At 42.6% G+C, this 122,966-nt stretch overlaps 8 protein-coding genes, 2 long non-coding RNA genes and 1 pseudogene across 28 annotated transcripts; 5 read left to right on the forward strand and 6 right to left on the reverse strand.

Annotated features, from left to right (window-relative positions):
- Nucleotides 1-239: 239 nt before the first annotated feature.
- LOC147149170 (uncharacterized) lies at nucleotides 240-3,230 on the reverse strand. The gene is made up of 3 exons (XR_015086624.1): nucleotides 3,020-3,230; nucleotides 1,449-1,553; nucleotides 240-536 (listed from the first exon to the last, which is right to left on the reverse strand). It is a non-coding gene; the product is annotated as an uncharacterized LOC147149170 (long non-coding RNA).
- A 5,842-nt stretch (nucleotides 3,231-9,072) lies between these two features.
- Nucleotides 9,073-20,144, reverse strand: LOC147149171 (uncharacterized). 3 transcript variants are annotated; one of them, XM_086028370.1, is made up of 15 exons: nucleotides 19,779-20,141; nucleotides 16,961-17,095; nucleotides 16,517-16,699; nucleotides 15,340-15,370; nucleotides 15,170-15,242; nucleotides 14,839-15,040; nucleotides 14,675-14,744; nucleotides 14,433-14,570; nucleotides 13,826-13,963; nucleotides 12,960-13,260; nucleotides 12,479-12,567; nucleotides 11,056-11,195; nucleotides 10,854-10,935; nucleotides 9,946-9,982; nucleotides 9,073-9,785 (listed from the first exon to the last, which is right to left on the reverse strand). In XM_086028370.1, the coding sequence occupies exons 1-15, from the start codon at nucleotides 19,820-19,822 to the stop codon at nucleotides 9,370-9,372; spliced, it is 2,079 nt and encodes a 692-aa protein (XP_085884496.1). In that variant the 5' UTR covers nucleotides 19,823-20,141; the 3' UTR covers nucleotides 9,073-9,369. The 3 variants fall into 3 exon arrangements, with proteins under 3 accessions (XP_085884496.1, XP_085884495.1, XP_085884497.1); XM_086028369.1 differs by having other exon boundaries at nucleotides 16,517-16,702; nucleotides 19,779-20,140; XM_086028371.1 differs by lacking the exon at nucleotides 9,946-9,982 and having other exon boundaries at nucleotides 9,417-9,785; nucleotides 16,517-16,702; nucleotides 19,779-20,144.
- On the forward strand, nucleotides 18,913-35,854 carry LOC147149172 (uncharacterized). Of its 6 annotated transcripts, none has more exons than XM_086028360.1 (33): nucleotides 18,913-19,145; nucleotides 19,426-19,694; nucleotides 19,789-19,903; nucleotides 19,988-20,161; nucleotides 20,245-20,351; nucleotides 20,460-20,597; nucleotides 23,382-23,533; nucleotides 23,767-23,843; nucleotides 23,938-24,001; nucleotides 24,074-24,118; nucleotides 24,238-24,468; nucleotides 24,600-24,686; nucleotides 24,766-24,836; nucleotides 25,546-26,013; nucleotides 26,611-26,756; nucleotides 26,937-27,596; nucleotides 27,851-27,896; nucleotides 27,988-28,090; nucleotides 28,165-28,327; nucleotides 28,508-28,565; nucleotides 28,666-28,806; nucleotides 30,071-30,422; nucleotides 30,488-30,993; nucleotides 31,525-31,677; nucleotides 32,089-32,264; nucleotides 32,395-32,488; nucleotides 33,247-33,324; nucleotides 33,406-33,540; nucleotides 33,618-33,730; nucleotides 34,027-34,099; nucleotides 34,215-34,469; nucleotides 35,154-35,199; nucleotides 35,351-35,854. In XM_086028360.1, exons 2-33 carry the CDS (start codon nucleotides 19,447-19,449, stop codon nucleotides 35,446-35,448), a joined length of 5,373 nt encoding a protein of 1,790 aa, XP_085884486.1. In that variant the 5' UTR covers nucleotides 18,913-19,145; nucleotides 19,426-19,446; the 3' UTR covers nucleotides 35,449-35,854. The 6 variants fall into 6 exon arrangements, with proteins under 6 accessions (XP_085884486.1, XP_085884485.1, XP_085884487.1 ...); XM_086028359.1 differs by having other exon boundaries at nucleotides 18,913-19,149; nucleotides 35,351-35,853; XM_086028361.1 differs by lacking the exons at nucleotides 18,913-19,145; nucleotides 19,426-19,694; nucleotides 19,789-19,903 and having other exon boundaries at nucleotides 20,153-20,194; nucleotides 20,273-20,351.
- A 573-nt stretch (nucleotides 35,855-36,427) lies between these two features.
- Nucleotides 36,428-57,698, forward strand: LOC147149173 (ankyrin repeat domain-containing protein 26-like). 3 transcript variants are annotated; one of them, XM_086028367.1, is made up of 28 exons: nucleotides 36,428-36,490; nucleotides 38,413-38,700; nucleotides 39,737-39,851; nucleotides 39,952-40,125; nucleotides 40,832-40,938; nucleotides 41,054-41,191; nucleotides 41,280-41,392; nucleotides 42,101-42,162; nucleotides 42,242-42,305; nucleotides 42,384-42,404; nucleotides 42,557-42,772; nucleotides 44,440-44,534; nucleotides 45,336-45,538; nucleotides 48,216-48,407; nucleotides 49,089-49,119; nucleotides 49,655-49,727; nucleotides 49,919-50,132; nucleotides 50,243-50,312; nucleotides 50,442-50,582; nucleotides 50,738-51,101; nucleotides 52,398-52,903; nucleotides 52,991-53,143; nucleotides 53,317-53,492; nucleotides 54,433-54,505; nucleotides 54,602-54,820; nucleotides 54,887-55,110; nucleotides 55,893-56,097; nucleotides 56,621-57,698. In XM_086028367.1, the coding sequence occupies exons 2-28, from the start codon at nucleotides 38,501-38,503 to the stop codon at nucleotides 56,714-56,716; spliced, it is 4,245 nt and encodes a 1,414-aa protein (XP_085884493.1). In that variant the 5' UTR covers nucleotides 36,428-36,490; nucleotides 38,413-38,500; the 3' UTR covers nucleotides 56,717-57,698. The 3 variants fall into 3 exon arrangements, with proteins under 3 accessions (XP_085884493.1, XP_085884492.1, XP_085884494.1); XM_086028366.1 differs by lacking the exon at nucleotides 36,428-36,490 and adding an exon at nucleotides 36,784-36,946; XM_086028368.1 differs by lacking the exon at nucleotides 36,428-36,490 and adding an exon at nucleotides 36,784-36,946 and having other exon boundaries at nucleotides 48,219-48,407.
- Nucleotides 40,821-44,599, reverse strand: LOC147149174 (uncharacterized). Its single transcript, XR_015086483.1, has 3 exons — nucleotides 44,370-44,599; nucleotides 43,442-43,538; nucleotides 40,821-40,891 (listed from the first exon to the last, which is right to left on the reverse strand). It is a non-coding gene; the product is annotated as an uncharacterized LOC147149174 (long non-coding RNA).
- Nucleotides 57,699-59,296: 1,598 nt separating the features above from the next.
- ptdss2 (phosphatidylserine synthase 2) lies at nucleotides 59,297-75,140 on the forward strand. Its single transcript, XM_086029391.1, has 13 exons — nucleotides 59,297-59,491; nucleotides 60,714-61,060; nucleotides 63,785-63,886; nucleotides 64,608-64,690; nucleotides 66,645-66,712; nucleotides 67,305-67,439; nucleotides 68,204-68,254; nucleotides 68,395-68,508; nucleotides 68,638-68,756; nucleotides 68,831-68,945; nucleotides 70,685-70,830; nucleotides 70,907-71,092; nucleotides 72,418-75,140. Exons 2-13 carry the CDS (start codon nucleotides 60,846-60,848, stop codon nucleotides 72,560-72,562), a joined length of 1,479 nt encoding a protein of 492 aa, XP_085885517.1. The 5' UTR covers nucleotides 59,297-59,491; nucleotides 60,714-60,845; the 3' UTR covers nucleotides 72,563-75,140.
- Nucleotides 75,141-75,900: 760 nt separating this feature from the next.
- On the reverse strand, nucleotides 75,901-81,681 carry LOC147149176 (transmembrane protein 168-like). The gene is made up of 4 exons (XM_086029542.1): nucleotides 80,161-81,681; nucleotides 79,937-80,079; nucleotides 78,953-79,227; nucleotides 75,901-78,164 (listed from the first exon to the last, which is right to left on the reverse strand). Exons 1-4 carry the CDS (start codon nucleotides 81,295-81,297, stop codon nucleotides 77,635-77,637), a joined length of 2,085 nt encoding a protein of 694 aa, XP_085885668.1. The 5' UTR covers nucleotides 81,298-81,681; the 3' UTR covers nucleotides 75,901-77,634.
- Nucleotides 81,682-81,855: 174 nt separating this feature from the next.
- samtor (S-adenosylmethionine sensor upstream of mTORC1) lies at nucleotides 81,856-88,525 on the reverse strand. 2 transcript variants are annotated; one of them, XM_086029564.1, is made up of 6 exons: nucleotides 88,196-88,525; nucleotides 85,432-85,573; nucleotides 85,172-85,303; nucleotides 84,825-84,939; nucleotides 83,679-84,007; nucleotides 81,856-83,569 (listed from the first exon to the last, which is right to left on the reverse strand). In XM_086029564.1, the coding sequence occupies exons 1-6, from the start codon at nucleotides 88,353-88,355 to the stop codon at nucleotides 83,281-83,283; spliced, it is 1,167 nt and encodes a 388-aa protein (XP_085885690.1). In that variant the 5' UTR covers nucleotides 88,356-88,525; the 3' UTR covers nucleotides 81,856-83,280. The 2 variants fall into 2 exon arrangements, with proteins under 2 accessions (XP_085885690.1, XP_085885689.1); XM_086029563.1 differs by having other exon boundaries at nucleotides 81,856-84,007.
- A 667-nt stretch (nucleotides 88,526-89,192) lies between these two features.
- On the reverse strand, nucleotides 89,193-117,954 carry ppp1r3ab (protein phosphatase 1, regulatory subunit 3Ab). 8 transcript variants are annotated; one of them, XM_086028571.1, is made up of 11 exons: nucleotides 116,729-116,783; nucleotides 116,528-116,626; nucleotides 106,426-106,636; nucleotides 101,436-101,547; nucleotides 96,401-96,612; nucleotides 94,708-95,546; nucleotides 94,293-94,357; nucleotides 94,132-94,217; nucleotides 92,074-92,886; nucleotides 91,753-92,001; nucleotides 89,193-91,676 (listed from the first exon to the last, which is right to left on the reverse strand). In XM_086028571.1, the coding sequence occupies exons 5-11, from the start codon at nucleotides 96,449-96,451 to the stop codon at nucleotides 90,216-90,218; spliced, it is 3,564 nt and encodes a 1,187-aa protein (XP_085884697.1). In that variant the 5' UTR covers nucleotides 96,452-96,612; nucleotides 101,436-101,547; nucleotides 106,426-106,636; nucleotides 116,528-116,626; nucleotides 116,729-116,783; the 3' UTR covers nucleotides 89,193-90,215. The 8 variants fall into 8 exon arrangements, with proteins under 8 accessions (XP_085884697.1, XP_085884698.1, XP_085884699.1 ...); XM_086028572.1 differs by lacking the exons at nucleotides 116,528-116,626; nucleotides 116,729-116,783 and adding an exon at nucleotides 117,790-117,954; XM_086028573.1 differs by having other exon boundaries at nucleotides 101,428-101,547; nucleotides 116,528-116,787.
- Nucleotides 101,476-109,909, forward strand: LOC147149179 (forkhead box protein P4-like; annotated as a pseudogene). The gene is made up of 14 exons (XR_015086391.1): nucleotides 101,476-101,556; nucleotides 102,814-102,897; nucleotides 102,965-103,049; nucleotides 103,826-104,012; nucleotides 104,102-104,206; nucleotides 105,282-105,369; nucleotides 105,645-105,738; nucleotides 106,433-106,642; nucleotides 107,898-107,968; nucleotides 108,087-108,188; nucleotides 108,869-108,990; nucleotides 109,504-109,561; nucleotides 109,629-109,702; nucleotides 109,799-109,909. The product of XR_015086391.1 is annotated as a forkhead box protein P4-like (transcript).
- Nucleotides 113,242-118,243, forward strand: LOC147149180 (uncharacterized). The gene is made up of 5 exons (XM_086027387.1): nucleotides 113,242-113,351; nucleotides 114,454-114,515; nucleotides 115,009-115,197; nucleotides 116,677-116,763; nucleotides 117,776-118,243. The coding sequence occupies exons 1-5, from the start codon at nucleotides 113,290-113,292 to the stop codon at nucleotides 118,045-118,047; spliced, it is 672 nt and encodes a 223-aa protein (XP_085883513.1). The 5' UTR covers nucleotides 113,242-113,289; the 3' UTR covers nucleotides 118,048-118,243.
- Nucleotides 118,244-122,966: the final 4,723 nt, after the last annotated feature.

Raw genomic sequence — 122,966 nt, forward strand, 5'->3', positions numbered from 1 at the left:
GTGTTTCAACTAGTGGGCCTGCTGGGAACATATTCTTGAAAAAAATATGTTTGGGCTGACTTCCGCTTTAATGGCATTTTAAAAAAAGTAGTCAGTCATTTACAAAAGCATGACTTTCAGCTGGGGTTGCTTTCTGGCATTTAACTCTCTGAATAAGGGAAATTTTGTGTTCTTATTTAAAATGTCAGCAATGTAAAAAAAAAAAAAAAAAAAAAACCAGAACACAGGCACAATTACCGTTGTCAGTTTGTTCACAGCAGAATTTAATGGGAAAAGGGGAATGGGTAAAAAAGAGCGAAGCTATTCGTAGCCATTTTTTTCCTTGGCTGGTGAATGACCGTCCCGCATACCAACAGGTCCCTCACAACAAGCTTCGTCCCTGTGGAATGAAACAATCTTTGGGCGGGAGCTGTGGTTGATGGTGCAAACCTCCTCCGCTTCGAAAGTGCCTCGCTTGTTTGACAGAAGACTGCTTCTTTTGCTTCTCCCTTCAAACCAGAAAGCCCTCGTGCCAGCGGTTGCTCGGAATCAGCTTTCTACGAATTGCAGTGAAACACTTTGATACGAAACTCTCATGAGAAAAGTCTCACACTGCATCGCAAACAATGGCGGACGGCCCGAGACGAAAGTAAGCTCCAGTAAAAAAAAAAAAAAAAGAAAAAAAAAAAATTGCTGGATTTCACATGGAAGAAGAACGCGTTGTGCCTGCTGCACAGCCGTCCTCTCCTCCGTCCGTCCAACAAATTTTGGATGAACTACGAGGCAGAAGGTGGGCCAAGACCTTTCACTCTGCGGTCGGCCTTACCATTGCTCTCGGGACGTTACGGAAGCAGGCGCTCTGCTGCGCCGTTGCAAAATATAATAGGCGTATGCTCCTTCGCATGTGGGAGGCAGGTTGGTGCAAATTGCTAGGCCATGTGCTATTTTAATTTATCAGAGTATAACACGGGCGGCTGTCTGGCGTTAGCCCTGCGTGCTATACACAGTACAGAGCATGCAACTGAATATTTTTTCACCCCAAAAAACAGATATGTTCTAGTCTTAAAAGTATATTTAATATTATGGGTGAGCCACTGGAACATTAGTACAGTTTGAACATTAACTGCGTGCTTGAATATAGGAACATAAAACAATCTGTACTTGATTGAGTTAACTGAAAATCATTGCACAGGAAAGTTAAAAAAAATAAATAAAAAAAAATGCACCTGATTAAACCTTTAAAAACAAACCGTTTTTATAGATGGAATGCAAATCGACAGTGTTGCCTTAAAATGCAAGTTTCATTTGTTGCACACTTCTGACTCAAAACACTTGTTGTCCACAGAAAGGAAAAAAAAAGCGAAAGCCTCCCACAAAACACACGCACAAACATGTTTGTCGATTGTCTTCATAAGAAAAATGGCACTCTTTCACTGAAAATGTCTGTGAGCATGCTGTTCTGAACTTACACTCATTAGGTAACAGCAGGCATCATTTCAAATACTTGGCAGCCGGATCGGGCGAAGATCCAGAACCACTTTCAAGCTACAGTCAGTCCGCCCACTGAAAAAGCACTGTGCGAAACATTTATTCCGGTTAAAAGCCCGATCGGAATAAAAATGCTTCATGTTCACACCCTAATCGAAATATTCTGACCCAATCAAGCCCATTCCGATCCAGATTTTATTCCAAACGAGAGAGGTGGTTAATGATTGATTGTTAATCCGATCGGCGCGCATGAAAACACTTATTCGGAATAAGCGTCGGGAGAAGTTATTGCGACATTTCGGAATAAGCGTCGGGAGAAGTTATTGCGACATTTCGGAACAAAGCGCGGATGTCTGTGACGTCAGTATACATGTTTCTGTTATTCCCGGAAGCTAGTAGAAGCAGAGTGAGCAGGTGGAAGACTGAAGTCTTCCGTTTTATCTCCATTAGGACGTGTTAACTCGATGTAACAACGCAAACGGGAAAAAAAAAAAAAAACGTGAAATAACGCTAACGTTTAAAGCAGAAATGGATGGAGCGATGTTTTCTTGACACAGAGGTCGCTACGACTTCTTCGTCTTCTACTACTACTTCCGTTATATTTGGTCAATCCGCGCATGTCAAAAGAATTTGCTCCGATCAAAAGTGCGATGCACGAACACGCACGGTCCTAATCGGATCAATGTTTTTAGTGTCCGCGGGAAAAAAAAGTGCATCCGATCATAATTTGAATCCGAACTCCGATCGGATTAGATGCAATGCCGCTGCTGTCGTGTCAAAGTCAAAAGTTAAGCAGAGCTGCGTCAAATTTTGTTGGACGCATAGGTTAGGTTAGACAACCGGCACATACGGTACTTAATTGTCCCTGGTTGTCATGGTAACGGAAGATGGACTCACCCGTTGACCTAACAGTACTGTATAAACAAAAGGATCAAAGTTCAACGGTCGGAGGATGTTTTATAATATGCGGTTGGTCTGATGACTTTTCCACCAGGCTCCGACATGTGCTTCACGTGATTGACATCGAAACACAAACCCGAGTGAGACTGCAGTGTGTTAAAGTAGTTGCGGTTGGACGGGTGATGACTGAAAGGAAAAACCGCCATAAATTAGCGGGCAATCTTCAGTCGGTCCAAACGATGACAGAAATCCGCCTCCATCGTTCATTAATCAGAGCTCTTAAGTACACTTTATGATGACTTTTACGATGATTAAAAAGAAATGTTTTTAACATAACGTGAACATTGCGTAAGCAGCGAGCAAAATGTTTCATCGCAGCGTGTTTTTTAAAATCCCACTAGTGTATGTACTGTGGATAGAAGAAAAGTCTACACACCCTTTTCAAATTTTTTTTTTGTAATATAAAAAAAATTTGATCGAGATAAATCATTTAAAAACTTTTTGCACTACTGCGACCTATAAACTGTACAACTCGATTTAAAAAGGGAAGTAAAAGTTACAGTCACAATTGCCGCAATGTGGCTGCACAAGTGCGCACACCCTCTTGTATCTGGGGATGTGTTCAGAATTAACCAAATAAAATCAAACTCACGTTGAATAGGAGTCAGCACACACTTGCCATCTTTTAAAAAGTTCAGTTTGCCTTCCAAGCCGTGTTTCCATTTCCAACAGTGGCTACAAAGTTGAATTAAAACCTTCAGAGCTGAGAATATCCCAGCGCAGGATTTGCCCAACAAAGACTCAGATGTGAAGTTAAAGGGAAAGTCAAAAACGGGTGGTGCAGCAGTTTAGGTGATTTTATTGTGAACCAACTGAAAGCAACCGAAAGCAACCTGGGGATTAAATACTGACGAGAGAAGAAGGAACACCTGGACAAGACGCAAAGGGTTGAAGGGAACTGATTGGCTAAACACAAGGAGGTGGAAGGAGCACAGGTGGACACAATAAGCATAATGAGACGGACACACAAAAAAAGAAAAACATGAAAGTCAAACCCAACCAAGAAAACGTACAGACCACGACAGGTTTGTCACCAAAAGAATAAGATCCCGGGATATAAGCGGATGAAAAAGTTTCTTCCGGGGCTCTCCGTCTTGTTGTCCGCGCGGGATAAATTGGCCGATCGTTTGACCGTTTTAAACGGGCTTCCGTTGCCGTTTCTGTCTGAAAACTTCGACCGACTTGCACTCTCAACAACCCCCCCCCCCCCCCCCCCCCCCGGCTGAGTGATATTTGAAACGAAAGCCTTACCGCGGCCGGACTAAATGCGTCTCCTTTTAGGACCCGGAAGCTTTGGCCGTGGAAACCTCGTCATTGAAGCCTCACCGCAAAAATAGTCCATAGACGGAAAAAAATGGGCTCCTGACCATGCTTAATCCGTTTATTTTTCCAAGGTTGCCGTCTATCGTTTATCATCGACAAAATGGCCGTCCATCATAGACGGACGGATAAGACGGTCCGTCACATAAGCGGAATGCCCAACTCTGGTGGTTCCCCAGCAGGACGTACTAAACACATCCATTTGCATTTGTCCTGCTGAGTGAAGACCATAACATCTATTCCGTGTTTTTCTTGTGGTTGGTGATCCCATGAACATTTCCACATCGTAACTACATATGGATGTCCTCACATTACCTCGCAAACCACTTTGATTCTCCGTTGGTATGACTTGGAGTTTACCCGTGCGTTCCTGGCTGCAAAGTTGGATGAGAAAACAAGCTAATCTTTTCCAGATGTTCCCGCCGACTGCCCCCATTTGTCAAGCGTGTAAGGGGTCCAAAATGAAGAGGGAAAAAAAACAAAAAACCATGATGCTAAAGTTGATGTGAGTTTTCCACGGCGAGACGAGTGTGAAAATATACAGCCGTGTTTTGTGACCTCACTCGAATAGACAAAAACAAGACGCTGTCAGCGCAGACGTTTGGAATTTATGCTACCAGCAGACATTGTTTTCCTCTTGAAGAGGGGGAAGAAAAGATCATCACACTGAAATGACTTTTCCTGCTTGATATCCAATGAAATCAACAAATTCACCTTTGGGTTCTCAGAGGGTCTTCGCTCGTGACATTTTCCTAGCATGTCCGTCCGTCCTCGCATGTGCAGGCTTGTCACGCGAGGCAAGCTCATGTTTTCTTATCGCTGCGTTCAATGTCAGTAGCCAAGTGACGGCGGGGGACTCATTGAACACAAAGATGACCTTTTGATTAAAAAGGCAATGCTCGTTCTCGTCATTGCACATTAGTCAAGTCAAGTCACATTTATTTATGTAGCCCTTGATCACAGGAAAGTCTCAAAGGGCTTCACATATGCACCGGATCGTATACACGACGTCCCCTGATCTTAACCCCCAAGAGGGCGAGGAAAAACTAAGAAAAAAAAAAAAAAACATCTGGGGGGAAAAGTGAGGAAACCTTGAGAAGGGACCACAGATGGGGGGGATCCCCCTTTCCAGGATGATCAGGCTGCAAAGGATGCCGAGTGGGCAACATTGAACACACATCATTGTACCATACAGTGTTTGTTAAAGTGATGTGAAAGTGTACATTACAGAATAACAAAAATTGACAGGACGACTCGGTGTAGGGCCTCAAAGCACTTGGGGAAAGCCAGAAAACTGCAATACTGCAAAAAATCTGCCTCAAAGTTGCAGCTAAAGAATTAAACTGAGTTTGTGTTTTTACATTGACACCATAAAGAGGTTTTATCGGAGGTTGTTATCAGTAATAAGTTTTAATTAAATTATCATTCAAGTTGTTGTTTTTCTACATTTAAAGTGGAAGTCAAGCCAAAGATATTTTTTTCAAGAATATGTTCTATGCAAGCCCACTAGCTGAAACAAGGCATTCTGATAAATATTGCGTTTGAGGAATAAGAGTCCATCCACTTGTTTATAGCCATCTCCGGGGGCGGCCATTTTGTCACTTCTGTCGACTGAAAATGACATCACAACTACTCAGGGCTCAGGTGACGACCAATCACGGCCGACCGGTTTTCTGAATCTGAGCCGTGATTGGTCGTTGTGAGCGGTTGTGATGTCATTTTCAGTCGACAGAAGACAAAATGGCCGCCCCCGGAGATGGCTAAAAACGAGCGCATTTTGCTGCCTAACTTATATTCCACAAACGCAATATTTATCAGAATGATCTGTTTCAACTAGTGGGAACATATTCTTGAAAAAAATATGTTTGGGTTGACTCCCGCTCTAAGTGCAGTGTTAATCTTCAATCGGCATGTTACAACGGCTTACAATGCGAAATGATTAAAAATGTCTTGTTCTGATTAACAACTGGGCAACATGATGCTACTGTATTTTCCCTGTAAACATCTATTCATCCATCCATCCATTTTCCCTTGTGCTTGTCACAGCCCAGCTGTTCTACCCCAGCTGACATTGGCCGGAGACAGCGTACAAAATGCAATTGTGTACGTAAAAAAAGTGTGATGACTTATTTTTGGTGTAAAGGTTGAACCTGATCAAATAACCTAAACACATAAATCATGAGGGTTTTTTTTTTTATACCATTCTCGCAGTGGGTACCTTCAAGCTATAAAGCTGCTGGCAAATTCAGTGGCAAACCTTTAAAAAAGCCTGTGAGTATGCCCCCCCCCTCCCGCCCCCCAACACCCTGGCACCCGAGGCTGGAAACTCTCGCTGTGTCTGTCCGTGTTATAAAGTCATAGGATGATTGATTGCACAACAAATTCTCCTGGCTCTCCTGGCCTGTGGTGGAGAGAAAACAGAGTGCAGGTCAGAACGTTTCCAGACAAGGTTTAGCAGGATGAGTTTTTCACTTGCGTCTTCTGGTCCTCCAGTCGAAAGAACCACCAAACGTAGCGGCCGTCGATTTAGAGCTCCCTGTGAAGCTCAGGGCCAGAGACACTAGCTTTATGAGTCATGTACTCACTTGTCGTCATTAGCTCAGTGCTGAGAGCATCTATGAGGAAAGTAATAAGGAGATATAAGGCAACTAAGCTCTTATTTACAATGTCTGGAAACAGGAAATGTAACAATGCAAGACAACTTATTTTTTATATATGATATTATATATATATATATATATATATATATATATATATATATATGTAATCATTTGAATCAGGTGTGTTGGAGGAGAGAGACATCTAAAACAGGCTGGATAGGGGCTTTCGAGGACTGGACTTGGTTGTGTTTTTTTTTAATTTTTTTATTTTTTTTTGCTGGACAACAACAACACTCCCCTTGGTTTTTTTTCGTTTTTTTTGTGCAAAAGATTTAGCATTTTTCATGTTTGGGCAATATGAGAAAAAGCCACAGTGTCCCTGTAGTAAACACAAGCACAAGGATAACATACAAACCATAGGAAGGCCCTGAGTTGAGATTCAAACCTGCGCTCACTAAACTGAGGTCACATGTCATGCACGACGGCAGTTCAAACTCATGTTTTGTACGTTTCTCAAGCGTTAGTCAAATTCCAAATTTTCCAATTCAAAAAGACTTCGTTCTCGCGCGTGTATAAACGTTCGCCACGATAAACAAATACACTAGTGGACGGAAGACATGAAACTGTAAGCTGGGAAGTAAACGTGGGCCACAACATTCCCATGGAGGGTCCTCTTGTTTGAGGAAAACGGGTTCTACACAGGAAGTCCGCAATGTCCCTTATCTTGACCATCTGGTGCTGCTCTTGTGATGGCTGAGGGCATTCGTGTTTGTGATGGCTTTAATTGCAACTCCGGCTCAGGCGCGTTCATTTTTAGCTCAGGATGGATGGAGTGAGTAAGGAAGTGCTTGTAGAAATATCCCCTTCCTCAAATTGTGTGTTTTGCCTCTCTCGGACCTAGAAAAAGGATATACTATGAATGCTTGTGTATACAATAAATGCTGACTGGTAGTCGTGGTGGTTCGCAGAAGATGATGGTGACAGATAAGACAACAGGAACAAACCATGTTATTCGAATCATGTTATTATTCCAGGGTGGGAGTGGCGGGCGAGAGGCTCGAGTTACACTTTTGATAAAGGACACAAAAAATGGCGAACGGGCTACTTTCTGGTTGGAAATGGGAAATGTACTGACATTCTGTACTTGGGTAAAAGTACAATTACTTGTGTAAAAAATGACTTTGGTAAAAGTAAAAATACTCATTCGATGACTCACTCAAATAAAAGTAAAAAAGTGCAAGGTTTTAAGTAGGTAAATATTCAGTTACGTCAAGTTACATATCAGCCCGTTCCGCTTATCTAGCTAACTAAGGGTTCTCGCTTCATTCATGTTGCAATCCAAACCGGGCTTATACTCAAAATGTGCTGAATTAGAAGACAGAGTGCGACTGTAGATTCATCGTCTCTTCCGATCTGGAAGAAATACACACGGTGTTCCAAAAGTGATTGTACAATTATTTTATTTCATTTCAAATATCAGGTATGTTGTCCTCTTTGCGGTTCGAACAGGCAAATTAGAACCTACCCGAGTTGAATTTTGGGCGAAAGGCCGTGCCGCCTTTAATTAGCATCAAAATAGTTCTTAAAGTCAACGCATCTTCTCGCGTTTGTGGAATATGTGTTAATCCACTCGTTTTTAGCTATCTCTGGCGGCGGCCATTTTGTCTTCCGTCGACCGAAAATGACATCGCACCTGCTCACAACGACCAATCACGGCTCAGATTGAGAAAACAGGTCAGCCGCGATTGGTCGTTTGCGAGCGGCTGTGATGTCACTTTCAGTCGACAGAAGACAAAATGGCCGCCCCCAGAGATGGCTGAAAACGAGTGGATTTACATATTCCACAAACCGCAAAATTAATCCGAATGCCGTGTTTCAACCAGTGGGCCTGCTGGGAACATATTCTTGAAAAAAAATATGTTTGGGTTGACTTGTCGTACGGCGAGCATGGTAGTGTAAACTCACAGGTGCTCCAGATCCAGGCGATCCAGGTCCAGAAAGAAAAAAACCCTGCCAGTTTGGCTTTAGCCACAGGTGCTTCTACTCAACCAGCAGGTAAACGAGCTCAGTTGATTAGAAGCACCTGTGGCTCAAGACAGGCTGTGGCAGCGTTTTTACTTTTCTGGACCTGGACTACCCACCTCTGTCCAGATCAAAGCAACTCTTGTGTTTACGAGGAAACGGACTTACGTCCTCTAATGCCGCAATTGCGCGCTCAGGGTTTTCCCGTCAACGCTGAGGCGCACTTGTGAGCTGCCTCGCGAGTCTCGGCGCGCTCTCAAGAAGCTAATTGGCACCTCATTAAAAATGATTGACAGCAAACAAATGGTCTCTCGACAGGAAGTGTGAAAGTTGACAAGTGTTAATGGAGAATGTGTTTTGGTGGTGAAGAAAACCACACATACATACGAGGTTGACAACATAAAGAAAATGCAGGCCTGTTACTCGCATTTATTATATGATAAACAAAGCATCTTTACACCCGAACGTTTTCCTTCTCATCTTCTAATTTCCTACACACATTTCGACACACACACACACTCTAAAAATAGTTGGGTTAAAAATAACACAATTTGGGGTCAAAAATGGACCGATACACAAATTGGGATAATTTGACCCACTTTCTTGCATTGTTTTGTAAAAAACAGCCCATTTTTTGGTTGTTTTCTGCAAAAACAACCGAGAAAGTTGGGCCAAATTGACCCCAAGTTGTGGTTCGGTCCATTTTTGACCCCAAATTGTGTTGTTTTTAACCCAACCGTTTTAAGAGTGCATCACATTGCAATAGTAGGAGGCAGTCGGTTTTTCAGGTATCTCAGTTTGAAGAGTTCAACCGCAAAAGCAGAATATCCCCCTTTATTATGGATTTTGTGAAAATCACTATTTTCACACCATTGTATGCCAACATGACTGAAAAGTCCTTGTTCATCATACCATCCCACAGTCATGGTTTCATGAAATAAATTGCGCACACTCACACACACCAACACTGCCCAACACATTCGCCAGAGCCTTATTTGTATTATTCATCAGTAATGAGACTCTCCATGTCTCCAGCCGTTCTCCTGCCCTCACCGCCTGACCTGCCCCATCTTCTTCGGAGAGTCCACCTGGACCGGACCGGGCTTGGCGGCGATTGCGCAATGCGCCGTAGGTTGTCTTCGATGGAAGTGAGCAGCGGGAGGGCACAAATCTGGAGGCTCTGGAGCCGGTTATTCAGAGCGCTGAGCTCCTGCTCAAGCATCTGAAAGCCACATCGATGGAGATCCAGGGAGAGATCGTTGTCCCGCTGCCAGTCCCTCCGCTGCCGAACCGGTCCTCGGCTGGCTGGCTGCCCGTCGGGTGCCCTGCCGCCATCTGCCGGCACCTCCACACTTGCATCGGTCCACAGGTCATCATCATCGACGTCATCGACCTCTCCCGCCACAGTTGGGGGCTCTGCGGAGGAAAACACACACACACACACACACACACACACACACAAACACACCATCGAGACATTGTTTGGCATTAGAACCAACATTACCTGGTGGTGATGCGTTCAGGTTCAAAGGGATAAAGGACGTGGCCCGACGGGTGGGGAGGGGGCTCTCTTCACCTGATCTCTCTTTACAGATCTCCACGTTGTCTAAGCACTGAACGTGTGAACATAACATGTTATCTGAATTTGTCATTTCATAACTGCAAACTGTATTGAACATTTTAAAGCAGATGACAGATTCAGGAAAAATCCATTTCACTGTATGGGTTAGCTCTTTTTCCAGCATTTTGCCAAAAAACAAATCATTACAGAAATGAATATTGGTCTCTCATGAGATTTGTTCATTTATTTTTATTTTGTTACGTATTTTTCATTTTTTATTTTATTTGTTTTTGTGATGAATAATTTCCACTCCAAAGAGTGCTACAGGCCAGGGGCGGAGCTACGGGTAGACAGCCCACCCAGTGAGACTCATGAACAAAATATATACATTTGACATTTTTTGTAAATTACTATTAAATTATTTTTGAATTGGTGTTTTGTTGTGTTTTTTATTTTATTGAATATTAAGAATGGCCCAATATGCACGGAAGGAAGATCTGAACTTCATTATTCACTTTGTCATTTTATTTGAATATACGATGTGTCGGGACAGGAGGATTGTGCTCAGTCAGAGGAATATTCCGGCCCACCCTGCTTTTTCCAGGCCCACCCATTAGCCAAGTTCTGGGTCCGCCCCTGCTACAGGCTATTAAGAGGCATCAACCACACAGCAACAAAAGTCACCAATTTGGGAGTTCAATCAAAACGGTCCATAAAAAATATGCCTCAAAAGTCAAATAAACTTGAAAAGCAAAACTTTTGATTGTCAATATAAACTTGTGAAAATGTTTCACTTTTGTAAAGCTGTGTCGCATTAAGTAATGTGTATTCAAGGGTACCAATTATGGCCCAAAAAAAAAAAAAAAAAAATTTCAAGTGTGATGAATGCCGTGACAAAGGAAAGAGTCAACTGCAGCACTCACCTCTGCACACTCCTGACGTGCATCAAATGTGTTTGAATGTTTCTTTGCAGAAGCCTCCAGCCTCATGTTGTGAAGCTCCTGTCTAAAGTGATGTCATTGACATGACACAAAACAAAAAAAAAAAACATAAAAACATGTGAATTTCACTGATCTATCATTCGCTAGGTAAGTGAAAACTTGCTTCTGTGTTGTGTGCGTTTACCTTTGCGCAGTTTGCTCGGCCTGAGCGTCATTCTGTTTCTGCGTAGCAATGCTCAGTTCTTTTTTTCTTTCATCCAAAAGACTTGCTTGCTCCTTCATTTGTTTCATAGCTTGGATGTATTGGGCTTCTCTTTCCAGCAGCTAAACGATAAACGAGAGGCATCTTCATCAAAAGACTTTTGAGTTATCTTTTTTTTATTATATCCTTGTATTCATCTTTCGACTTTTGTAAAACGGTTTTAACTTGTATTAGTAGTTTCACTTGTATATGGGTGGTTCTCAGAACGTATGGTGGATTGTTAATTGTTCAAAACAGGTCAAATGATATATGCTTTAAATTATTCTTTCCTGCAGTGGGCTCTGAATAAATATAGTTCACTGAGCAATTTTTCGCAAAGGATTGTTGAATGTCACGTTCTACTCCATTGTCATATTAGTACACTTGGTGCCTGGGCATCAAGGAGTGAGCACTCAAGTTTAAAAAAATAAATAAATAAATATACTTGAACAGCTTCACTACCTTCATACAAAAATATTCAGTTGAAAAAGTGGTACAAATGAGCAAATGTACGTAGGAAGGCTGGATCAGGGGCGGAGCCACAACGTGGCTAAAGGGTGGGCCTGGAAAAATCATGGTGATGTCATTTTCAGTCGACAGAAGACAAAATGGCCGCCCCCGGAGATGGCTAAAAACGAGAGCATTTTTCTGCTTAATTTATATTCCACAAACGCAAAATTAATCAGAATGCCGTGTTTCAACTAGTGGGCCTGCTGAGAAAATATTCGCAAAATTAATCAGAATGCCGTGTTTCAACTAGTGGGCCTGCTGAGAAAATATTGTTGAAAAAAAAGATGTTTGGGTTGACTTCCGCTTTAAGAAAAGAATAAGATTGTCACACTCCTTGAAAAAAATGCTAATATCCTATTTTGCAAGGAACTCATTTTATTTCATTTTTTTAAAAATTGGACTCAATTAAATGCTATTGTGTTGCAGCAACATGCTGCCAGCTTATTAGCAACAGGGAAACGGATGCATTTTGAGGGTTCTTAATTACATGGGCGCGTTGGCATGTCGCAAAGAGGAAATGGTCACGATGTCTAATTTCCCACCACTCAAAATACAATCACACATAAACAACAGCTCAAATCTCAGTCAAGTTGTTTATTTTATCCTTGCAGTATGTCTGCGATATTGTCAGCAGTGAAATCTGGCGACTGAATGGAAAGGGAAGAAAACATTGACTCTCAACGTGGGCCACTGTACGACGATATGGTCTGACCATACATTCTTCGAACCACCCGTAGAACAATTTCAACTTTGATATGTAGCTCTCCGTACTAAGAATTACGATTGCTTTCTGGTGCCTGCGCACGCCCAAGGAGCTGTGATTCTATCATCAGACTTGGCACTGCGCTCTGTGTACCTCGTTCTCCATTGAGTTGCCGTATGCCTTCGCCTTGGACAGCTTCTGGGTCAGATTGGTCAATGCCTCTTGTTGACTGGCTTTTTCAACTGGAGAGATCATTTCATTAGGACAAGTCAAGTCAGTTTTACGGTTGAATAGATGAGCTATCGTCATAGCTAAGACACCTGTGTGAAAGGCATCAAATCGTTGGTAGTAATGGCTTTTTTCTGTTTGTCTTGAATGTTACAAAATCCCGCCGATTTTTGAGAAACAACACCGCTGTAGTGCTCACCAGTCAAAGGCAGGGCACATTAAAACAACCATTCACACTCACATTCACACCTATTTAGTCTTCAATAAACCTGACAAGCATGTTTTCGGGATGTGGGAGGAGAAAAGCCAACGTGCTAACAGCTAGTTTGCCGTGCAGCCACCATAGAACCAGAGATGGTGAAATCGTAAGGTAAAAGCAAAATCCAACAAGCCCACCACTACTAACTTGCGAGTTTGTCTCGAAGTCGCCGCTGCTCTTCCTTCTCTTGGAGCAGAGCTTTCTCCATTTCCAACCGAAGTTGCTCGGCTTCGGCCAGTCGGGCATTCGCTAGGGTCACTTCACACTTTAATCCCGAAATCATATTGTTCCATTCCAAGACATTTTGGGTCTGGGTGTCACTTGTAAGTTTGAGATCTTGGCGAATATCTCCAAGCTGCTCATTGAGGCCTTCATTCTCCTCAATAAGGTCCTTTTGTGCGGTGCTGCTGTGCGCCGCGGTCACCTCAAGCTCTGTTCTCAGATGCTCCTGAAAGATTTCAAGCAGAAGTCAACATCAAATTTATTTTTTTTAAGAACATGTTCTATGCAGGCCCACTAGTTGAAATTCTGATTAGTATTGTGTTTGTGGAATTACAAAACAAAATCCATCCGTTTTTAGCCATATCCGGGGGCGGCCATTTTGTCACTTCTGTCGACTGAAAATGACATCGTAGTTACTCAGGGCTGAGATAACGACCAGTCATAGCTAAGCTTCTGAAAACAGGTGAGCCGTGATTGGTCGTTATCTGAGCCATGAGGGTGTGTGATGTCATTTTCAGTCGACAGAAGTGACAAAATGGCCGCCCCCTGAGCTAGCTAAAAACAAATGGATTTGCCGCTTAACTTAACTCATATTTCATATTAATCGTGCCTTTTTTTCAACTAGAGGGCCTGCATAGAACATATTCTTAAAAAAAAAAATGTTGAAAATGACTGGAAATTTGCCGGGATACGTTCTATGGGGAAAAAAAAAATGATTGTATGTGATCTGCAATATTCAAACTGCTTCAGAGCAGCAACATACCACCAACGCTCTGAAATGGTCAAAATACCTCATTATGTTTGGTTCTTTTGTTGTCCTCTTCCACGGTGTGGTGCTTGCAATCACACTTCCGTTTTTGCTGCAGCTGTGCATTTGTGCAACGTTCCTGAGACACCTGCACTTGGGCCTGCCGGACGTCCTCTTCAAGCTGGGGGAGATGAAACACAAGCCACAAGGTGCAAAACTCACATCACAGCGTTTGAGCAATTAGCCATAAGACTTATACAATTCCAATTCGGCTATCACTTTTTTTCCAGCACCTACCAATATAAATGAGCCGTAACCAGTTCAATGAATGGGACAAAATATAATCGAGGTCTATATGGAAAAATAAGAGGCCAAGGGTCGTCTCAAAACATTGTATCAATGAATGTGACAAAATGTTATCGAGGTGTATAAGGAAAAATAAGAGGCCAAGGGTCGTCCATGTCTGCAAATTTTTGCATCTCAAATTTGATAAATGATTCAAAAACAATAGTCTCGATAAAGACTTTGTGAGTTTGAAATGGTGTGTATGATTCTGATTTCAGGCACAGCAAATTTGATGATGTGGTGTGAAATATGAAAAAAACTGAGCAGCAACATAACGCCAGCGCTCTTAAATGGTTGAGAAATACCGCAATCGCTTTGAGTTTTGCGTCCTCTTCGGTCGACTGGTGTTTGCAATCCTGACTCTTGAGTTTTTTCTGCAGCTGTGCAATTGTGCAGCGTTCCTGAGACAACTGCTCAAGGGCGTGTCGGAGTTCCTCTTCAAGCTGGGGTAGATGAAACACAAGGGCAAAAGTCACATTTCCAAATCCACAACATCGTTTGAGCAATTCGCCATCAGACTTAGTGACCGGATACTCTCCTTGCTCACCTCTCGAATGTTGAGTTGAGCCATCCTCATGGTATTTAGGCAATCTTCCTCCTGTTGTTTCGACGATGATCTGTTGTTGCCAAAAAAAAAAGAAAAAAAAACACAAGCTCAGCACAGCTCAACGACCACGACGGAGGGAATTGCTTCAAGAAAAAAATTCACACCTGAGGTTTGCGAGCTCACTTTCCATTTTCATGCGTTTGTGCTCCAAGACACATTGATCATCATGAAGGTCTTCCAACTCTGCCTTCTCCTCTTTTAGTTTGCTCCCCTTTTCAGCGCAGCAATGAAGGTCTTTTGGCTTCAGAACGGGGTGCTTGTTCTGTTGGCCCACAATGTCCTCCAGCTTCACCATAAACGGGTTATCTGGTGAAAAGAAACTACAGCATTACAAAGTCACAAAACAATGACATGGCATTACCACCAGCATTGACTGGAGGTGATGCGTTCAGGTTCAGAGGGACGAAGGACATGCGCCGGACGTGTGGAGCTCACCTTCCTCGAGAGTCCCATCCGACGAGGACATGATCTCATCAAGTTCTTCCGAGATCCCCTCATCGTCCATGTACTGAAAATGTGAACACAGCACGTCATCTGAAAGTCACACTTTCCGGACTGCAAACTGTATTGAATTCCGTGAAAACCCTTTTCACTATATTGCTTACCTGTTTTTTCATCTTTTGTTTGGAGTGCGACCTGTTGACAACAAACAGAAAGTTATTGTTGAAAGGCATATTTGTTTGTCCCGCGGTCAAGTTGACCTGAGCACCAGCAAGAACACAAAGTTGTTGTTTTTTTTGTCTATAGCATTCACTCCCGCTCTAATGTGTGCTACAAAGGTTTTAGGGACATCAACCGTCAAAGATGACTCAAGAGATGACTCCAAAGTTGAACAACGCAAAAGTTAACAATTTGGAAGTTCATTCAAAACTGCGGAAGTCAACCCAACTATATTTTTTTCAAGAATATGTTCCCAGCAGGCCCACTAGTTGAAAGAGGGCGTTCTGATAAATATTGCGTTTGTGGAATAAATGTTAATCCACTCGTTTTTCACCATCTGTGGGGGCGGCCATTTTGTCTTCTGTCGACTGAAAATGACATCACAACTGCTCAAAGTGACCAATCACGGCTCAGATTAGGACAACGGGTCAACCGTGATTGGTCGTTGTGAGCATTTGTGATGTCATTTTCAGTCGACAGAAGACAAAATGGCCGCCTTCAGAGATAGCTAAAAATGAGTGCCATAAAATGGAAGTCAACCCAAACATATTTTTTTGAAGAATATGTTCCCAGCAGGCCCACTAGTTGAAACACGGCAGTCTGATTAATATTACATTTGTGGAATATGAGTTAAGCAGCAAAGCACCTTTTTAGCCATGGCCATTTTGTCACTTCTGTCAACTGAAAATGAAATCACAGTAGGTCGCTCATATAACGACCAATCATGGCTCAGCTTCAGAAAACAAGTGAGCTGTGATTGGTCGTTACCTGAGCCCTGAGCAACTGTGATGTCATTTTCAGTCGACATAAGTGACAAAATGGCCGCCCCCGGAGATGGCTAAAAACGGGTGGATTAACTCTTATTCCACAGACGCAAAAATTTACCAGAATTCCTTGTTTCGACCAGTGGCCTTGCATAGAACATATTCTCGAAAAGAAAATGTTTGGGTTGACTTCCGTCAAACTGATGGACGCCCGTTTTGCTGACGACTGACGCTTTAACAAAATTTAGTAAAATGCCCACCTCTGACTTTCAGCATACACTCTCTACAACTTGCACCATACTCAAAAAGAACCCAATCGTGCATTCAAGGGTACACAGACAAAACGCCGCATATTTACCTTCCTTCATCGTCACTCAAAGTGATGTCATCGTTCACAGCGAGATTTCGGCCGCTCAGAGCGGCTTTGGCAGAGTGAGCCTTGCTAAGTACTTCCAGCAGTGAGATCTTCTCTGCAGCCTGCTCATCGGCTTTGTCCGCAATGGAGAACCGCTGTGACACTGGCGATATCCTCAGTGGCCTGCTACTGAAACACAAGGCAAAGCCCATCGTCAAAGTCAAGATGAAGGTTCCACCATTCTTGGGTGTCCTCCTCCAAGCAGACCACGCCATGAAAACTGAAAATGGGAACAGACATTATCCATACATGGACTTTGGGGAATACCATTTCATAAGATTTTTAATGGATGGACGACCATTAAGGATACCGGTGATTAAAAACAGTGCAGCTACCAAAAAAAAAAAAAAAAAAAAAAAGCCTGTTCAAAATAAGAGTTGTGCATACCTTGCTGCCTGCTTTTCTGAATACAAAACGGGATCAGCTTGACTTGCCAATTCTCTGCTTTTCAACGAACTGCCTTTGGAGCTCACTTTCTCCTTTGCCTCGGATCCTCTTCCACCAACATCACTCGAACTACCACTGCACAGAAGGCGATCGCAGTCAGCGATTGGGTTGTCTTTTTCAATGCACGTCGCCAATTTACGCCAGCTTTACTTCAGCACAATGAAAGATATCACCACTACTACCCGCATTGGGGGGGGGGGTTCTTAAAAATGACCATTTGCTAGCAATACATCAAGCTACTCAATATTTGTGTTTACATACACAAGCCCGGAAACAAAGCTGCCCATTACCAAAATGAGAACATGGTCTTCTTGTGGTCTTTCCTCAAAAGATAGTGCTAAAGATTTTTTTTTTTAATTAAATCTGCAGAATGACATTCCATTGAGTCTCACAGAGAGCTCAAAATATTCTCTTGAGCAATAGCCATTAAATGCACTGTGCATAAATAGAGCAGACTTTTCAATACATTACAACTTGATCATCACACAGTTGAAAACAGATGATGGTTCCACACATAATAAGTCCCACTTGTATTGTAAATGACAGTCAGCCTACCATTTACATGTTTGTTTTCATACCCTTTCACACTTCCACTCAGAGGATCTGATGCGCTTTAAGTGACAGGGGACACCAAAAACTTTAAAGATCTGATATAAAGCAGTGACATCATCTTGATGATGTCGCAGCCCCACCACGTCACCACCGCCTGCAAGTCAGTAAATACGTAGAGGGCCTACTTTATAGCAGTGATCGGAACTACCTCAGTCTTTCTCCTCTTTTTTTTTCTGCTTGCTGGCTTGTCAATTTGAAGATGACTTCTGAAGGCAGAAGGAGAGCATGAGAAGAGAGAGTGCTTACAAAGAAAACATGACTCGACTATGCCGGTAGAACTGTTTACAAATGCCCTGTGAGTCTTTTTACTTGGGCCAAGGACTCCTTTATATGGCGAGGATTGACTTGTATATTGTATAGTCCGTGAATTAATAACGTATATCAAAGAAACACATTCAGCCCGGGGCAGAGAGACGGCTTAAGTAGCCGACAAAGCGGAGCAGCAAACCATGGGAACGTACAAACTCCACACAGGAAGGCCGGAGCTGAGATACCAATTTGAACCTACTGTTCCTAATAATTTGAAACCAGGCAGCAAAATGGATGGCTTGCTCAGCAGGTCTTAATAAAACACAGGCCCTGGATGGATTATTGGCAACTAGCTCAACAAGGTTGCTCATGTTCTAATTGCTTATTTGCACATCTGTAGGCTGCACTTTTTTCAATAATTAAAAAGAATTAGCTATGGTATTAACTCTGGACCACACATGTGATGTTTGCTTTAAATTCATGTCTTTATGTTTTTTTGTCATTGTCCAAATGTGCTCCTGCTGCCAGAATGCGATTCTGGATGAATAAACAATGAAGTCATGGTACTGCCTCATAAACACTTATTATGCACTGTCTCTGGGGATTGCTATGGCAGGCTTTAATATGTAAACCAGCATCATATGATGCAACACAACCCCAAATTGTTCGCAGTTATTGTCCACACTTCTATGTCTATCCATGGGACAGCATTTCTCCATTCACATGCATTCTCAAATATAGCAATAATTATCCAGACAAACGCCGCCATCTAGTGGTGAACTATTGAAACTCATATGCAGTACAATAGAATACAATGTTATTTATGTAGCGCATTTCATAACAGCTATGGCTGTAACAAAGCACTTTACAATTTTGAAAAAGGAGCGATGCCAATTTGTAAGAATATGTGAGGATTGAGTGCCTTTGCTTGTTTTATTTATACTCTCTGCCCTCTCTTTCCTCTTTAAGTGTGGCCTTTGAAAACGTCATTAGGTGGCGACCTTCGAGAATTCCTCTGCTTTGAGGCGTGCACTCCGTGCAGTAAAGCAGCCGAAGTGCCTTGGACTCCTAACATGGCATGGGGCGTTCGGTAGTTTTGCCCATTGCTATGTGCGGAGAAAATATGTTATCATTATAAAAGTACAGTATGATAACATTATGAAACAATACTTTAGATTCGTGTATAAAGTTGTCCTTTCACAATCAAGACTAGGAAAAACCACGTGGGGCAAATCGTTTTTAGCCAGCCTTCCTTTAAGAAAACGTGGGTATGTAGAAAATGCTCCCTTTGTGATCAAATCTATATTATATATTCGAAAAATTCATTTCCATAACTGTCGGATAAAGTGTGTCACGCAGTGTTAGCTTGATGGCATGCTTGCATAGTTCTTGAGGCCCTGGTTGTGTTTTTCACAGATACTCAGAATTCCGAAAATAAAAGTCCAACATCACGTTTTAATGTGTTAAGTTAATCACTTTAAAACATGATATGTTTGGCTTCTGCTTTCGGCGTAACTAAACAACCTTGCGGGACTTGTTTCCAGGAATAAGGGGTTTTACCGTCCATGATATTTTTACGTGGATTGGGTCACGCTGCTGAGGTTAAGATGAAGAAATTATTTGCCAACTTCTCCAACAAGATGCGAACATCAAGTAGTGAGCCAGACAGCGGCGGTCCACCCGTGGCTAGCTACAAAGTGAAAAAAAGGAAGATGGAAAAGTTCCACAAGGCTGCCTGGCTGGGTGATGTGGGCAAGCTGCGGTGCCATACCATGTGCAATGATGATGTTAATAAGGTTGACGAGCACGACAGGTAAGTGAATGTCAAAAACCACACCACAGATACAGTTATGTCAGTATGTGATCCTAAAAATGCATGCTCACTTGAAACATTCACCTGTTCACAGAACTGCACTTCACCTGGCCTGCGCCAATGGACATGCTGGGGTGGTGGATTTTCTCCTTGCGAAACAAGCCAAGGTCAATCTATTGGACAGCCAAAGGAGGACCGCCTTGATGAAGGTGAGCCGAGACATCGAGACGGTTTCACGCCGGATGCATTTTGCATTGTCACCGATAGCTGTCGATTTGTCTCGACGTTCTCAGGCAGTCCAATGCCAGAATGATCTGTGTGTGAACATACTGCTGGAGAACAAAGCTGATCCCAACCTTGTGGACGCGGACGGAAACACAGCTTTACATTTGGCCGTCAAAATCCCGTCCCTCTCCTGCGTCATCATGCTCGTGAAGAAGGACGCTGACCTTGATGTCAAAAATCTGGTGATTGTCTCTCAATGACCATCCGAAACATGCGTGCGTACTTTAATGCTAGTAAGTTCGATGACTGTGATCTCATTTTTAAGAAAGGCCTTTCACCCTTGACTATGGCAGTCCGAGGAGACCACATTGCGATGGCGGAATTTCTGTTGAGAAAAGGCGCTGATGTTAATATTTTAGACAAACACCAAAGGTTGGAGCAAAAACGATGACACACTAATGACATGCATAATTTAAGAAAATCTTAACATGCTTACCGTGGTGGCTTTGTTTGTGCACGGTGTCTAAAACAAATTTACAGGTCACCATTAATGGTAGCTGCTGGCAATGGGCAAATGGACATGGTGCAAATGCTCTTATCGTTTAAAGCAGATTTGACACTGAAGGATGAAAAAGGACTATCGGCTGAGGATTACGCTCTGGTCAATTGCCATCGACCGTAAGTAGTTAGTCATATTTTTTTCCAATCTTATATGCAGTGGAACAATTTCAAACACTTTAAGATGGAATACCGTGCTTTTGAATTGGCCCAAATTTGGGGTGAAAAAAAAGTGCCTCAAACATTACCCATAATTTATACAGGTTTTATTTAAAAAAAAACAAAATTCAAATCACACTTTTTTTTCCCCCCTTTTACTTCTTTGCGGTGTGGCAAAAATTCCTAAACATTGGCAAACATTTTTGAGGATATATTTCTTGAAAATAAACAGGTTCTTTACATAGACATATTGCGCCAACTTGTGTTTGGATCAGTGATCAGTTTATTTAAATTCGATAATCGGCCCCAAAAATCCTGATTGTGTAAAGCCTTTTTTTAATAACAGTATTTTTATTCACATTTTTATCAAAATACTAGGACACACAAAATAGAACCAAACTAAACACAAACTAAGATAGTTTTTTTTTTTAGTTCATTGGAACCTCAATTTAACAGACTAATGGGGTGGGGTTGCAGCAGGGGTCACCTCTTAAAGCCAAAGCAATTAAATAAATTAATTTAAAACAATCCATTTCATTGTTTTAAACATCCCTTTCAAGGTTACTCATCTGGTTGTGTGGGCTGTGTCCTAGCGCCCTCTATTGACAAGACCACTGCTGGACACTATTTTCTGTCTGTTAAATTGGAAATCCATTAAACCCGGGTCCATTAAATTGAGGTTCTACTGTTTATTTTCATATTTAACTAAATACAATACAATACATTTTTATTTATATGGCGCAACAGCCACTGCTGTAACAAAGCATTTTACGTACAACAACAAAATAGCCATAATAGTGCAGTTTGATTTTACAATGGTGCCTTGAGATACAAGTTTAATGTGTTCCGTGGTCACGCTTGTAACTCAAAACACCCATATCTCAAATCATTTTTCCCCATTGAAATGAATGGAAGTGCCATTAATCTGTTCTACTCGCCCAACAACAACAAATATTTGTGATGTGATTTTAATAACAGAAAAGTACTATAGTATCGTCCATTATTTACAAAAAATATATATGTAGTAATGACATAATTAGATAAAATCTAAAGAATTTAAACCGTTTTTGTCACGTTATTTGCTTCAGTGCTATAGACATTGTGCTGCTCCTCCTGATGTGTGCGCATTGACCACTTGGAGGCAGTACAATACAGGCGTGAATATTTAGAGAATATCTCAGCTCCTCAGTAAGCCACAATAATATTAGTTGCTCGTCGCAGAGGATAAAGAATGCCTCCGATTATTATCATATAATGTTTCCACGTGTTATTTACAAATATTTGTTGCTTAACTCATTCAATGCCAGACTATGTTAAAAAATTGGACTTTCCGCTGCCAGCCATTTTTCATCATTTTGACTAATTTTTGAAGGCCTAAAGAAAATTGAGTTGTGTAGCGATATAAGCATGGAACTACCAAAGGAAAGGTTTGATCCTCTTATTTCATCGGAAAAAAAAGTATATTTCTATTCTTTACCATTCTTTAGTAAACAGCAGGTGAATATTGGTAAATTTCTTGAAAATACTAATTTCCAAGAAAGATGCATTTCAAGCAGACCTTTCACTTGGATGCTTTTATTTGTATTTTTTTTCAAATATCTAAAACAATGCTTTATTACATCATAAAGAACACAAAAAATGGCGCTTTGATTGCAAAATAACAGTTTATTGCAAGATAAACACTGCACTGTGTGTGTGTTCACGTTGACGCTTCGAAAAGGGGTGGTCACTTCTCCAAGTCTGACTGTACATTGACACTCTTTGTTTCTGGGGAATTGTCGCGCGGTATGCGGTGACCACGATTGCGTGCCTGCGGGTGTCCACGTTGCATCATCCCTTTCCTTTCAAACAAGGATGACGATGGGGCTACATCATTTTTCTTTGATTTGAAAAAGCTCTGGTGTGGGCAGTCTAACGGGTGGACCTGGCCGCTGTGAAAATATGGCCACTCCTGCCATCTAGTGGTGATTTATCATACTAAAATCATCCCCAAAGCCTTGAAACTTATTCTGAAGCTGTGCCAAGTCCTTTATTACAATTACAAAAAAAACCAAAAACGTATTAATCCGTTTTGGCATTGAACGAGTTAAGGGTTATAACAAAGAGAGAGCAATGCTATTTGTTAGCCTCTCCATGGTGTTTCCCGGTATGTGTTAGCATTAGCCCAGCACACTTAAAGAAAAGTTACATTGTTGTTATAAATAAACATGTAATTCTCTTTGTTTTATGCTTAATTTGACAGTAAACTTGAACTGGGAGCAGCAGTAAACAGCCTGAAGCCTCTTTTTTTGAAGAAATGTTCACTATCTGCCAAACTGCTGCTTGTATAAGTGAGTTGAATTGAGTTTTCTCCCACCATACGTTGCTTATGTCTCAAGTTTTTGCATGCAAGTCAAGGCAGAAAAATAAATCGACCAAGCTGCTTGTATCTCGAAAAAAAAACGTAAGTCGGGACACTGGTATCTCAAGGCACAACTGTATTTCAGTTTTATCATACAGCGGTTAATTTATTTTTGCGTGCTAAAGAATGCTAAAGCGCTACTAAAAACAGCATGCGCAGTTAGTAAAATTTTCTTTCAGCCACATTGCGCATTATTTGCAATTGGCCATTTTTACCCTGAAATGGAACAAATCGGAACTTAACTAGCCTGGGTTGTGTTCCGCCTCAGCAGTTCCACTGGTTTTGTCTTCCAACCTCTGCTCCTGTGCAGCACTTGGGTCGTCAGTGTCGTAACTCTGTTGCAGCTGTGCCCTCCTTATGACTGAGCACGCCAACAAAAAGAAGCCGGCGGACTCTGCGGCTCCTCCAGTTATGTGTGACGAGACCGTCGAATCAGAGCGGGGCCGCCCGTCCGGTGCCCTCGAAACTTGGGGAAGCCCATCCTCGAGCAAAGATGGTGATGTTTTTACACGACCTTGATTACTGAATGTCTTCCTTGTGCGTCACCACTTCAACCGAAACTGCAGTGCTGGTCGCTCACTGAGATTTGGTGATTTTGTATTTTGCGATGTATTTGATAAAGCTCATTATCTTATGCTTTTATTTTAAAAGACGCTTGGGGGAGGGGGGGGGGGGGCAATATGATATTGAGACAATGTAGACCCTTACTGCTTTTTATTTGTTTCACAGGCATCTATTCACCTATTACCGAGTGTGTTGAAACCAGAGCTGGGTATGACATAAAAGAGGAACTTCCACCAAAAGAGGTAGGCCTTAACACAATAATACAAGCTAACTATAGCCAAATGTTGTTTTTTTTGTTTTTTTTAGTTTCAATAGCATTTCCCCCTTCATTAATAGACAGACATGAACAAATGGGGGCTACTTTTGAGCCAATGTGAGGAAGAGAGCCTCGAAAAGCTTGGTGAGTCTGTTTGCTTTTTCATTTGATGTCAAACCCGATTGTCTTGAACATCTTACTTGGTTTGTTTGACAGAACTGATGGAAGAGCTTGGTTTTGGACAAATTGACTCTAACGAAGGTAATTTTTAGAAATGTCAAATTGAAGCCCAAGCTGAAATACACAAACAATGTTTCAAATGATAGCCAGACCCATGGCACGCTTTGTGCCTGTGTTTCTTTGTACTGAAAAAAAATCAGACACGGACAAATCTAGCAACAGCAGTAATGGACGCCTGCCTGGATGCAGAGGGGAATTTCTGCCTGAGGAATGGTCCAGTTTATCTCTCAAAGATGAGGTGGCTTACGTGTCTCCAAAAGCGCCCTTTGCTGTGCCAGTAGCAATCAGCCCAGACGACCAAAAGGTCGTCGCATCTCGCAGTTCACCCGCACATCCCCGTTCCCCAAATGTGATTCTTCAAGAGAGCGACGGTAAGACTCACCAGGCCGTTCGTTTCCTGTTTTGCACTTAACTATTAAATGTACACATCATTTCAAACAGGCCCAAGTATAGGGTTGTCTTTTTTTTAAATGACTGTTGTCATTCAATTGCACTTCTTCAGAATCAGATTGGGACGATGACAGTTTGATTTCATTTTGTAATGAGACCAAAACAGACAAACAGGACCTTCGCGAAGCAACTGGAGGAGGTAAAAACACTCGCCGTTTCTTGGCTGTCCCGACTAGTGAATGCATTTTCTCTGTGTAAATTTCTCACCTCTCCTTTAGGCGCCCCTGAGGTCTCAACAATGGCAAGTGACGGCAAAAGTAGTTGTCATTCTGTCAACCAGCAACAACAGGTGACCACATCACCAACGCACATTTTTGGAGTCCCGATACACCATTCTGATGCATTTCTTATTTTTAGAGGGGAAATCTACCCAAACATATTTTTTACCAGAATATGTTCTATGCAGGCCCACTGGTTGAAACAAGACATTCTGATTAATATTGCGTTTTTTGTGGAATTTGAGCTAAGCAGAAAAATCCACCCGTTTTTGGCTGTCACAGGGGGCGGCCATTTTGTCATTTCTGTCGACTAAAAATGACATCTCAACTACTCAGGGCTCAGGTAATGACCAATCACGGCTCAGCTTCAGAAAACAGGTCAGCCGCGATTGGTCGTCACCTGAGAAGTTGTGATGTCGTTTTCAGTCGACAGAAATGACAAAATGGCCGCCCCCGGAGATGGCTAAAAACAGGTGGATTAACTCTTACTCCACAAACGCAATATTTATCAGAATGCCTTGTTTCAACTAGTGGGCTTGTATAGAACATATTCGTAAAAAAAATATGTTTGAGTTGTCTTCCCTTTTAAGGATACAGTCATATCATACAGTGTACTTCACAAACTCTCAAACGATCTGTATTGCAAACCAATATTTAGATCATATTGTCGAGTTTTCTCCATATTGGAAATAAAATTTGCAGACACTTTATGCATCAGGGTGAAATCTTTTTTTTTGGGGGGGGGGGGTCTGTTTTGTTTTCTCACCCACACCGTATAAGGCGACAGCTCTACCTGGAACGTGTGACGAAAAACTTAGTGAAGAGGAGGAGAAAAAATCCCTTCAAAGTTTTAGGGAGATCCATAACGCGCCGGCCAAATCAGTAAGCGGAGATGAGCTGGGTGACTCTACCTCGACCTACGAAGAGTCAAGCGATGAAGAGGATGTGCGGTCCCTTCGCTCCGCTCGTGTGCCCGACCAGTGGGAGTCTGAATCAGAAGAGTCTGCGGTGGAATCCGTTGGCAGGGCCCTGGAAAATGAGAAGATGGCAGACTGTCAGTCGCCTCCGAGTGAGATCATCGCGCTTCGCGAAGCAGAAGAATCACCCCGGGGTGAGGCGCCACAGTCTCTGACAGAAAAGCAGGAGAGCAGCGTCGACTTTGCCGCCACAGTTTGCACTGCTGGTTGCAACGTAGCCGATGAGACAGAAGCTGGACCTTGTCACAACCTAAAATTAGAAGAACCAGAGGTAAGGTTGATGTTAGCTATTCAGTGGTGCCTTGAGATACGACGCCGCTTCCGTAGCTTAAAACGCGTACCTCTCAAATCATTGTTCCCCATTGAAATGACTTGAATTGCCTTTAATTGGTTCCACCCTCCCCACAAAGCAAATAATTTTTTTCTGTTCTCCCACCTTTTGTGTGTGAATAACTATTCCTTAAAGAGTTCTAAAATGGCAACTCTCAATGCAAACCGTTAGCATGTCAATTATTTGTTAGCGTTAAGCTAGCAGCGCATTCTTAAGGCAGCGTTTCGTTTTGTTAAACACATGGTGTAATTGTCATTTTTTTGTTTGGTTCGACAGTAAGTGGGAGTAGCATCAAAAAGCTTGAAACCTCTTTTTTTAAATTTTTTTTTTTTATCTCATGCCATCACTGTCGTATTAGACGCCGTTGCATTCCATCCCCATCTTAGAGCTGTGTAGTCTATGTAATACATTTAAATTTACCCCAGAGGTTGCGAGTCATGAATGTCAAGGTGTTCAGTACATACAAAATAGACCCAAACACCATCCCAAACCTAGTTTGTCTTTACTGTCACACCTTATTTTCATGTGGCCCGCAAGACTCCAATGACAGTGGAGAATCCCAGTGCTCCGTGTCACACAGGCGGAACGCCACCAGAGGGACCTACAAATGAGCAACCTGAGACCGGCTTAGCGAATCAAACTGAACCTTTTCAACGAGTACAGGAAGCTGTCACCTCTCAGAGGTATGCACCATTTTGCTTGTGCACCATTTATGCCATTCTTTTTTTCTTTCACAACATTACACTTCATTTTCCTTAATATTTAAAAGGGTTCGCACCTTGCCTCTGCCAGTTGCAATGAATGTGAGGCTTATGGATGCGTAAAAAATCGATCACTTATTGACTTGTCTATCCGGGTGGCAGGGCGGAATCTGATCCGCTGTCGTTCGACATCAGACCGGATAATGGCCAGGCGGAGGAATCAGAAGTCGCACATCCGCTGTCGTTCGACATCAGACCGGATAATGGCCAGGCGGAGGAATCAGAAGTCGCACATCAGCTGATGTTCAACATCAGACCCGATAATGGCCAGGCGGAGGAATCAGAAATGGCACATCCGCTGTTGTTCAACATCAGACCCGATAATGGCCAGGCGGAGGAATCAGAAGTCGCACATCCGCTGATGTTCAACATCAGACCCGATAATGGCCAGGCGAAGGAATTAGAAGTCGCACATCCGCTGTTGTTCAACATCAGACCCGATAATGGCCAGGCGGTGGAATCAGAAGTCGCACATCCGCTATCGTTCAACATCAGACCCGATAATGGCCAGGTGGAGGACTCCGAACTCGCACATCAGCTGTCGTTCGACATCAGACCGGATAATGGCCAGGCGGAGGATTTGGAACTCGCACACCCGCTGTCGTTCAACATCAGACCCGATGGCCTGACAGAGGACAGCTCACAGTTTACTGCGGTTAGCGAAGCACGTGGCCTCCGAGTCTTTCAGAGCAACGGTGGAATCTGCAGGGATCCCTTTGGCTTTGACAGCACTTTAAGTGATCTGTCAGAAGATGACGAAAGGTACAGTATAAGTGTGCGCGTGTGTGCCTATGAACACGTTAGGATACAGCGGATTTATACTTTCACACAAACACGCCTATGTCTTTAAACGTATATTTGCCTTTGTTTAAATCTCCATGGAAACCATGTTTTAGAAGTATGTTTTTACAGGTCAGCGAGACATTTTGCCATTTCATGATGCAGTTTGAGCAGAAAGTAATTTGCAAGTCAAATTTCCACTGTAGCCGCCAATTTTTCTGTTTTGTCGACACCAGGTGCCTATCAGCGGAATGTGTGAAAAGAACACCAAGCACCCTCGAAGTAAGTTTAAAGTGTTCTTAAGATGTCATTATGTTTCCCTCTCTTATTTGTCCATTTTAGGCCAAAGTTCCAAATGTGTTTCTCTTGTCAGATCACTGAAGACAGTGAGAGATCCAGAGATACCGACGATGTTGTCATTTCAGGGGACTCTGACATCGACCTCCACATTCGGAAACTGGATGCAGCCATCACAGGTACTGTTGATCAGAAAGCCAAATGACGCTTCACTCATCTATTATCTGGAATATACCTAGTTTGTATTTCTCAGACTCCAGAAGTAATAAGAATCTGTGGAACGTCGATGAGCGCTGCTTGCTGAAAGCAAATGGTCATCATGGCCCTTTCAGACAGAAGCTTAGACAACTCGAAATGGCAAATCGCATCTTGGAGCAAAGCAACATGGAGTCCAAAACGGATGTCGCAAACCTCACGTAACAGCTGCTTGATTTTCTCTTCACTAAGTGTAATATGTTGTCTTTTGCCCGTGTGATTATCCTTTAAAATACACTACTTTTTTTTTTTTTTTTTTTTTTTTTTTTTTTTAATAGTGTTGACCTTTTGTGAAATAGGTGGCATTGTCGTATCTGACCTGACCTATTTGCCCACCACAGAGTTCAGCTGAAAATGGCCATTAATACCATTGTGTCGAATGAAAGTACCAATAAGAAGGTAAGGAAGAGCAGCATCAGATGGGTAGTTTGTTGGAACGACAATTGTTGGAACGACATTTGTTGGAACGACATTTGTTGGATGCTTGTCGTCTGGCCAGCTTGAGGAGGATCGGATACAGGCTGAAATGCTTTTGGCGCAGAATCACAACACACTGAATGCACTACATCAGAAAGTCAACAGTCAATTCTTCAGGCAGAAAGAGATGGAACAGGAGTGCAAAAGAAGCAAAAGTGTTGAGGTAATTGTCAGAAGCCGACTAAAGTGAACCACGATGGCTTGTCTTGTGGTATAGTTACGTCTAAAATCTTGTCGCGGTCCTGTGAAAAACACTTTTGTCCATTTTTTTTTCAATTTTCCTCTTTTTACGTGAATGGCGTTCCCGCGTTACAGACATCGCATTAACGTGAAAATTAAAAATGTTTCCAAAATTGGACCTGAGGTGTTTTGACAAAACCATGTCACAGACATGTTTTTAAATTGGAAGTCAACCCTCACATTTTTCTTTACAATCATATGTTAATGCAGCCCCACGAGTCCAAACTTGATATTCTGATTTATATTGTATTTGTGGAATACAAATTAAGCAGCAAATCCACCTGTTTTTATCCATATCAGGGGACGGCCATTTTGTCACTTGCTGAATATGACATCCGATTTGCTCAGGGCTCAGGTAACAACCAATCATGGCTCAGCTTCAGAAAACAAGTGATTGGTTGTTACCTACCCCAAATTAATCAGTGGGGGTTCATTCAACATATTATGGTGAAGAAAATGTGTGGGTTGACTTCCCTTTTAACCCATTAAGGCCTACAGCGCCTGGCTCAACAGCTCCCCAAAACCGCCGGTCGTCTTTGGAATTACCCTCGAAAACCTAGTTTTCCCAGAAATTCCAACACCTTCAAACTAATTATCATCTCAGCCCCTGTAGCAGATAGGAACATAATTAAAAAAAGAGCTTGGACATGTGGCTTTCGTACAGGTTCAGGAGTTTATTCAACTTTACTCTCTCAATCGAAGATGTAAAAATAAAGTGTCAGTGCAAGAGAAGCACTACCATTCTCTATTCTGTTACAAAGCCGTCGATATTGTCACTGTCTCCAAATATACATCCCAACCATATATTACGATCGACTGGTTCCACTGGTTCAAAGTCCACAAGCGTGTCGTCTATATCACTGCCGTTACTCATTACAGAGCTACCGCGATCGACGGCATCCTCCATTATGACTCTGAAGAATTCCACAACATCCTCTGCAGGCTCACAACTCCGTCGCGTGTACATTCTGATGCATTTCATTGGCTAAGAGACCAAAAATTAGAAAAAAAAGAAAGAAAATGATGTATACGCTCTCCCGGCTTTAAGGGTAGAAAGACGCAACAGCGCTTCCCTGCTCTAGTGGTAGAAGCGAGGTAATGCGTTCCCGGTCTGAATGGGTTAAGACACCCGGAAACCGCTTTTTAACATTGGAACAACATGCATGACATCTCTTCTTATCTGCCAGGAGCAACTGAGAACCCAACTTGAGGTCCTGCAGGCGGACAGCAGCGCCAAACAGAGAGACCTCGGCGAGGAGAACGAGGCCCTCAAGGACCAGGTGGAAGATCTGTGCCAAGAACTCAGACTTGCATATGACAACGAGAACCAAAACGCCTTGGATTGGAACGATACCATCACCTCATTAAAGTATGAGCTAAAACTAGCCAGCGACCGCCTGGAGACTGAGCAGCAGGCCAACGGCAACTTGGTAGCCGAGCTTCAGTTGACCCACGCCTGCCGGGCTGAGGCCGAGCGAGCTCGGTCGGAGATGGAGAAAGCCCTGCTTCAAGAGAAGGACGAAAACCAGCGACTCGCCAGTCAGTACTGCCGTCTCTACCCTTGCCGTGGGTCGACCCGTTTATTGCGTCTGTTTTCTTTCCAGCCGAAGCATCCTGCCATCGCGAAGCGGTCAACAAAGTGTCGGAGAAGCTGTCCAAGTTGAAGGCGCACGCCGGCGCCTTGGAGAGCGACGTACACCGATACGAAGTCCAGATGGTGGAGAAGACCATGCGGCTGAACACCCTGCAGCGCGACAGCGAGCAGACGGCTTTGCACGTCAAAGAGCTGGAAGCTGCTCTGCAGGCCGGGAAGGAGCTGGTCGCTCGGGCCGTATCGCGGCAAGAGAGCACTCAGGAGCAGCTGAACCAATCTCAGAACAAAGTCGCGTTCATGCGCCAGCGGCTGGAGGAGGCACAGAGCAAAGCTTTTGCCAATGACAAGGCTTTGACGGACGCCAAAAAGGCTTTCGACGACACGATGTTCAAGCTTCGCAGCGATTGCGAGGAAAGGCTACAACGAGCGCAGGCAGGGCAGAAGGAGCTCGCCTGTAAGTCGACGGAACTTGAAACGCTCGTTCGTAAATTGGAGCAGGAGAAAACAGAGAGGCGGGTAAGATCAGTACTGGATTATAGGCTCACCTTACTTTGAGGCCGAAGTCAACCCAAACATTTTTATTTTTACAAAAAATGTGTTCTGTGCTGGCCCGCTAGTTGAAACAAAGGCATTCTGATAAATGTTGTGTTTCTGGAATAAGAGTTCTATCCAGCCGTTTTTAGCTATCTCGCGGGGCGGCCATTTTGTCATTTCTGTCGACTGAAAATGACATCACAACTGCTCAGCTCACCTGTTGCTGCGCCATGCATGATCGGTCGTAACCTGAGCAACTGCGATGTCATTTTCAATCGACAGAAGTGGCAAAATGGCCGCCGCCCCTGAGATGGCTAAAAATGGCTGGATTAACTCTTATTCCACAAACGCAATATTAATCAGAATGCTTTGTTTCAACTACTCAAAAAAAATATGTTTGGGTTGACATCCACTTTAATCCTTTTTTCACTATCCAGCCTTAGTTTTTTTTTTTTACATCTCCTACTCAACACGGTGTTTTGTCTTTGTCTGGATTCTGCGTTGGGGGCACAGACATGTCAGAAGCAGCTGCAGCAGGAGTTAGATGACTCATTAAAGAAGCTATCAAAGTGTGAAGCTGCTTTGGAATTCAGCACGCGGTATCGCACCGATTTGGAGGAAGAGAAGACTCGGCTCCTCCAAGACATTGACAAGCTTAAAGGAAAGGTAAAAGAGTTGGGCGTAGTGGCAGTTTGTCCATGTGGTCGCATCGCTTGCCAAAAATCCCGTTCACTCATGGCTTTTGCAAGTACAACAATTCAAGTGTTCAGATGCAAAAATCACATCTTTATCTGTGGAGAGACTGGCATTGTGCTTGCCAACAAAATGGTTTCACCTGGGTCTTTCTGGGTGGGTCTTTTGTGCTGCACTTGAGGTCCAACCTGCATTTGTTTGCAACCTCCAGCTGCTTCTCACGCCCCTGCTCCTTTTCTCTCCCTCCAATGTGACCGAAATCGATCTAGTCCCTCACTCGACTTTGTCAACCTTTGACCTGTCAAGTCTGCTGATAGCGGAACGCCAGCTCCTTGGCCATGAAAGGAGTCGCTCGATGAAAATGCCTCGACTTTTATCATTTAGCTGCAGGAAAGAGAGGCCCAATGCATCCGAGCTGAGAAACAAATGAAGGAGGGAGCGAGTCTTTTGGATGAAAGGGAAAAGGAACTGAGCATTGCAGCGCGGAAACGGAAGGAGGCTCAGGCTGCTGTGGACGCCTCCAACGATGTCGCCAAACAGCTCGAGGAGGCTGTGCAACGGTAAATTGGGAACAATAACAACACACTAGCCCGATTTCATTGGCTTAACGACTGGTAGATCAGTGACATTAGCATGTTTGTATGTTGTTGGTTTTTTTTGACACTGTTATGTCAATGTGTGCCACATTAGACTGGAGCTTAACAACATCAGGCTGGAGGCTTCCGCAAAGCAACATTCAAATAAATTTGATGCACTTCAGAAGGTGGCCCAAGAGGACGCAAGGGTGAGTGCTGCATGCGTGGTTGGTCTTTTCACGTTCCTTAAGAGGGAAGTCAACCCAATCATTTTTTTTCCCCCAAGAATATGTTCTATGCAGGCCCACTAGTTGAAACGAGACATTCTGATTAATATTGTGTTTGTGGACTATGAGTTAATAGCCATCTCAGGGGGCGGCCATTTTGTCACTTCTGTCGACTGAAAATGACATCACAGTTGCTCAGGGCTCAATCATGGCTCGGCTTAAAAAACAAAAAAAACAGGTGAGCTGTGATTGGTTGTTACCTAAGACCCGGGCAACTGTGATGTCATTTTCGTGTTGACAGAAGTGAGAAAACGGCCACCCCCCGAGATGGCTAAAATGGGTGAATTTTACTGCTTAACTCATATTCCACAAATCCAATATTAATCAGAATGCCATGTTTAGACTAGAACATTTGGGGAAGAAATTTGGGGTCCATTAAAAACTGTTAGAAATCAGTACAAGGACACAAATCTCTCAACAGACAATTTCTGCAGCAGAATTCAAGTAACTTTTACACCGTCAAAGATTTTGTACCTCTCACCAGACATTGCAACTGATATCACATCACGCATGTAATTCATTCAATTTCACTGTGTGAAAGCACAGGCGGATAAATGTCTGATCTGCTGTTAAATCTGTGATACTGCAACTGTGCGAGGCAATACTAAAATCAAATCCCACAACAACACTAAAATATAACATCTGTATTTAAAAAAAAAAAAAAAAAAAAAAATCCATAGATGAGAGTTCAACTGGAGGACTTGGTGACGAATCTTCAAAGTAAGAAGCTTACATTAGAGGACCAACTCAACAAAGAGGTGAGTGGCATGAAAAGTTGCAAATGCAATGTCAGTTGTATTGTATTGAATGTTTTTGTGGTTCTTGATCCCCTTTCTCAGGTGCAAAAGCACAGTGTGTTGTGTAACAGCGCCCAGGACACCCAGCTCATGTGGGAGGAGGAGCTGAAGAGCCGCTCCAAGTTAGGATTGCGTCTAGCAGAGGTGGAAAAGGAAAAAAATGAAATTAACACCCAGGTGGGTGTTAAATTGCCTTCGTATCAATATAAGGATGATGTATCGATTGCCAGATAGGTGAACAAGTTGTGCTTCAGGTGGAAATGGAGAAAAAGAAAGCAGAGGAATTAGCAGAGCAAAAAAAGGCTGCCGAATCTCGTCTTGAACAGGAGATGAAGAGAAATTCCGAGCTTCAAAAGGAAATATACAGGTGATTGATTACAAAGCTTTGCTCTGCCATAGCTCTGGCAAACTAAACTACAGTACTACAATTTGGACACAAAATCCCATGGAGGGTGATAAACAATAGGTACTGTATGTCTATTTTATTGAGATATAAATTGATAGCCTACTGTAATATTTTTTGCCAGACATTGCATTGTGACTGTTGAGCAACACGTTTTACAGACAGACGGTTAGCAACTGCTATTTAAAAAAAAAAAGGAAAAAAAAATCGTTTCCACTTGGTAACACAAATAGTGATCTGTATTTCACGCTTGGATTTAGGCTACAATCTCTACTTAAAATCGCGAAGAAGAAACTGCAGGATCAGCAAACGAGTGTAGCGGACAAAGAAAAGGTTTGTCCCTCTATTGCCGCATTTTCGGTTAAAAAAAAAACTCAGAATTTATGTAAAAGGGGGTGCATGCGTACCAGTGTGTGAGAAACATTTGCAGTCTTTTTCATGTGTTCAGTTAAGTCACCAAGTGAACGAACTTCAGGCGGAGCTGGAGAGGGAAGCGTCCTCGCGCAGTCTGTTGGAGAGGACCAAGAGGCAGCTGGAGGAGGAGGTGCTGAGTCTGAGACGGGGCCAAGCGCCCCAGTTGGACGGCGGCTGCCTGGCTTCGCCAACCAACGCAATGGGTGTCCAATACAGATGCTCTTGCTCGAAAGCCCTCAGCCCTGTGAGCGAAGGACCGAGCTGCAGTGTGGAGGACTACCTGGCCAAGGTAGGTGGAGATAGTGTTTCCAAACTTTGGACTGCAAATGGAATATTTTGCCATTTCATATCAAATTGTTTTCACCTCTTTAGCCCAACATTAGTGACTTTTTCAGTGATGTCGCCTTCTGTCAGTGTATTTGGCAAATCTGGCAAAAAATGATTTTTTATCTTCTAGCAAACAAAGCAATGTTGTTTAAAAATGAATATGAAAAAAAATGTAAATAAATTCCTGGAATTGAATGGCTGGACTGTGAAAAGACGAGTAAATTCGTCAATGGCAGTGAATGAGTTAAGAGGGAACGTCACAATTTTGAAGAATATTAAAATTGAAATCGGTGTCGTCGTTCACTTAATTGTGTGCTGCCGGCTTGGGTTCAGTTACCACTGAGTGACGGTGCAAATATCAGTGTCAATGGTTGCTTAACTGTCGCTATCTGCGACCAGCACACCAGGATAGGCTCCAGCTCCCAGTGACACTGAGCAGGATAAACAGTCGATGAGCAACGGTATATGCCGCATTATGTTTTAATTCTTCTCATTAAAATATATTGCAATGTTACAATGCAAGTACGGTCTTCCGTACCATACGTTTATTTTCCGTACTTCAATTTCTTCTGCCTTATCCTGCTATTTTGTTTACGATTCATTTTATGGCCATTATTATTTATTACATCCTGTTGTATCGCTGCAGATGCGGCAAGACCTGGATGAAGCCATGTCAAGAGAATTAGGCAATCGTGAGTACACCGATGAAGCACAGCACCTCCGATGACGATGTGATTTGTTGGCGCCTTTCTGAACATTCTAGAACTAGAAGAAGAATATCTAAAAATGATCAAACTCTGCAGTAGAATGGTGTGTAAACAAGAACGTGTCCTCTTTCATCAGCCTCTGCGAAACTGGACATGTCTTCGGCCTGTGTGTCACCTGTGACTAGGGCAAGGCAGCAGTATGTGAATGTACTGAAGAAGAACCATGAGGTATAACCGGTGTGGAGCAAGACACCACAGTGGACGATCCAAGCAGGAGGTGATTTTGGTTTAAATTGCCACCGGAACCCAACATGGCCCGAATGCTTCTGGAATGATGTTAGGTCACGGTAGTAATAGTAGATTATATGTATTAGAATAACACATCCAGGCCTCCCCGTTGAACAATTTGTAAGTAATTTCAGGTTTTAAACCAAACATAAAACTGCAATACAAAAAAAATGTCTCAAGTGTCAACATTTATTGCATGCAAGTTTTCATTCTGATTTAAATTCAGAGGGTGAAATGCATCCCCAATTAAAGTTTCAACAAGGGCTCAGCACAAAGAAATGGAGTCGTGTGTTGGTGCTGTACTGAATATTTTTGATGTCACGTTTTCAGTTTTTTTTTTTAATATATTTAATAAAGTCTCATTCAATTGAACAAATCTATTATGGAATCAACTGAATAAACAAATCTGTTTAAATTATAACAAAATGAGTTGTAGATATTGACATTATTTCATTGCCTGATTTGATAAACTTCTGTATGGGGACCCTGTAACCAACACTTGTCTTTTTTCTTTATTAATCTATTGTGCAATGCAAGAACTGACCAACAGGACAGTGGATGTCTTAAAGACTGAGGTCTGCTCATCCAGTTTTGTTAAAGCAGAAGTCAACCCAAACGTTTTTTTTTTCCCAAGAATGTGTGCAGGCCCACGAGTTGAAACAAGGCATTCTGATTAGTATTGTGTTTGTGGAATATGAGTTAAGCAGCAAAAAACACCCGTTTTTAGCCTAGCCAGACCAATGGCTAGGGGTCCATAAATAACATGTAGGATTAAAAATGACTAAAACAAATGTTGGTCCAAGTTGTTCTGTAAATTCTGCAAAGACAATGGACACTTAAACACGGAGATGTTCGTCATCCCATTCCGGAAGTGAAGGTGCAGGAAAGCCCGCCAGAAGGAGCAATGACGCAATGACCCGTCTCATGGAAGCAAATGGCCAGGCCGACGAAGTTGTCTCGTCACCTTTCTACCCGTGTGACACAGCAGGTGAGTAAAATGAATAAGTACGCTCGAGTACGCCACTGGTACATGGCCAGAACACCTCGTATTGGCTCACTATATATAATATTACCTAAACAAATTACCTAACTGTGTATAAGCAGTGAATGGGTAACACATTCTATTATCCCTGCCATCCTTCCCCCCTTGAATTTTTTTTTGACGTTTTAAGTGACGTCATTCGGTAGAGGCAACTTATATGCATAGACGCGTGTGACAATAAAGCCATCGAAACCAATGATCTCATGACGCGTCTGAGATTTTCGTCCTTGCCTGTTTACTTGTAAAACTTGAAAAAAATAATTAAAAAAAAAAACAAAAAAAAAACGCCTCACATAAAGCACCAAAAACCTTTTGTGGCTGATCATGAAAATGGTCACAACAGTTAGCTCTAGTTTGGAGTTACATTATCGCGACGATCCAGCTCACTTTAAGAAAGTGTGGGTATGTACTCACTCCACTTCTCATTATTCATATTTTGGTATATGGAAAAAATATAATAGCAAGTCGGATAGCTGTCGCTCCACGGTGGCTTGAAAACTGGTTAGTGAATCAAGTTATTAGACAGCTTCGCTGCTGGTACGTATCACATGATGTATTAGCACAGCGGTTCTTGAACTTTTGATACCAAGTGCCACCTAAAAAATTAAGACACGTACTATCATCGAGAGGGGTCGCATATGATGTAGAGATATACATTCGCCTGGGTTGTGTGTGGGCAGCGTGGGATCGGTTCCCAATCAGTGACTGTTGTCTGTGTGTGTACCCTGCGACTGGCTAGCGACCGGTTCAAGGCGTAGTCCGCCTTTAGTTAGCTGGGACAGGCTCCAGGACCTCCCCGCGACCCTGTACAAGTGTACAGGATAAGCGGTGTGCAAGATGACACTACCATCGAGACCAACATTAAAATGCAATAGTTTAGGTTTACGTTAATAAAAAAACAACAACAACACGCAGAGCTTTTGTTAATAAAAAGTATTTAAAGATAATTCACCTTCGCAAGTAGCAATAATATGTAGCATGGTAACTTGAAAATGAGTGTCCACATTTTAAAGCATGTCCATCCTTGTGGGGGGCAATTTGTTTATTTTGGGTCTTGCAAACCTGAATAAACACTGCCAAGTCTGAACATTACCGTGTTAGTTAATATATTGCTACATTTGTTGTACTCTTGGGTAAATCTTTAATATGTTTATCTTTGTTCATTTTCCCCCCAAAGCTACTTCTTGCATACACTCAAGCTTCTTCAGTTTTCAGTAGAGATCCTTTCAAGTCAACCCAGAAAATGTCTGTTCTATGCAGCCCCAATAGTCTGAAAACTACATTCAGATTGATATTGCATTTGCAGAATATGAGTTTAGTAAAATCCACCCGTTTTGTCCATTTGTCACTTGCTGTCGACTGAAAATGACATCACAGTTGCTCTGGGCTCAGGTAACGACCAATCATGGCTCAGCTTCAGAAAACAGGTGAGAGGTGATTTGTCGTTACCTGAACCCTGAGCAACTGTGATGTCATTTTCAGTCGACAGAAGTGACAAAATGGCCGCCCCCTGAGATGGCTAAAAATGGGTGGATATTTCTGCTTAACTCATATTCCACAATACCAATATTAGTCAGAATGCAGCGTTTAGACTAGTGGAGGCACGTAGAACATATTATACTGCAAATACATTTTTGGGGGTTGACTCTTCTTTAAAGCTGGCTTTTTAAAATAATTGTTATGATAAGTGAGATCGGACAACGTGTGAAATCATTAATTGTCATCATTTTCACTGAGAACCGGTACTCAGGCAGGGATTCTTTCACGTGCCACTTGAGGAAGCTTGCGTACAAATGATAACATCATGTGGGGTTTTCTTCTTGGAAAAGTAACATTTGGGCTTAACTTAATATGTCTATTATGTTAAGGGATGAGAGTCGCCACCGGTGATCCTCTAACAGCAGTTAAGTAGCAGAGCGTGGCGGTGCCAAAGCATCGCTTTGCTGCTGTGTAAGGATGAAGAAAATATTCAAGCTCCCGAGGAGGAAGACATCATCAATTGATGCATCTGACAGCGCTTCCATAGTCACTACTGCCAGTGATATAAGAGAAAATGAGATGGGCAAGTTTCACAAGGCTGCCTGGCAGGGTGATCTGGCCAAGCTGGAGCAGCTTGTCAAAATCGTTGATATCAATCAAGTTGACAAGCAGAACAGGTCAGTGCGGGTACAGGTGTGCCATCATCCAATGTGTATTTGTTCAAATGAATTAACAATACAACTTGGCCATGTTATCTACAATGTTGTCAAATGAGGTCATGATTGGCTGTCAAACATCCTGCAACAGGTTGGTTTGAACAGCTAAGACCTTATCAAACACAATCAGTTCCGATATGCTGGTCAACATTCCAAATGTGTTCAGAATGAGTCAGTTTTTCCCCATTTCAAATTATGGAAATTGAAATAATCCGTTGAAGTATCCAAATCACCATCATAATCTGGGTCGCGGGTGACGGGAGAACTGAAATCTATACCTACCTAAGGCGAGATAGCGAGACAAAACAACTACTCACATTCACACCTATGGGCAATTTAGAGCCTCCAATTAAGTAAATGTGCGTTTTTCGAAATGTGATAGGAAGCATGGTTAAAATATGAAAACTTCACACATGAAGGTAAATGTTATGTTGTTATGAAACGTAGAAACAGTGAGCGAGTGAGTCAATATCATGATAAAAGTGTTATTTTCCATTTAACCTAATATTCATCGTATGAAGCAAAGTAGATGTTTTGCTGTCAGAAATGCAAAATAAATAAATTAATTAACTGCAAGCAGAAAATGGACATGCAACCAGCAAAATATGTGAGCTTCCTGACATGACAATGACAGAGTGGACATTTTTTCCCCCCAAAGTTAGCATTCAATAAGCTAACCTTCACTTAGCAACATGATTCAGTTTGCAAGCTGTCCGCCAGAGTGAACTTGTTAAATTCATTGTTCTGGTATGTATGCAAATGTTTCATCACTTCTACAGAAATTAGACATCAGCATTTCGATTGTCTGCTACATTTTCATCCGGGGACACTTTATTGTGATATTGACCCGCATATCAGACACGGTGACAAAAGTGCAGGGAGTTTATTTAGTCTGCCTGAGCCGCCGGTGAGACTCTTGACAAAAAAAGGCAGGATGCTTTTAAAGTTTTGCAAACAAACACACATACTGTATATTAATATGCCTCTCCTGTTATAGAACAGCACTTCATCTTGCTAGCGCTCATGGACATGTCGAGGTGGTGAAATTCCTTATCGAGAAAAATGCCAAGGTCAATTTATGTGACAATCAAAATAAATCTGCTTTATTTAAGGTAAGCTTGGACATCGACAGACTTGGAACACATTTCGTTCATTCGTCATTGATGGCTTTTTTTTTTTTCCTCCTGATCTGTCATTTGTTCGTTTTATCAGGCAGTGCAAGAACAGCATGACCTCTGTGCCAGCATTCTGATGGAAAGCAAAGCCGACCCCAACCTGGTGGACACAGACGGAAACGCCGCTTTACATCTGGCCTCAAGCATCCCGTCGATATCCACGGTCATCTTGCTCGTGAAGCATGGCGCTGACATCAACGTCAAAAATCTGGTGATTGTCTATGACCCTGTCTAACAAAGCACTTTGTCTTAACAAGGCAGCTATAGCCCACTCCACACCAACAACACGGCCGAACCCACTAAACTGTTATTTGCTTAACTAGTTTTCATGAGTGGCGCTTTAAAATTTGAATTCACGTTGTCGCTGTAACAGCCAACAAAAAATGCACAAGCTTGCAAAATGTATTTTTCCCCAGCTTTTAAGTGTAAACGAGACCCAGCCATGGCACCGCCAAATCATACCGATACCATATATTGTTTTACAACACTCAAGTGTATTTATAATTTTATACCGTCGGGAAAACTTATATTCAAATATGGCCAATTCCAAATATTTTTCCACAAATGAATACTATTGATCAGTTGTCGCAAATGACAAATTCTTGACCAAGCTAGCTTGTCCCGTTAGCGCAACAAACATGCCATTTTTTATATATCTAAAGTACTTTATTGTTGCTCATTTCCTGTGGCATTTTTGACAATTGCACCACATTTTTGTGGGTCAAAAAAATGCATTTGCAGTACAGTATATTTTATGCGGACCCTTAAAACTCTATGAAGGGTCGCTGTTTTTATATTGCAGTGCGTCGGTAGATGAATGCAGTTATTTGGTGTCCGGCGAAAGTTGGCAACAAATTTTCTCACTCCCATGTGTTATTACAAAAAAGTTAACAATTTAATTCTGCTGGTATTTTCAGGAGGGCATTTCACCGCTGACTGTGGCAGTCCAAGAGGACCACCTAGAAGTGGCAGAGTTTCTGTTGAAGAAAGGTGCCAATGTTCATACGTTGGACAGACATCGGAGGTCGGAAAACAGAAACAGCCACACGCTTCTTGTGCATTTAAATTAATCCATTTTGTTAGGCGTCTTTTTTTTCTTTTTTTTTTTTTTGGTGAACTCTCCGCAAACAAATCCACAGGTCACCATTAATGATGGCCGCGGGCAACGGGCACTTCGACATGGTGCGACTGCTCTTAAAGTTTAAAGCCAATATTGAACTGAAGGATAGTAAAGGACAGTCAGCTGAGGACTACGCCAAATTGGAATTCCATGACACGTAGGTTGAGCCTCTTTTCCTTCCTCCAATTTCTCATCTGGCATCACAGACGTTTGGTGGCATTTTTATTCTCTTGACTGTCCTCCAGCTGTAGCTTCCTTATTACCGAGCACAGGAGGAGACAGGCCGCCTCCCTCCAGGTCCCCTCAAGTCCAAGTAAAAAGAGGTCAAAATCCCTTGACCGTTCCTCGAGCAAAGATGGTAAACATGTTTAATTCGTGCATCTTTTAAGTTTTTAGTAAAGGCACACTTGTAAAGGGGGAGGTCAACTCAAACATGTTTTTTCAAGAACATGTTCTATGCAAGCCCACTAGTTGAAACAAGGCATTCTGACAAATATTGCATTTGTGGAATGAGAGTTAACCCACCCTTTTTTTTAAGTCATCTCAGGGGGCAGCCATTTTGTCACTTCTGAAAATGACATCACAACTGCTCAGGGCTCAAGGTAACGACCAATCACGGCTCACCTGTTTTCTGAAGCGGAGCCGTGATTGGTCGTTATCTGAGCCCTGAGACACCGTGATGTCATTTTTAGTCGACAGAAGTGACAAAATGGCCGCCCCCGTGAGATGACTTAAAACGGGTGGATTAACTCTTATTCCACAAATGCAATATTTATCAGAATGCCTTGTTTCAACTAGTGGGATTGCATAGAACATATTCTTGAAAAAAATATATTTTGGTTGATTTCCACTTAAAGCCTGCATCTTGTGTTGATGTACTCTATTCTAGTCTTAATATGAGCTTCATATGGTGCTGCCTTGCTCCACACTTAAATACTGTTGACCCTCAAGGTGCAACGCGACATGACTGGGCGACACGGACCGGCCATCTTGCTCAGGCTAAATGTCGCCCATTGCATACGATTTTAAAGAACACATTGTTTATTTTTTGTGTTCACTCCTGCAGCTGTAAATGTTGAGAATGTGAGTTGCACAGGTGGATACAAAGAAGATCCGAAACAGAAAGAGGTAGGCCGAACAGAAGCATGTGATATTCATTTGGTGATTCTAATTTTCATTTTTTTTTTTTTTTTTTTTTGGTCGCCAGAGTGACATGAGCCAACTGATAAAATTTTTGACCCAATTGGAAAAAGAAAAAAACGCAAAGTTCGGTAAGTGGAGTAGTAGTTGGTGAACAGCGGCTAGGGCATGCATGTCTTGTCTTTAACATCTCTTTGCTTCTCTGACAGACATTGAAGAAATGGGTTCAGGTGAGGTTCACATTACAAGACAAGTTAGTGTTCAATATAAAATCAAACTATGAATTTTGAATAGACATTTAAACAAAAAGCTAGAAGTCATTCTTCAAGTTGTCTTGTGGTGTTTGTTACATTACACCTTGCTCTTGTTGCCATTGCCTCAGACTGGGATAAAACCAGCATCGCCAGTAAAAGAACTCTGCTGGAAGGCTCAGTGGCCTCTCAGGTATCCGAAGATTTCCCCGAATGTTCCGCTTCGTCTGTGGACGCGAGGGAGGCAGAGGCGCATCCAAAAGCACTTGGGAGGAATATCGCAGACACCATACAATTGAGCCCGCGAATCAGACCTCGTTTAAAGAAGCTGTTTCCAGAGTTTGAAAGTAAGTTTCGGACAGTCTTTCTTTCACTTTTGAAGATTTAACTTTATATATATATTATTATTATACATGCACACACTATGAAAAGAAATACAAGCCCAAACTCATCAATTACCTGCACGGGACTTGATTAAGAACAGTGCAGGTTCATTTGCTGCAACGGTTTGATGCTTGAACCATTTGGAACCGAAACATGGAACTTGGCACTGAAATTGGCACTTATACTATATAAGGCACGTGGCAATTAACTATCCTGAACTAATGCTTGAGCATTCCTGTACAGTATTTTCAAGTTGTGTGATATAGATCTCCTCTGTTGAAAACATAGAGGTCAAAAAGCCGTTTGGAACAGATTGTCTTCGGAGGTCCATTGTATATATTTCTCTACATTGTGGTGCCTTGAGATCGCTTGGCCGATTTTGTGAACAGTTCTTCGAAAAAGTGCCATTCAAGCTGTTTAAAGTGGAAATCAACCCCCCCCCCCACACACACAACTTTATTTGCATTAATATGTGCTATGCGCCTTCACTAGTCAAAATATGGCATTCTGATTAATAATGCGTTTGTGGAATAAGAGTTAATCCACCCTTTTTTAGCCATCTCTGGGGGCGGCCATTTTGTCTCTACTGTCGACTGAAAATGATATCGGTTGCTCAGGTAGTCACAGCTCACCTGTTTTCTGAAGCTGAGCCATGATTGGTCGTTACCTGAGCCCTGGGCAACTGTGATGTCATTGTTAGTCGACAGCAAGTGGCAAAATGGCCGCCCTCTGCGATGTACAAAAACAAGTGGATGTTACTGCAATATTAATCAGAAAGCCGTGTTTTGACAAGTGGGGCTGCATAGAACATATTCTTGAGACATTTTTTTGGGTTGACTTCCACTTTAAGGCCCAGTTGAAGTTGACTGTCAAACTAAACATAAAACAAAGGGAATCACAAGTTGTGTATTTCAAACTAGCAAACTTTGTTGCCCCTGCCAGCTAGCACATGAGAAATGCCATTCACATTTACAGACAATTTAAACTCTTCATTGAACTTACTAGGCATGTTTTTGGAATTGTGGATGAAACCGGAGTACCCTGTAGAATTCCTAGGCAGGCATGGGGGGAAAATGCAAACTCCACACATACCGAGTTGAACCCACCTCCTCTGAACTGTGAGATGGATAACTAGTTACCCACATTTAGATAGACAATATCACAATACTCATAGGCATATATTCTTTATCCTCTGTAAAAAAAAACGTCTACTGCTATTTCAACTTATTGAGCCGTAATGAGCGTAACGATGACACTTAGTTTGTGTCTGTATGACTATTTCTTGTGGAGGGAGGGGCGGAATGGGTTGGTGGCATTTCCATTCATTTTAATGGGGAAAGACGATTTAAGGTACGTGCATTATGAGCGCGAACGAATCAAACTCGTATTTCAAGGCACCACTGCGTCAGTACATTTCCTTCAGATGCTTCTTCTAATTTGGTATTGCTACTCTACAAAATCTGATTAATGACCAAGACGTTATATTTGTGTCATACTTTTGAGCCCAAACCGCAAGATCGGCATCGTAAAGGAGTCGTTGGGCCAGGTGAAAAGACTCACGGAGCATTTGGAAACAGGTCTCCTCGCGCACTCGGGTCCCGTTCCCTTTGTAAGAACTCTCTCTTCTCAGGCTCCCCTTCTGCCTCACTAATGTCAAGAGACATCAGAAGTCATCTGCAATCTGACAAGCTAGCAAGCCGAAAACCAAAGGGGAGAAATACGGAGGTAATTTCGAATCGCTTACATACAGTATTATTTACATTTGAAATATCCTGTTAAGGAATGACAGCTTCCCGCATGTGTTCCCCTGATTTTGGGGGGCGGTGGCGTCGTGGGCGGGGGCGGGGCGACATCATTAAAACGATGTCACCGCTTTATATCAGATCTTTAAAGTTTTTAGTGTCCCCTATCACTTAAAGCACATCAGATCCTCTAAGTAGAAGTGTGAAAGGTTATGGCGTTGCAATTAGGAAAAAAAAACAAAACACATGTAAACGTTAGGCTGACTGTCATAAATCATACAAATGGGATTTATTATGTGTGAAACTCCCATCTGTGTCAGCCAGTACATCTGTGTTCAACCTGTGTGATGATCAAGTTGTAATGTATTGAAAAGTCTGCTCTATTTATGCGCAGGGAATATAATGTCTATTAAAATTGCTCAAGCCAATTATTTGAGATGTGATAATGTAATATAATTCTGCAAAAGCAAGCAGTAGTGCTTCACTCGTCTATTTAAAAAAAAAAAAAAATTAGCGTTATCTTTTGAGGGAGGACCACAGGAAGACCATGTTCTCATTTTGGTAATGGCCAACTTTGTTTCCGGGCGTGTGTATGTAAACACAAATGTTGAGTAGCTTGATATATTGCTAGCTATGCTCATTTTTAAGAAAACACCCTAATGCGGGTAGCAGTGATGATAAATTTTTTCTTTATTTTATGGTTCAGTAAAGCTAGTGTAAATTGGTGACGTTGAAAAAGACTTAAGTGAATCCAATCACTGACACTGACCTACTTCTCCTGCAGTGGTCTTTTCAGGTTGCCAAAGAGGCCGCTCAGATTGTTTCAATGAAAAATCCAAGTACTAGTGACATTGGTGGAAGAGGATCCGAAGGACATGCAAGTGAGAAAGCGGAGAGTTCAGTGAGCCGCAAAGGCAGTTCATTGAGAAGCAAAGAAATGTCAAGTCAAGCTGACGCCTCTTTGTATTCAAAGAAGCCGGCAGCAAGGTATGCACAACTTCATTTCGAACAGGCACTTTTTTTTCTTTTCTTTTTTTTTTTTTTTTTTAAAGCACAGTGGTTTTTAGCACCAGTATGTACAACAATTCTTCCATTTGTTACCATTTGATATGTAGCTGGGCAGTTTGACATTATAAAATTTAAATTGGGGACCTACCAACTTGCGGCCATAACGTAATACTGTGCTACCTTGATTTATGACTTTATAATTCATCCCATGACCAAGCCCGTAACTCATTTAAATTTTATATTAAATAGATTTTTCCATTGAAATGAATTGAAGTACCTTTAATCTGTTGCAGCCCCATAAAACACTTTTTTTTTTAAAATAATGAACAATTTCAATGAATTTCTAAAGCAAAACCAAAAAAAAAAAACAAGAGAATGTAAAATATTTTTTTTCTGAAGTGTAAGTGAGCTAAAAATCACACAAACACTTGAAATATTTTTTGATCTGTGCATTGGGGGCACCACGTTGGTGACTTCTGATGTCTCTGGTAAAGTGATTGACTTGTTTACAGCTGTTACGCAACCTCGGTGTAGTTACCCTACGAAACAAGCATGCATGACACAATATTTCCTGTTTGGCCTGAACCTAGCATTAGTTGGTCATAACGTTTGTATTATTTTTAAAATAGTAAAGTAAAGTAAATAGTTTGAAGTACAACCCATCAAGTGCACAGGAGCTTTCACATCTAGACAAAAAATGTATTTCTGGATTTAAGCTAGCGGGACACAGCCGCCGGCCGGCCAGCCGCCATCAAGACTTAGATACAGTAAATACAGTGCACACATGTTGTGTTTTACAACAATATTTGACCATATTTACAATTTCATATGTACCATGGATGAAATAGCGCGATAGTGATTTCGCGAGCAGCAAGCAAAGCTCACCGTCAGCGCTCCTTCGTACCAAATGGAGAGCTCAGTCTCATTCATTTCCAAGTCAACGGCACGCCTTCAGCTACCGTCCCCGAGGCGGGGGCCACGACCATCAGGCCGGGCCAGCTCCCATTCAAGTTGATGGTACCCGGTGAGCAATTTGTGCGCTCTTGAAAAATGTTTACCCCGAGTTTCACCGTTTCACCAATTAGACCATATGAAATTGTAAATATGGTTGCGTGTTGTTGAAAAATACAATTGTATTTGAAATATTGAAAAGCGGTTCAATGTAACCGGGAAAACGGGCTCATGTCCATCTGACGGCATTACAGTCCCTTTATTGCTCCTTTTTTCAAAAGTCAAAAGTAAGTCAAGGTACCACTGTACACCAGGTACTGCTATTCATAATTAGTTCTTTAGTTCTTGTCCTCATTAGGGTCACAGGTGAGCTGGAGCATAGTCCATCTAACCGCAGGTGAGAGGCAGGGTGCACCCTGGACTGGTCACCAAGTAGAGCCCACAAGGCACATAGAAAAAAAACATCCATTCCGCCTTACGTTCACACCTGCGGACAATTCGGAGTATACTGTTCCCCTCCTATTTGCAGTGGATAGGGACCAAGCCATACCACAAGTAATTGATGCACCCCCTCAAAGAAAAGGGTTATGCTTTCCAATAGATGGCCAAAAATGGTGGCAAAGTACTATTTTAGTTTAACTGAAGCTCCTCAACTCACTTCCTTGGCACCGGAATGTCACAATGGTGCCAAAGCAATCTTTTTTTTTTTTTTTTTTTTTTACAATGAATAACGGCGGGGAAATATGGTGGGAACACTTTTCTGTTAGCCTAACTTGTATGTTTTTAGTTCTATTTTTCATGGGAGGTTTTCCAGAGGAAACCCACACAAGGACGGAAGCATGGAAATTCCACATTGACATTCGAACCAGTTTCAAACCCTGATTTCTTGACTGAGGCAGACGTGCTAGCCATATGCTGCGCTGCTGCAAAAAGAAATCCCAAGTGTAAATATTTTTACTGGAATTTTCTCTGGTGTGATTCAGACATTTATTTTCACTTTCCAGGGACTTTAATTAAAATGGTTGGCTCCAGCACACACACTTGACCCTAATGTGAATAAGTGCTATATAGGATGGATGGAAAATATTTCATTTTTATCCATTTACATTTTTTTATTCATTTATCTCAATGAAAAACGTGGTTAATTACTTTAGATTAAATTTAAAAAATAATAAATGCGAGTAAAATTGATAGGGCATTCGAACACAAACGTTGGCCTGCCCCTGCCTTTGAGGAATTATAAAAACAGGGCAGCGTGTCTGTCTTGCAGTTCTGAAGTTCAGGGCTCAAGTTTCTGCTCTGGCCTTCCTGGTGCGGGGTCTCTGCGGGTTCTGCAGATTCCTCCCATATAGCAGAAACAGACATTAGGTTCATTGAAGACTGTAATTTGTTCATAGGTTTGGCTGGTGTTTTGTCGATAAGAGCCCTTCAAATGATGGGCGTCCAAACTCGGGTGAATCCCACATCTCAGCCTCAGTCAGCCTGGATAGTGTCCAGCTCACCCACGACCCAAATGAGGACACGGGGTACAGAAAACGGATGGATAATAAAATACTTTTTTTTTTTTTTTTTTCCCAATTCCGGATAAAATGCATTTCGAGAATTTATTTTCAGTTGTCATGCAATAGTCTGGAGTAGAGCTCGGTGAGGCGTAGAATGGAACTTTCATCTTGACTTTTATCATGGGCTTTGCCTTGTGTTTCAGTAGCAGACCACTGAGGCTATTGCAAGTGTCACAGCGGTTCTCCATTGCAGACAAAGCTGAAGAGCAGGCTGCAGAGAAGATCTCACAGCTGGAAGTAGTTAGCAAGGCTCATTCTGTCAGAGCCGCTCTGACCAGCAGAGATCTCGCTGGCAACGACGACACTTTAAGTGATGGGTCGGACGAGGAAGGAAGGTATTTTTGCAGCATCTCGTGTACCTTTTGGCACTAATGCGCGAGTGTGTTCCTCTTGAGTATTATGCAAGATGTAGACAGCGTGCTAAAAGTCAAGCGTGTTTTAAATAGTAAGAATACTGTGCAACCACCAAAGTTGAACACAATGTGTTCTGCGACAGTTGTTTGCTTCAGGCTTGTTTTTTTTCCCAGAGGAAATAATGCAAAGGCACTTCTTTCCAAGCTATGACAGCTGGAATCAAACCTTCGTTATCTGTATTAGCTTTGTTTTACAAACATTTTAACAGTCCGAATTGTCATCCATCTGTAACGTTAAACTCAAAGCTAAAAATGATTTATTTATTTTTTTGCAGGGTGATATTAGCACTGAGTAGCATTTTCTAAGTATCATAAGTATCATTTTATAAACTGCTCGACTCATATTTCATAGTAACCATATTGCCTTATTTCATGAAATAAGTGTTCTACAATGCTAGATGAATTTACACATTACTTAAAACAACTACACAAAACTCGTTTTTATGAGGTCTCGTGACATCAGGAATAATCAAAGTTGTGGTCTTCAAGTTTTGTTTGACTTTTGAAAACGTACTTTTAAAGGACAGTTTTGATTGAACTCCCAAATTGTTGACTTTTAACAAATATGCCTTTCAACAATAACTTTCTGTTTGTTGGCAACAGGTTGCATCTCAAGCAAAAGATGAAAAAACAGGTAAACATTACAGTGGAATGGGTTTTCACTGAACCTCATTTGTTTTGAAGGGGAAGTCACCCCAAACACTTTTTTAAGAATATGTTCAATGCAGGCCACGGCATTCTGATTAATATTGTGTTTGTGGAATATGAGTTAAGCAACAAAATCCACCCAGCCATCCCTGTGGGGCGGCCATTTTGTCACTTCTGTCGCCTAAAAATGACATCACAACTGCTCAGGGCTCAGGTAACGACCAATCACGGCTCAGCTTCAGAAAACAGGTGAGCCGTGATTGGTCAGCCCTGAGGGTCTGCGATATCATTTTCAATCGACAGAAATGACAAAATGGGCGCCCAGTGAGATGGCTAAAAACAGGTGGATTTTGCTGCTTAACTCATATTTCATATTGCCTCGTTTCAACTAGTGGGTCTGCGTTGAAAATATTCTTGAAAAAAAAAAAAAAGTTTGGGTTGACTTCCCCTTTAGAAGTTTCAATGCAATTTGCAGTCCGGAAAGTGTGACTTCAGATAACATGTTATGTTCATACATTCAGCGCATTGACGAAATGGAGGTCTCGGAAGAGCTCGATGAGATCACGTCCTCGTCAGATGGGACTATCGAGGAAGGTGAGCTCCACACATCGGCGCATGTCCTTCATCCCTCTGAAGCCGAACTCATCACCTCCAGTTAATACTGGTTGTAATGCCAAACAATTCGTGAATTGTGTCATTGTTTTGAAACTCGAGAACAATATGTATGAATAAGCCTGGTTTGTAGTCTGTGAACTTCCTCATATGCTGTAATTACCTTTCACCAGATAACCCATTTAGGGTGAAGCTGGAGGACATTGTGGGCCAACAAAGCACGCACCCCATTCTGAAGCCGAAAGATCATCATGGCTGCGCTGTAAAGGTGACCAAACTAAAAGAGGAGAAGGCACATTTAAAGACCAAAATGGAGGAGGTTAAAGACGATCAATGTGTCATGGAGCACAAACGCATGCAAATGGAAAGTGAACTCGCAAACCTCAGGTGTGAGCTTTTTCCTTGAAGCAATTCCCTCTGTCGTGGTCGTTGAGCTGTGCTGAGCTTGTGGGTTTTTTTTTTGTTGTTGTTGTTTTTTTTTTGGGCAACATCAACAGATCCTCGTCGAAACAACAGCAGGAAGATTGCCTAAACACCATCAGGATGGCCCAACTCAACAATAACAAGGTGAGGAAGAAGAATATCCGGTCGCCGGGAGTGATTTCGGAATCGGAAAAAAAGTCTTATGGCGAATTGCTCAAACGCTGTTGTGGATTTGGAAATGTGACTTTTGCCCTTGTGTTTCATCTCCCCCAGCTTGAAGAGGACCTCCGGCAGGCCCATGTGCAGTTGTCTCAGGAGCGCTGCACAAATGCACAGCTGCAGCAAAAACTAAAGAGTCAGGATTGCAAGCAACAGACCATGGAAGAGGACTACAAAAGAAGCAAACATAATGCGGTATTTCTCAACCCTTTTAGAACGCTGGCCGCTCTGGAGCAGTTCCAATATTTCCGATCAGATACACGAACTAGCTAGTTTTTGTTTCCCATGTAAAGTATCCTGACAAGTTTCCAGTAATTGTCAACCCTAATTTGCCACCTTTAATCTTTCAGGAGCATCTGAGAACAGAGCTTGAGGTGACCCAGGCGAACAGCAGCACCAAACAACGGGACCTTATTGAAGAAAACGAAGCCCTCAAGGAGCAGCTTGAAGATCTTCGGCAAGATCTCAGACTTACAAGCGACAACCAGGCCCAAAGTGTCTTGGAATGGAACAATATGATTATGGGATTAAAGTGTGAAGTCACCCTAGCGAATGCCCGACTGGAGGCTCAGTATCAGGCTCATAGCGTATTGGAAGCCGAGACTCAGGCCGTCCGCTCCCGCCTGGCCGAGGCCGAGCAGCTTCGGTTGGAAATGGAGAAAGCTCTGCTCCAAGAGAAGGAGGAGCAGCAGCGACTTCGAGACAAACTTGCAAGTTAGTAGCGGTGGGGTTGTTGGACTTTTCATTCGCCTTACGGTTTTTACCATTTCTGGTGCTACGGTGGCTGCACGGCAAACTAGCTGTTAGCACGTTGGCTTTGCTCCTCCCACATCCCGAAAACATGCTTGTCAGGGTTATTGAAGACTAAATTGTCCGTAAGTGTGAATGCGAGTGTGAATGGTTGTTATTATGCGCCCTGTCATCGTAGCCCCTTTTTTTTTTGCTCAGTCGGCTGGGATAGACTAAGAAATGGCTTCAGTGGTGTTAGCAAAATGTACAGAGTTGTACAGAGATGGGAAAAGTACTTACATTCTGTACTCCTGTAAAAGTACAATTACTTGTATCAAAAAAAGGACTTTGGTAAAAGTAAAAGTACTCATTCAATTAATTACTCAAGGAAAAGTACAAAAAGTACAGGGTCTTAAATGTACTTTGTGAGTAAAAGTAAAAAGTACTTTTAGCGGATGGTTCCTCCTCATGTCATATTTCGAAGGCTATTAAATTTGAAAAGTCGTGACTTAACACCCTTTGAACTGACCGGATTGTGTTTTTGGTTCTCAAACTGCAAAATTTCAAGGTCTTCCCGAGAGCAAACAAATGGAACCGCGTGGTCTACCACGCTAATACAGCATGTTATGCTAAACTAAGGTCAAGCTAACGAGAGGGTAATCATTTAGCTTTACCTCGACATGTTTTCTCAGGACACAAAGCATTCGCCAAGAAATGTTCGTCGACACACTCCACATGGTCCATCGCTTTACTTCTTCACATCTTCCAATTAAATTATCTTCGGTTGCATTGCGTCTTCTCGGGGAACGTCGTAGCTTGAGATAGAGCCAATCGCAAGCTGGGATATCCGGGTCCGAGTGTAACCCTTCGTATGATTGGCGGGGGCCACGAACATTGATCGAATTTATTTTTGAATCGGCATGCATCATCATGTAAAACAAGAGTAATGACCATGTTTTGAAAATGTATCAACTCAAAAGTACCAAAAAAATGTCAACGGATAAAAGTCAAAAGTATTCTTAAAAAGTCGAGTAACAAACTATTTGTACTTTGCTACTTCCCATCTCCGGAGTTCTGATATTGATCTGTGCTTATTGACAGCAAGCTAGCTCATTTAAGTATTTTGTCACTTCAAGCCAAACCCCCAAAAAAAGGCCATTACTGCCGGTAATAATTTGACGCCTTTCCTACACGTGTCTTAGCTATCACGATAGCTCACCTATAGCTCAATTGTAAAAGCATTGACCAACTCGACCAACCCTAATCAAATGATCTCTCCAGGTGATATGTCCAATCAACGAGAGGCATTCACCAAACTCTCCCAGAAGCTGTCCAAGGCGAAGGCATACGGCAACTCGATGGACAACGAGGTACATCGGGTGGAGGTGCAGCTGACGGAGAAGAACGCGCAGATCGCCACCCAAAAGCGGGAAATGGGCCAGATGAACGCACGCGTTAAAGAGCTGGAAGTGCTTCTGCAGACCGAGAAGGATCTCGTCAGCTGGGCCGGGGCGCGCCAGGAGGCCACGCAGGAGCTCCTGGCCCAGTCCCAGAGTGAAGGCATAATGCTTCGGCAAAAACTGGAGGAGACCCAAAAACAGTGCGTTACAAAGGAGATCGCCGTGGCAGACGCCCAAAAGTGTTTCACAGAAATTTTGGCCAAGCTTCGCTCAGACTGTGAGGACAGGGTACAACTCGTGCAGGACAGGAATCAGGATCTCGCCGCAAAAGCCGCTGAACTTCGAGGACATATCCACCAATTGCAGGAGGAGAAAAACGAAAGAGAGGTGACATCACGTCCTTGACCAATCAAACCATTTCATGCTTGGGCAATGGCTGTCTAAATATCGCCTCTGGCTTTTGTGCGGGTCAAGGTTCGTCTGAAGCAGTCGCAGGCTGATTTAGCCGATTCATTGATGAGGCTGACAAAGTGTGAAGCTTCGTTAGACCTCCACGAGCGGTATCGCTGCGAATCCGAGGAAGAGAAAGCTCGGCTCCTTAAAGAACTAGACAGGGTTAAGAGAAAGGTATTGCAAGTCAACGGTTGCATCGTGTTTATTTGTTGTTTTTTTTTCCTGGTGCCGGTTGTGTTACTGAAAATGAAAATGACACGATATTCAACACGAGTACAGCCATAAAAATGATTGATTTGATTGATTTTTTTAAGCATCTCTGATGAGGCTTGTGATATGTCGTGTAGATGGAGGAAAGAGAATCCCATTCCAATCACACTGAGAAACAGGCGGCCATTCTAAGGAGTCGTCTGGATGAACGAGAGCAACAACTCGGCATTGCTGTTCAGAAACATAAGGAGGCAATGTCTGACGCAGCCTCCGCCAAAATCTCGGTCAAACAGCTGGAAGAGGTTGTGCACAGGTACTGGACACACCACAGAGCTCAGTCTTGGGGAAGCAGTTTAAACCTTTTTCTTTATAGAGCATGTTTTTTTTTTAATGTTTTTATAATGTCATCAGAGCAGCAGATGAAACATGAAAAAGCAAATCCAGTTTTTATTGCGACATTATCTGGCCTCACGTTAACTTGAGCGCTTTAAAGCGGAGGTCAACCCAAACCTATTTTTTTTTAAAAGAATATGTTGCATGCAGGCCCACTAGTTGAAACGCAGCATTCTGATATTCTGATGAATATTGTGTTTGTGGAATATGAGTTACGCAACAAAATCCACCTGTTTTTAGCTAGCTCTGGCGGCGGCCATTTTGTCACTTCTGTCGACTGAAAATGACATCACACACCCTCGGGGCTCAGATAACGACAAATCACGGCTCACCTGTTTTCTGAAGTTGAGCTATGATTGGTCGAGGCCTGAGGATCTGTGATGTCATTTTCAGTCAACATAAATGATAAAATGGCCCCGCCCCCTGAGATGGCTAAACGGGTGGCTTTTGTTGCTTAACTCACATTTCACGTGAATCATATTGCCTTTTTCAACTAGTGGGCCTGCATAGAACATTCTTGAAAAAAATATGTTTGGGTTGACTTCCGCTTTACGAGGAAAAGTCAAGTAAAAATATTTCTTTATAATCCAAACAAAACAGCTGCACAGAACATATTTCTGAAAAAACATTTTTTGACGACTATCCCCTTAGGGTTTCATGATTTTATTCATTTTTTTAATCCTAAAAATATTTAGGCCTATGTTTTTTTTAACGCACATTTGTTTCTATTCTAAAAAATTGGACCGCTAGTCCATGTTTTGGCAACCCCTCAACTTTTTAATTAGATGTTGATGAGTTGATTGGTTCTAATCGAACCGTATTCCGTATGTCAACATTGTCTTTCTTTTGAACGCATGAAGGCAACGAGCTCTGCTTAAGGCCGCTAAGAGGAAACTGCGAGATCACCAAGCGAGCGAAATCGAGAGGGAAAAGGTTTGTCTTCCGATTGATGCTGCGCTTTAAACCCCGACGGTGAATCTGTACTTGCGCCTGATCACTTCCGTTTTGCGACACACCGAACGTGACCAGGTGAACGAGCTGCAGGCCGAGCTGAAGAGGCAAATGTCCTTCCGCAGCCTTCTGGAGAAGAATAAGAAGCAGTTGGAGGAGGAGGTACAGAGCCTGAGACGCAGAGTGGAGATAAACACGGTGGAGCACAGGCATGTGGAACAGTACCGCCGTGAGATCGAGGAGAAGGCCCGACAGGAAATACAGAAAAAAATACACGAGGTCAACCTATTCTTGCAGGTAGGGTAACGCAGGCACGATGACAAAAACAAGACGAGACCACAGTTGTTCGCTCTGCTCTCCCAGTCCCAGGCAGCAACGCAGGAGGCACAGGACCAGATTAAAGCCACCACCGAAGTCAGCCTGCGCTCCAAGATCCAAGAACTGGAGGGCGAACTGAAACGAGCCCGCAGCATCCAGCATGACGCCATCGCCCAAAGAGACGCCTTACACAAAGAGCTGAAGCGCTACCGACAGATGCACAGAGAAGAGCAGTGGCTTCGCAAGTCCCTCAGTAACGACCTCAAAAGGTTTGAAGGCGGACGGTTACGTTTGAGCAAAATCAATGCGGATTCACATTTGTCGCGTTTGGGTCGGTTCAAACGAATTTGAGGTACGAGCGCAAAGAGAAAATTTGGCAAATAGTGAACAATTTGTCAAAAAAGAGGCTAGGTTTGGGTTCTGGCAAATAGGACAATAACCCTTTAAAATGGATTTGTTTTTGCCAGTCCTGATGCTTGTGCAAAGTTTCATGCGTTTTCGCCCAGGTTTAGACCCTCAAAATCAGCCTTATTTTCTCTTTGCAAACAACGCCTCGCCACGTCTCTAAAAGGGGGAAGTCTACCCAAACATTTTTTTCAAGAATATGTTTTTTCCAGGCCCACTCGTTGAAACAAGGCATTCTGATAAATATTTCATTTGTGGAATAAGAGTTAATCCACCCGCTTCTAGCCATCTCCATTTTGTCGCTTCTGTCGACTGAAAATGACATCACCTGTCTTCTGAAGCTGAGCCACGATTGGTCGTCATCTGAGCCCCGAGCATTTGTGATGTCCTTTTCAGTCGACAGAAGTGACAAAATGGCCGCCGCCTGAGATGGCAAAAAAACTGGTGGATTAACTCTTATTCCACAAAGGCAATATTAATTAGAATGCCTTGTTTCAACAAGTGAAAAAAATATTAGAGTTGACTCCCTCTTTAAACATCTTCAGATGAGACCGCCAGAGCTTGAAGACGATTGGATGAATTCTCTTGGAGTTTGTTCAAATGTGACCTCTATGAAAGGCGCCAACAATTTGTTTCCCATCTACAGGACTACCAGTCGGCTCACAGAAGCCAATACCAAATTGCTCAGCGAGCGCTGCAAGTCTCTCGTGGCCTTAGCAACCCCAGGGGCCGCCGGCCCCGTGGCTTCTACCTCCGGCACAATGGCGGCACCATACAGGATGCGCAACTCCAGAATCCTCAGCCCCGTGGCTGAAGGACCGAGCAGTAATGTGGAGGATTACCTGTCCAAGGTTTGTAAAGTGGCTGATCACCATTGCTGTGAGACATTTTCATTGATTTATTTATTTGTTTTACACATCGTTGTTATTTCATGACTCATGGTGTTTCTTTTGAAAATACCATCGATACCAAGTGATGGAAAGGTTAATTACGCAACGCAGGCACTTGCCTTTTGTCCACTCGTGCTTTTTTAAAGGAGATTGTGCCGTTTTTTTTTTTTCCCCACACAACTGACGCAAACAGTTGTGTGGGTGGCGGACGTTCATCTGTCAAAATACACAAATGTTGATTGATTGATTTGTTTACCGAGCATATAAACACAGCGCGAAAGACACGGAAAAAATAAAATCAAAGAAAAAAAAGATCAATTCATATCTTAATTCGCTAATAAGGTTTGTACGTTCAAAGGGAGTACGAAGAAGTAGAAAACCTATTTCGTCCTACCCCTCGCTCTCGATAAATTATAAAATGTTAATGAATTACATTAACAGCCAAAGCGACTCTTGATGTATATTTGGCCCGCATGCCCCAAAGGTTGAAGCTGGACCCTGTTACCAGAGCGAAGCAGCGGTGTTTCAGGGGTCCTCAAGAACAACCGTGAGGAACGTCCCTGCAGTCGCAACAAGCTGAGGTAGACGTGACCGACAACTTCAGAAGCGTCCGACTGACACACCTCCACCTGAGCTCACAGTGCCTGCTGTGCTGTTGGCGCTTTTTATATGAAGAAATACATATAAGGAGCAAGGCCCGAGCCCATAATTGCTCTTGTGATTTTGGCGCTACGTTTCAAATACGGACTGCACCAACCTCATCTGTCACGTTCCACTCAGATTACTATTTCCCCTTAATGGAGAAATGTAAGCACACACAATGCACATTGCACTTACGCACTCACATGATTAGCCACACTCTTAGGCGCGCATTCTAATGTGATACAATGCTTGAACCGTTGCAAAAAAACTCTTGAAATTGGCTGACTGCACTTTTTCGAATGGCTCAACGTGATCTAGTGCAATCTTACCGCACTGCCAAGTACAACCACAGTCAACACTTTTTATTACCTCACTTGGCAGTGTCGATGGAAACAAAGTATGAAAAGGGCCAAGTTTAGGATCTCGTTAGATTGCAAATGTAACTAAGGTGGCTAATTGGTGTGTCTCTACCGCATACTGTATGTTGCGTCGTAAAAGAGAGAGCTATTATTTTTATAAGCAACGTACAGTACAGATTTTTATATATAATCCTGGTTTGGGATTTTTAATTTATTGCTGTTTTTGAATTTGATGTATGTATCATTATTTATTTGATACGTGTCATCACAAGGGGAGATGTTTGTCTTGGTTTTAGTGTTATAATTTATTTTTTTAGGGAACAAGGGAATGAGACTTACTATGAAATTGCTGCATTTATTTATGCCATTTACCGGTATATGTTCTGTCCTTTGTATTTATTTGTGGTTATATTATTAGTTTTCTGTACATATCTTGTATTTTGAAGTCATTATGTAAATAGAGAGAAATCTTGTGAATCCTGTACATTTGCAGAAACTTGTAAATAAATGAGTGCAACACCCTAAACTGGAGGATTTTTAGTAGACAGTAGACATAGCTGTTAAGTGACCATTATGTGTGTAATGTGCAGTATTATGCACACTATGGAACATACATCATTATTAAATGCTACATTCCTAACAGTTCCTCTCAGGTTTATATGTTTTGTTTTTATTTGCTGCGAGGCTAGACGGCTAGCCTTCAATGCTCAACAGAGCCAATTATAAGCAGCTTGCTAAAAGTTGCGAAATGACCTTGCCATCATCACGGAATGATGTAACAATAACAGTAATTGTCCAAGATTAAAAGTGATATGGGGACTCCCTGTATAGTGGCATGCAAAAGTATGACTGAATTAAAAATGTTGAAATTGCATCATGTTACAGTGGCTTCAACTTTTTAAAATCCAACTTTTTAAATATTTGGAAATGTTTTTCAAACAATTATTCAGGTCCGATTTAACTTATGTTCAATGCATTTTTAAATATATTTTTTCGTTCCTATATTCGAGCGCGGTGTTTATGTTTGAACGTTGCGAATGTTACAGTGGCTAGCAAAAATATAAAATATTCTTAGTTTTTAGGAGTAAAACCTGTATTCTTTTTGATGAACACTTGGGCCTACTATGCTACTATTTCAATGAAATGTATTTTGACGGTCATGACAGTGGTACTTGAAGAGTCAAGTATTTTGGGGGGGATGGTACTTGGTGTAAAAAAAGTTCTCGAACCACTGACAGAACATTACGTAGATTACACAGTGGCATGCTTTCTTCATGTACTGTATACACTATTTAAACATATTGTATGTGATTAAAAAAATGACACAGTTGCTGATGCTCTTCAGTTGCTTGATTTTCACACGCAGTAACAGAACCCACATTCTTTCAAGACCTGATATCGGCCACAGCTCACCCCCAGTCAATCAGTTCTTGCAACACAATTCAAATTTATATAGTCAGCCTCCTAAAATAATTGCCTAAGTCATTTTTTTTTCAGAAAACACAAAAAAATGAACCCCATTCTGATTATATTTTATATATTATTAATTTCATTTCAAGGATATAATTGATTTGTTTATCTTAGGATGCAGCCGATTTCAGCTGAGGTGGCCAGCATCCTGCGGAGATGTTTAAGGCCCCAAAACAATTGGTTTTTCAAAATATGACATAAGCCTTATTTTAAAAGGGTGGTGATATGTCACTCTAGGATATATTATACAATTTACAAGAATGGTGGGAAGCGTGGCTACATTCCTCCAGTATGAAGTCAGTTTAGCAATTAATCAGCTGCTAGGGCAGACAGCCGCGTTTTCAGACTGACAGAAAATATTTTCATTTAGCTAATAAATAAATATTTTAAACGTTTTTAGCTTTTAAGGTATTTAAAAGAAGACTGCACTCAAGTTTTTAAAACATTTAATTTGCTGCTAGGTGCTGTTTGGATAAATTGTAGTCTGAAAAGTTGCTACATCTAGCAACAAAAGTGCGAAATATTTGTCAATGAATACCACAATGCCCCAAGTTGGTGAAAGTTCCAGTACTCCACTGGTGTTAGTTGATGTTGATTTCAAAATAAAATCAATTTTATTATTTAAGTTACCGGAGACGTTTATTTTGAAAGGTAGAACCGGGGCGGTTTCCTTTCTGTTAATGATATGAAAGACGCCATGCCCCATGTGACGTTGTCTGAACGCATCAAATTGAGACTGTCTGGATTTTGTTCATCGTAACTCGTTCTTCGGTTAGACTTGCTAAATTGCCACTTAATGGCGTTGGCATTTAAAAACGCTTGTATCGATGGATTCCAAGTGGCGCGCTAACCGCCCGGAATCACCGACACTGTACATTTAGTCGGTAAGTTACTTTTTTTTGGTTGCTGTTATTATTCGTATTACGATAACATGGCTATAATGGAACGTGAATGGTATGGTGTGGGCAGCAGCCCCAACGCGATCTTGACAATTGCTCATTGGGCATTCGAGGCCACCGAGAAGTTAGAATCCTGGCAGACAAGGTCAAACACACCATTGCTACACCATTAGCTAGCCAAGGCACGAGACGCTATGGCTGTGATTAATTTCAGCTCTTTTAGACACCTAGAAGAACATTAACTCGTGACGTTCTTAACACGGCTCTATTGCTATTTTAAAAAAATGAACGTTAGCGTTGTATTGATAAGTCTGGGCTACATCTGCAAAGGTTGAATCAGGCAACTGGACTTTTCCAATGTGTTGGAGACGGTTCACCTTTAAGGTTGCTTCAGATCACATTTTTTTAAGGTGTGGGGTTATTTTTGTCTCTGGTGGGTGTGACATCTGTGAGTCATTATGTTGTTGTTGTTGTTGTTGTCCGGCAGATGAACGACCATCCTGCAAACTAACCTGGTGGCAAAACAACTCGTTCTGATCTGATCGGATGAAAAAAAAAATGTGTCCATGTAAACGTAGCCCGTGTGGGAACCCTAAAAATCGTCCCATCATATTACATGATTGCCCCTGCGTTTGTTTATTATTTTTATGACTTGTTTTGTAAAAATGTGGCATACTTCTGCGGGTCTCACCACATGACACAAAGAGCCAATTCTGGACCGTGGGCTTTGAGTTTGACACCTGTGCATGAAGTGATGCCTCAAACAGCTTGCCCTGTTTAGGGAGGGCCTTCCCAGTTTGACAAAGGTGGTTTCTTTCACACCTCTTTCAGACTCCACATTTAAAAATTTAGACCCGAAGAAATTTGGATTGAAGGTGAAACATTTTCAACAAACAAAAGTCAAGTCAACCTTTGCGCATTACCACGTTGTCGTCAAGTCAGGTGTTATGGTCAGGGGCGTTTCCAGACCATCTGGGGGGCCCAGGAAGATGTGTTAGGAAATCGATCTTTGATTAAATAATTGACACAACCAAAGCCTGCTTAAGGGGCCCTTAAGGGGAATACCTACTTGGTGTCCTTGCAGTGTCTAGATATTGTACCTCTTGGGGTCCCCTAAGCAATTGCCTGGTTTGCCTGCTGTGGTGGGAGGCGGTTCCTTATCTCCTCCCTCTTCTTGGCCGAATAACACTAATTTCTCTCACATCAGGATGCATCACAGTCGCTTGGGTGCGGCTGACACGAGTGAAGCTTGACTGGTGAATTTAAAAAAAAAAAAGAAAAGAAAAAAAAAAAAAAGTCAAGCTCGCTCAGTGGATCTTTTGAGTGGCCCGGCGCAGCCATGAAGCTCGAGGCGAGGAGGAGCTGCGTGGCCTCGGTGCACGCAGCCAACAGGTGCGCTCCGGAGCCGGTCAACAACGGCGCGGGCGAGCCCGGCTGCCCTGATCCGAGCACAATGCTTAAAGCCAAAGTCACCAAGCAGAGCTCCAGGGAGAGCCTGCAGCGGAAGAACACGGAGTGCGAAGTGTATGACGACGGGACCAACACGTTTTTCTGGTGAGTGCTCTCTGCTCATGTCAACCATTTACAGCAGTGTTTCACAATCTTTTTTGAGCCAAGGCAGTTATTTTTCTACATTTCATAGCATATCACCAAAAGTACTGCATACACACTGAAGTAATGATGATCTCACTTTACTCAATAATGTACTTGGTGTGAAACGTTGGCCAAAGTTATCACCTTGACCTATGTGCGATGTAACAATATATATCGTAGGTACGGTATAAATTTTTTATATACGTTTACTTGTCTCTGTACATACATTAATCAATATCAAAAGGCAGAAAGATAATTTCCATTTGTAGTCCATCTATTATTATACATTATTTTCTTCCTTGCTTCTTTTCGTCTATTAAGCAATACTGTATGCTCGTGCCGGTTTGGATTCCTTTTTTTCATTGGCTTCATTTACAGCTCAGCACGCTGTGGCACCATGGCAACCATCTGTCTACTTGTAAACAGAATCAATCCGTGTTTATTCTTCTTCATCTCTCATCTAAATCTCTTATCTAACTTTCTCCTTTTACGTGGTGCCCCCTAATGGTCAAACCGAGACATTACAGGCAGGCCTGCAGACAAACCTGTGTTGCTGAAATTCAACGTCTGAAACACTTCCTTGATTAGCACGTTTACTGTGGAAGTGGTTAGCCCAACGTTGCCCTTCACTGCATTCATTGAAAAGTGCTTATACTGCCTGATGTTTTGAATGTGACCCCAATATAGGGCGCTCGTAAATCAAGGTGCCGCCGATTTGTGAAATAATGACTTTCTCAATTTGATAGAATAGGAATAAGACTTAATCCACACGTTTTTAGCCCATGCAGGGGGCGGCCATTTTGTCACTTCCGTTGACTGAAAATGACATCAGAGTTGCTCAGGGCTCAGGTAACAACCAATCACGGCTCACCTGTTTTCTGAAGCTGAGCCATGATTGTCTTTGACAACAGGCCGGAAGCTAATATTTGTGCTTTAGCATAAGCGCATTGGACAACTTTACTGTTTAAACTGGAGAAGTTGGTTGTGCTTGCACCTGCTGACACATTCGTGAATGCGCAGAGGCGGCCAGTCTTGAAAATTGACATTCTTTCTGGCTTGCGTTATGAAATAGCATTGTGTTTCGGTAGCGCTGCTTTTTCAGGGTGGGAAAATAAACTTGCTTAATCAAAACGTCACTTGTCCTGTAGTTAGCGTCTCATAGCATAGCAGCAAGACAGCCACAGTTGTGTAATGTTGAAACTGTTGAAACAAGAAACACAGCTTTGATTTCCCCTTCTGTCATAACGTTATAGATAGATGGATAGATATAATTACAGTTCATACAGTTATAAATATAATTCCTTATTGTTGTAAAGCACAACATATGTGCTGAATATCACTTCCTACCTGGAATACTTGTGAAAGATGATACTTTTTTTTTTTTTTTTTTTAAATGAAGAGTTTAAGGTGAAGTTCAAATTACTGACACCGAATGATAGATAATTTTTTTTTTTTTTCGTGATGTCCACAATGAAACATGTCATTCGTAAGGCGTCACATTCTACTTTTCCTTTCCGGCATGGCAAAAATCCAAATTTTCTTCTCAATGCTAGCAGATTGTTTTGCTTGATCAGGAGAGTGTCATGTGCTGTGTCAATGTCGTCTTTTCTTATCTTTAGAGTCGAAAGAGGAATCTCTTTGAAAGTCTGCATTTCCGACCTTTTCCAAAGAAATGAGCATTACCACGCCACTGTCAGTCTTTGCTAAAATATCATCAGTGGCCGTCTGAGGACATCTCATCTCAGGCTGTTTTGTGCATTTTGCGCACTTGCAACCCGGAATTGAATTGTGTTTATTAATTAATAAGCTTTTGGCCTCTCGCATAAAAGTGCAGGGATGAAATGGAAGCTCCTTTTAATGGTCTGAGTGTTGTTGTGTAGCGGGAAAGTAGTTTTCAAATAATGTCCATCAACCAGGGAAACAATCTCTGCTGCCTTGAAAGATGCTTTCAGAAGTGTGGCTAAAACACCAGCCGAACATAGTGCAAATTGTTTGTTTTGCTCATTTTGAGCATTGTGATTTACAGCGGAAGTCAACCCAAACCTATTTTTTATCAAGAATATGTTCCCAGCAGGCCAACTAGTAGAAACACGGCATTCGGATTAATTTTGAGTTTGTGGAATAAGTGTTAATCCATTCCTTTTTAGCCATCTCTGGGGGCAGCCATTTTGTCTTCTGTCGACTGCAAATGACATCACAACGACCAATCACGACTGAGCTGTTTTCTGAATCTGAGCCGTGATTGGTCGTTGTGATGTCATTTTCAGTCGCCAGAAGACAAAATGGCCGCCCTCAGAGATGGCTAAAAACGAGTCGATTAACACTTATTCCAAAAATGCATCGATCAGGATGCCCTTTTTCAACTAGTGGGCTTGCATAGAACATATTCCTGTCAAAAAAAAAAATGTTTGCGTTGACTTTCACTTTAAGGATTTTCTTCAAGCATTTAGGAGTTGAAAATTCTGTACCCTGCCGCCGTTCAACCAGTACCTGAGAATTTCTCGAGTCTCTCGGGTTGAATTCTGTTTTTCTCCAGTCTCTTGAAACGTCATCTAGACACAAGAATTCCGGCCAGGTCGTGTGATTAAAAGCCCGTAACCGATTTCATGAGTCAACATGTCCACCTCCGTGCATGTTATTTTGTATTCCTACCCGTGCTGTAACATTGTGCCTCTGTTTGGACAGGCGGGCCCACACCGTCACCGTCCTGTTCATCCTGACGTGCGCTCTGGTGTACGTCACGCTGCTCGAGGAGACGCCGCAAGACACGGCCTACAATACCAAGAGGTCAGCGGCTTCTTTTTCTTTCCTTATACTCTAGTTCCGATCTAGTTAACTTTAATATTACTCTCACGACTAGCGGGGATTGCCCTTAACAAGATTTGCCGCAGTCGGCGCCGACTGGCTGGCAGGTAAAGATGGTACAGCTTCTTCCTGGAAGCGGACACACACACACACACGGACCCACTAAGTTTTGATACGTAATCTTGCTTCCCAGTCAACTCGCACAATTCCTATCCCGTCACCGCGCACTTTAACGAGCGGCTGCTAATCTCGTGGATCATGTCCGGTGTCTTAAGCCTCCGCCTGGAAGGTCAAAGCGGTGCCTTTGTTTACTTCGCACGCTTAAGCGTGACACCTTGTACCAAAATAGCGTCAACAGTGCCGGAATTATATTGAAAGAAACAATAATAGGCTGGATCTACACTGCATGGTTTCCGATTTAGTTTTATTTCTTTTTTTCTTCATAATTCGGGTATGCATCATTGCAGGGTAAAAATCGCACAAAATTGGATATCTTCAGTGCTTTTTCCAAATGTGAATAATTTTTTTTTTTTTTTTTTAAAGTCCTCCAGGCAGCGTTATTCTGTTCAATACAACACAGGCATTGAAACGCGTTCAGAACGTTCAATGAGATTCTCTTGACCCATTCGAAATAAATGAGACATTTTATTTGTTCATTGGCCTCGTCGTTTAAACGTCGTTCTCTCATTGTCGTCTTCTCTAGGGGGATTGTGGCCAGCATCCTGGTGTTCCTTTGTTTTGGGGTCACGCAAGCAAAAGATGGACCCTTCACTCGGCCACATCCAGGTAAAAAAAAAAAACCACATTCATTGTCAAAGAGAGAAACCCATTTTCAAGATTTTTCACTATAGCAGACCCACGTGGGGACTGACCGATTGTATAGATTTGGGAAAAAAATTTGGACATGGGAGTTTTTGGCCCAACGCCAGCAATTCCAAGTTTAGTCATGTTTCACTTGCAGCACTGCGGTTTCTTCAAAAGGTGCCGATTGTGCCGCTGATTTTCTGTCCAGTTAAGCCTGTCGTGTTGATAAATCCTGGTTCAGCTGGTTAGCTAGCATGAAATCAAACACTGGACGTGACTGGTTAAACCAGACCGCTGGGAAAATCTCCGTAGTCCTCCAAGGGCCTTACTAAATTTCTCAGCACGTGCGAAGCTAGCAGTCGCTTGAACGTTCGCAATTACCATCCCATTTGTGCTTATTTGCATCGACTTGTTTGCATATGGCTTTTCCCATTGTTTGGCAGCATTAAGCTAGCGGACGTTTGTTATTATTATTTGGTTAGACATTTTGGTGTTTAAATATTCAGCATTTCATTCCCTTTTGTTTTCATGTTAGTTGTACAGTAAACGTCAAGTGGGAGTGACAAATAATAGCTCGAAGCAAGCACACCTTGCTAATTAGGAGAAGTGTGCGAGAGAGAGAGAACAGGCGCTAAGGAATACTTATTAAAGTGTTTTAGTAAGTGTAAGTCTGTTTTTGATACGATTCAACGTGTTTAAAGAGTGTGGGAAAGTTGAAACTGGCCTTTCACACATCACGCGTAAAGATGTACTCACTGAATTGTATATTAGAGGTTTACATGTTTTTTGTTGTTGTTTTTTTTGTAACCAATGGTGTTTCGGTTGAGAATTTGTCCTAAATTGTAACACTACCACTATTCTTCTTTTTCAATTATGTTGGTCCTATTTGGCCAGACAGAACCTTTTGTGTTAGCCTTGGTTGTTCTGAGTCCCGCTCTGCCCCATTATCGTATGGTGTTCCACAGGGTTCGATTTTGGAGCCCCTGCTGTTTTGCTGCGCCTACAGTTCATTTTCACATTCTTTTTATCGGTTTTCAAATCTTTAAATCCACCTCTACGCACCTACCCAGTACCTCAGATCAGCGTACCAGTCACTACTGGAGATTTACTCCATGTACAGCACTTTTATACGCTACTATGATTGTTTTTAAAGTGCTGTATAAAAATACAGTTGAGCTGAGTTTTGATGGCAGCTTGATGCCCACAAAACCTTACTTGTCCAGTTTATTTTTCAGACCTCATCAAAACCACCCTGTTGCTTGTATATTTAGTTCTTCTTTTTGCTCGAAAACCTGCTGACAGAATTTCTGAATCGGCCTTTCGCAACGTGCGTCTCTCGCTTTTCGACGGGTGTCAGCGCGTGCGCGCGACACTTGAATGTAGCCAAACGCGTTTCCTTTCTAACGGCAGCGTTCTTATCACCAATACCTCCTGCACCTCCAGCGGGAAAGGAAGGAAGGAAGGAAGGAAGGAAGGAAGGAAGATAAGTGGGTGCGCGCACGGCCAACAATCCTCATGTTCACGTTCCTTGCGTTACATTTCCCGCCGGTTTCTTTTTACAACTCAAAAGACGTTGTTTGTCACTGCGAGACAGTTTCAGTGGCGGTTCGCCTCTTGACTACCAAGTTGAAACTCTTTGGCATGCCTAACCAGGGAAAATACCCGGAGGGATTTCAGGAGGTGCAAACCTGTCCCTCCTGCTGGATCAGTGTGATTAACGCACTTTGTTTGCATTCGCCGCAACTTGTGTTTGAGGTCCCTTACAATAACTGGGTCAACGGTCCTGCCTTTGTAAAGACAAGCCGATGACAAGTGATGGAAAATGTATTGGCGCTTTGACTGACATCGTTGTAGTTTGCAGCTCCTAAATAAGGTCATGCGAATATCAGAAAGACACTTCTCAGTAGCGGCGCCGATTGTCGTTGTCTCTCTGCAGCTTATTGGCGCTTTTGGCTCTGTGTGACTGTCGTCTATGAGCTCTTCCTCATCTTCATCCTCTTCCAGGTGAGTGACTGCATGAAAAAATCATAAGCCGACCTCGACTTTTGTTTAAGTACGCAATATTTCTCCTTTGTTTTCACGTCCGTGCAAATCGGCGTGAGTGAGCACATCTCCTCTGCCATAATAATGCAGCCGCCTCACAGGTGTGGCATATCACACTGCTGGTTGGACAGGATTATTATTGCACAGGTGTGCCTTAGACTACCCTCAAATAAAACATGCCACACTGGTGAAGTGGATGGATTTGACCGGCAAAGTAGAAGTGCACACTGACAGATATTTAGACAGATTTGAGAACAGTGTTTGAGAAGAAGTAAGCCTTTTGAATAGATCTGGATGTTTGTTTTTTTTTTTTGTTTGTTTTTGGGTTTTTTTTTTGTTTTGTTTTTTTAGCGCAGCAACAAATATTGCATTCCTATTTTTGTTGATGGTGATGTAGTTTTGTACAATGTGTGTGGAATAATGTACTCTCTTAGCGCTTGCCATTTACCCGCATTTTAAAAAATCGTCCGACAGTGCGCGGCTCAGTTGGCTTACCGTTCATGTTTATGCCAGTCTCATTTCAGCTCAAATTCGGAATGTCATTTCTATCTAGACGGTGCATGACGGGCGACAGTTCATGAAGTACATCGACCCCAAACTGGGCGTGCCGCTTCCCGAGCGAGACTATGGCGGAAACTGCCTCATCTACGATCCAGGCAACAACACTGACCCTTTTCACAACGTCTGGGTACAATTCTGTTGTCTTTTTCTTTAATTGTTGATTCCATGTATTCTATTACGATACAGGTGTGCCCCCCGCCCCCCCCAAAAAAAAAAAATCATCATTTGAAATATGAATCTGAGTGAGTGTCTAAGGAGAGTGAAATTAAAGAAACAATATATTTATCATAATTTCACAACACAGATTTTTTGTTGTTTTTTTTGTTTTACGATAATCTGTTTTTATCATTTTTAGCCTGGAAAAAAAAAGTTCAACATAAAGTTAAAAAGAGGAAGTCAACCCAATATTTTTTTCAAGAATATGTTCTATGAAGGCCCCATAGTTGAAAAAGGGCATTCTGACAAATATTGCCTTTGTGGAATATGGGAAATCCACCCGTTTTTAGCTAGCTCAGCGGGCGGCCATTTTGTCACTTCAGTCGACTGAAAACGACATCACAACTGCTCAAGGCTCAGGTAAAGACCAATGACAGCTCACCTTTGGAAAAGTGGTGAGCTATGATTGGTCATTCCCTGAGCCCTGAGCAACTGTGATGTCATTTTCAGTCGACAAAAGTGACAAAATGGCCGCCCGCTGAGCTAGCTAAAAACGGGTGGATTTCCCATATTCCACAAAGGCAATATTTATCAGAATGCCTTGCTTCAACTATGGGGCCTACATAGAACATATTCTTGGAAAAAAAAAATGTCAAGAGACAACTAAAATGTCAATTTATTTGGCACACTCACTATAATTAAATAAACGTTTTGTTTTGTCCCCCTTCCCGACAGGACAAGATGGACGGCTTTGTTCCGGCTCACTTCCTGGGGTGGTATATCAAGGTAAGCGTATAACCTCACCTTGCCTTCCCCCCTCAGGACGACCCCCACCGGTGCCCGGTGCTCCGGCTGCACTTTCGCAACGTCGAGCGTCCCGCGGGTGGAACTCTGTTGACGTTTTCTTCCCGGCTTCCTTCCCGCAGACGCTGATGATTCGGGACTGGTGGATGTGCATGATCATTAGTGTCATGTTTGAGTTCCTGGAGTACAGCCTGGAGCACCAGCTGCCCAATTTTTCCGAATGCTGGTGGGACCACGTACGTGCGCTTTTTAAGTACATTTTTGCCTGTGGGCGTCTTTGATTAGATTGGATTGGATTGGATTTTGCATTCGGAGATGGAGGATATGTAACGTAGCTGCTGTGCCGTGTTTCAATGGCTTGCCAGTGGATCATGGATGTGTTGCTGTGTAATGGTTTGGGCATCTACTGTGGCATGAAGACGCTGGCCTGGTTGTCCATGAAGCCTTATCAGTGGCAGGGCCTGTGGCACATTCCCACTTACAAGTAAGAATTTGGAGCGCTGCCGTCCCCGGTTGTTTGAAATGAGTCCACTTTAGCAAGGTGCCGTTGTTTCTCAGGGGCAAGATAAAGCGAATCGCCTTCCAGTTCACGCCGTACAGCTGGGTGAAATTCGAGTGGAAGCCCGCGTCCAACCTCCGGCGCTGGCTCGCCGTGTTAGGCATCATATTCATGGTAAGGTACGGGCGAGCCATCCCCGTTGGTTTGCGAGTGAGCGTTTGGATGGACAAGTGTGGCGACGTCATTGATACATACTTGGTTCCGACCAAGCCATTTTGCGATGAATCGAAATTCAAGTGCAACTCCGATTATTACAATCCACGATTACGAAATTGGTATAATCGTAAAAAGTGATGGGCATTCATATCCAGCGCACTTTGTTTGTTTACACGAGGAAATCGTATTTGAATTTGGACATAAAACCCCCCCAAAAATAATTTTATAATCACTCATTTTATAAATTTAGTTTGGTCCCAAAAGGAACTTACATAATTAGCGCGCCGCAGAAATGTATTTGTCTTCATATTTTTTGACGTTGAAACATTTTCTTGTTTTAAAATGAATAGTCGTGATTTCAATCATTCGCAAAATAATCGTGATTCATATTTTTTTTCACAATCATCAGTTCCGGTTCTGTTTCACTGTGCAACTGCACTCGGACTTTTAACTTTAAGCTTTAAGCATTCACTTTGCCAACATAAACAGTCAATGGTTAACTACAACGACTATGCGGGTTACCGCAAATCATTTTATCAGCTTTAGTGGATCGGTGTTAGCAAACAAAAGGAAAAAGAAATGCCACTTTAAATTCCTTATGTCCGAAATAATCCAGGCATTCAATCTCCTTTCGATCATAAAAAAAAAAAAAAAAAAAAGAACAACATTGATTTAAGGTTTTATGAGAATGTTTTCTTAAGTTTGTGGCAAGCTAGTTGGGCCTGATAGTCAGGTTCAGTAGGTGGAAACGTGGTGACTAAACGTCTCCATGTTAATTGGCTCATTTGCACAATATAGCTTGACTATATGTCAAGATATTTCAATCAATCCTTCTCAAGCTTGGATTAAGTGTGCAGGAGGGCTGTCGCTACACAATATTGTTTAAAATTGATTATCCGTCGATTAATAAAGTAATCACATACTTTCTTGCATTCAAGTTTATCGCAAAATCAAATTTAAAAAAAGGACTCATTAAAGCAGCACTGGGCAGGAAATCAACCTTAATAGTTAAGTTTTTTCACAACTCTTTTGCTATTTGTGATTTACACTTACACAGTACGTATACCGTATTTTCCGGACTATAGGTCGCTCCGGAGTACAAGTCGCACCAGCCGTAAAATACATAGTAAAGAAGAAAAAAAACATAAAAGTCGGATGGATGGATTGATAGACAGTCAAATTGTCTTTTTATCATACTATTTTAATGACTTATTTAACAAAATATTAGATTTTAACCGTTTAAATTCTTCATGCATTTTAATATCTTTTAGGATTCATCTTTATGTTTCTTTATGTGGGTTAAAATAACATGCGAAATGATTTACAGGCAATAATGTGTTAATAATTTCATACATAAGTCGCTCCAGAGTATAAGTCGCACCCCCGCCAAACTATGAAGAAAAAAAAATTGTGACTTATAGTCCGGAAAATACGGTAATTATATTTTTGCATTAGATTAAATTGGCTTTTACTTTTTTCCATACATTTATTTCAGGTCACGGTTTGGTCCGTAACCTGTTAGAAAAAAAAATGTAAAAATGTTGATCATTGTTTTCCAAAGTAAAAGCCGATGTTTGCAAACGTCTTAGTGTTCCATTGAATATATGTTGAAAAAGATTTGCAAATCATTCAGTTTAGGGTTCGGGCTAGTTTGAAAAACATCTCTTTGAAGTGCTATTCTCCTCTCGTTGTTCAAGTTCCTGCTGGCCGAGTTGAACACCTTCTACCTGAAATTTGTGCTGTGGATGCCCCCGGAACATTACCTGGTGCTGCTGCGGCTGGTCTTTTTTGTCAACGTGGGGGGCGTGGCCATGAGGGAGATCTACGACTTCATGGACGACCCGTGCGTGCGAGCCGTATAGTAACCGTGGCGACATGTCGCGGCTGGTTGACTGTCTCTCCTGTCTTTTGGCCGTCAGGAAGTTCCACAAGAAGCTGGGCCAGCAGGCGTGGCTGGTGGCGGCCATCACCGTCACCGAGTTCCTCATCGTGCTCAAGTACGACCCCAACACCATCATGCTGCCCATTCCCTTCGTCATCACGCAGTGCTGGTTGCTGGGCCTCCTCGTCATCCTCATCTGGACGCTGTGGCGCTTCTTCATCCGGTAAGAAGTCCGCGTTGAGGAACGAGGAGGCGGAGGTTGCTCTTGGAAACGAGGTTGAGGTTGGAACCGTGTCGGGTTAGGAATTGAAAAGAAGGAAAAGCTGGACAATTCGGTTTTTAGTGTTTCTATGAACTAAATGCATTATTTAATGAGAAATGAATACAAGGGATGTGACGAGTCACTCAGGCTTTGATTCGGTTTCCGATTTCTATTCGATTATATTTTTCAAAATCTTTGACTCTTTTTTTATAACCAAAATATATTTTTATTTAAGTATCTGCATTTTTTTACTTGTTACAAACAGTAACTTTTTGTACCTTTACCAAAAAAATACTTGAAAATCATTTTGACAGTTTATCAGTGAACTAAAGATGAAAATAAATAAATGTACAACTGACAGACTATTACAATCGCAATGCCTTTTGTGATCAAGATTTCGATATCGATTCTATTATTTTTTACATCGATTCATATTTAAGGTGTTAAAATCCATTTTTGATGAATCGTTACATCCCTAATAAATGTTTTAGTGAGCCAATTGTATTGAAAAAAGGGGCTAAAATGATGCCAAAAAAAAGTTGAATTTGATCAAATAATTCAAGATATAATGTATTATTATTACAATTATTTTATCAAATGTAAAACTGTTGAAAATAAATCAAATTATTGAATACGAAAAGTTTTTAAAAATCAATGCATTTTAATTAGCCAATGCAACAAAAAAGTTTAGTTTGACAAAATAAGTTCATGCTCTTTTTGAATTATATTTTCTTATCTTAAGCAGCATTTAATGAAGTAACACAAATATGTCGTTGCTGTGCTATAAAAAAACACTTAAAACCATTTTTTCCCCTTTTTTTTTTTTTTACGTTGAGTTTCCAAGTTACACACATCCAATTAATGTTAACCTTTTTTTTTTTTTAATTACAAAATTGGAAATGTTTTTCACAGGACAGCGACGATACAGTATAGAAATTAGTTCAAAATCAACTAACAAATTATTCCGAGATAAAATTTTAGGAAAAATACCTAGAACGAAGCTAAAAGTTTAATTAAATAATTCATGCTTGTTATTGTAGTGTCAGTCAGTTATTTCATAAAAACGAAAACTAAAAATGTGAAATTGTTCAAATTTAGTTTTTAATCAATGTGAATGGGGAAAAATGGATTCAAACTTGACCATTTAATCAATAAACAAAATGCATGTAAAATTCTCAGTCAGTTAACCAATGACAAAACGACGTACTGTAAAAACGTAAACAAAGGAAAGATCACGATTTCCTACTTGACTGCCCGTTGACGTTTGTTTGCCTCCTGCCGTGCAGTGACATCACCCTCCGCTACAAGGAGACGCGGCGGCGCAAGCAGGAGGACCCCGGCGACCGAGAGCGCCCCCTCGGCAACGGCGCCCCGTCGGGCCGCAGCAAACTCAACGGCAGCTCTGACGCCCTGCGCCACAGGAAGTCCTGATTGGACGACCAAAGGGACGGAACGAAACGTCACGCAAAGACGGACGCGGCCGCCTACCGGAGGAGAAGCGCAGCGGCCATTTTGATTGTTGTTTTTTTTTTTTTTTGTTTTTGTTTTTTTCATACGTGGAACATTTTGTTATTTATACGCAACATTTTGGGACGTTGACTTGACAAAGATGATGATGGAGGAGGAAGAGACCAAACACAGTAGAGAGTCGGCAGTTCCCACAATGCATCACTCCGAATCAAGCGGCGCCGTTATCGCACAGTTCGGCGCGCCGCCATTCATCGGTGTCTGTTATGTAAAACAGTGTTTCCCAACATTTATTGAGCCAAGGCACATATTGTGTTCTCGGACCTGTTGTGAATTTTGCCGTTCAGCTCCTCGTTGCAGAGCAGCAAAAAAAAAAAAAAAAAGTAGTCAAACACTGAACAGTTGGACATGTGCTTTCAAAAGGTCAAGTTAAGTTCACCGCGAAAAGTGCTTAGTCGTTTTTGCTTCAGCCTGAAATTTCACCTAAGATCCAAATAACGCCAACTTTGTGTGAGTGGCTTATTTGAAGTAATGTGAAGTACACGTCTGTACTAATGTCATGAGTTGTTCCCAATGTAAAATGAGCCCGCTGAGAACTAGACTCCGGTTTTGCCCTTTTGAAGTTAAAGGCGAAGTCAACCCGAATATTTTGTTGACAATATGTTCTATGTGCCTTCACTAGTTGAAACGACTTACTCTGATTGCTATTGTGTTTGCGGAATATGAGTTAAGTAGTAAACTCCACCCATTTTTAGCCGTCTCAGGGGCGGCCATTTTGTCACTTGCTGTCAACTGAAAATGACTTCACGGTTGCTCAGGTAACGATCAGTCATGGCTCAGCTTCAGAAAACAGGTGAGCCGTGATTGGTTGTTACCTGAGCAACCGTGATGTCATTTTCAGTCGACAGAAAGGACAAAATGGCCGCCCCCTGAGATTCAGAAAAACAGGTGGATTCTCCGTGATATTAATCAGAATGCCGTGTTTAGACTAGTGGAGGCGCATAGAACGTATTGTAAATACATTTTTGGGGTTGACTTTTTCTTTAAGTGCAGTACTGACTGGAAAAAAAGCTTTTGTTCCACTTCTGTAATGTAGGGGGCAGTCTGTTACTGCTCTCAGTACCTTTTTTTTTTTTTTTCTAAAGCTTGGCTGCATCTGCATGTTTGTAATAATTAAATTGTATCATCTTTCATTAAATCTTCATACATTTGACAGGTGTTTGGACTTAAACCACTATTGCGCCATGATGGCCATTTAGTGGCAAAGTGACCGAAATGAAGTCAGCCCACTAGTTCTCGGTGCCTCATTTTACACCCCCCCCCCCCCCCCGAAAAAAAAAGAAGAACAAACTTGTGACATGAGTTAGCCTGCTGTAGTTGTTGTCAGTGGCTCATTTTTACATTTGGAGAATCTCATGCCACACCACCAAAGAAAAAAATAAATGAATGAATAACGCTACTGATGATCGCCGACGGAACCTTAATGTTGGGAATCACTGGTATAACGTGATCACTCCAGCGTGAACTCAAAAGTCCTTCAATCGCATTTCAGGGTCGTCATCCAAAGCTGTTGTCAGGCTGGACTCCAAAAATACAAAGTTAGTGGCGGACGGAAAAAAATAAAGGACTGTAAGTAACTGCTGAAACATTTAAGACTAGTTTGTATTGTATCTTTTAGGGGCGATGTAGATGTCGAATACTAGATTGTGCCGTGGTATGTATCAAAACACCACCGTGACAATCACACTCTGCTCAGCAGTTGTGGAAGCTTGCTTTAAACAACAACAGTAAAAAAAAAAAAAGGAACCTTTTTTTTTTTTTTAATTTGAAAAATGTCGAGGTTGTTGAACTTTTTCTCTATCAGGGCTTGTTTCAGTTTCTGAAAGGTCAAACTAAGCTAATGTATAATGACGAAACGGAGATGCTCACGACTACGTTCTGAGCGTCTGGGGGGCTTTTCTAAGCGTCGCGTTGAGGTTTTCTTGGTTGTTGGGTTAGCAAGCGTGTTGGGCAGGAATGTGGAATGTGCTTCACAAGTGCTCAACTTGATCACAAAGGTGTCCTGTTACTTGAATCAACAATTCACGTCTGCTCAGTTCAAAGACCAAAAAGCTTGTTGAGCTTTCATCGCTGAAGCCATATAACACATTTATTTGGACTTTTTCAAGCAACTATTTGCACCTTATTTAACTCTTTTTTATTTTTATTTTGTATTTACATTCCATATCTGTGAGTCTTATTCTGTTTTGTTTTTTTTCCAGCCACTATAGAACTTGCAACAACAACAACTCTTGTTTTTTTTTTTTTTTTTTTTGAAATTCTTTCTCTACGGTTATCATTTGGGATTTAAGTTAAGCCATAAAAAGTTCGGTATATAAAAAAAAATGTAAAAAGAGCCTGACTGTTAGTTTGACATGTCGGAAGCCATTTTCCGTTTTGCTTTGTCTCCATTTGTACCCTGGTCAAAGAGCGTAACTTAACCTGAGAGCTGCTGCTGTTATGTTGTCAATAAAAATGCACAGAACACCTCGAAGGTGGACAACTCTGGATTGATTTTTAAAAAATTATAAAATTTTGAAACCCTAAACGGGAGTTTTAAACATAACTTTGAATTCCTAACCCGAGTTTGAAACCCCAATTTGAAATCATAACCCTCAGATGAAACCCTATTTTGAAACACTAATCCTAGTTTAGAACCCTACTTTGAAACCCTAACCCTAATTTCAAATTTTAACCCTAGTTTTCAACTGTACTTTGAAGCCTGTTTGAAACCTTAACCCTAGTTTGAAACACTACTTTGAAAACGTAACCCTAGTTTGAATCCCTTAACCTCCTTATGAAACATTACTTTGAAAGCCTAACCCTAGGTTGAAACCTTAACCCTAACCTGAAAACCTACTTTGGAAACCCCAGGTTGAAACCCTAACCCTAGTTTAGTTGAAACACACTTTGAAACCATAATCCTAATTCGAAACCGTAACCCTAGCCTGAAAACCTACTTTGAAAACCCCAGGTTGAAACCCTAACCCTAGTTTAATTAAAACACACTTTGAAACCATGATCCTAATTCGAAACCCTAACCCTAGTTTGAAACCCTGGTTTAAAACAAGTGGTTTTAATAAACCCTAACTCTAATTTGAAAACCTAACCCTAAAGTTTGAAACTCCACTTTGAATCCGTAACCCCAGTTTGAAGCCCCACTTTGAAACCCTAACCCTAATTTGAAACCCTACTTTGAAGCCCTAACCCAAGTTTGAAACCCCTTTTTCAAACCCCAGCCGTCATCCTTCACACAATTCCAGGCTGTTTTCACATTTTTATTCATGAAGTTGTTGGAAAAGCATTCGAGCACGTGGAGGATAATGGAAACATATTATTTCTTGCTATGTGAAGCGTCTGCATAGTTTAAATTCCACTTTCACCATCCGAAAAACTTCACCCCGAAGTTCACGGAATCAAGTGCATGCATAAACGTTGAATATCAGAAATGTTGCGAAAAACAATAAACGGGTTCAAAAAGGCCGGTCTGGGGCCTTTGCTGTGTCGATAAAGCACTTTGGTGTCAGTTTGGGACAACTTTGGCGTCATCAGTTAGAAAAACAAGGCACAATGGAAATTTGGATTTTACAATGCTGAGCAAAACGACACTGCTTAACGCATCTATTGGACCGGCGGCCAAATGTAAGCTTTATGCTGCACAGCATTTGTAACATCACGATAAAATGATATTTCTGTAATCGTTAACACACCGGTTCACTCTCGGAACAAAACGATCTTTTTCATGTAAACATATTCATTTTCATGACAATGAAAAATAAATAGCAAAGCACGTTATCATTTGTTGATCACAGCGGCAAATTACCGTATTTTTCGGACCATAAGGCAAAATCTTGTCGGCTTTTCAGTTTGTTGTCTTGAATTCAAATTCTTTCCTATTACGTTCGTGTTGCCAACCGTATCTAATCGCTAGCACGTGTCTTTTGAGTTTTTGTCATTCCGAAACTAGGACTACTTTTGTCCTACTAGCTTAATGCTATAGTCGGATGAGCGTTTCTGGCAGCGAGTTTCCAATGTGGGACAATATCATTGCGGTGAACATCGAGTTCAATTCCTCCCTATTGACTTTAACATTCAAGTTGGCAATCTCACTCACATGTAATGTTTTCCTCAAAGCAAAACTAGAGCGATGCTTTTCGTGTCAAAGAATCATGAAAAATGTGGTCCTACTAGCCTTATGCTGTGTTCAGACCCGAACGCAAGCTGATCTTTTCTGGCGGCGTATTTCCAATGTTATAAACGATATTTCCTGTTCGATCTGAACCTAGCATAATAGCGCAAAAATCCATCAATTAACATACGGGACAATTGGAATAAACCAATTAACTCATTCACTGCCATTGACGAATTTACTTGTCTTTTCACAGTCCAGCCATTCAGTCCCAGAGATTTAGTTAGATTTTTTTTTCAAACGTTAGGGTAAAAGAGGGTCTTAAAATGTCTGGCAGTGAATGAGTTAAGATGCAATGCTTCACAAGAATAATGCACCCGGTGCACCTTATGTAGGATTTTTTTTTTCGTTCATTGATATTGCACTTAATACGGTGTGCCTCATGGTCGGTAAAATACAGTAATGTTCAAGTTCAAGGGCTTCATGATTTTGGATGGTGTCTTCTGGTCTAATACATTTACTGTAAAAAACTGTAAGAAAAACAAAACAAACAAAAAAAAAACAAGTGCAAACTTCAACAATCGCAGTCACCCATTTTCTACAGTGCTTGACCTCATTAGGGTCACAAAGTTGAAGGCTATCTCGGTTGACTTTGGGCAAGAAGAAGCGGGAACTCTCAAATGGTCACCCGAGATAGCTTCAACTCACCCGGGACGCTAATGAGGATAAGCGGCGTAGGAAAAAAAAAAAAAAAAAACACCCACCACATTGACGCAGCAGTTATATTTGGGGGTCAGTAACAAAATGGCTGCTGGTTGGTAAGAAGAGCTGCCGGCGTAACAAAATGGCTGCGAGCAGTTTCCCCGTCTTAAGCTCGGACCAGTTTGAAACCTTGTCCCGTGTCCAGTACGGCGGGAGGAAACCAGTTGAGTTTGGCCCTCTTGAGGCACCTGAGGCAGGCGCTGCAGGGCCACAGCAGGCTGAGGCCGCCGCACCACAACGCCAAGCGCACCACCGGGTAGGCGACGCGCGGGAAGTACGCCCTCCAGTGGTCGGTGAGGTCGCTGCCGGTGGGCAGGTGCAGCGTGTAGTCGCTCCAGCGGCGGGAGACGCCGTAGACGGCCGCCGGCGCCCCGCCGCGGCGCGACCACGGGACGCCGCCGTCCCCGTCGCAGTTGTACGCCACCCAGTGCGACAGGAAGTCGCCCCGTTGTTGCTCGGCGGGCCGCGGCGAGGTGGCGCCCTGCACGGCCACGTGGACGCCCTCCACCCGCCGCGCCGCCTTCACCGTGGCCGACGAGTGGTCGCAGTCCAGCACCAGGATGAGGCGGGAGCGGAAGGCGCCGTTCTTCTCCCGCCACCAGTCCAACAGCTGATCCAGACCGAGCGTGTCTCCACCTTCAAAGGGAAAAGTACATTGAAAATTCAATTGTTTTTTTTTCTTGAAACAAACCCCCAAAATATGTGTGTGTGTGTGTGTGTATATATATATATATATATTTTTTTTTTTTTTTTTTTTTTCAAACAAAAAAATATTTTTAAAAAACTCTATATACATATATATATATATATATTTTTTAACATTTTTAAGACAAAAACTATTTTTTCCAAACAAAAAAAAAAAAATTTTAAACAAAAACTATATTTATATATATTTTTTCAAACAAAGAAAAATATATACATTTTTGAAACAATTTTTTTTTTTAAACAAAAACTATATTTGTATATATATTTGTTTGTTTAAAAAATATATATATTTTTGAAACAAACAAAAAATATATATTTTTTTAAACTATATATACATATATATATTTTTTACATTTTTAAGACAGAAAAATATATTTTTTCTAAACCAAAAAATATTTTTTTTAAACAAAAAAATATATATTTTTGAAACAAACAAAAAAATATATATATTTTTTAAACTATATATATATATATATTTTTTTTTTTAAACAAAATAAAGTATTTGTACTGAGTTAAGGAAGTATATGTGTTGTAATATATATATATATATATATATATATATATATATATATATATATATATATATATATATTTTTTTTTTTTTAAACAAAAAAAAGTATTTGTACCGAGTAAGGAAGTATATGTGTTTATTTACTATGAGAACGCGTGAGCTTTTGCCACATCAAAGCAGGTGTGACTTCATGACAACGGCGACGGACCTGCCAGCGCCCACTCCCCAGTGCGGTGCGTGTGTCCGCTGTAGAAGAGCACGTAGGTGTCGTGGCGCGGCCCGTCGGCGGTGCGCAGCTCCATGAAGGACTTGAGCTTGGCCTGCAGCGCCTCCAGCGTGACCCCGCCGGTGGAGTAGTCGCAGCCGAACGTCTCGATGAGGTGCTGGGCCAAGAAACGCTGGATGTTGCTCAGCATGGCCGTGGAGCGCAGGTTGAGCTGCTGCACCTGGTCGGGGGGCAGCAGAACGGGCTGCCCGTCGGGACTGCAACACGCACGCGCAGACGGTATGAGGAATACAAACATACCACCAAACAGACCATTTCATCAACACCGTCAAGCTGCAGTAATGTTAGTCGGTCTTTGCAGAGGATAAAGAACATAGGCATGTGGGAATTGCTGTGTGCTCCGTCTAAATGTACATTGCTACCATATTAGCGTCATCCTGTGAAAAACACACATGTCCAATTTTGTCTTTTTTTTTTTTTTAATTTTCACGTCTGTATGGAAACCCCGTTCACATAAAAACAAAAAAAAAATTCAAGAAAATGGACTTAAGTGTTTTTCACAGGATAGCGACGATATGTGTTCATATATGTTGCTTTGAAAGGTTTGATAATTACTGCTATATTGACGCAAGTTTCATTAGCCCATGTATGGCGTTTCCATTTGATGTATTAGCATTAAGCTAGTAGATTTTCGCAAGGCAAATTCATGTTTTCTATAGTTAAATATTTGGCTCAACCCACAACACGTAATTCTCTTTTGTTTAGTTTTACAGTAAGCTTTTCGGCTCGGTGCGGTTTCCCGAAGCGCAACGAGTAATCGGCGACTAATCGATTAGCAAATGAATCCTAACGTATTTTTTGATAACCGTGGCCAACAAATTTTTATCAACATTTTTGTGCAAAAGTATTTGGGGTGTTTTCAAACGTTTGCCAGCGCAATACTCGCTATACGACCTAAAAAGGTACCTGCAGTAGTTGGTGGGGATGACCACGGCGTAGCCCACACATGTTCCTCCCAAACTGCTGCCCAGCTCGTGGAACAGGCCGTGGAAGACGGACTCTAAAGGAAGAACCAGCAGGAAGGTGCTCAAGAAGATGCCGCTGGACGCCTGCACGCGACAGACACACGGCTCAGCCAAACGAACTCGCTCCCAACGGGATCACGTTTGCGAACAAACGGTGCCGCCTACCTGCCAGGACAGAGCGGCGATGGCGACGGTGGACGCCAGAGTGAAGCGCAGCAGGCGTTCGGAGATGAGGCAAAAGTGTCTCATGCCCTTGGAGGCCATGATCTTATCCAGCCCGCTGGCCCCGCAAGTCTGGCTCAGGCAAACCCTCTGGCAGTCGCTGAGCTTGCTGTGAAAGCCCCACAGGCTGATGAAGAACACCAAGTGGCAAATGGCCCAAAACAGCGCGCAGGCCGCAAACGCCGGGATGGTCAGGTACCAGCGGTCCAGGTGACTCAGCACCTGCGCCGACAGAACGAGGAAGGTAACCTCCAGGAGGAGTAAAGGGAGCAGGGTGAGGCGGCGCCACAGGCCCCGCCGGCGCAGGAAGGGCTGCCAGCGCTCGGTCACGGACAGGCCGCTGAAGTAGACGTCGAGCAGCGGGTCGCACAACAGCAGGCCGAAGAAGCAGCCCACGGCGAACGGGTTGGTTTGGACCCGGAGGCTTTTGAAGAAGAGGTCGCCGCCGACGGCGGCTAAGCACGCCAGGTTGGTCAGCGCCAGCACCGCTTTCATCCTGAGGGCCACCACGACGGCGCAGAGGGCGCCGGCCAGCACCGCCACGCTCAGGGCTTTGTGGAGGAGCAGCACCGTGCTGGCGGCGGCGAAGCCCGTCAGCTGGAGCCGCTCGGCCGAGGTGAGGAAGGCGGGGCGGTGCCTGGTGTAGCCCAGCATCCTCTCCAGCAGCGCCCACAGAGTCCTCAGGGACACGCTGGACAGGAGCAGACCGTTGGCCACCTGCTCCTTGATGTTGCCTTCCAGCTTGGCGCTGTTGACGAAGCACAGAAGGCCCAGAAGGAAGCCGAACCAAAGATGCAGGAGGCTGAGGCTGAGCCGCTCCGTGCCCAAGTAGCAGTACAACACGCCGGCCAGAGGCAGGACCAGCAGAGCCAAGATGAAGATGGCCAGCAGCGTGGACTCGGCCGTCTCCTCCCAGCGGACGAAGAGGCCCAGGCACAGCGCCGCCAACAGGTTGAGGCCGGACATGTAGCCCAGGCAGCGGAGCGACGACCACAAGCTCCCCTCGCCGTGAACACCTTCAAGTCGGGTCATCGCCGCTTGGAGGCAGTGGCTGACGCAGTACCGTAGAAAACGCCCCATTCGAAGCCGCAACGGACTACAGACACGCTCAAAATAGACACGCCGGTGTTTTAAGACGACGTTTCGCTACATTTACGGACATTGGCGTCAGGAAATAGCCAAAGGTTAGCTACGTTGCTAACTTTGCCAAAGTGGCTAGCATAGCTCAAGTTAGCATCTTTCGCCGGTCAACGTTAGCGCGCATAACAACGATCGCGGCTAAATTACGAGAGTAGCATTTTTCATCCCGAATCGGATATCCGCCGAGTTATTGGTTTGGAAGAGGTGGAAAAAGAGTCGGACCTGCTTCCAGTTAGTGAAGGACATTTCAGTTCAGGAACTTTCGACGCGTCGAAAGTTTTCAAAACGCCATGATAGATTACTGAGCGTCGGCTACGGCAACTGCGAAGCACCGAAAAGGTCTCGACTCTCGAGAGCCGCGCGAGTTTTCACTCTGCACTATTTTCTCGTTGCTTTTTTTTTTTTTTTTAATCACTACATCTGAGTTTCAAACACAATCACGAAAACGCTATACAATGCTCTCAACACTCTCATTGGTAGAAAGAAAACACGGACACCTTCAACTTACATTCATTTATAAAAGACACAACCATACAAGAAGCACACGTTGTTCTAAACTGTTGAAAATGTTTGATGATATTGATCAACCATGCAAATGAGTCTCAGGGAAACACTGGAAGACTACTGCACCACCCCATAACACTACCACTGGCTGTGAGTGACGCTCTATTGAAACAGAAGCGATATGAACTTATACGACAAGAATAACTGTTGTGTGCTGTCGAACTGTGACATCTTTTAGGGGGAGGGGGGGGGTGTAATGGTCTCCAAGGCAACTCCGGACGTGTCGCTTTCTCGCCTTGCTGGTCATAGTCCTAAATAGGACAATTTGCAACGCCCTTTGGGATCAGTGAGATAAAGTGCCAGTACGCCGTCATTCACACGCACAAAAACCCAACGAACGCCATCGTCAGCTAGTAGCTTAAAAACCTCAGCATCATCTATTGCCTAAATATGATTTTTTAAAAAAAATAATAAATGCCTCACGCTTGTTTCAGAGGTTCAGCCAGTGCAAACATTTTCAGTTAAGGTGATTTTCAGTCTTGTATACATCCAATGTTTTACAGCAAGGGTGGGCAACCTTTTGGCGTATACTTTTGTTCCATCATGAGCATCTGTGCATTAAACGTGGTTTGAATTTTAAAAAAAAATTTTTTTTTTAAATCACATGGCTGGTCGTCAAACGCTCTCGGGGCCGTCGGTTGCTCACCCCTGGTTTACATACAAGGATGCGGCATATGGAAAGTTACTGCAGCCACCAAGTGTGTTTGGCAGTAGCAAATTTGTATCGTTTCTCTGCTTGAAAACAACAACAAAAAAAAGAGATATTACACAAGGATAACCAATATAGGGCTTCCGAAAAACGACTACTTTGAAACATTAGTACCTTGTGACACAATGAGCAACACACTTAAGTCACATTAGTCGAATACTCCAGTTAGATGATCCTAAAATGCTACAAATACCACATTGTTGTTAAGGATGCATAAATCGTTAAGGAATTTAAAAACAACGCAACGCTGGACAACACCAATGTCTTTGAAAAGAGTGCGTTGAATATTTTCAAGCTAGCCCATCGGAGTCCACTTGTTCAGTCTCTTCAACTCAATCACCAGCCGTCACACTGCTCAAGTTGTCTTTTTGTTTTGTTTTTTTGGGGGGTGGGGCTGGCGGGGGTGTTCTTGTCACCCAGCGGCCCCACGCGCGCACCCCTCGTCGGCATGCAGACAACGGCGGGGGACGATGAAGCAGGAAGCGTCGATATATTAGGGGGCGCTCACTTTCCAACTCTTAGAAAAAGTCAATCTATTTATCAAAATATATGCAGAGCGTCATGAGAAAATATTGTGTAAACGTCCCTCTTTCACACTGTGCAAGTCGTTTGGAGGAGAGGCGGGGCGAGGGGAGGGGAATGCAGCAGGTTTACGTTTGGCAGCGCAGCAGTTGAACTGAGAGAGAGAGAGAGAGAGAGAGAGAGAGAGAGAGAGAGAGGGGAGACGGGCGAGAGGAGGAGGGGCGGCGCGGCTTAGGTCTGGAGCAGGATGGGGTCCTCCAGCTCCTGGAAGCCGGGCACCGAGCCGCTCTGGCTCTCCCCGGAATCCGAGTCGCAGGCGTCGGGCAGCTCGGCGAAGGCCCAGGCCAGCTGGTCGTCCTCAAAGTCGGAGCGGGCCTGCGCCTCGCCGCCCTCGTCCTCCTCGCCGGGGTGGAAGTCCTGAGGGATGTAGAGCATCTCGGGGTAGTTGCGCGACACCAGGTCGCTGGTGGTGGCCAGCGACACCTTGCGGAAGGCGATGAGGTGCATGTGGGAGTACTTGACGTACTTGTAGCGCTTGAAGCCCAGCGACTCCACCGCCACGCGCCAGCTGCGCATCATGAGGGCGTGGCGGTTCTGGTGCGAGGAGTCGGGCGTGATGATGAGCAGCAGGCCGTGCAGGTCCAGCAGCTCGTGGGCCTTCTTGCAGCAGATCCAGCGCTGGTAGGGCGACGGGAAGTAGGAGAGGAGCAGGGAGAAGACCACCACGTGGAAGAGCTGCCCGGGCAGGGCGTCGATGGGGTTGTGCAGGTGGCGGAGGAAGGCGTCCACCGCGTCGCCCGTCAGCTGGAGGGGCCGCTGGAGCTGAAGGTTGAGGAAGTCGCACTTGTACACGCTCTGAAGGGACAGCGGCGCAACGTCAGCGTCAGGCTATTTGTCGTTTTCATCCTCGGTCGCGTCACTGACACGAGACAATCGGCAAAACCGAGTGGGACCTTTTCAGACGTTTGCCTGAAGAAAAAAAAAGGAAAATCTCTCCCCCTAATTTTTTTTTTTAATCAGTGTCAAAAATACATTAAGAGACAAAAAGCCATCTCTGATTTGAAATTTGCAGTGGACCAGTGTGATGTTGCTTATCACAAATTTTTCAAAGATGAATTCATTTTTACCGATCACACCCAAGCAGAGCTGTTGACTTCTATAGAACAAAATAAAGTCGGCTAAAAGATCGAGAAAAAACAAATCAATAAATAAAAAATCGACAACAGAATGCCAGTGCACTTTTGTTGGAGTCACTTTTGACCATGGTTGTTATAGTTAACCAAAACCAACGTAATAACTGAAACAAGAATTGATCAGACATTTCGTTGACGTAATAAACACAAAAAATGCCTTCAAAAAATAAATCAAAAATAGGTAAAAAGCTGTTTGTGCTTCCAGAAGAAGGAAAGTCAAACAGTCGTTCGGGAGCTGTCATTTATTTCATTACACAATATTTAGTGACCGGTCACTTAAACTAAAACGAAACTTTTTCAACAAAATAAAAACTAACACACCTGCTCTAAAAACGAATTGAAAAAAGCCTAAAAGGAAAAAATTCTAAACGAGGTATGATGACAAATCCAAAACAATTATCACCCTGCTCCTGACGCATCAAAGTCAGCATGAAAAGCATCTTGACACACGTCAACACGAAGCCAAAACGCGCTCTCACCTCGACCGCAGGCACAATGTCGATACCGACTGTTAGGAACTCGTCAAACTTCTTGAAAGGGTTAAAGCAGCTTCCCACATCCAGGAGGCGAATTTTGCCCACGTGGCCGCCCCGACTGCAACACAGGATATGTTCGCATTCAAAACATTTGTATGATCCACGCAACTCTTCCCCGACATACAAATATCGTGACACATCAATTCATCATCTTTTCTTGGCAATTACTACTTTCTTATCAGCCGGGGGGCGTGGGCGCCGTTTTGCGGCATCTTAGCCAAGCGCTAATAGGAGGATGCACTGTAGTACTGTAACAAATGCTATGTTGAGAAAGTCGGAACTCATCTTACCATTGGATAGACGAAGATGTCGTCCGTCCACTCGCAGACGCTTCAGTCGGAGCGGTGGCGAAAGAGGCACTTTTCTCATCTTTCTCCAACATTCTTTTCATGCCGCCATCCCGGAAATACTCCTGGCAAACGCTGCCGCGCGCACAAACAACACAGTCTCAACGACTCTATTTGGCGCGCATTGTTTTTTTTTCGAAACTTGCGTGGGCCAAGTAAAGTGACCTGGGGGAGTCCCGATCAGTCCCAACAGGAAGTCTCACCTGTGACACCAATCGATGCGTCCCTCCTTTTCGCAGTTGGCGGCCCAATGATTATCGGCCAGGTTCTTCATGGCGACGGCGTACTCGCTCAGTGTTTGCTCATCCTCGCAGTGCTCGCGCCAAATCTTGTCAAAGTCGCCCACTGTCGGGGGGAAAAAAGAAAGGTGTGGATTGATGACAGCCGGGAAGCTGCTTAGGACTTAAGGTTGCGAAATCTGGGGCATTTTTTTGAGGCCGGAAACTGTCCTTGGGAATTGACAGAAATTTAGGGGAAGTCACAGAAATAAACAATATTGGAGGCTGGATCATTAATAGGGAATTTAAATTTAGTTAGGGAAAATACATTTTGGCATAATCCTGACAACAGTTACACTTCGCAGTTCCTGAAAAGCATTTTCAGTATTACTGTAGGCCACTGCAACATTATGCACAATTCAAAAACACCAATACTGTGCTTAAATATCGTCAAACGAAAAAAAAAAAGAAAAAAATCTAATAAAAAGAAAGTATACTTAATGAATCAATTAAAATGTATTAAGTTAAAGCTTTAGCCGTACAACCCAAAACAATCTGTTCAAAAAGATGAAATGCAAATATATTGTCAAAATCAAATACAATTGCACAGTACTCAACCCTTTCATGCACAGTGGTCACTACAGTGGACAGCTATTTTAAAAGTTGCTTTCGCCTATATTAATTCATCTCAATTTAAACTTTTTTTTTTTAACCCTTTCATGCATTAGTTATGATTTCATGTTATTATTTAAAATATATTTTATAGTTTAATTAATATAGGCGAAAGAAACTTTTAAATAGCTCTCCACTGTAGTGACCACTTTGCATGAAAGGGTTAAACGCTGTAACATTTTTGCACACTTGATTCAGTGTTTGTTTTGTACGGGCGCCCATGTACGAGACTCGCAGATCAAGTCTTTTTTGAAAGAAGAGAGGATCTTTTCAGTCAACATTTTTGAATTTGATTTTGTCGTTATTTTTTTAATGGGTTTCATTAACCTTGAATTGAACAAACATGTTTTTGTTATTCAAAGGAAAAAAAACGGACTTTTAAAATAAATAAATAAATAAAATGTCATACTTTTAATCATATTATTTTGCAATGGTTGTCTTCTTATGACCAAAAAAAAAAGTTTATATTAAAAGAAATGACACATCTTAACTTCATCTTAACGCCCCCCCCCTACATATTCACCGGAATTTTTCACCCACTCATGAAAAAAAAAGCATACGGCCACCGCGAGAGCACATTTTGAGAGAAGCAACACAACTTAGCGGTCGTAAACAGCAGCAGCGGCGGCGGCAGCCTCGGACTGAGGTTATTCAAGCAGATCACACTTTGCTTGTTAGCCAATCATGTGGTTAGCTAGCACACAGTTGTTGTTATCCTTTCGGCTTTTCCCCTCAGCGGCGCCTCCAAAATAACTAACTTAGACATTTTTCTCAGCCAGGGACCCTCAAGACTCTCCTGCAAATTCAGGCCCACATGACTTCCTCTACGGACCTCTATTTACAAACCTTTCCATGAACTACTGATAATCTATGTTTATCTGTATTATGCAACTTGGTTATCTTGTATAACTGACAAGGAATGATAGAACGACCTAGCGTGAATGTGCCCTCGCATGAATCGCCTTTTTTTTTTTTTTTTTTTTTTTGGGGTGCATAATCGTTATTGCCTTAACCTCCTACAAAACGTTTCAAATGCTTAGCTCATACAGTAGCTCCAATAAATGATGTCGGGTATTTAAAAGACAATGCCCATCTCGGTGCATGCTCTTTTCCGGACTGGCATTCTCAGTGTGATGCAATACAAACTACACAACCCCAAATATAAACAGTTTAGGTAGAACAGTTGAGGGAAGGAAGGCAGGAAGGAAAGTACCGGTAGACTTTTAAGTGAAGGAAGAAGGATGCCGAAAAATAAGAAGAGGGCAAAGTCAAAAGGAGGTCAGGCTGGAAAAGATGCGCGGGGGGAGGGGGGTGCCAGTTTGAAGGGAAGGATGGCAGACAAGAAGTCAGAAGGGAAGCAAGGCAGAAAGTATGATTCAGCAAAGAAAGGTCAGAAACGAGCTTGCAAGAATTAAAAGCGACTCTGATGGAAGCAAGGGAAATGTGCCAACAAAAAATTATAATAAAATGAAAGCATTTTAGAATGTATGGCTACCATTTCACTATCTGAGGCAATGTCTGTCCGTAAAATGAGATGCAACTATTTAATAAAAATAATAATAAAAAGTGAGTGTGGTTTAAAAGTTACTGCGGTTTTACTTTTAACTAGTCAACATTTCAAAGTTCTTCAACAGGTGTTTGTCCAGGCTAACCTTTAGTCAAGTGCTGGTTCATGTTTAACACATCGTTCCAACATTAAATGCCCTGTCAACACTTTCCTGCGTGTGCATTTCAAAAATGATTATTCAATTGCTAGTCACGCTCGTGCATTGCATCACCCATCAAAAGGAGTCCAACTAATTGGACTAAATGGAACCTGTTGTGGTCGTCGCGGTTCTACTTTCAGCGTCGAGTTACGCTTAAGCACAAACGCTAGCCTGTTTTGTGTTTTCATTTCATCGTCAGTGATTTCTGTGGCCTCCCTCGGTGATTCGCGGCCCCAAGGAGACGACACCCAACGTGTGGGGGCTTCAAACATTACTCATGATAACATGAAGGGGGGGGAAAAAAAGCGATAATTTGTCATTTCGAGACGCTAAGCGTTCGGCTTAGCCCAAAGCAGACGAGAGGGCCTCACCTTCTCTGTATTTCCTGCGGAGCTTTCTGTGGACGTTTTTCACCACCCCCGACAGCTTTTCCTGCTCGTTCTTAGCCGGGGACGCGTCTGGAATAGGCACGTAGAAGAGTGCCCGGTGTTTGTCCGTCTCCCCGGTCTCAACGTCGTCGCAGGGGTCCATCGCACCGGTGGGGTGAGCTCGGCTGCTGGTGGGTGGCTGGTTGGTTGGTTGGCTGGCTGGCTGGCTGACTTCTTCCTCTCCCCACCCCACCTCCACCCAACACAGCTGCTTTCCACCGGCGAGCCGGCGGCCCAACGTGCCAAGAACAAGTTAGCCGATTGGCTGCTTGTGGCTCACATGTGCTCAGAAATGACAGCGCGATGCCCAATCGCAAGCCAGGAAACCACCGGTTCTCCGCTGTCACATTCAAGACACCTCGTAAATATCGGCTCCCTACCCCTAAATGCAACGGAATACCTACATTCATCCAAACTTTGTTGTATTGCCCGGGGCATAATTTGTTTGGAATGAGGACTCCTCAAGTAAATATTGACTATTCTATTTGAAAGCTTCAATCGTCTTTTGTTCAGAATTCAAAATGTTTTTGTAACATGCATAAACTGTCTTCTGTGTACGAACTAAATCTGTGGTGCTCTGTAGCAGTTCGATTTCATAAATGCAACACTTTATATGCAGGTACATTTATACAGTATATATGCAGCATTATCCTCACGTGGACGTTTCAGGGCTTTGTGGTTCCCGTGTTTTTTCTTGTGGTAGAAGGCTGAAATGGCTTGAGTGTTAAATGGGTTTGATAAGTGTTCGATACTTTTTCTTGTGGTAGAAGGCTGAAATGGCTTGAGTGTTAAATGGGTTTGATAAGTGTTCGATACCGAATCGAACCAGGAATTGGGTAATTTTCCACCCAATATACACGTACGCATACCATCCATATTCATTTAACCATGTGGGGCTGCCACAATTTTAATGAATCAAATAATTGGATTAAGAAGCATATTAATTTTCAAACACTTTATTCAAAAACGGAACATGTCAAATTGACAATGCAAACAAATTAAATGTAGTAACCGTTATAGTCCGTAACATGTCAGAAAACAGGCAAAAATGTTGACCACTGTTTTCAAAAGAGAATGTTTTATTTTGATTCAATGCGACTTGAGTCTGGTTTCATGAATGACCGCTGAAATCGGGAAAATATTCACTGTTGGGAAGCTGGATTTCTGAGGATTTAGATTAGTTTTAAATTAAACAAGTTGAAACGATTATCGAAAATATTTATCAATTTGATAATCGATTAGTTGTCCATTAGTCTCTCTTATACATGTAGCAGTTCTTCAATTTGAATTGACTCCACCCCTCAGGATGTTGCATTAAATTTGAATGAAAATGTCTTAAAAATGTTCACCTCAGATTGACTTTCCAGACACCCTTGACCACACATCTGAACCGCGTGGCGTTTTCATTCATTCAAGTGGACAATGCACACAACCCAGCGACTAAACTAAAATGGTAGTTACAAATAAAAGCAAACAGCCTGAAAGGATGCATCGGGTTTCTTGTTGAACAAAATCATTCAAAAGCCAGTATGTTTCTTGCTTACACTTGAGCAAAACACTTGAATTTGACGAGGTACAGTGTTTGGGTTAACCCCAACAAAAAAAAAAATCTCTTGTAATGAACAACAGATGTGAATGTTACATTGGAATTTCAAATACAACTGCAACCCTGCTTGGAAAAAAAACCCCACCATAGACCAAAATGTTGGTGACACCGGCCAGATCAGCTGGTCACCCAACTATCACCAGCTCCTGGCTGGGCTCCTGCAACATGCTAACCACGCTGGGCGGCTATGGCTCTGTTCAGTTCGGTTGCCTAGCGACCAAATGTTGGGCTGTTTGAATCTTGGCTGTTTTGGGGCTGGCAAGACCTTGATGTAAACAATTAAACCATGCTGGTCTATGCTGTTTTTTTTTTATTGTTTTGTTTTTTGATCAGGGAATACATTTTTCTGAATGGAATTTAGCCCATTGAGTTGTCTTTAATGGGCTGCTTCTCCCCTTGACACAAGAGCCACACCACAGAAATCATGTAGAGGCCAAAACATGCGAGAAAGTCGTAATAATAAGCCGTGACTACGAACAGCGCTAACAAGGTGACGTACAACAACATTTTGGAAAGAGAGCTGCCGGAACCGGTCTCTCCGCCTGCCGCGTTTTTGCCGGCGCTTTCGGGTTCAGTCGGCCGCGACTGAGCTGCGGCGTTGCCTGCTTGCGCGCTTTCCCGGCTGACCTGACGACAGCCGCCATGTTCCTCATCCACAGACTCGCTGATGTGCGGCATGGGCGAGTGCAGCGCTTTGCACCTGCTCAGAGAGGGCCTTTTGCTCAGGCTGAAACGGGCCACGGCGCTTTGGTCTTTGGTTTGGACCGCACGCAGGCAGCGCATGTAGAGCTCCACCTCGTCATCGGAGTCGGACTCCGCCGAGGCGCCGTCGCTCTCGGGTTGCTCGTGGGCAGTCTCGCCGTCTGGATTCCGTTCCGTGGGCTCTTCCGCGGCGCCGTCGACCTGCCGCAGGTGACCCAAGCAAGCCTCCGTGCGCTTGTTTCCATCAAGGTCTGACCTCGTGACGTCGTCTTTGCCTTCTGCGTCATCGCCTGGGATTTTCTGCTCTTTGTTCCCCGGATCGTCGGCTCGCTCCTTAGCTACCAACTCTGCATCCGCCTCGTCTTCATCGCCGACCTCCTCCCGCATCTCCACCTCTACTCTGCCTTTCTGCATCCCCGCAAAGTGTTCTCCAGCTCCTCCGACATCTCCACCAATGTCAAAAATCATCTTCACGTCTTCTTTTGCGACATCTTCAGGCTCTTCCGCTTCTGGAGACGCCATCTCATTTGCTTCCTCCAGGTCGTCTGGTTCCTCCATTCCTGGACAGTGCTGGTTCCGTCCACTCTCATCCTGCAATAGGTTCACTTCCTCTCCCTCCACCTTGCCATCCCAGTCTTGCGCCTTGTCTGTCACCGCTGATCTATAAGGACCCTGATGGACTGTTTGTGACATGTTTGAAAATGCGACTTCAACGTCTTGGAAACTGGGCTTCCTGTCATCTTCAGTGCAACACGTTTCCCCCCGGGTTTCAAGAAAAATCTTCGGAGGCGTTCTAGCGATAGCAGGGTAAGACCCATCAGCATGATCCAAGATGGCCTGGCGGTCTTCGCGGTCACTGACAGGCTCGGACTGACCCTTGATGGTTTGATCCGGTAATTTACTCTCAATAGCAGGATCGGCCTTATTCAACGTGTCTTCAGGGAGTGTAAGCTTCGAATCGGTGCGAAAGCACTCTTCGCTTGAGTTCTCGACCGCGTTTTCCTGAAGACGCTCATTAATCTGTGTAGCCCCCGATATTGTCACAGCGTCTTCTGCACCTGCGGCCTCGAAACTGGCCTGGCGATGAGCGCTGTCGCCAACAGGCTCTGGCTGACTCTGAAAAGGTGACAAAACGGGGGCATCATTTTGGGGTTTTGCGTCAGGGTTCACACATTGGCACACATGTTGGTACCTGAAAGGTTTGCGAGCCCCCCGACGGGAAAGCCTTATCCGTGTTCCTCTCAATTAGGCTTATGCTTGTTTGAGTACCATTCCTAGTTTTGTCATCCAAGCACTCTTTCGTTGAGTTCTTGACCACATCTTCCAAAGTGTCGTCATGGCTCTGTGCATTTTCCATTGATTGCGCCACAGAATCGTCTGTTTCGGACCAGTCGGCGCATCCCGAACTGGCCTGGTGATCGAGGTTGTCGCTCAGAAGATTCTGAAAAGGGTACAAAGGCGACACATTTTTAGTTTTAGCCGACAGTTCGTGCGTTGGCAGACGCGTGGATACCTGAATTGCGCGCGAGACCCCTGATGGCAAATTCATCTCTTTGCAAATCTCGGTTATGTTTGAGTTTCTTTCAGCCGATAGTTTACTTTCAAAAGCATCCTCTGCACCATTCCATGTGCCGTTTTCCGGGAGAGGAACATTCAGATTAGCATCAACGCAATCTTTCGTGGACTTCTCCTTCACATGTTCCTGTTCATCGTCTTTTGATTTGGTCACAGAATCTTCTGCATCCGACCAGTTTGCAGGCTTCAAGCGAGCTTGGTGGTTTTTCTTCCCGATACAATTTTCTTGGACTTCACGGCCGGTTGAACCGTCTTCTCCCTCGGTCGGTTCTGGACACGCCCGATCATTTTGCTTCCGTCCACCAAGCATCTGGCGGTACAGAGGAGTCACCACTTTTTCAAAAGCGAAGCCGTTGCTTTGATTTCGGCAGCCGTCATTCGTCTCGTCAGCCCCGGAGGCAAACGTGTTGCAATGTTCAGCGGGAGGAGGCTCATCATTCGACATGTCTGTGCTAGCATCGCCTTGTATTGATGAAGTCAAAACGGCATCCTCGGGCGTTTGTGGTTCATTAGGTGCCTGTGTCTCCCTGAAAGTTTTTTCTATCATACCATAAGACCCTTCAAGTTTCGGTTCCTCTTCAGAGCAAGACTGCACATCTGCCCGATCACCCGGTGCGATTTCTTCTTTGTCGTCCGGACGTGATACATTGTCACCAAGGACGCCGTCGGTTCCAGAAAAGTAGTCCCTCACCCGAGCCATCCGAGCCACCTTTTGCTGATTTCTTCGGCAGCAGTTCCGCCTGTTCTCAGCCTGTCCATCGACGAGAGAGAGAATTATGAATCGCAACTTTTATTTACTTGATGCTCAAATGAACGCCCTGTAACATGGCTGAAATAAAACGGCTGCCTTTAAAGAGGGAAGTCTACCCAAACATACTTTTTTTTTCCAGAGTATGTAAACACGGCATCCTGATTCATATTGCGTTTGTGTAATAGGAGGAATCCTGCCGTTTTTAGCTAGCTCCGGGGGCGGCCATTTTGTCACTTCCGTCGACTGAAGATGACATCGAAGTTGCTCAGATAACGACCAATCATGGCTCAGCTTCAGAAAACAGGCGAGTCGTTACCTGAGCCCCGAGCAACTTTGATGTCATCTTCAGTCGACGTAAGTGACAAAATGGCCGCCCCCTGAGCTAGCTAAAAACGGGTGGATTTCTCATATTCCACTAACGCAATATTAATCAGAATGCCGTGTTTGGACTAGTGGGCCTGCATAGAACAAATTCTGGAAAAAAAAATACGTCTAACTAGGGTTTCATATTACACGTGGGAAATCATTACTACACGTAATGTATCAAAAACAGCGCAATACTGTCGCTGAATTCCAACTTAGCCAACATAATGAAGAGGCGGCCACAAGACGCGCACACATCGGGAGGCAATCCGTTGTCCTTATTAAATTCAAGACAACAGAGACCCACTTGCAGCACCGACCCGATTGGCACATCTTATATTGAATATTATCAAATATTAATGAGAAGACATACTGCTTGAAATCAGTTATTTATGAATAAGGAGAAATGTTTGAAAAATGGCATCCTTTCCAATTTTAATTATGTTGTAAACTTGATGAAATGATATCAAAGATTATTAAAGGATAAAAAAAGAGGGGGGGCTCTGACATCAATTTCTGTCAACAGCAGGTGGCAGCAGACTGTCAAAATGGCTGCGCCCTTTGACGGATGAAAAGTGGATTCATCAATTTCCACAGAACAAAATCAAAGACATTTTTTACTTCCGCTTTTAACTCCCAGATGTGTCAGAAACATTCCAGGATTTGTGTCACGACAAATACATATCTAACACAAAGTCTACAAAGAGATCCGGAGTGAATCCAATTACAGTAATTAAACAGAATTCAATTCTACTCTAGCTCCATTAGCTGTTTTTAGCTGATAAATAATGCCTGTTGCTTTGATGTAGCCCAAAATTGAACAGTAAAAATCAAGACTAATGTGGTGCAAAATTGATTACGAAGTTGTAGTCATCAGCGTACCTGCAAATTGTTCCCGTCTTCTTCCGACTGATCAGGAGCTTGGACGACTTGCTCATTGTCAACGTTTTCTCCATTTGTTGACCCATCTGTGGCGCGCAAAAAGGCTTTGTTATTTTTTTCATAAATGCATTGAGCCATTGATATATAGATAGAGTTTGTACCTGCTGACAGGTTTCCCTGGGATGGCCTTTCCGAAGAGTCGCCCACAAAGTTCTGACTATCGAGTCTACAATTTAAAACACAAACAGTTGATTTGCAATGTCCAGTCACAAGTTTAAAAAAAAAAATATATATATATATATATTGTTAACAGACTTTGCAATCGCAAGAAGCACTTTTGGTGCGAGTTGAGTTGATCAATATTTTGGCAGATTCACATCAGTCACTCCCAAACATTGTGGTGAGAAACCTGTGAGAATATTATCCGATTTCTCTTAGTCCACAATGTGTTGTTCATCTTTCTATGTCAACAACCTATGCAGTGAGCCAGGTACCCGCATGACTGACTTTTATAAAGAATCACAAATTACACACACAACACTTTTGAGCATGCCGACAGATCGCGTCAAATCGTACCTCACGGTCTTTAGGCAGCTTTTCTTCTGGCCGTTCTGCTTCTGGGAATCGTCCCTCTGCTCTTTCGCTCGTTGGCGGCAGAACAGCACGTAGTTCCTGTTGTCGTTGTTGGCCCAGAAGGTCCCCACGGGCGTCTCGTACCGCAGACAAAAGTCAACTCGGGACCCCTGCTCTCGGAAGGGTGGCACTAAGGTGAGCTTGAAGGAGAAGCGGTCCGTGTGTTCGTCGCCCGCCGCGGGGATGTACTCGGTCAGCAGATCAAAGTGGCTGGCCCAGCAGTCCAAAGTGGTCCGCACGTAGACGGCTTTATGGAAGGACATGTTGAGGACGCGGATCAGCCCCTTCAGCGTGGTGGTTCCCGGGATCAACTCCAGGGACTCCAACTCGATTTTCCGCTCCCGGACCCTAACCAGCAGATCCTCCGGGGACAACGGGGATTGGAAAGTCAGAGGAGAGAGGCAGTACTCCTCCGTAGATATTCCCTCGCCATCCAGCAACTCCATTCCCGGCGGATTGGGCACGTCCCACAAATCAAACTCCTTCACTTGCACCAAACTTAGACCTTTGGCGTCGGCAAAGGACACCCTCCTGGAGGCGCAAGGCGGCAGCTCGGGCTCAGAGTCCTCGTCGGAGAGCGAGCTCCTTCTCCGCGGCAGAGGCGACGACTTGGGCCTGATGCTGATCACCAGCTCGCCGTCGCCCTCGTCCTCGTCCACGTCCACGTCCGGGCCCGGCGGGAGCAGGCGACAGGCCCGGGACAGTCTGGCTTGTCCCTCAACGTCCATGGGGCCGCTGGGCTGGGAAGAGTGGACAGGAAGGTGATCGCGACGCCTCCGCCTCTGTCGAGTGACATTCAACAAGCCGTGACTTAACAGACGGCGTCGAGTTACGCATGACATTGTTGCAAGGGCCGACGCTAAAAATAGGCGGGAAGGGAGTTGAAGTATGTGCAGTAGTCAAAGGTCCGGCGGTGGCGGGGGGGGGGAAAATAGTCAAGATCATTTGGTCGAGGCTCTCGCGGACTCACGGGAATCCCATCGCGCTGATAAGTGCAAGTTGCACGTAGCACAATAACTTATCCGTCTATCGTACGTTTTTTAAAATTTTTATTATTTTCTATTACCTGTGTTGCTTCCTCCCCTCGGAGCCGTGACGAGCAAGCGCGTCCGTATCGTACCGGCGCCACAAAGCTTAGCGCTTTGCCTCACTGAGCTAATCAAGAACTTTCTTTAACCCTATGAAGATTGAAAAGGCCTTATGACATCATAGAGGGGAAAAAAAGGGGGCATTACGGTTGGCTCAAAGAGCGCACACTAAAATGGGACACAACATCTCGCTTCACTTAACTGCAATTTATGAAAACAGAACCGCTGAACTATAGTCTCAAATCATCGTTCCTAATTGAAATGAATGGTCATGTTATTAATCCGTTCCAAACTTCCCCACAAAGGAACAACAAAAATGTATGCAATGTGTTTTTTCGCAATTAAATTAGCAAACAAACACGATACACAAACTGTGTATCGTGTGATATAATCATTACGGCACCTTCTGGTGTGCACGACTTTGCCACTGGCGGCAAAGCAGACACAAAAGAATAGTTTCACAACTACTGTCAGTGACTCAATTAGACGCCTGCGTCTCAGCTGCTCGGCACAAAATATCTCTCTCCGGCTTTAAAGAAGCGACTTACCTCTCTCAAGCACAAACGGTAATCTTTGTAAATGGGCCTGTCACTCATCATGAAAGCTGCCTGCCGTGGTCTTGAAGCTGCTCGCAACTCTTGAATGAAGCCTCACTTCACACCTCCCTCGCCGCTTCCACGCGCATGAGGCCACACTGCTAGCGTGACTCCTTCATGATGTAGTCTTGACAAAAACGAAATGTTTCCGGTTCGATCGATTTCTGGAATATACGATCAATGAAAACATCAGAGAGTCAATCAATTGCAGCCGTCCATATGCAGCGATACGTGCCTAAAACAGCAACTTTACATCACTTGATATGAAGTAGAGAGCTTTCCAATTCCTTCTTTTGAACTTTTTTTGTAAATAACTGGCCAAGAAACTAATGGTCTCCTTTGTTGTTGAGTGGCCGAGCGTGAGCAAATGATTGACACAACCCTTGGTCACGCCTTCTGTCTGTACTGTCTCTGATTGGCTAGTTTTATTCACGCCCTGATGAGTTAAGAAATAATCATTGAAAATGTGTCGCACTTGAATTGTAGCAGTCGCGCTCTCAAAGTGTCCCAAGGCAAACGCAAACAACAACAAAATGGCCGATTCCGATAAACAGTTTTAGGTTCTGGTTTATCACAGCACATTTTTACCTCCAGCAAAACTTCCTTCATAATTTCCTTTATTTATATAAATAAAGGCATATCGTATCTTCAAAGCATTTCATACATTTCACCGAATAACTTCATGCAGAGAAATGGTGGTATGCGGTTAGTGCAAATCACGGAGCAGCATGTGGAGTTATGTCGAATAACTAAATTAGTGTAATATTAGTGCTGTCAAGCGATTACATTTTTTAAACAAATTAATCGCAAATTTTTTCTTAATTAATCACGATTAATCGCATTTTTTTACTGCTATTTTCTACGAAGTTTGGGACGGATATTTACTTGAGTAAAATTGTGGAATTAATGTGTGTGTGTGCGGGGGGGGGGGGGGTATATTTAAATTCAAAGACTGTTCTAATCGCTTTCTTTGATCCTTGAAAAAAATTCTTTTCCTGCCGTTGAACGATATGCCAAAGACGTCCAACCAATATGGTATTCAAATTTGGCTTTGCAAAGTGCACAAATTATTTGGGATTTCTCCAATGAGCCGTCGAGCAACTTTTGAAAGTAAAACGACCTGAAAGTCTGTTCCTGCGTCAGTGCCTCTCCTCGAAGTTTGGCTGCAAAGTGAGCAGAGGCCAGCTGCCACTAAATAACACCGAGTTAACTGAGTTAATTTTCCTTTATACAATTTTAATTAATCTCCAAAAGTTAATGCCTTCACTTTTACAGCCTGAGCAAGAATGAATAAAGATCGCTAAACAGATGCTGATAATCGCGTAAAGTATGTTTATCCATTCACGGTCCGTTTCCTCCATGGCGGTCGACATTGTCGAGTGACATCAGATTGAAGTGAAGTGAAGTTGGGCTCCCCTTTTTTTTTTTTAATTTTTTTTTTTTTACCCGACTTGTACCAGCCGTTTCAAAGTGACGTCCCAGCGCAGTGGGTCTGAAAACTCAAGACCTGCCAACCATCCTGGAACGCAGCTCTCGTCTTCACATCTGTGGTGGGCAGCATGCACTCTCTGACCTGAGGAAGGTCATGTGACGCATGCTTTATGGCACCCAGGCTCTCAGTTTACCATCATGGCCGCGTGTCTCCCAGCTTATCAGTGCTTTAATTACTGATTGACATAACGATGCCTCGAAATATGAGCCCTTTTCCGCACGGGGTGAGTGAGGCAGCCCCAGTCGCTTGGGGATTTTGAATGACGAGCAGGACAAAATGAAAATGAAATCTTTTTGAAATGGAAATCTTTTGAGTTGATTTTTGTGAAAATGCGCACAAAACGAGTTCTCGTACTTTGTGGCGGATTGCTGTTCAGCAGTTTAGTGCCATCTTTGAAGGTGGATTTTTTTTAATGCAAGACAGTCCTTTGTACATGGGGGCGGGGGGGGGGGGGTATTACAGTATGACAACTACTTCCGCATGGCTTTGAGGAAATTCTCAAGACGGCGATCAACATTAGAACGGCCTCCTCAATTTCAACGACACACTTTCCTTCGAGGAAGTAGAGTCTGGGACCTCAGGGGTTGGCTCTCCAAATATTGCGCTTGTGGAACAAGAGTTCATCCACTCATTTTTAGCCGTCTTTGGGGGCGGCCATTTTGTCACTTCTGTCGACTGAAAATGACATCACAACTGCTCAAGTAACGACCAATTACGGCTGACCTGTTTTCTGAATATGAGCCGTGATTGGTCGTTGTGCGCGATTGTGATGTCGTTTTCACTCGACAGAAGACAAAATGGCCACCCCAGAGATGGCCAAAAACGAGTGCATTTTGCTGCTTAGCTTAAATTCCACAAACGCAAAAGTAATCAGAATGCCGTGTTTCAACTAGTGGGCCTGCTGGGAACATATTCTTGAAAAAAAATATGTTTGGGTTGACTTCCGCTTTAAGGGTGCAAGCTCCTTCTTGTCCTTACAAAAGCGGAACACTTTAAACAATAAAAGCAAACAAGCAAGCAAACAAACAAACAAAAAACATCAACTTCTGTCCCCCCGAACCTCCTCCGATTGCAATTTACTTCCCGTTTGCTGTTCCAACAACGAAATCAGCCTTTGATAACGGGCCTGACAGACGTTCTAAATGAGGACGCGCACTCGCGCAGACTATACTTGTCCTGTCCCAAAGACAAATATAAACGACGCTTGCTTGTTTGTTTGTTGTGTATTTATACTCGATTGTGTCTCATGTGACTCTCTCTCTCTGATATATTTATTTAGGGGAAATGTAACAATCAAGTCATAAATAGATCTTAAGCTGCTCATTTGCTCATTTCCCACAACCCCCCCCCCCCCCCTCGTCTAATTTGTGGCGCCTCCCACTCAGGTAGCTTCTTCGTCGCATCTTCCTCCTCACTTGGAGGCACTGAGCGCAGGCTTCACTTCACTGCAACAGTAAGTACATTTCATGCATTAGACTGATGAAATATTGACCCTTTTGTTTGCTTTACTTTGTATTTCCGAATATTATGTACATATACTGTCTATTATGATCGAAAAAGAAAAACAACAACTACGATACACTAATCAGGCTTGTTTTTGGTTTATTTAACACTGTTTTCTGTTGTAGTTTTCGGTCACAAAAGTGTTTTTAATAATGTGGTTGTCATTTAGCCGTGCCAGAGGGTGAAATTATTCGAAACGGCTCACAGAATGATTGGCGTGCGCGGATACACGACTGCAAAGTTCAACGGCAATAATAAACTTAACATTAGACTAATGCTGTAGCATGAGTGCCTGAATTATTTTTGGGAAAACAAGAAAAAAACTAAAATAAATTTGACAAATAAGAAGAGTCCAATTGCCTGGATTCCGATTTTGCGGATTGCCGTGACTTAAGTTTGACACATAGAACAACTCAATTTTTAGCAGGTAAATTTGTTATTTGTTAAATTAATTTTGTGGCAGTAAATTGAAATGACTTGTGCAATTATATTATTAGGCTCATGATATTATGATATTATCATTATTATCTGTAAAAGAATTTTGGATAGTTTGGATATTGGAAGAAAAAAAAACCTCAGGATTGTTGGTACTGTATATTACAACAATTGTAATTCATGATCATTTGTGGCATCAAATCTGAATATTTCTTCAGCAATTTAGCAAGGAAAATGGTATTATAATTGTTATAATTATTATCGGACCAATATATTTAATATAGTGCAGCAGAAGAGGGGGGGGGGGGACTCTCTGGACAGTCTTGATCTTAAACAGGACAGGTAGCACCTCCTTCTTCTCTTCCCCCATCATTTCTGCTCATTTTCAGAAAGGATACAAAATGATTTTAGAATAACAACTGACCAGAAGCGACTCCGTAATACAGTGCGGCGATCCGATTGCAAAATGAACGTGGGTTGCCTCATTTTTCCAATCATCAGAAGATGAAGCAAAAAAAAAAAAGTACATTAGTTGAAAATAAAGAGTACGGCAGTATTTTTTTTAGTTTTCTAGTACCCTGTAGGTGACCTTGTATATTGGATATATTGTTACTATCATAAATGAATGTAAATCTATACCGTAGTTTTATTCCAATAACACCTAAAAATTCTTATTTCAATATTTAATTGCAACTGACTATACAGTTTGGTGTTGCTTAATTGCTTAAAGTGTAAGTCAACCTAAAAAAAATATTTTCATAAATATGTTCTACTTCCACTACTTGAAACACGGCATTCTGATGAATTAATTAATTAAAATTGTGTTTGTGGAATATGAGGAATCCACTTGTTTTTAGCCATCTCGGGGGGGGGGGGGTCAGTTTTGCTCAGGGCTTAGGTAACAACCAATCATTATTTTTTTTTTGTATTTATTTTTTTATTGTATACTATACAAATACATAATATACATAATGTACATAACACACAGACATAGACAATCAGCTGTTTTCTGAAACTGTGATGTCATTTTCAGTCGACAGCAAGTGACAAAATGGCCGCCCCTGAGATGGACGAAAACGGCAGAATTTTTCAATTCTTACACACTTTACAAATGCGTATTAAAATAAACTTAAATTATTGCACATACATTTTGACTCACTTTATTTCTTATATACCTGAAGATTGAAAAAAAAACAAAAATCTATTAAATTTCTACAATTTATTACATTAGTTGTCTGACATCCACTTTGTTGGACAATTTCCGCACTGCCTATTTTTGAGCAGGGCCATTGGTGTAAAATCCATGTAAAAGCCAAACATTGTCGCGCGGTCATTTCTTGACGTGTTAAATGAGTTCCGTTGTCATTCCGCGCGTGCTCGCCTCCGTTAACAGGCGTCCACTTCCATTCGGGCTCACAACAAGCATGTAATTGTGCTGCTTAATTAACTTCTCAGCCCGCCGTTCACCTCATTTAGGCCTCAATGACAACATTCGCTTGTTGTAATTGGACAGGGAAAGATTGCTGCGCTTTGCACGCGCGCGTCTCACCGGCTGACCTTTTGTCATTTGGTTCTCCTCATCGAGGTCTTCGTCGCCATGTTGACTCCTCGTCAGCTGTCGAGCAGCCAGCTGCAAGCTCTGATGCAGCACAAGCAGCGGGCCTTGATCCTCCACCAGGTATCCAAACATCCAAAGATTTCAGAGAATAGGAGGATTAAAAAAGTTTTGCTTTCTCTTTGGCGGCACTCGTTCGGCGTCGATTCAAAGGATGTTTCAATTGAAAGTACTGACTAAGTATATGAACCAAGTGTATAAATATTGAATTATTTTTGTTGGCTTGACTGGGGGGGAAATTTTCATGTAACAAGTTTGATTTAAATTAAAAAAAAAAAAAGTTTTTTTTTTTCCTGACTTAGAGAGGAAGTCAACCCAAAAATGTTCTTGACAATATTATGCTCTGTGTTGACAGCATTCTGATTAATATTGCATTTGTGGGATATGAGAAATCCACCCGTTTTTAGCTAGCTCGCGGGGCGGCCATTTTGCCACTTTCTGTCGACTGAGAACGACATCACAGTCGCTCAGGGCTCAGGTCACGACCAATCACAGCTCACCTGTTTTCTGAATTTGAACCATGATTGGTCATTATCTGAACTGTGACGTCGTTCTCAGTCGACAGAAAGTGACAAAATGGCCGCCCCGTGAGCTAGCTAAAAACGGGTGGATTTCTCATCAGAATGCCTTGTTTCAGCTAGTAACCATAATATTGTCAAGAAAAATGTTGGGTTGATCTCCCATTTAATTGAATTCTGTGAAATTATGAATTTTGTGTTGGCGCGTCAGTGAGTTTCTTTGCTGAAATACGTTTGTCTTGTAAAAATGGAAACGCTGCGGCTTCAGCCTGTGCCTTTTCAGTTGGCTTGTTTTCCTGTCAAATTCTGCTACTCCTTTTTTTTTTTTTTTTTTTTACTGAAGCTGATCAAGTCAATTAAACAGTCAATCAATCAATCGCTCCAAAAGAGGGCACAGCGTCAACAAGGTGATAATTCAATTCTTCATAAGTTATTACTTTCATTTAAGAGCTCTGGGGGTTTTTCATGCAGCAATCTACTGCCAATTTGAAAGAATGGTGTTGTCAATCCAGTACAGTACATTTGTGAAGTGCAGTTCAGTTGTATTTAACTTTTAAGTAGAGCAATCCAATTGTATTTGTTCTCTTTCAACTGTGTGTTGTTAAAATAACACTAAATATACTTTTTAGGAATAAAACCTCCAACTTGTCTCCGATGAACGCTTTTGCAAATTCATGTTGGTCACGATGGCGCTATCGGCTAAGCTCAGCATGCTTTGAGCTGGCGTCAAAGGTTTACAAACCGACGTAGGGTATTCAAGCGTCAGTTTTCACGTCATCCTTTCTCGATTTTGCTGCCCCAGCATCGCCTCAAAGAGTTTTACAAGAACCAGCAGCAGCTCACCGCGCAGTTGCTTCAGCGGCAGCCGCTCAAGCAGAGCAAAGAGGTAAAGATTGCGACGCCGCAACTTTGGAGTTTTGACAAGTGGGTGCAGTGTTTTGTCTGTGTGCCAGCTCGCTGCGCAGCAGCTGGCCCTCCGGCAGCTCCTGCACATCCAGCAGCATCTTCATCAACGGCAGTCAGTGCGCTCCTCTGCAGGTAAGCGGTGACCCCCGACCCCCCCCCCTCCACCCCTCCCCTCAAGTTTCATCTTTTGCACCCCAACTATATTGCAGATTTTCATTTGATAATTTTGACAGATTTTTGCAGTAAACAAGCAAGTCAGAATTGATTTGAATTTATCGCTAACGCACCTATTTTAAGAGGGCAACTGAATTTAGCATTCGGTGCAGTACCAGGTTGAGCCACCACGCGCGGGGCAGCACTGAGCTTACTTTATGTTTGTATGCGTTGCTGCTCTGCTCCGTGCGAGTTAAAAGCAGTCTAGCAGCCGTTCGACGATTCCATACGGTTCTCGATGTGTTGGGTGCGAAACGATTCAAGGACGGTTCGATTTGAAAGTGGAACGGTTCGGTTGGGCTCGGTGAGATTACCATTCGATTCGATAGAGTATGCCTCACTTACTTTTTGGTTGCTAGGTTACACACATTTGAATGAATTTGTCAGTACTCTAAATGCGCCAATTCCTTCCGAGATATATCCGCCCAGAAAAAGACGATTCGATACGTACCTCCATTTCTCTCAATTCGATGCACACGCACCTTTTAAATAAAAAAAAAAAAAAATTAAAAAAAAAAAAAAAACGATTTTCCAGTTCAAACCGGTTTTTGTTACACCCCTAATCTGTAGTCTGCCATTTCTTGACTGGGAGAAAGTGAGAACGGGTGCAAAAACATTCCAGTATTCTGTATTCATTTATTTGTAAACGAATGACTAAAGCTAAACGATCCTCACATTTTTCTATCTGTTGTTAGCTGATATCAGCGCTGTGGAGTCGAAGCACGTTTGGAATGAGATGGCAAAAGGAGCAGCAGCAGAAGAAGAAGAAGAAGAAGAAGAAGAAGAAGAAAACAGCACGTGTGATCACGAAGGCGCCGATACGAAGAAGATAGTCAGTGAGAGTCAAGCGTGCGACCTGCCGTCACATTCTCCTCTCAAGTGGTACGCCGCGGCTTCTCGTGCTAACGTTACCACGGTAAAATCGCACTTTCTTTTAATGTTTGTGTCACCTGATGTGCTTCTTCTTCTAGCTTGGGTCAAGATGATTTAACAGCTGCAAATGTCCTCTACGGTCACGGCGTGTGCAACTGGCCCGGCTGCGAGTGCGGCTGCCAAAATTACAGCCAGTTTATCAAGTAAGCCGAATAAATAATAAAGGTTCTCCCGACAGACAGCTGAGCTATAAGCTATCCCGGCTGACTTTTTGAATTGGAAAATGAAAACAAAGTCAAAATCGAATGTTATGAAGGTAAAAGAATTACTATTATAAAATAAGGTCAAAAATGTGCAGAGCAAAAAACACAGTCATTTTCTGACTTCATGAAAAGTTTATTTATTTATTTATTTTTTTAATTCGTGAGTCTCAAAGTGATTCGAGAGGTGTTTGTTAGTTTGCTGTTCAAAAATCTGGAGTTGCGTTTGTGTTGTTGAGTTGAATATTGAAATCATGCAAATGTAAATGTGGAAACATTTTTCAAGTACATGCTCACAAAGGTTCTGTTATTTTTTGGTTTTGTTTTTTTTGGCATCGTTTTTTTTTTCTTAATTTGGAAGCGCTTAGTTTCAGAAAATAGGTTATGTTGGTAGGAGAAAAACAAAAAATCGCTTCTGCTTGTGCATCTTACTCATGAGATATTAAGCTTTACTGTTTTTTTTTTTTACATGTGCAAATGCATAGATAACAATATGATAAGTATATTTTAGCGTTAGAAATATTTGGATAAAGAGCTTTTACATACTGGTGCATTACGCAAAACAGAAATGGTTGAATTTAACTATGAACTGTAAAAATATGAGTTTTTCTAATTATCGAAAGAAAAGCAGAAAAATGATTTGTTTTTGCTTTTACCATCAAAGAGAACAAAAAAAAAACCTCCATGTGGACATTCATCATTTCCACCGCAAAGCGATGTGAGTGCTCTTGATTTATAATTCAAGACATTTCCCCTTGGCAACACAATCCTTCAGCATTCACATTTCTGGTTTAAAAAAAAAAAATATATATATATATATATATATATATATATATATATATATATATATATATTTTTTTTTTTTGTGGTGACGAAAACCTCACACTTTTGTTGTCTTATGGAATTGCAATATGGATTCTCTGGGCTTTTTGGGGCGGGGTTATTAAATGGAGATCAATTTGTGCTGCAAACTCCTTTTATCTGCGTGTGCGTGCGCGTGTGTGTGTGTGCATTTCAGGCACATGCGCTGCGAGCACACTCTGGACGACAAAAGTGCAGCACAGTGTCGAGTCCAGATGCAAGTGGTTCGTCAGCTGGAGCTTCAGGTGGGCCTGGCCACAACATTAGGTACACCTCCATGGCCTAATCATGAGATCCAGCACAGGCTGCACTCAAAACGGGCCTTCGCAATATGCAAATTAACATCGTTTTATTATTGTGTACGGCTCCTTCTATTTCGTATGGATTTAAAGCACTCAACTGGAAAGAGCAAAGACCCCGTCATGGCTGGACGCGTTCCCTGCGGGTGGCGCCAATGAGCTTGCAACCAAAAGTCTAAAGACCCGTGTCAAATTATCTCCCTTTTGTTTTGTTCCTTCAGCTGCGCAAAGAACGAGAGCGACTGCGAGCGATGACGGCTCACCTTGAGCTGACGCCCTCTGCCTCTTCTGGACACGTGTGTGATCTTTTGCATCGTGTGTTAGCATTTAGCTAGCGAAAGGACAAATAGGGTGGTGGCTTTAAATACACAAGCAGTAATTCTCTTTGTTTTACGTTTAGTTTGACAGTAAACTTCAACTGGGACTCGCAACTAATCAGTAATGGCTTTCTTGCTTTTCTGTTGTGTTCACTTAGCAGTAAAGCGGAGGTCAACGCAAACATATTCAATATGTTCCCAGCAGGCCCAGTAGTTGAAACACAGCATTCTGATAAATATCGCGTTTGTGGAATAAGTGTTAATTTGCTCGTTTTCGGCTATCTCTGGAGGCGGCCATTTTGTCTTTTGTCGACTGAAAATGACATCGCAACTGCTCACAGCGACCAATCACGGCTCAGATTCAGAAAACAGGTCAGCCCTGATTGATCCTTGTGAGCAGTTGTGATGTCATTTTCAGTCGACAGAAGACAAAATGGCCGCCCCGAGAGATGGCTAAAAACGAGTGCGTTTTGCTGCTTAACTTATATTCCCCAAACGCAAAATTAATCGGAATGCCGTGTTTCTGGGAACATATTCGTGGAAAAAAAAAAAGTTGGGGTTGACTTCCGCTTTAAGACTCTAAACCAAATCATTTGGTCACCCGCCATAATAAACCACCCCAAACAGTTTCCCCCCTGCAATTAATGGACTTTTTTAGCGTGTGTTAAGTTAGTGCGATAATTACCTCAAAGTAGGCCAATCCAATCGGTCCATAACTTCCTTCCTTCTCACGTGTCCTTTTTTTTTGTGTTTGTAGTCCAGCTCGGTCGCCTGCGAGGCGCCCTCGCCGAGTCCTTTTCGACTTCTGGACCCCGTCGGCGCTCCACCACGGGCGGGAGTCTCTCCGACATCGTGCGATGGGCCCGTGAGACGTCGCCATCATCGGTTGGCCTACTCTACAGGTCATACATAGCAAACATGCAACATGGTTTATCTTTTTATATCGGCACTGTGGGGCAGAATCTCCTATGTCCAAATTTGGTCAACTTACAAGTTTATGTACAGCTAAACTCTACTTAACAAAGCAATCCATCTTAAAAAAAATGGATACCCCAAAAGATGGAAATAAATGAACCCCCAAAATACAAACAAAAAACAACAACCCAAATTTGACATAAAAACAACAAAAACAACAAATTGAAAAAAATCCCCCGCAAAAACAAATACTTGACAAAAATCCCCTCAAAGATGAAAATAAACCCCCCCTTCCAAAAATGAACAAAAAAAATCTCACAAAATGACATAGATTAAACCTGCCCCCTAAATTGGAAGAAAAAAAAGGAAAAACAGAAACAAATGTTCAATCATTCATGTAAAAATTGACAAAAAAAATCATATAAAGATGGAAATAAATTCCCCAAGAAAATGAACTACAACAAACAATAAAAATGCCGTAAAAATGGCACTAAATCACACTAAATTGAACAAAAATTTCAGCACAAAAAAAGGACAAAATTCAATATTCATATAGAAACAGATGAACAATTTCCGACGAGGACGGCAATATAAGGGCGGCATGGTGTTCGACTGGTTAGCATGTCGGCCTCACAGTTCAGAGGTCGTGGGTTCGATCCCGGCTCTGGCCTCCCTGTGTGGGGTTTGCATGTTCTTCCCGTGCCTGCGTGGGTTTTCTCCGGGTACTCCGGTTTCCTCCCACATTCCAAAAACATGCATGGTAAGTTGATTGGACACTCTAAATTGCCCCTAGGTGTGAGTGCGAGTGCGGATGTTTGTCTCTGTGTGCCCTGCGATTGACTGGCAACCAATTCAGGGTGTCCCCCGTCCACTGCCCGAAGACCGCTGGGATAGGCTCCGGCACGTTCCGCGACCCTTGTGGGGACAATCGGTATCGATGATGGATGGGTGCCAATATAATATTACCCCCAAATAACAAACCAAGAGATCCCACAAAAATTGGCGTACACTCATCCAAAAACTCTCAACAATTCACCCCCCAAAAATTCCACAAAAAATTCATGCAAAAACATGCTAAAATTCCTACAAAAGTGGCAATATATTCCCACAAATAACAAACAAAAATGCCACCAAATGGAAGTTTCCACAAAAACAGACACACTCATGCAAAAAACGTGTACAAGCTCCAAATTATTTCCTACTACTTATGACGGTTTTCCTCTTTTTCCTCTCTGATCCTAGAAAAAGAACATGACCTCTACAAGAACGCTGACATCAGACCACCTTTTACATACGCCACCTTAATAAGACAGGTGCAGTCTACCAGGACACCCTGTCATTGTTTTTTTTTTTTTTGTGGTCTCCACTTGACTAAATCCCACTCGAACCAGCGAGCTGCCCTCATTCCTCGGCTAATATTTCCTCCGACAGGCCATCACAGAATCAGCAGACACGCAGCTGACGCTCAACGAGATCTACACTTGGTTCACGAGGACCTTTGCTTTTTTCCGCCGCAACGCCGCAACATGGAAGGTAACCGCACGCGCGATTTAGCGCTGACCCAAGAGCGAGTGCGGAAGTCGTTATTATTACCATGGCGACAGGGGGTGGCGCTAGGGGGCGCTTCTTCAGAAGAAAAATATCCATCAAATCAAATATAAGCGTCTATGTGTGTCGCCGTTAAAAAAAAACATGCAGACCAACCACTGTGGATATATAAAGTCTGCACACCCCTGTCCAAATGCCAGGTTTTACTTTTACTTCCCCTCACGAAAAGATTTTTTTTTTTCATTTAAATGTAGTTATTCACATACTCTAGGTCACATTCATGGTGGAAAAATATGATTGATTTTTTGTCTCAGTTTTTATAGCACAAAAAACGGGCATTCGAACAGGGGTGTGTAGACTTTTTATATTCACCGAATTTGTACAAAAGTCTATTTTTCAAAATACGGTATATCCCTTTTGAAGTGAACTGATTGTCTTTCTTGCTTCGTAATTCTCCCAAAAACATTTTCAATATTTTACGCTTGTTTTGTATTCAATTATAAATCCACTGCTTAAATATGTTTGGAGAGTTCCATGTTTTACAGTGAACTAACAAGTTAGCTGTGGAATTTTTTATTTATTTTTTTTTTAATATACAAATCAGCCAGGATGTGGAAATTCCATCTTTCCAAATAACCTGAGTACATGTCACATGTTTGTGTCAGAACGCCGTGCGCCACAACCTGAGCCTGCACAGATGCTTCGTGCGCGTGGAGAACCCGAAAGGTGCCGTGTGGACGGTGGACGAGGCGGAATACCAGCGGCGGAGGTCACAGAAGATGACGGGGTCGGTAGATGGACGCAATTATGACTAGCTTTAATGCCTTGCCCTTTTTCACTTCGTCGCCTCAAACATTTGTGCTCAAGTTTCCAACTTCTTGGGACTAAATAAATTGTCAGGATGAGAAAGCCGTATATGTCAAGTCCCCATTTTCCGTGGTTTGAATATTTATCAGCATTTTTTTTTAAAAAACATTTTAGGATTGAATTGTTATTATTTTTTCCCCCAAAGTATTTCAATGGGTGTCAATTATATTCAGATTTTGCCGATTCATGGTCCAGGCTGGTCCGAATCCACCGTGAATAGCGTCGGTTGACTGTAGAGTAAATGAACAAGTTGTCTAAAATTGAATGGATCGGTCCATTTTCTGATTGGCTCTCATTTTTTGTTTTTAAACTCACTGATCGGTGATCGCTTCCCCAAATCCTGATCGTGTAAAGCCTACTATGTTGACGTTGTTTTTTTTTTTTTTCCTCAACTTGAAGTCGATTTTTCATGATGAAATGGTTATTTCGCAAGGAGTCCACTACTGATGAAGAGTGTCCACCTTGGGTCGGTTTTGAATGCCAGCTTGCAGGTGAGAAGTGTTCACTTTCAACAGGAAGTGGTCGCGAAAACATTTTAAGCCCGACTTTGTCTCCTAGACGCTATTTACAGACGCAGCGTCGCCGGGATTCAAGTGTGGAAACAGCAACAGTTTGGACTCACCTGCACAACGGCGAGTCTTTAGCCGAATTCGAACAACTAAAAGTCACGTGTTAAAATCTCGGTTTAAAAAAAAAATAAAGAAAGAAAATGTTTCTTTTTCTTACAGCTGTCATTTGAACATGTTACACGCTCACCACCGAGAACCCGTGACGCAAAACAATGGCGGACTGCATCTCGACAGGACTCAACTCAACGACAACGACTTGTGACTCCTCGCACACAGCAACGTTTTAAGTCAATTTGATACTTAACTCATTGACTGCCAGACCCACTTTCATTTTCCATTTTCAGACCCACTTTTACCATAAGGTTTGAAAAAAATGTAAACAAATTCCTGGGATTGAATGGCCGCACTGTGAAAAGACAAATAAATACGTCAATGGCAGTGAATGAGTTAAGAAACCACTGGATGTAAAATGTAGTCTACATCATGCAGTTAAACACCCATTATGGTGTCAGTTGTGGTCATTTTCAATCTCCATCCATTTTTTGTACTTGCTTATCCTCACTAGGGGGCGCGGGTGAGCTGGAGCCTTTTTTTTTTTTTTTGCTAATTTACCTTTTTAAGTGTAATGATTGATGTCTATTGTAGATGTCTTTTGTTGTGCTATGTACTTACTTATACGTGTCCTTAATAAATTCTAGATCAATTGATTATTGACTGTGGAATGTTTTTATTCACATACAGTACATTGAATCTATTTTAGTCAAGGTGGAGGGGAAAATGTTATGTGTACTTAAAACGGGAGTCAACCCAAACATATTTTTTTCAAGAATATGTTCCCAGCAGGCCCACTAGCTGAAACACGGCATTGTGATTAATTTTGCGTTTGTAGAATAGAAGTTAAGCGGCAAAATGCACTCGTTTATAGCCATCTCCGCGGGCGGCCATTTTGTCTTCTGTCGACTGAAAGTGACATCACAAGTGCTCACAACAACCAATCAAGGTTGACCTGTTTTCTGAATCTGAGCCGTGATTGGTCGTTGTGAGCAGTTATGATGTCACTTTCAGTCGACAAAACGGCCGGCCCCCAGAGATGGCTAAAAACGAGCGGATTAATTTATATTCCACAAACGCAAAATTAATCCGAAAGCCGTGTTTCAACTAGTGGGCCTGCTGGGAACATATTCCTGAAAAAAATATGTTTGGGTTGACTTCCGCTTTAAATGTCATGATTAATAATAATGAGACCAAGCTCGGGAATATTCGCATCCATCTAGGTCATTTCATTGAACCAATGGCAACGGGACTGTTCTGGTTGTGATCATGTTTGGACAAAATGGTCTGATACAAACACAATAACCAGAGATTTTGTGTCATTTGTTAGTAAATGAATGTGTGTTTGTTTTTTCTTTTTATTATTTAGCTAAGTCTGTTTTTGACTAATTAGCACAGCTAAAAACGCTAGCATGCGCCAGCAGAAACTACCTTTTTGATTTAATGGTAAAGGATTTATTCAATATTTTTTAAATGTGCTTTTCATATGCCTGATTAGGCTACCTCTAACAGGATTGTGCCAAACGGCAAAAATATATAGCAAACAAAATTGCTCAGAAAAAGTGTACCGTTGATGGGTTAGATGGACGAATCGAATTAAGACCGTTTAATACCTGCTATCCTTGAAACCCAACCAAAAACAATTTCTAAGTAATTGGTGCCTTTTTCCCCCCAATAATGTTGGCGCCTAAATTGCCCTCCAATTTAGGAATAACCTAAATGTTTGCCTTTCAACCCGTTTTGATCAACATTTTCGGAATGTGGCCTCATAAAGTTTGTTTTACAACAGCACATCATCATGGCTTGCTAAAAACACTCACGAAAGCGTCAAATTGTGCGCCGGCGGCGTGCTGTCATCTCATCCGAGCTGAAAAGTGCAGCTTTGACGATCCAAGCGAGAACAAAGGGCCCCATGTTGTGACTAATGTCAGTAATTGTCTGGGCTGATAACGAGTTAGCTTAAGCGCTACTCCCGCCTCTCTGGGCCGCCTTTGATTTGATTGGCTGTCACCAGCGTGACACCCTCCCGCCGCTTGTGTGTTTACCGAGAAGACAACCTGAACACTTTTCACGTGTGTGTGTGTGACACTGTGTGTGCAGCTTTGATCTGACACACACACACACACACACACATTCACGTTGTCAATGTGTTTTTAGTACTTTGGACAGCATCGCCATCAACCATCATCTTCTCATGGAGATGTATTAATAATAATAATAATAATATTAATGAGGACGATGAAGATGATGACGAAAATGCTGTCATGTGTCCAATCATCAAGATCAATACTTCTCACCAAAAGTACAGCATGAGACATTTTGCATTGTATATTTGCGGCTGTGATTACAAACGTCAGCCACACGCTGAAGCATCAACGCGGACTCACGAATAATATCTTTGTCATAACGTAGCTATTGCAACCAAGTGACTATTTTAGCGTTCATTTTAATAAGTGCTCCTTCAGAGAGCCTTGATGCTAACGTCATCCTTGACTTTAAGAAAGAGGAAAAGCTTTTTGCTTTAATTATCTTGATTTGTATTCATTATAATGCTACAGTATGCACTCCTTCACACAATCGGTTCCGTATTCGCGGCGCGTGAAGATTGAGCCCCGCTTCGAATAGTGAAAAACCGCAAGTGATTGACGACCCAACCCGGTTGAAAATGTTTATAATTACATATATTAAGAGTTTAAACCATACTTGTACCACACATTGTGATTCCAAAAGAGAGTATGATCTCAAACTTGTCCGACAGATTGATTTAGAAAAAAAAAAACATGGACCAAAAGTGCACTTCCTCAGTAAGCCTCTCCGTAACTTCCCCTAACAACCCAGGCTAAACTTAGCTCCTCCCCAACATAAAAAGCTTGTCTCGCCAACTATCTTACTACTTTCCTATAAGTAAGTGGTTTTTCAACCTCCATCAGCAAATAGTTCCGTTTGTGAATAGTGAACAGCAAATATGAAGGGAATTGTTAAATTTATCTGAGAGGTTTTTGAAAGATATAGAAAAACTTTCAGGATTAACAGTTTATTTAAAACTCTTTTTTTTATGAAGCCAGTGCTTTGGGGATTTTATTTGTTTTTACACTAGAAAAAAAATACCCTAAGAAAGTAATTTACCAATCCAAATTGTCAAAAAGATGTGAATGCGAACGGATTGTCTTGTCTATTTGCGCCCTGCAATTGGCTGGTGACCAGACTAGGGTGCGCAGTGCCTCTCACCGAAAAAACTGGCATAGGCTCCAGCTCACCCGCAACCCTGACCAAGCTAAAAAAAAAAAAAATAATAATTTAAAAAAAAATGGACGGCTGATTAGTGTCAAGCGAGCCCGAGGCTGTGACGTTAAGAGAGAAAAATTTCACACACGTGTGGGGCATGTGTCTCCATTTTGTGAAGGCGTTCCGCCATGTTTGATCCGCTTGTTTGGAGCGTTGTGTCGGGAAAGGGGAAGGAAAAGTCATTGTTGGCTGGAAGGTGCAACGCGAGCGGCGCACAAGCCCACGCTTTCCTGAGAGGTGAGTCAGGCCCGCACATCGGCCGGCTGGCTTTCCTTTCAATGAGGACGAGCTCGCGGACGTCATGAGAGCCAAACATGAGGATGGGAGAAACTCCGCTGGTGGCCCACCGGGCAAACGACGACACTAATGAAGGCAAGTGGTCACTTTCATACTTTATATGTAATGTTTAGTCAATCCAAAAGTTTTCATTCCAATAATATGTTCTTTGTAGGCCCACTAGTGTACGGTACGTGATTTTGTGTTTGTGGAATATGAGTTAAGTAGTAAAATCCACCAGTTTTTGCCCATCTCAGGGGCGGCCATTTTGTAACTTGCTGTCAACTGAAAATGACATCACAGTTGCTCAGGTAACGACCAATCATGGCTCAGCTTCAGAAAACAGGTGAGCCGTGATTGGTTGTTACCTGAGCCCGGAGCACCTGTGATGTCATTTTCAGTCGACAGAAGTGACAAAATGGCCGCCTCCTGAGATGGCTAAAAATGGGTTGATTTTGCTACTTGAAGCGGAAGACAATATTTTTTTTCAAGAATATGTTTCCAGCAGGCCCACTAGTTGAAACGCGGCATTCTGATTAATTTGATGTTTGTGGAATATAAGTTAAGCAGCAAAATGCACTCGTTTTTAGCCATCTCTGGGGGCGGCCATTTTGTCTTCTGTCGACTGAAAATGACATCACAACTCCTCACAACGACCAATCACAGCTCAGATTCAGTTGTTTGTTTTCTGAATCTGAGCCGTGATTGGTCCTTGTGAGCACTTGTGATGTCATTTTCAGTCGACAGAAGTGACAAAATGGCCGCCCCCAGAGATGGCTAAAAACGAGTGGATTAACACTTATTCCACAAACGCAATATTCATCAGAATGCCCTGTTTCAACTAGTGGGCTTGCATAGAACATATTGTTGAAAAAAAATATACTTGGGTTGACTTCCGCTTTCCATATTAAACAAATGCAATTGTAATCAGAATGCCGTCTTTAGACTAGAGGAGGCGCATAAAACATATTATTGTGGAGAACATTTTTGGGTTGACTTGTGCCCTTTAAGAAGCGTGGCAAATATGTTAATATGAAAACATTGTCACTGTGTACAACTTTTAAAGTGCTCTATAAATAAAGTTGAGTTGCACGCCGACACGGGGAGAACATGCCAAAGTCAAGCAGGAGTTGTTCTTTGGATGAAATTGGCGGCGAATGAAATGCCTAATCAGGTTGATTGTTTTGGTGTATTCCAGGGAGCGTGACATCCGAACTGAGAGTGGAAGTCCCTCCTGTCGCCATGCCAACAGACCTCATCGACAGTAGGTGGAAATTTGCCAACACTGATGTGAATTTAGCATATTGACTCTTGACACACACACAAAAAAAAAAATAACGGCAGTTTGTTTTACATACCGGATTGGATATGCGGATTTCGAGCAGACCGGGTTACTTTTGCCCAACGTTGAGTTGACTATTTTGAGCCGGCGCATTTGGGCTGAAGCCGGCCACCATTTTCCCAAAGTTGAAGTAAATGTAATGCGGCACTCGAACATGAATCGCTGTGGTCATCCCCCGACAGAGGAAACTTGCTTCATCTTCTACCGGAAAAAGTGTTGGCAAAACAGCGACATTGTATGACTCAACTTGACTCTGTTTGATTTTTGCCACACTCACTTTGCTAGAAAATTCGCACTTATGTGACTTACTCCCGACTCGGCTAATAGTTCTCGAATCCGATGAGGAGGGCATTGACGCGCCTTGTGCTTTCTACTGTAAAGAATCAAGGCTCCTACTGCGTTCTGTGTCGTGCAGCACAACCGCAGAGAGGTGCCGCCTTGCCGCCAGAGAGCCCGGCAGCGCGCGACAGCCCGCCAGGTGTCACCGGCGCACACACCCGCCCTCCATGCGGCCTGGCGCTCCCGAAGGAGCTCGCCGGGCGCCGCGGCCCGAGTCGAGTACGCGGCACCAGCTCGTCAAAGCCACGTGCTGCTACACCTTCAGGTCAGCACGCTCAGGTTTCAGCTATTAGTGATCGGTGAGTCATTTTATATGCGTGCTTTATGGCAGCACACAATTCTTTTATTGGGTTGAAGGAGAAGAATTAAAAAGGAAATTGTAAAAGAAAAAAAATTGCAATCGGATCGATGGTTTCATGCTTCTGGAAACAGCTGAGCCGCGATTGGTCGTTAGCTGAGCGACCGTGATGTCATTTTCAGTCGACGGTAAATGGCAAAATGGCCGCCCCCTGAGATGGACGAAAATGGGCGGAGTTTACTGCTTAGCTCATATTCCACAAACGCAATATTAATCAGGATGGCAATTTTTGTCAGGTCGCATAGAACATATTATTGCAAATGTTTTTTTAATTTCATTTTGCATTGAGATGTTTGTTTTCCATGACAGCATGTGGACTCTCGCAAAACCGATGCATTTAAAAACATTTTTTTTTTTTTTTTTTACATTCTTCACATTACAATTCAAATATCATCGCTGTCCTGCGAAAAACACGTCCGTCCATTTTTGTCATTTTTAAAATGTTTTACGTTAATCGGATGTCTGAAACGTGGACACTCCATTAACGTAAAAAAAAAAAAAAAATGAAGAATGACAAAAATGGAGTTTTTTCACAGGGCAGCAACGATATGTCAAAGCTATGGATATATCGACGTCAACTAAGTCAATGTTTACATGAAATAATTGAAATAATCCCAAATGAAGAACTTTTCCGCTATGCTAGAACAGCTCCCTGCATTTTGTCGCTTGTCAAATCCTCAGTTTTGACAAAGCTTCTTCAAAGGTATTTTTTTTCTCCTTTCTTTCCAAGAGAATCTCCGAACGTAAAGCAAACACACCTACTGACCAAAGCGTGTGGTGTTTTGATTTGATCGGTTTGAACACGCGTTTGCTGTGAAGTTACACATGAAATAAATACATCACGATGCTTGTTTCCCCATCCACACACAGCTATTAGCATACCTTACATGCGTGTGTGTGTGTACTACTTGGTCGGCTAAAGAAGGAAAAGGCCGATTCCCCCACGGGGAATTCTGCCATCTTCCTTCCATTTACGTGCAGGAGTAAACAGGATAAAACGACGTAATTTGCATGAGCTCGCTCGGCGTCTGGTCCTTGCGAGGACGAAAACGGGAGACGAGCACAACAACAACGACGACGACAACGGGAAGCGTCACATAAGAGCCATGCGAACGTAAGCGTAAGTTCATGTGGGCAAATTTCACACGCACCTAATTGGGCCTAGGCCAGCAATTATGCGGTGACAGCTCCTTTGTGGCGGGGGACTCGTCGCCAGCGAGAATTTGTGTGGCCTTACCTCCGGTTTTCTTGATGACTCTCCCCGGAGGGCTGATCAAGGCTTTTTGTGATTAAGCAAACGCCATCCGCACATGATCAGCGCGGCTTTCAAGTTCTCCTTGGCACCGCAAACAAACACGGGAGATTCATTTTAGGGTTAATGGAACAATTACGCCGCTGATTTGATTGCGTCTGACAGGCTTTTAGCACACGTTACGACCTGCGGTTTGTTCGCTGCGGCAGGTCAGCGGCACAGTTGAGTCGGGCTACATCATCGGCGTGCGAAAGGAGGCGTGAGCATTTTATAGCCGACCCTCGCTATCTGCGAACGGGCCGGCCCACAAAATCCACAGTATGATCGTACATTAGGAACTGTATAAGGTGAAATGTTTCTTAGTGAGTCAGTGTCCCGTCACTGGGGCGCTATTTTTAGATCAGCCCGGCAGGCTACTCATGTCCTTGGGGCTCAACTAGTACTCGCAGGCATTGTGTTTTTTTTTTGTTTTTTTTTTGAGGACAACGCACATTAATCAACATGGCAAAATGGCATCCGGAAGTATGCTAGCGCTCATTGTGTTTATGATTAACTGTTCGCCTTAAGGCGTGAAGTCAACCCAAACATATTTTTTTCCAGAATATGTTCTATGCAGGCCCACTAGTCTAAAAAAAAACACGGCATTCTGATTCATATTGCGTTTGTGGACTATGAGTTAAGTCGCAAAATCCAGCCGTTTTTAGCTAGCACAGGGGGCGGCCATTTTGTCACTTCTTCTCGACTGAAGATGACATCGAAGTTGCTCGGGGCTCAGGTAACAACCAATCATGGATCAGCTTCAGAATACAGGTGAGCTGTGATTGGTCGTTACCCTGAGCAGCTGTGATGTCATTTTCAGTCGATAGAAGTGACAAAATGGCCGCCCCCTGTGCTAGCAAAAAACGGCTGGATTTTGCTACTTAACTCATAGGCCACAAACGCAACATTAATCAGAATGCCTTTTTCCAACTAGTGGGCCTGCATACAACATATTCTTGAAAAAAATGTGTTTAAACATATGGGGGGGGGGGGGGGGGCAGTTTGCAAAGTGCATCGGAAGTGACTCAGAGGGCAGAATCTTACCAACCTTATTTTTCTTTTCCCCCCCACTGGCCCTAATCCTCTTCTGTACAACCAAGACAAAAGCCACGGGACGAATAGATGATTGGGAATAAATGAAGAGAGTTTCACGGGGCAACAAATATTCATAGTGAGCGTTTTTGTGTCCATCAGAGCGGTGCGCTCACCTGCTGCTGGCCTGCCTCTCCTGCCAGTGCTCCGTGCTGCTGCCGGCCCTGCTGGGGGCCTGCGCGTCCGGCCTGCTCCACCTCTGCGCCGGCTGCTGCGGCGCCTGCGCCCGCTGCTGCGGGGCGCTGCGGCAGGCACCCGTGGAGGAGCTCGACTGCCACGCCCACTGCCACTCGGTCCTCTACCGGTCCTGCGGCGAGTCCACGGAGTGTCTGGAGTTTTGTATGGAGTGCTGTCAGATTTGCCACCGCAACTAGACGACTGCAAGGACCGAGAAATGACCGAGGAATGTCGAGATGCCAAAAGAAAAAGGGAACTTTTTGGTTCATGGCTAATAGTGAGGAGCCACACTACTGTACGAGATTTGAAGTTGTCATTTTAGGGGAATGAAGACATGAAATTACAAGAATAAAATGTTATATTTCCAACAAAAACAATTGAAGTCATAATATTTTGAGGATGAATAAAATTGTATATTTTGTGGGGGGGGGGGGGGGGGGAATTCTCATCTTTCAAGATTAAAGTCACAAAAATTGTGAGGATAAAACTGTATGGGGAAAAAGTCTTTAACGATTAAAAAGGTATAATGTTGCAGGACTCACTGACAAGAAATTGTCAGATTTGTTTTTTTTAAGTTCTGCAATATTTTTGGTCGCTGACAAAGCGCTGCTCCAAACGCCCGCCCATTTATCAGCAATAAAACGAAAATGAGTGGAGGTGTGAATATTTCCTTTGCAAGTCGATTTGTGTGCAACCCTAAAATGTTCAAATTGCTCCCCTCAAATGTCACGTTTGGGGTCACCGTGCGTCTGCTAGTAAGAAAAGTTAGTCTGGAGTCATGTGTTGCCACTTTTTGTTTTGGCCTTTTAAAAAAAAAGCCCTCCCATTTTGAGTAAAAACAAAAAAAAAAGTCATACTAGAGTTAGACCGATTATCGTCCGGGCCGATTATCGGCATCGATATCTGGATTTTTGACGAATATCTGCATCGGCCTTTTTTAAAACTCTGCTGGCTGAAAATAAATCAATTTCAAACTGTGGAACTCTAAACAAAGATATGTGAAAGTTCATTTACTGTAGAAAACTACATGGAGGCAGGGGCGGAGATTTACAGACTGTCCACCCAGTGAGATTCATGAAAAAAATTCATACTTTTACATTTTTATGAAATTGTGTGTTTTTTTTTAATTGAATATTAAGAATGGCATTATTGTGGTTGTCTAAGGAAGATCTGAATTTCATATTTGGTTTGTCATTTTATTTGAATATACAATGTGTCAGGACAAGAGGATTGTGCAAAGTGAGAGAAATATTTAGGCCCACCCTGATTTTTCCAGGCCCACCCATTAGCCACGTTCTGGCTCCGCCCCAGCACGTAAGTATTCTTTACGTTTTCATTTATCCTTTTAAGACATGCCGACAACCCCCGGGTGCTCCCTGAACTTTTTGTTAGAATTTTATAACAGAGATGTATATTGTCAACATTTTCTTGAAATAATTATTTAAAAAAAAAAAAAAAATCAACACTATGCAAACCTGAAACATTGATCAATAAACATGCCAAAAGACGCTGCAACAAAGTTAAGAGTCAATTTTTCTATAGATTTTAATGCCTATATTTTCCTTTTTACTGAAAATGAATATCGGCTCCAAATATCGGTAATCGGCCTCCTTGACTACTGATAATCGGTATCGGCCCTGAAAAAAAAGCACATCGGTCTATCTCTACAAAACGCAATGAGAATAAAGTCATAATTCCGAGCTTTAAATTGTAATACGAAAGTGCAAGAGGACACTAGCATTCAAACACCGAAATTGAAAATCGAAATTGAATTTGCGTTCCGCATAAGCGTGCCGCCACCATGTAAAGATGCTGTTTTAGCATCTTATTTGCTACGCTGATGACAGTATAGGCAAAATGATTATTTATTTTCTTTTCAGATTTTGGGGAGGGGGGGGGGGGGAATAGAGACAAAACGGCAAGTAGCTTTTGAAGTATTAAAATAAACGTGCCAGGGCCATTTATCTGTCAGTGATGTCTCATTGGACAGCCAGCGGGGGACTCATCAGCTTGATTTTTTTTCGATTTCAAACTGTAAAAAAACCCCCAAAAAAACAAAAAAAAAAACAACATAACAACAACGTTGTTTTAGTACATTAAACGCCATTTAATGACTTTGACCCGCGTGACGAGGGCCCTCCTTGTTTGTTATCGTGGAGCAAAGTGTCTTGTTATAATACCGCAGCCGTTGACTTCCGCGTGAGGAGCCGAGGGGGGGCCACACCGAGCCTGTCATCTCCCTCCCCCCCCCCTTGAATCCCTTCACGTATTTGTCTTAGAACATAAAAGAAAGCTTTAAATCTGCCTAGATCTTCCAGATGGATGGCGGCTTCTTTAAAAGGACGTCAAGTGGGACGACAGCAGGGAGTAAACAGCCAAAAATAAAACAACGAGCAAAAAAAAAAAAAAAAGACAATATTGTCACTCTGTCTGGAGGAGGTGCGTTTAAGACACTTGTTATTCCGCTGCTGACGAGAAAAAGTGGCGAGCGGACGCTAACAAACACACACCTGCGTTTGCTGCGCGTGTCCGTCTCAATTTGTTCCACGCTCAAGCCGCGACTGACCGCCATCTTGACTTGTGACGTCATTTTGATGTAAATGTCGGAATTGTCCATGGGATGGAACAAAATTTGAAGTCTGTCTCGAATTGGACAGGAATTCATTCGGTGGACACACAATCACATCTCGAATCATCTTTCCCCCCCCCGCGCCAAAAAAAGGAAAGGAAATGCAACTAATATGCTCCAATCCCCACCCAAATTGCAAAGACTGCAATTTTGAAAAAAAAAAATCCCCCCCCAAAAAATCTCTACTTTTTTTTTTTTTTTTTACATGTATATAATTTTTTTATTAATATAGTGAAAATGCAAGCCTCTAGAAATGCAGTCCGCATGTTTACATTTCATGAAACGTGAAAAGCTGATTATTTTTGCAATCTGACTTATGTTTCACTTGGTTAGGGCGAATTTTGTGAACTTGAGCACAGAAAAGTATGCAAAGTGTTTAGTAAGTTAACAACTCGAAACGAAAGAAGAAACTTTGTCCTCCATATTCGTCAATACTTCATTTGCCTTTATTTTAGCGTAAGCCCAAACTACACCGTAAGGCCAAAACATTTCTATAATAAAATCTAATATTGTATTGCTTGTGTTTGTTCAAAAAAAAAAAAAAGAATGCTGAGGGAGGACCTTGAAAAATAACCACAAATAAATTGCAATCACAATGTTGAAAAAAAAAAAAAAAAACAGTATTACTGGTAGATTTTTTTCTTTTAATCGTTCAGCCTTACTTTTAATTCACATTGTTTGATTGCACCCTATTATTTTTTTTCTTATGCATACGCCTCTGGATAGGAAAAAAAAAAAAAAAAAAAAAAAATCCCCACCTCTGGATTAAGGCGACAGCAAAAAGTTTGATACATTTATGTATTTGCGCATGACAAGACTTTGCTTTTGTTTCTTCTTCCTTTTCTTTTTCGACTGAGCATCAATGACAAAAAGGCGACCCGACAAGGAGAGCTTTGTTTTTAACCATCATAACTTTTCAAAAAAAAAAAAAAAAAGAAAAAACAATCCTTTCAACTCGCGCTCTCTTTCATTCATCATGTGTCTATTTGTAGTCATGGCCACATGTAAATCTGATGCTTGTAACCTCCTCAATCTAAGCAGGCTTTACATGTAGTGTGTGAAGTGTCATCAGTTGTGGTGATGGGGGGTGGGGGGGGGGGGCAGAAATAATAACACTTAATAGTCAGTCTGTCAGATGTGCCCATCTGCTGTAAAGAAAAAGCAAAATAAATGGGAAGATCTCACACTTGAGTGGTGGATCAAAGCCTGGAAAAGACGCAGTAGACGTGTGTGGTGGTGGGGGGGGGGGGGGGGCAATCGTAAGCACATTGTGTCATTTGAATAAGTGAGGGGAAAGAGTTTCTTAAGCGACACATTCACGGTGAGGAAGCAGAAAGTCAACATCAAAATATCGCTAATGAGGGGCGGACATCAATGTGTGCATGTTGATGGAATCATGCTTTTTTTTTTTTTTTCTTTTTTTTCCCATCGATCATTGAGAATAAAACACCTGCAATTACTGCCTGTCATAAACAAACTGCATGAACCTTACTGTATGTGGAGTTGAGCCAGTGTAGGTCAGATGGAAATATATTTTTTCTTTACTCCGACCGAAATGTTGATTTCTTAAAATGTGTCAGTGTTCAAGGGGTCAGTGTGTGTTTTTAAGGAGATTTAAAGCGGAAGTCAACCCAAACTTTTTTTTTTTCCCAAGAATATGTTCTATGCAGGTCCGCTAATTGAAACAAGGCATTCTGATTCATATTGCGTTTGTGGAGCAAGTAGCAAAATGCTCCCGTTTTTAGCCATCTCTGTGGGGGCGGCCATTTTGTCACTTCTGTCGACTGAGAATGACGTCACAGTTGCTCAGGGCTCAGGTAACGAGCGATCACAGCTCACTTGTTTTCTAAAGATGAGCCACAATTGGTCGTTACCCGAGCACTTGTGATGTCATTTTCAAGTGACAAAATGGCCGCCCCCCTATTATGAAATTTTTTTTTACAACAGGTAATGACCAATCACTGCTCACCTGTTTTCTATAGGTGAGCCATGATTGGTCATTGTCTGAGTCCTGAGTACCTGTGATGTCATTTTCACAGGTGAGCAGTGATTGGTCATCACCTGAGCCACTGTGATGTCATTTTCAGTGGACAGAAGTGACAAAATGGCCGCCCCCTGAGATGGCGAAAAACGGCTGGATTTTGCTACTTAACTCATATTCCGCAAATATGAATCAGAATGCCACGTTTCAACCAATGGGCTTGCATAGAACACAGTATTCTTGGAAGAAAAAAATGTTTGGGTTGACTTTTAAGGCCTTAATTTGGAAAATCTCATTTATTCCACTTTGAAAATGTGGTTAAATAAATTAAAAAATCCCTCCAAACGTAACATGAATGATGCGATATGGACTCTTAATATTAAAATGTTGATGGCGAATTGTGTCATATTTTTCATGTTCAATATGAAATGTGTGAAATTAGTTGACCTTGATTGCAATTTGTAAACAGCTAATGTAATCTGGCTACTTTATCTAGAAATATTTCC

Source organism: Filicampus tigris, chromosome 4 (genome assembly GCF_054856515.1).
Source record: "Filicampus tigris isolate MCC_2025a chromosome 4, RoL_Ftig_1.0, whole genome shotgun sequence".
Classification (NCBI taxonomy): domain Eukaryota; kingdom Metazoa; phylum Chordata; class Actinopteri; order Syngnathiformes; family Syngnathidae; genus Filicampus; species Filicampus tigris.

What these genes read in the sequence shown, in the direction of transcription:
- LOC147149172 (XM_086028360.1), top strand. Translation starts at nt 19,447, where the DNA reads ATGATATTTTTACGTGGATTGGGTCACGCTGCTGAGGTTAAGATGAAG. An exon ending in ACCTTGATGTCAAAAATCTG is followed by an intron (nt 20,162 to 20,244) that starts GTGATTGTCTCT and finishes CTCATTTTTAAG; the next exon opens with AAAGGCCTTTCACCCTTGAC. An exon ending in TGGCCCAAGAGGACGCAAGG is followed by an intron (nt 32,489 to 33,246) that starts GTGAGTGCTGCA and finishes AAAAATCCATAG; the next exon opens with ATGAGAGTTCAACTGGAGGA.
- LOC147149171 (XM_086028369.1), bottom strand. Translation starts at nt 19,822, where the DNA reads ATGTCCATTGGCGCAGGCCAGGTGAAGTGCAGTTCTGTGAACAG. An exon ending in AGTGAGCTCGCAAACCTCAG is followed by an intron (nt 14,745 to 14,838) that starts GTGTGAATTTTT and finishes TGGCAACAACAG; the next exon opens with ATCATCGTCGAAACAACAGG. An exon ending in ACTTCGAGACAAACTCGCAA is followed by an intron (nt 12,568 to 12,959) that starts GTTAGTAGTGGT and finishes TGATCTCTCCAG; the next exon opens with TTGAAAAAGCCAGTCAACAA.
- LOC147149173 (XM_086028367.1), top strand. Translation starts at nt 38,501, where the DNA reads ATGAAGAAAATATTCAAGCTCCCGAGGAGGAAGACATCATCAATTGAT. An exon ending in ACATCAACGTCAAAAATCTG is followed by an intron (nt 40,126 to 40,831) that starts GTGATTGTCTAT and finishes TGGTATTTTCAG; the next exon opens with GAGGGCATTTCACCGCTGAC. An exon ending in TAGACAGGGTTAAGAGAAAG is followed by an intron (nt 53,144 to 53,316) that starts GTATTGCAAGTC and finishes TATGTCGTGTAG; the next exon opens with ATGGAGGAAAGAGAATCCCA.
- ptdss2 (XM_086029391.1), top strand. Translation starts at nt 60,846, where the DNA reads ATGAAGCTCGAGGCGAGGAGGAGCTGCGTGGCCTCGGTGCACGCAGCC. An exon ending in TGTTAGGCATCATATTCATG is followed by an intron (nt 68,946 to 70,684) that starts GTAAGGTACGGG and finishes TCGTTGTTCAAG; the next exon opens with TTCCTGCTGGCCGAGTTGAA. An exon ending in CTGTGGCGCTTCTTCATCCG is followed by an intron (nt 71,093 to 72,417) that starts GTAAGAAGTCCG and finishes CCTGCCGTGCAG; the next exon opens with TGACATCACCCTCCGCTACA.
- LOC147149176 (XM_086029542.1), bottom strand. Translation starts at nt 81,297, where the DNA reads ATGGGGCGTTTTCTACGGTACTGCGTCAGCCACTGCCTCCAAGCGGCG. An exon ending in TCGCCGCTCTGTCCTGGCAG is followed by an intron (nt 80,080 to 80,160) that starts GTAGGCGGCACC and finishes TGTCGCGTGCAG; the next exon opens with GCGTCCAGCGGCATCTTCTT. An exon ending in TGGGGAGTGGGCGCTGGCAG is followed by an intron (nt 78,165 to 78,952) that starts GTCCGTCGCCGT and finishes TTCCCTTTGAAG; the next exon opens with GTGGAGACACGCTCGGTCTG.
- samtor (XM_086029563.1), bottom strand. Translation starts at nt 88,355, where the DNA reads ATGGACCCCTGCGACGACGTTGAGACCGGGGAGACGGACAAACACCGG. An exon ending in CGCATCGATTGGTGTCACAG is followed by an intron (nt 85,304 to 85,431) that starts GTGAGACTTCCT and finishes TGCGCGCGGCAG; the next exon opens with CGTTTGCCAGGAGTATTTCC. An exon ending in ACATCTTCGTCTATCCAATG is followed by an intron (nt 84,940 to 85,171) that starts GTAAGATGAGTT and finishes CCTGTGTTGCAG; the next exon opens with TCGGGGCGGCCACGTGGGCA.
- ppp1r3ab (XM_086028572.1), bottom strand. Translation starts at nt 96,451, where the DNA reads ATGATGAGTGACAGGCCCATTTACAAAGATTACCGTTTGTGCTTGAGA. An exon ending in ACCGTTTGTGCTTGAGAGAG is followed by an intron (nt 95,547 to 96,400) that starts GTAAGTCGCTTC and finishes GTCACTCGACAG; the next exon opens with AGGCGGAGGCGTCGCGATCA. An exon ending in CCAGGGAAACCTGTCAGCAG is followed by an intron (nt 94,218 to 94,292) that starts GTACAAACTCTA and finishes TGCGCGCCACAG; the next exon opens with ATGGGTCAACAAATGGAGAA.
- LOC147149180 (XM_086027387.1), top strand. Translation starts at nt 113,290, where the DNA reads ATGAGGATGGGAGAAACTCCGCTGGTGGCCCACCGGGCAAACGACGAC. An exon ending in GCCAACAGACCTCATCGACA is followed by an intron (nt 114,516 to 115,008) that starts GTAGGTGGAAAT and finishes TGTGTCGTGCAG; the next exon opens with CACAACCGCAGAGAGGTGCC. An exon ending in ACGTGCTGCTACACCTTCAG is followed by an intron (nt 115,198 to 116,676) that starts GTCAGCACGCTC and finishes GTTAATGGAACA; the next exon opens with ATTACGCCGCTGATTTGATT.